At 35.1% G+C, this 144,179-nt stretch overlaps 4 protein-coding genes across 12 annotated transcripts; 2 read left to right on the top strand and 2 right to left on the bottom strand.

Annotated features, from left to right (window-relative positions):
* Positions 1-44,893: 44,893 nt before the first annotated feature.
* On the bottom strand, positions 44,894-46,305 carry LOC128862079 (uncharacterized). Its single transcript, XM_054100492.1, has 3 exons — positions 46,113-46,305; positions 45,956-46,039; positions 44,894-45,883 (listed from the first exon to the last, which is right to left on the bottom strand). Exons 2-3 carry the CDS (start codon positions 45,966-45,968, stop codon positions 45,144-45,146), a joined length of 753 nt encoding a protein of 250 aa, XP_053956467.1. The 5' UTR covers positions 45,969-46,039; positions 46,113-46,305; the 3' UTR covers positions 44,894-45,143.
* A 2,507-nt stretch (positions 46,306-48,812) lies between these two features.
* On the top strand, positions 48,813-67,830 carry LOC128860231 (probable helicase with zinc finger domain). 5 transcript variants are annotated; one of them, XM_054097608.1, is made up of 6 exons: positions 48,813-48,917; positions 52,742-53,369; positions 53,441-54,077; positions 54,151-56,000; positions 57,683-61,250; positions 63,087-67,830. In XM_054097608.1, exons 2-6 carry the CDS (start codon positions 52,995-52,997, stop codon positions 64,211-64,213), a joined length of 7,557 nt encoding a protein of 2,518 aa, XP_053953583.1. In that variant the 5' UTR covers positions 48,813-48,917; positions 52,742-52,994; the 3' UTR covers positions 64,214-67,830. The 5 variants fall into 5 exon arrangements, with proteins under 5 accessions (XP_053953583.1, XP_053953584.1, XP_053953587.1 ...); XM_054097609.1 differs by lacking the exon at positions 48,813-48,917 and adding an exon at positions 51,473-51,563; XM_054097612.1 differs by lacking the exon at positions 48,813-48,917 and adding an exon at positions 51,605-51,773.
* Positions 67,831-74,374: 6,544 nt separating this feature from the next.
* LOC128862078 (H/ACA ribonucleoprotein complex subunit 2-like protein) lies at positions 74,375-75,188 on the bottom strand. The gene is made up of 2 exons (XM_054100491.1): positions 74,831-75,188; positions 74,375-74,701 (listed from the first exon to the last, which is right to left on the bottom strand). Exons 1-2 carry the CDS (start codon positions 75,076-75,078, stop codon positions 74,470-74,472), a joined length of 480 nt encoding a protein of 159 aa, XP_053956466.1. The 5' UTR covers positions 75,079-75,188; the 3' UTR covers positions 74,375-74,469.
* Positions 75,189-77,228: 2,040 nt separating this feature from the next.
* LOC128860230 (dnaJ homolog subfamily C member 5 homolog) lies at positions 77,229-128,333 on the top strand. Of its 5 annotated transcripts, none has more exons than XM_054097603.1 (7): positions 77,229-77,508; positions 88,598-88,736; positions 90,729-90,881; positions 91,122-91,253; positions 97,296-97,361; positions 110,975-111,194; positions 119,668-128,333. In XM_054097603.1, the coding sequence occupies exons 1-7, from the start codon at positions 77,471-77,473 to the stop codon at positions 119,688-119,690; spliced, it is 771 nt and encodes a 256-aa protein (XP_053953578.1). In that variant the 5' UTR covers positions 77,229-77,470; the 3' UTR covers positions 119,691-128,333. The 5 variants fall into 5 exon arrangements, with proteins under 5 accessions (XP_053953578.1, XP_053953577.1, XP_053953581.1 ...); XM_054097602.1 differs by lacking the exon at positions 119,668-128,333 and adding an exon at positions 111,314-112,545; XM_054097606.1 differs by lacking the exon at positions 97,296-97,361.
* Positions 128,334-144,179: the final 15,846 nt, after the last annotated feature.

Below are 144,179 nucleotides of genomic sequence, written 5' to 3'. Positions count from 1 at the left end.
CGTACGAGTATAAAAATAGCAACAAATATGTATAATGGCGGCAGACTGTTGAAAATAGCTGGCGACAATGTAAGGCAGCGTACGACTACATACACAGTTTTGTATGTATGTATTTGTATAGTGCAACTACATATGAAATTAACTGTACACACAGGCCCATATACACGTCCGTACACAATGAAAAAAATGGTTTTGACAAAAAGGACACATTCACGAGCTGCCGCGCTTTCTGAATAGCGGCCAGTTGAAGGACCGGCATGACAGTCAAAAGGCAAGTGCACTCACATAGTGCAGCTACATTTCATAATAAGCAAATGAAAATATATTTTCATATGGGGCACAAGGCTAATGAAAGAGAAGAAATATTCGTGCATACAGAAAAATTGTTAAGTAATTGAATTCTTGAGTGAAAATTAAAAAGCATGTTCTTAGCATTTAAAATTAAGGCGTTTAAGCAATTATATTTTAAAACTCTTATGCAAGTGCAAAGTACGAGCTTCAATTTTGCAAAATTTAAATTTATTAAAGAAAAGTTTTAAACTTTCAATAGGCATAGATTTTTCAAATTTCAATTTAAAGTTTTTCAAAGGCTAAGTTCTAAGTTTAAATAGAATTGAAATTAATTTTACCTATAGTAATTCAAAGTTGATCTGTTTTTTCGAAATTCCGAATTTAATATTCGGAAAAAAATTAAAAAAAAAATATTCCAAATTTTAAATTATCAAATAAGCTTTTTGTTTCTTTGCAAAATAAAAAAATTTCAACTCCTTTTTTGCTATTGTTTGTACACGAAGTCGCTCGTGAAAGTCATGACGATCATTTTGAACCCAGAATCATTAAAATCGGTTCATTTTTGACTAAGTTATGAGCAATTAAAAAAAACAAATTCTAAAATTTGAATCGAAAATAAGAGGGGTGGGGAGGGTTGAGTATTTGTGGACTATGAACAGTGACTATTTTGTGGTTGTGTTAGCCTCTTTATGCTACTGATGAATATCAAGACCTGCTATATCAACAGGCGCAGAAAAGAAGTGAGAACCAAGATGCTTGAATATTAGTCCCGCGAGAGCTGAGCAGCTAAGGAGCAGGTGCTGAAATGATTCCACCTCATCCTCCATATAGCTGACGCAAAAAGGACTCGAAGTGATTCCGAGTCTCACGGCAGGTATACCCCGCGGATAGTGCCCCGTGAGGATACATAAATATTTCAAAATTCTTATTAAAAATTCAAAATAAAACATTAAAAAATTTAGAAAATCAAACTAAAATTAAAAAGATTTTGAAATACAAATACAAAATTTTAAAATTCCGAGTTAAAATTTTTAGCAACTAAACTTTAAAATTATAAAGAAACTTAAAAATTGCTAATTTTGCTATTCAAAATTGTTTAGTCTAAAGTAAAACAATTTAAAAATCAAAATTTAAAATTAGAAATAAAAAAAGTTATAAAAACAAAAATACTGCAAATTCTAAACATTCAAAATTAAACTTATTTCAAAATTGTTATGAAAAATTTAGAATAAAAAATTTAAAAATTTAAATAATGAAACTAAAGTTACAAATTTTTTTAATACAGACTTTAAAAGTTGAAGTTCCAATTTAAAAATTATCATCATTAAACTTTAAAATTAGAATAAAAAATTCTAAATTGCTATTTCAGAAATTCAAATTTGATCTTATAAATAAAAAATATTAAAGCTAAAACTCGAAATTACAAATAACACAGTGCGACATCAAAAATCAAACCGCACCGGACCTTTTTTTTCTGAAAATATACCTATTCAATAGCAAAACCCTCGCTGGGTTTTTAAAAGTTAGCTCGATTTTTTTTTTTATTGCGTTTTGAAGTTTTCTATTTTCATGAGATTTTGGAGTTTTACCTGTACGCTAAATTTGACTTATAAATCGACCTTTGTTTGATTTAATCGATTTATTTTGTCATAGCTTGATGCAGAAATGTCGTACATGTACAAATAAACTTATTTTGAGAACAACCTATATCTCAATACGCAATTTTGAATACCAAAATTTCGAAAAATTGTATGTTTTTACCATTTTTTACTGTAATTATGAAAATAATTTTATACGTAACCACCCGTTATACACATTTTCAGATTTTTCTATTTTTGCTAGTATTTTTTCCAGATACGGTTTTCCAATGAATATTGGATGTAAAAAAATGTGATCGTGAGTAGTGATAAGCAAGATTGGTCTCACAAGACTTTTAGCCTGTTAAGTACATAGAAAAGTGGCTAGCACACATTCCAAAATAAAAAGTATAAAGAAGGTTGTAGTCTGTCTTATCAGGAAATGTTTGTTTTAGAAATTCCAAAATTTGTTCCCAACGATTTTACCTGTTCTAAGATCGCAGCAGTCTTGCGAGATCAGGTTCGTGCATAACAACTCCTAAAACACATTTGACGCGCTAAATATTTTCCATAGTTAAATTCTTTTAAATATTTTATACTATCAGTAATATTTTTACCTACAGAGTTTTTAGATATTTAAAAAAAAATTTAAAGCAGAGTATAAAAAAATTATTTTTATGAAGAAAAATCTTGTTAAAAATTTATTTTTTTAGAAAATAACAAACTTAAAGTTCAGTTTTATGTTTTTATCTTATAAATGACTTTTTTAGTACATTTTGCAACATTTTTGCTTGAAGAAATAGTGAGAAATTTTAATTATTTTCATAATTACAGTAAAAAATGGTAAAAACATACAATTTTTCGAAATTTTGGTATTCAAAATTGCGTATTGAGATATAGGTTCTTCTCAAAATAAGTTTATCTGTACATGTACGAAATTTCTGCATCAAGCTATGACAAAATAAATCGATTAAATCAAACAAAGGTCGATTTATAAGTCAAATTTAGCGTACAGGTAAAACTCCAAAATCTCATGAAAATAGAAAACTTCAAAACGCAATAAAAAAAAAATCGAGCTAACTTTTAAAAACCCAGCGAGGGATTTGCTATTGAATAGGTATATTTTCAGAAAAAAAAGGTCGGGTGTGGTTTGATTTTGATGACCCCAAAATTGTCGCACAGTGTAACCAAAAAAATTATTGGAAGTTCCTAACGTAACTACTCCAAAATTCATATTAAAAATTCAAAATAAAAAATGAAAAAAAGTTAAAACTCAAACTAATATTAAAACATTTTTAAATACAAATACAAAATTTTAAAATTTGAAATTCCAACGTAAAATTTTTAACAATTTAGCTTTAAAATTGTAAAGAAATTTACAGTAAAGTTAAAAAAATTTAAAGTAAAAAACCTAAAAGTCAAAATTAGAAGTTACAAATTACAAATAACAAAAAATAATAAAACCGTTAAATAATAAAAACGTTTGCCGTTCGGAGTCGGCTTGAAACTGTAGGTCCCTCCATTTGTGGAACAACATCAAGACGCACACCACAAATAGGAGGAGGAGCTCGGCCAAACACCTAAAAAGGGTGTACGCGCCAAGTATATATATATAAAAATACTGCAAAATCGAAATATTTGTAATTCAAAATTTTTATTAAAAATTCAAAACTAAAATTTTTCTGAATACAGATTTCAAAACTTGAAATTCCAAATTCAAAATGAAAAATTGAAAAATTTAAAAAATCAAACTAAAATTACAAAAAAAAATACAAATACAAAATTTTTAAATTTAAAATTCCTACTTAAAATGTTTAACAATTGAACTCAAAATTTATAAAAAAAACTATTATATCATTAAATAGTATTATAAAAAATTTAAAAGCTGTTATTTTTGCTATTAAAAATTTTTTAGTCTAAAGTAAAAAAACTTAAAAATCCAAATTCAAAGCTACAAATAACAAAAAATAATAAAACCAAAAATTTTTATTAAAACTTCAAGATAAAGAATTAAAGAATTTAGAAAATCAAGCTAAAAGTACATTTTTTTTGAATGCAGACTTCAAAACTTGAAATTGCAAATTAAAATCTTTCACGATTCAGCTTAAATATTATAAAGAAATTAAAAAAATTGCTATTTCGAAATTCAAAATTACAAATAAGAAACAAAAGTGCTGGAAATTCCAAACAAAATAATTGAAAAATTCTTACGAAAAATTTTAAATAAACAGTTAAAAAATTTAGGAAATCAACATAAAATTCAAAAATTATAAAACTCAGACTTACCATTAAACTTAACACACTCACCGTTCTAAAGAAATTTCAAAATTACTATTTGGAAAATTCAAAATTAGAAGTTAAAAGTGAGAAACTCAAAAACGGAAATTGCAAATTGCAAAAAGCAAACAAGTGTATTGAAAATTCCAAGCATAAATACAGTATTTCAAAATTCTTATTAAAAACTAAAAATAAAAAATTTTAAATTTGCTTCAAATACATATCAACATTTCGAAACGCAAAATATAAAAGTTAAAGCCATATACTGAAACTTTTTGGAATTCCACTTTGAAATTATAAAAACAAAAATCCAAATTGCTATTTCAAAAACAAACGAAAAATTAGAATTCAAAGTTGCAAATAACCAAAATAAAAATACTCCAATTTCAAAAACATTTCAAAATTCTTATTTAAGTTGAGAAAAAAAAATTGATTAACATTAAAAATTTTATATTTTTCAGATTTCTAAAAATTTGGGACAAAACGATCCACACCAGTTAGAAATATTACGCCTTTTTTTCGCCAAGACTTAGCAAATGGCGAATAGATGAAGCAAATGAACATGCACATATGTCGGCAACGCGGGAAGAGAGCTGCCTTAAATGCCATATGCTGGTAAGGCAGTGTGGCCTAATGAGCTATAGCCATGCTCGCTAGCGGCGAATCTTACTCGATAACTTTGTTGTTGCTTTCGCATGCAAATTTTTCGTCAAATTAATCGAGCAAGAATCAAAGAAGAAGCCTATTGAGTTAAAATATGACACGAAAATATGCGACAAATGTAGTTTTATACGAGTGTTTTATTTGAAATAATTTAGATAAACTTAAGGGGTTACAAACATCCAGCAGCACCAAAAATATTTTAAAAGACCAACGGCAGATATTTTTGTGAGAAGCTTTTTCAATGCAGAAATACACTCGAGGTTTGCCATTGCCTGTCGAGGGGCGACCGCTATTAGAAAAATGTTTTTCTTAATTTTGGTGTTTTCACCGAGATTCGAACCGACGTTTGCTCTGTGAACTCCGAATGGTAGTCGCGCACCAACCCATTCGGCTACGGCGGCCGCCGTCGCTTATTAGTAGGTACTTTAAATTTATAAAAAAATTAATTAAAATTTTTTTTTACAAAAAATAGTATATAAAAAATCACGTGACCCAAAGAGCAATGAAAAAAAAGTTGCTCCACGGTCTGCATCATTTCACCTTGAAATGTTAATGGATCTGTAAAAAGTAAAAAAAATTCTTGTAAAATAAAGTTGTAGTTATATTCTGTTGACCCGGAATTTAGAATTTCGGAAAATTTTGCAATTAACGGCATTTAAAAAAAAAAGTATGCCTCAAACGAAGGACCTGTGCGCATCAAACTCTCATCGGGCAGTTACACCTTCTACCATAACTTTGTATCTATGAGAATTTTTTACAATCGACTTCAACAGAAATACGCCTAAAATTATAAAGAATAATAATCTGTAAAAACCAAAAATTGATTTCTTGAAAATTGTGGACGTATGTAACCCCTTAAGTCCAAATCAGAAAAACCTCAGTAAATTGTACAAAAAATGTTACGCTTAGATATATCGGCTGGTCAATATCGCCAGTTCTTCCTCTTTCATAATTACTACACTGAATTATTATATTTTTCTGAAGCATTAAAAAAACAAGAAAAAATAGCAACAATTAACTGGATAAGTTTTTGAGTGAATGAATTTAAATATTTCCTAAGGAAGCAGTTACATTAAAAATATTCTGGAGGAGGACTGTTGATGAGGCTATGGTCCACCACAGACTGTGAAGCTAAGAGAGAGAGAGAGTAAATATTCTGAATATTCTAGTTGTTTGAAAATGCCACCAATTTATTCCAATAAAACCAAACTAAATATGCCCAACAAGTGCCGCTGGTTTTGTAAACGCTCGCTGCCTGCAACTTTCAATTTGTAACTCTTTGAGCATTGAAAGTAAATGAACCACGCAAAATTTTTTTGTTTTCCCACTTGATTTTAAACTATTTAATGTGTAATGCACTTTGGTGCGATTAATTTATAAATTTTTATACCTAGGTTTGGCCCATATATCACATACAAGCACACTGAAACGTACTGTCCTGCGCATTTAGCTACCGAAAAAAAATTTGTATTTATCACAGCTGAGCCGCTGTCGAACTGTGTTTACATGCGATAAGCTGTGGGTGGATGTTGCAACACATGAAAATGAATAAATAGTGGATACAAATATTGCTTTTGCAGCTAGGCAGGCATTTTCACAAGGACATACAGTTCGGCAATCTGCTGGGTGGTGAGCTTAAAACGCATTAAACGCAACTTTTTTTAATACTGATACTTTTTTTCTTGCTTAAAACTGTGATTTATTTATTAAAAACAACTGCATTTAGCGTTAGTTAGTAAATTAAATTTATAGATTATAGCAGGCGTATAATTATTTCAAATTTCATGGTTGGCAAACAATCAATAAATACTGCATAGATATTTATTGATTGTTTTTATTCAGTAAACTAGGTTAATGTGTTATGGCTTTGTGGATGACTGCTATTCGGATATCGCGGGTTCGTTTGGGCACAAAACAAAAAAATGATAAGAAATTTTTTTTCTACTACAATCATAAACCTCCAAGTGTACTCTATTATTTCTCATATAAAAAGCTCCTCGTAAAAAACCAGCTGCCGTGCGGAGGCGTACAAGTGTAAGTTCCACCATTTGAACAGGAGCGCGGCCAAACACCAGCAGGAGCTAACAAATCTGATTAGTGCAAAAATGTTTCTCAGTTCCTTAAACAAGTTTTCTCTTGTTTACTTAGACTTATCTGGTCTATGTGAATCTATTTTCTTGATACGCCCGGCACACCGCATGCAAAGTAAAATATTTTAAGGGGTTAGCTGTAGTCAGAATTTTCAAAAAATTGGTTATTTTTTGCATTTTCTTAAAGCATAATATCTTAAAAATATTGTGCGGAAATTTGAAGTGAATCCGACAAATACTTTTCGAGTTATTCAACAATTAACAAAGGGCGCTCCGGAGCAGATAGCAAAACTTTAATTGCGTTTTTCTTAAAACCATGTTTTTTGAACTGTTGATCACTGTAACTTAAAAACCGCTTGGTGGATTTCCATAAAATTTATGTGATCGATGTTTTTTTTTCAAAATTTCGATTTTTTTTTAATAATTAATTGCCCGTTTTTTTCTCGAAAATCTGAAAAATATTTCCTGAGACCGCCATATTGTTAATTTTGCAAAAAATGCTTCCATCGAGCACAAGATTATCTATTAATAAAACTAATTTCTCATGTCCAATTGATTTTAGTTGAATCTCCAAGGACTTGTGATGATCACCGCAAGGGACTTCTGGAGAAACGGGAACTGCACAAACAGCGATAAATTTTACAATTATTAATTTTTCTTTGTTGAAATTTCAACAGTTCAAGTCAAGTCGAATGTATTAATGCTATGTTTTTTATTTTTGTAAAATAAAGCAATTGACTAGCAAAAAAAATGATTGAAAATCATCATTTTTTCGGTCCTCCTTAATATTTTCTTATATATTAATCAAATTGCCTTAGGGCCATAGAAGCAAATTAGCTACCCATTTGGGCTGCTCTGGTTTTAGTGGCATAAAAAAAAAATTTAGAATAGTTTTTACTATTTATGTAATATATTATGAGGGCTTTATGTTTTGCACGGAGAAATTAAAACACAGTAAAATAATAATGAAAATAGCTTTATTGCTTCTCAAAATATTCTCCTTGGAAGCCAACGCACTTTTTTATTTGATTAAACTAATTTTCAAAACAGAATTGGATACCTCCAAATCGAGCTATTTAATGGCTGCAAGAGCTTTCTCAGGCGTTGAAAAACGTCGACGTCGCATTTTATTTTTGATATTCGGAAAGAAAAAGAAATCAATAGGTGCCAAATCAGGCTCTAAGGTGGGGGAGCCAATAATTCGATCTTTTGATTGCTCAAAAACTAGATAAAGAATGATTCGTCTGCGGCGGGTAGTTTGCCTTCATTTTCCGAAAACTTCAGCTTGTGGACGATTCGGAATTGACTATTTTAAGTGTTTCTATTGGTAGAGTTATAACACAACCGGATTTTCCGGAAAAACATGCAGTTACAAAAAACTGATATAAAAGAGCCTCTCAGTAATTTTTTGCATTTGCAAGAAGAGAAGATTTTTGTATGCCAACCAGATAGGTTAGGTTAAATAGCTTTTTGTCACATAATATCGGCAATAATTGCTTTGATGATTATAGAACAAAATTCGCCACTGTTAAAGCTACTCCGCCTTGAAAAATATGAGTATAGCAAGTGTACAAATATGAAATAAAAACCTGCATACATTTCTAGAGGAGTGCTGAAAACAGTTGGTGGCCTATAAGGTTGTATGTAGGTAAAATCCACTTAATGTCGACAGAGGAAAATATCTCCGGCAAACGAAATAGGAGTTCCACAAATAATGCACCGAAGACCGAAAAACAATAAACTGACACAATTATGTGCTCACACAATGCTTGTCAGACAATATAACCCACTTACCAAAAGCCACAGGATGTCGAAAGGAGGCCACATATCTCAAATTCTACCTGCAGCTGTGTATATTTGTGTATGTGCACACCTATGTGTGTGCTGGAAATCTGTGCATCTGTGTAGGTCAATAAGAATTGACGGTTAATTAACTTTTGCTGATGCGTCAACCTAAGTAGTCCGCCGTCGGACCTGAGCGTCCGCCCTGTAAATTTCGAGTAACATTTGTGTGAATGAGAGTTTGTGTGGGTATCTACTATAATAAGATGAAAATGCTACTTTGTCCGGTACGAGCAAGGATGGTTTGAAGATATGTAAGCAATACTGCAAAAGCTTCAGGTTAAAGTTGAAAAATCGATTTTATTTTTGGATTTTTTGTGAATGCCAGGAGAAGCTGAAGGAAGATGACTGACGCGGCAGGTAGCAATAATTGAAGGTAGGTTGAGATAATTAAAGACAGTATTTCAAAAGTTGAGGTTGCAAGTAAGCAAAATAAAAGAATTTCAGGGAAATTAAAAGAAAATAAGAACAAAAAAGTTGAAATGTAATTGAAAGACGAAATTGAAATGAATGGAAGAGAAAAATGGTGTCAATATGTGGCGACTGGTACTAATAATTTTGCGTGTAGTGGTAATGGTATTAAGAAACTAAAGTCTTCAACACCATTCACTGGGCTATTCACTCAAGTACTAAGTACCAAAAGGGGCACAAAAGGCCACGAGGTCGAACTGGAAACCTCATAAAGAATCTAATCTGAGAAGTACCGAGGGCTAAGTACTAAGCACTCCTTATGTTTATTATCGCTGTAGAAATTTCAGAAAATCGATTCTTTGTTTTGCTTAGGTGATTCCCTGAAAGCTTAAATTTACACACTGAAAGGCTTAGTTGGAGAAAAGGTTAGGTTAGGTTAGCCTGGTTGGCATTAAGCCACGCATAGACCTTTTGGTCCCTATCGATACCGGATGTAGACCGACCTCTTTTAATACTGAAAAAAGATAGTAGTAGATCATGCAGGATGTCAACGCTTGTGGCGAATCTAAGCAGAGCTGGGAGATCCGCCTTTGAGACGTCGTTGAAGATAAATTTCGACCTATTTGAAATTTTGGCGCAGCTTCCGGAATTAAAAATGCTATAAAAAAGAAACTACTCAATATTTTTCCAAACTGTTTTTTTTTTTATTTTGAAGTACAATCCTTCCGGTTAATGATGGAACACAACTGGACCAATTTGGACTTTGTGCGGCGTCATACCAAGGTCTTTACGCAAAATTCGTCTCAATGACGTCTCCGAAATGTCCAATTGTTGAGAACGACGGTGAACTGATGTTCCTGGTGATTCACGAACACTCTCGGCCACAGCAGCAATATTTTCGGGTGTACGCACGGTTTTTGGTCGGTCACGCGTTGGTTTGTCAATAAGCAACCCAGTTTCTCTTACTTTTTTCGCAAAGTAACGCACATACGCTTCATTCGGTGCTTTTCTTCTTCCCATTGCCGTACGTAATTTTCGTACACACTCTGCAACATTACCATGATTTTTAAAGTAATGTCGCAATATTGCCCAGCGTTCTTTGAGCGTATACACAACCATTTTCGTTCAGTGGAAGAATTTTCTGTCAAATCAGATGACAGCTAGGTGGTACCATTCTTCAAATAATACCTAGTTCAAATCCGTAACGATAGATGGCGGGCCCTTTATATATACAAGGTGGCGCAAAATGGATCATCCTAAGGTAAGATATTTAATATTGTATTAGGTGCGCATCTAAGTTCTCGCTGTTTGTCAATAGATGCCGCCAGCAGTGTGTGCTACTCGATTCTAACATAACCTAAACGTCATAAACCAAGCTTAGACATATGATAAACAAACTACATCGACACATTAGTGATTTTGTTTTGGTATCAAAAACCTTTGGTTTTGTGAAAACGTCTGATTTTGTGCCGAATAATCGTCATTTGCGGAAAGTGTTGATTTTCCTCTTTCATTTGAAAAAAACGACGGCTGAAGCGCATCGAGAGCTGCAAAAAGTTTATGGAAATGCTGCTTTAAGTGAAACAACGTGCCGAGATTGGTTCCGTCACTTCAAAGACGATGATTTTAATGTTGACGACCGTCCGCGTGAAGGAAGGCCAAAAACCTTCAAAGACGCTGAATCGGAGCCATTGCTCAATGAGGATCCGTGTCAAACGCAAGAAAAGCTTGCTTCAGTATTAGGAGTTACCCATGGTTTGGGAATGATTCAGAAACAGGAACTTGGGTTCCTTATGAGTTAAAGCCAAAACGTCGTTTTTTCGCCTGTGAACCACTGCTCTAGCGACAAAAAAAGAAGGGTGTTCTTCATCGCATCGTGACAGGTGATGAAAAATGGATTCATTACAGCAATCCAAAGAAAAGAAAGTCATGGGGACTGCCCGGTCATGCTTCTACGTCGTCGCCTCGGCTGAATATTCACGCTGCGAAGGTTATGCTATGTATTTTGTGGCACCAAGTTGGTGTTATTTATTATGAACTGTTAAAACCAAGCAAAACCATCACTGGGGATCGGTATCGACTTCAATTGATGCGATTGAGCCGAGCACTGCGCGAGAAGCGGCCGCAATACGCGGAGAGGCATGAAAAAGTGATTCTACAGCATGACAACGCTGGGCCTCACGTTGCCAAGCCCGTTCAAACCTACCTGGAAACATTGAAATGGGAAATCCTACCTCACCCGCCATATTCTCCAGATATTGCGCCAATGACAAATCGATGGCACATGGTCTAACTGGCCAGCAGTTCCATTCATATGAAGACATCAAAAATGGCTTGATCCGTGGATAGCCTCAAAAGATGAACAGTTTTACAGCGACGGTATAAGAGATCTACCAGAAAGATAGGGAAAAGTAGTAGCCGATGGGTAATACTTTGAATGATTCACCAGTAACCATTTTTTCAGAATAAAGTTGAATTTATAAAAATTTAACAGTAAATTCCAATTATAAGTCGATTTTTCCTTGAAATGGGGGTGAGCTTTTTCAATATAATATACAGTTTTTTTTTGTAAACAGTTTTGGAATGCTCATTTTTTTTAATTTTTATTTTGATCATCCGGAAAAAACGAACAAATCGTGACCGGTTGACTTCAAATGTTGTATATTCAAAATGGCTGTCAGCGTCAAAGTAAAGTTAACACCACATATTGATAAGTTTTGATTATTATTTATTGTTTTCATATCTTTTTATGGACGAAAATGCGTAACAGCTTAACAAAAAAAAAACAAAATTGTCGAAAATCAGTGCGATTTTATAGCCGTCAAACTTCCAGTTTAATGGTATTAAATTTGAATGAGCTATCAAAATTCTGACTAAAAAGTTTAAAATCGTCATAAAAATTTACTGAATTTTTTTCACATTTTATACAAAGTTCGAAATGTTGTGCTATACAGTTTTTGTTATTGCATGAACTATCGAGTGTTTTTAGCTGCTGGTTTGATAGCTGAGAATGGCAAACTGTCTTGGCATTTCTGTTCGGTAAGGTTTGGCAAGTCATCATGAATCGTTTAACGCTTTCAAATTGTGGAAATCTACTTTGAATAAAATAAATCTGTTCGCGCAGTTCATAGAGTAGTTGCTTGCAGCGCGATTAACAATCGACTTATTGCAAAATCAATTTGGTGAGTTTCTTTTTAGAAGTTGTCCTGTTCACTGGTTCCCTCGTTGCTGCAATTTTCTCTGGATTGCACTTTATGGGGTTATATTCAACCAATGGGCTTATGCCGACAAACCAGCAATTCTTCACGCATTGGAAGCCAATATTCAGGCCACCATTGACATTTATTGGAAAAAGTAGTCAAAAATTGGGCTGATCGAAAGAGTCGTGTAGCTTGTTGCCATAGCGGACGTATGAAGAATTCAAAAAATAAATAAATATCTTATTAAAAATGTTTAATATAATATAAATACCATGAAATTATCTGCCAGATTATAATAAAAAATCAATTCATTCCAACAAAAATTCTGCGTTGTATTTTCGTTTAAAATGTTCAAGCTCAAAAAACAAAAATCGATATATTTTCGTAAAAAAAAAATAATTTAAAAACTTTTTTAATTACTAAAAAAATTTTAATTATTTAAAAACGTTGAATAAGTTCAAAAGTAACAATAAAAACATTTTAATTATTAAGAAAATAAAAATTTTTAATTAAAAGTTTTTAAATTAATTTTTTTTCACAAAAATATATCAAGATTTGGAAAAAAGGCATATTTAAAAAAATAAATTCAAAAGTAATAAAAATTTTTTTTAAGTATTTAAATATGAAAAAATATTACAAAATAAATTCAAAAGTAATAATTTTTTTTTTAACTATTTAAAATAAATTCAAAAGTAATAAAATTTTTAATTAATTATTAAATTTTTTTTAGTTTTGAATTTATTTTTTAAACATGTAATTTTTCCAAAATCGATATATCAAAAATTTTGTCTCTACTTTCACAACTATTCGCATGGCAAGTATGATCAAAGAAATGAATTTTTCCACGTAAACTAAAAATTGCAGGAGCAGTTGGTCCGGTCACGCGTCATTCAAAATCAGCAAAAAAGGTTTCTTCAAAGAAAAGTTGTACGGCGAAAAAAAAACAACTCACCCACACAAAATCACTGCCCCTGAGCAAAACAGAGAATAAGTATATTACAAAACATCGACAATTTTAATTTATGTGCATAGCGAAGAAATACCAAAAAACAAAACGTAAAAATGTCGCATAAAGCAAATTGGCCGCATGTTCTTGAAAATAATGGGAGCAAGACATACGCAAAAAAATTTATAACGCAATAAATGTTATAAAATGTTAGAAAATCACCAGCATTTAAATGCCATCAAATGCGAGAGGCGGCATCCAGAAGGAGAGAGAGCATGAGCAGCTGTAAAAAGACATTGTCAGTTGTCGAGCGAGTACTGCTTGGCTGCTGCTTGTCGGCCACTGTCTCGCATCGGCAAAAGACAGACAAATAAAATAATTTGCAAGAGCAGAAAAATTTTATGGCTATTGTTGTAATTTTGATTGTTATTGTCATGCTGCCATTGTGTGTTCATTTATGTGAATAGAAGAGAAAAAAAAAGAGAAGAAGAACAAGCAAATGTAACACAACAGTAGATGTTAGAGCAGTTGCAAGAAAATAACGCTTTAATGTGAATTTATACATGCGTATACACTATATAAAATTATATGCACGAGTATACATATATATAGTACATGAAACAGCTTATAATAATAACAACAATAACACTTAGTTATACACGCCATAACTAAAGCAACAAATGTAATGACAACAGAATACCAGCAACAAAAAAGGTAGCAAAAATCTGAGCTTTTGAGAGGCAAACTACACACATTAACAGACATTATCAGATAATAAATATTACAAGAACAACAGTTATGAAAATAACAGAAATTACAAGAATGAAAGATCAACAACAACTCTAACAAGTACAAAGCAAAGATATGAAAATTTAAATGGTTCTTTGTATGTCAATTTAAACTAACATTAAGAACGAGCGCAGTCGGCAGCAGATGTAAGCGCCATTGAGAACATTTGACGACGCAGCGCTGGCATATACCCCATAAGGAAAACGTGAAATCCGACCGACGTCACAGCAAGAAATGTGAAAATCATTAATGAAAATATACATACGAGAAAAAACTACCTTCTCTTGCCATACTTTCGAAGTAGTTTCGAAGATTCCAGGCCGAGAATTTTTCTTTGCAGGAAAAGTTTCATGAAGGTATAATCAGCTGATAAGGATTCAGGGTTGACAAAGAAAATGATTGCCGCCGGCAAAATGAGCTTGAGTGCAATAATTGCGACGCGAGTGCATGGGTATGGCCCGGGCTCGAAACTCACTGTGGGATTGAAACACCAAATGATAGAAAATGTTTTTTTTAATAGCGGCCACGCCTCGGCAGGTAATGGAAAATGACCCAGGGTATTTCTATGGAGAAAGAGGCTCCTCATAAAATTCATCTGAGGTAAGGAGGTGGCATAAAATGTTAGACGCAACGCATAAATTGGAAGAGCACCTCGATCAAACACCCAGCAAGGGATGTAAGGGCCATATTTACCTATCCTGTGATACAATTCTTAATGAAATAGCAAACATTAGGTGACATTTTTTTTCATATGCTTTCTTTCTCATGCAGAAGAGGCCATCTTTGATCAACAGTGGCCGAATTGTCTTCCATCAGGACAACGCCAGGTCACACACATCTTTGGTGACGCGCCAGAAGCTCCGTGTTCGGTCTAAAAATGTTTTCAAAAAGCGAAAAAATGGTTAAAATATTTGTCTGAGCAAAGTTAAAGGTTACGAGATGTGCCGCCAACACGGGAAATATTTTCATAAAACATTTTAACCCATTAGCTCCTTCCTAAAACTATCGTTTAAACCTTTGCTTCAAGAAACCCCTCAAAAAATAAATTTTGGAAGTCGTTAGAGGGTAAAAACACTCCGGAATATTATTGTTCGAACAATTTTACTAGGGGTCTGCTCAAGCTAAACCTTCACAGACAGTTTTTCAAGTATCACGCAGAAAGCCGATTCGTCGGGCATCCTTTCTGGTCATTTTTTTTAACTGAGTAGCCGAGCGTCAAATAAGATCCCACTGTCTTTCTTCCGCCACACAAACCCTACAACTAACTTAATTTCATATAAGGTTGTCAAATAAGTCTTGCGGTATTTCCGCAAGCCTGTCTTTGCAAGCGCGTAGTTCTAGTTGTATTGGTCGCATCGGTTCACGCTAGAGCTTTTTGGAAAGCTCTTTTCACGTGCTAACGTGTTTGATTAATTGTTGTTTGCTTTTAGTCGTTCGTGAGTTATAGCGTCGCAAACATGGAGCAAAATAAAGAGAAAATACGGCATATGTTACAGTACTACTACGATAAAGGCAAAATGCATTTCATGCTGCCAATAAAATTTGTGCAGTTTATGGACCCGATACAGTTTCCATTTCCATCGCACAACGATGGTTTCAACGTTTTCGTTCTGCTGCAGAGGTCATCGAATAAAATCGCTGAATTGATCGAAAGAGACCGGCATAGTAGCAGCCGTCGCATCGGCCAAGAGCTGGGCATGTCATCAAACCGTTATAAACCATTTGAAGAAGCTTGGATTCAAAAAGAAGCTCGATGTATGGGTGCCACACGACTTGACGCAAAAAAACATTTTAGCCCGTATGGATGCATGCGAATCGCTTCTGAATCGCAACAAAATCGACCCGTTTTTGAAGCTGATGGTGACTGGCGATGAAAAGTGGGTCACTTACGACCACGTGAAGCGCAAACGGTCGTGGTCGAAAAGCGGTGAAGCTGCCCAGACAGTAGCTAAGCCTGGATTGACGGTCAGGAAGGTTCTTCTATGTGTTTGGTGGGATTGGCAGGGAATCATCCACTACGAGCTGCTCCCCTGTGGCCAAACGCTCAATTCGGACCTGTACTGCCAACAACTGGACCGCTTGAATGCAGCACTCATGCAGAAGAGGCCATCTTTGATCAACAGTGGCCGAATTGTCTTCCATCAGGACAACGCCAGGTCACACACATCTTTAGTGACGCGCCAGAAGCTCCGGGAGCTCGGATGGGAGGTTCTTTTGCATCCACCGTATAGTCCGGATCTCGCACCAAGTGATTACCACCTATTTCTGTCCATGGCGAACGAGCTTGGTAGTCGGAAGTTGTCCACAAGAGAGTCCTGTGAAAATTGGCTCTCCGAGTTTTTTGACAATAGGGAAGCGAGCTTCTATAAGAGAGGCATTATGAAGCTGGCATCTCGTTGGGAACTCATCATCGAACAAAACGGCACATATTTGACTTAAATCGCATTATTATAATGAATAGCTCACCCGGCAGTCCGTCATCGCCCGCGGCTTTGTTGTTCTTTAGCCGCGTTATCGCTATTCTCACCTCGTCATGATCGGGCAGCGGAACGACAATTCTGTCGTCAACGATTGGGGTATCGGGATCTTCACTTTCTCGGTGACATGCGCAGCTATCACTGTTTAATAAGTTCGAGAAGTGTTCCCTCCATAATTTAAGATTGCTCTGTACGTCAGTCACCAGTTCGCCGTCTTTGTTCTTACAGGAAAACGCCCCGGTCTTAAAACCTTCTGTAAGCCGCCGAACTTTCTGGTAGAATTTTCGGGCGTTGTTCCTGTTCACAATAAAAAATTACTCATCTTTTTTCTTCCCAAAGTAAGCTCCGTGCATGTGGAGAGTAGGATGAGACGGCGGGCTACTTTCTATGGCCCAGTCCATGAAAAAGGTAGGCAACTCAGGCAGTACATTCTGCCCAGCCTGTGGAGAGGAGGTTGAGACGGCGCACCACTTTCTGTGCGTCTGCCCGACATTCGCAGAGGCTTAAAGTCTTCGGCACTGATGTTTTAAGAAGCGACCACCTTGGCTCCTTAGCACCACAAGCTCTACTCAGATTTCTTCGGAGGTCGAGTGGACTTAAAGAAAATTAAAAAGGGAACCCGAGTGCAGTTCAATGGACTTAATTGTGCCTGAGTGCTGTAATTACTAGTCTGTGTCCAAGAATACAAAGATATTTTCACCCTACTGCAGCAATTTCAAATAATCCAAAAAAACAAAAAAAACTATTGAGAATCCCTTTCAAGACTATCAAGAAAAAAAATAAAACGTCAATGGTGAAAGAAACTGAAATCTCAAACTACTCCAATTTTCTTGCAGAGCAGCAGCAGCGTTAAAACGCCTTCAACGCCCAACTGGTTAAATTCATGAACACAAAAGCTAAATATTGTCATGGCACGTTGCACTCACCATCGGTCAGTTAGCCAACAAACATTTATAGAATCGATTTTTTTATTTATTTTTTGTTTGTTTTTTTTTCTATTCATGCAGGCTGGCCTTGTCTCAACTTGTAGTCAAGTTTTGCCGATTTTCTACAAATGCTTTTACTGCATTTTTCTCTTCACTGAACACCCTGTATGCCGTCAAAATCCTTCTCCTCATCTACCCTCTCAGCGTGCCCCCTCAGAGCGCCTTCAGCTGACAGGTAGCACTAGTTACTTATTCACAGTACAGTTCTTTTCTATTTCTATTATTAGTTGATCGCCTTGTCGACCTTCTGTCAGTGCGGTAAGTTTGTTTTGTAGTAAATTGCAACACAAGCAAATGTACTGCGTGCAAATACATGAAAATAAGTAAGTAAGTAAGCAAAGTGTACGTGTAGAATATAGGGGGAGATGGAGAAAAACAAGCAAACCTGATACCTTGCACTGCAAGCGCTTGTCCCTCTGTCTGAAGGCAAGTTGAAAGAGTAACAAAAAAAAGAAAAAAAAAATACTGATACCAAACTCGTCTACCTTTACCTCTTTGGTCGTTGTCACTGCATTGGCCGCTCTGCGCTTTCAAGTCGATTTCTATTTCTAATTTGTTGATTGTTGCTTTTATTGCACAAATTTGCCTTCCATGTGGCTGCATAATATTGCGTTACATTTGCTGTTGTTATTGTGGTATATGTTGAACGGTTCAGTTTTTTTGTAATTTGTATAACTGGCTATTTTAGCTGCACTTTTGTCACATTTTATGGGTTTATTTTATTAGTATTCATTAATACTGAAAGGCACGTCAAAAGACATTTAATAAAGCAGAGGCCGGTGGGCTGCAAGGATTTATTTAGAATTGAATAGACTTAGAAGAAAGAATCCCATTTCTTATTTTTATCTATTATTTTATTGAGGATATTCAACCAATGTTGGGAAAAGTTTGTAGTTTATATTCCTTCCCATAAACGAGAAACGCTTAACCCTTTCATGACTAGCGTGCCATTTGCACTTTTCGCTCTTAATTGAAAACTTTTTTTTTTTGCACAACGGCACATTTATCACAATTTTGACCCTTTGTTAAAAAATAAAAATTTTTTTTGCTCATACAAGGCCCGTTCAAAAAGTTGTCAGCCTTCAAAAAATGATCTTCCGCCTTTTAAAGAAACACCCTAAAAACAACATTTCAAATGAGGTGAAGGCCTTAAGATTCTAGTAATAGGAGCATTTGGAGCATAAAAAGATTTTAAGACCCCAACTACGAAGAGCTCTGGTCGGAATATTAAAGAAGGAGTGGACTACAAATCCTGATAAAGTTAATTACAGGGTACAATCGTTGCGTAGAATTTGTTTTAAGGAGAAAGGAAGGGCAGAGCATTTTCTCTGCCATTACTTAGATTTCGCCAGCCTTAGGTTAAGTTAGGTTATGGTGGTAGTCGACCGTTGTGATGCCACTGTGCGACACGGGAACCTCATTTATTTTTCTTCGTTGAACCCTTTTGTGGCTCTTATGAAGCTCAGGATTGGTTTCATCCTCATGCCAGATAATTCCGTAAGTGAATCGAAAAAATATTTAGCTGGAAAACCTACTCTCATTTTAGCTAAAGCTGAACAATTGCAAAGAAAGAGCTCTTCCTCTTCCTCATTTCTACAACTTTTACAGTTATAATGTGAGATTTCAGATATCAGTCTTAGATGGTACATTTCTGAGTCGATTGTGATGAGATTAGACGAACTTTCCTTCCTTTTCCCTCGAGGAACTGCTAGGATTCTTAAAAATATCTGGGAAGTTTGCGTAGGTGCAATGAACTACCGCCCCACCTATCTCCTCCTATGCTTTCAAGGAATTTGGGGTACAATGGGTAATATTTCTTGACTATAGCGCACAATTTCATCCGAATTATTTTTTTTTTTGTCGGCACGACTAACAAGTACAGCACTCAGACAACATTAAGTCCGTTGTGCCACACTCGGTTTCCCTTTATAATTTTCTTTAAATCCACCCGACCTGCGAAGAAATCTGAGTAGATCTTGTGGTGCCAAGGAGCCAAGGTGGTCGCTTCTTAACACATCAGTGCAAAAGACCTCAAACCTGATTCGAGCGAAGGCCGGGCAAACGTACAGAAAGTGGTCCGCCGCCTCATCCTCCTCTCCACAGGCTGGGCAGAGTGCACTGTCTGAAATGTCTACCTTTTCCATGTGCTTTGCCCATAGCAAGTCCTCTACAGTCCCCTCTGCTTAGTGTTAGGAGGAACTGCGACAGTCGGTCGGACATGACAGGTAACATCAGTTTTGTCCATCTTTAATGGCTGCAGAAGTAAGTGGCAGAACGGGCTCCGGGTCAAAGAAGTTGGTCTCAGAGCCCATTCTAGCTTAAGAGTCAGAGATCTTGGTGCCCGTGGTAGAATATTGGATATTGTGCCTACCGACATAGTTCAGCCTGGATTTACAGGTCTCTACTACCCTTGAAGTGGTTGGAGGGCTGTCAAAGGCCATGAGCGCGGCTTTGCTGTCGCTGCAGACACATATAGATCTGCCTCTCCATCTGTTTTCCACAACAAAGTTCATCGCTTCTTGAACAGCATACATCTCCGCTTGAAACACAGATGCATGCATTCCAAGAGCAAGGTGGAGTTTTGTCCTGCTGGATTCCACGTAGACACCAGAGCCGGAACCGTGCTCGGTCCTGGAGCCATCCGTGAAAATGCGAAAACAGTCTTTGCCGGGCTCATGTTCAGAGTTGGATCACTGAGCCTCTGGCAGCACCGCACTGTATCCCTTTTCAAGATCGAAGTCCATACCTTTTCTATTGTCCAATGCCGGACAGGGGCCGTACCAATTCCGATTGTGTTTCAGCCTGCAGATGGCCTTCAAAGCCTCTCCTAGGATGAAAACATCAAGTGCTGGTAGTCTAACCAGAGCATCTAGTGCCGGGCCTGAAATAGTCGAAAAAGCCCCGGTGCAACATGCTGGTCATAGTTCGTTGTAATCTCGATAAGGTCCTCCTGACTCCCACGAGAAAGAGTCTACTCATCCGCAAAACTCATCAACATGGAGGAGCGCTTCAAGCTGCTATTTAGAAATGAGTATTAAATTTGAAATCGGCACCACATTGTGAAAGGCTCCTTTACGCTAAACGGAGGTCCGGCTATAAAAAATGCGGCCGCATTTAAAATAATTTGAATATGCAAATATTTATACCAGGAAAACGAAAACAGTTCCTGTTTCCGGTAATATAAATTTACAAGTGAAAATCGTGTAATTTTAGAGTAATGAGTACTCATTGTTTGGGAATATTTTTCTTTTTGTTTTCGAGAAATCTGATAAATTAAAATTAATTACATTTCGGTATAAAACAAAAACGAAAAAAGCAGGATGACATTTTTCTTGTGATATATAAAACTGTTCCAGTTTTTGTAACCACACCTTCTGCCGTTTATGGATCCCACAAAAACCACACGCACAGTAGCCAGAGGCGGACAATTATGTGCAGTAATTTGTAATTGTGTATTGTACAATATTACTTTACAGTGCGCAAAACGGAAAAAATATATTACATACAAAAATATTAGCGACTCTCACTGCAGTTCACTTTTTGCGCAAACAATTTGCGCAAGCCGAGCAAACAAACACAAATTAAAAATTCAATAGAGCGCAAAAAATACATTAAATGAAAGAAAGAAATAGTCAACAATGTGAACTGAAAAAGAGAACAACAAAACAAAACACTAAAAACGTACATCTAATAGAGGGAAAATAAATAAAAGAAACAATAAAACATTCACAACAAATTAATTAATAATTCATAAGCCAGCAAGTAGACGAAATCAATCATATTTTTTTACAACGATATAGCATAGCGTTGTTTCTTGTTGTTGTTATTTTCTGTGTTAGCCCATTGTGTGGCAAATAAAATAACAAGAATAATAGTGGAAATGAAATTTATAAGCGTGTGGTAAATATATGCCCAGTAGGGAAAGGCGAAGCTACTGAAATAAACTGGTGATTCAGATCGATTTTCAGTAAGTAGAAATGACCAAAATTGGAGTGAGCTTTAAAAATATCAACACTTGAATGCTACATAGCTTGATAACATGATAGTTTGGATATCCCGCCATTCCTACAAATCCGAACTAATCTGAAAGGAGTTAGTTGTAGACCAGTCAAAAGAGGACCGAAATGGGGCGCAATTAAAAATTGTGCGAATTGTATTGTTTCGTGTCCAGCGGGACAAAACTGCACTTTGCCATTGGAATGCATGTATCTGTGTTTCAAGCGGAGGTGTGTGCTGTTCAAGAAGCGTTGAACTTTGTTGTGGAAAACAGATGGAGAGGTAGATCTGTATGTGTCTGCAGTGACACTAAGCTGCGCTCATGGCTTTAGACATCCCCCCAACCATTCAAGGGTAGTCGAGTCCTGTAAATCCAGGCTGAGCTATGTCGGTAGACATAATATCCTGATGCTAACATGGGTCTCGGGACACGTGGATATCGCGGATAACGATAATCTCTGACTCTTTAGCCAGAATGGGTTCTGAGGTCAACTTCCTTGGCCTGGAATCCGTTCTGCCACTTCCTTCTGCAGCAAACGGGTTACTTTAACGCAAAAGCTAGTCTGACAGTCTCAGATAGGCTGTAGATGGACAAAACTGATGTTACCTTCCATGTCCGACCGACTGTCGCAGTTCCTCCTAACACTAAGCAGAGGGGAATGTAGGGGACTTGCTATGGGCAAAGCACATGGAAAAGGTAGGCATTTCAGACAGTGCACTCTATCCATCAAGTGGAGAGGATGATGAGATGGCGGACCATTTTCTGTGCGTCTACCACGCCTTCGCTGGAATCAGGCTCGATGTCTTTGCCTCTGATGTGTTAAGAAACGAACACCTTTGCTCCTTGACCCCACAAATCTACTCAGGTTTCTTAGGAGGTCGAGTAGATTTAAAGAAAAAGGGAGTTCGAGTGCAGTAAGGAATGCACAATTGATAATTCAAATCACGTCTAAGGTAGATGAAGTTTATGTAAATTTTAAGCAATCTGCAAGAGTTTGGGATCCCACTAGCGAAAAATGGACGATGAAAAAAATAGATGTGAAAAACTTAAAAAATGTGAGAATTATATTCCTCCCAGGAGTGGGCGCATCTTTTAATAAATCAAATAAGGTTTAAAAGAGCTGAAATTTGGGCAAATGCGAAATAGTTTTCAATATATTGTATTTCCACTGGCGGGTCACTTAAAAAGTCTAAAAATTATACTGGGTCCGACACTCGAAGTGTAACCAACTTCAGACCGCTCGCGCACCTGATGCACAAGCATAAGCTGTCCGTTAGTTGACTAAATGACAGTCCAAAGTATTGTTTACGAACGTGCGGAAGCTTTTGCCGAGAGTGAATGCGAAAAAAGAAGATCAGTGAGGGATTTCAGACGTAATAGTGTGATTGCATTATATTTGGCTGGAAAATCACAACCAGCGATTTTTCGTGAGCTCGAGCACCTACTCGTTATAATGATACTGGTAGCATCGCCACACGTCATGAAGGTGGTCATTAAAAGACTGCAACGTTACGTGAAATGGTTCAAAAAGTGAAGAAACGACTTAAGCGAAATCCCCGACGAAGTGCTCATCAAATGGCGGAAGAACTGAAAATATCTGACCGTAGCACCCGCGCATACTGAAAAATCAAATCAAATTTCAAAGTCAAGCCTTACAAGATCCAAAAGGCGCATGATCTCACACCTAAGCAACAACAAGTCAGACTTGAGAGAGCGAAGGAGTTGCTTCGCTTGACCAAAAGCGGTAAATTTCCGCACATTGTGTTTTCTGACGGAACATTTTTTTCAATTAAGCAATTCGTAAACTCCCAAAACGATAGGGTTTATTTAACCGATCATTCATACAAGAATTGGAGTCATCGATGGGCCACCAGAAGGCAGCATCCGCCATAGGTAATGGTTTGGGAGGCTGTAACCGCTCTCCAATTGTTTTCATCGAGCCTGGCGTCAAGGTAAATGCGAAATATTATCGGGAAAGTATTCTGAACGTTACTTTGAAGCCATGGGGACAACAGGTCTCGACAGCGTCTCACAAAACTCGAGTGAACCAAGAATGGATAAAACAACAACGTTCCGAACTTCATAACGTCCACATAATGGCCCTCAAATTCACCAGACGCGACTCCGATGGACTATTCTCTTTGGGTAATTTTGGAGAGCAAAGTCCGAACTAAGAGATTCACCAGTCTCGAGACGCTGAAAAAAGCCATTGCCTGCGAGTAGGCCAAAATATCTGCAAGTCACATTCGGACAGTTTGTGATTCGCTTCTGCACCGTCTCAAGGCCATAGTTAAGGCAAAAGGTGGTCATATCGAGCAAAGGTAAATTGATTCTTTTCTTTGTATTATTTTCATACATTTTTTATTTTGAATTGAATAGAAATAATTTTCCTAACTAAATTGACGGCCTTTTTAATTGGTTACACTTCGAGTGCCGGACCTTGTATTGCTCAGCGTAGGAAAAGACTAAACTAGTGGACGATTCTAGAAGTCTCCGTAACCGAATGGGTTGGTGCTTGACTAACATTCAGGTTCTATTCTCCACGCATGAACATCAAATAATAGAAACATTTTTTTTCTAATACCGCTTGCCTCTCGGCAGGCAATAGCAAACCTCCTCATAAAAAACAATTTCTAGTCGACTTAAAACTGTGGATCGCTCCAATTGTGGAACAACGTCAGGACGCAAGCCAGAAGTGTGCGCACCATTTATTTATTTTTATATAAAAAAAGAATTTCAATTAAAACCCAAATAAGTGGTGCGCCCTTGTAATAATTTCCTGAGATGTACTTCGTTATTATTTCCGCACTCTGTTCTAAGCCAGTTGAGTTTCCTACAGGGTACGCGCAACATTTATAATCGCATGTAATTGTGCGTAGTGGAAAAGCATTTATATTTATTAACATACCCGAATGTTGCAGGTTATTGTTGCCACCGTTTTCGTTGTTACAGTTGTTGTTGCAGTTGTTGTTGAAGTTGTTGCTGATATGGCTTGGCTTCTGGTGCTGATGTTGTAATCCCCGTTATTAGTGTTGTAATTTGTCTGTTTTTTTCTTATTTGCTGTTATGGCTGATTGGTGGCCAGCTAAGCGCTCGTAAAGCCTTGGCAAATTCGCTCCAAAATTAATGTTGTAAGCGAAAAGTGCGCCAAAAAACGTATAAATGTACGTTTGCTCAAATTGTGTTGCTGTTTAAATTATTTTTTTTTTTTTTTTTTTCTGTAACTTTTTTTTTCTTGCCTGATGACACCAAATTTATTGCCACACTTCCGACGGTTTTATTAACTTTGCGGTTTATTTTTTATTTATTTTATTATTTTGGTAAAACTTTTTTAAGCCTTTGTGTATATTCAGATTCCCTCTTTTATTTCAATATTTATTCGCTTTGTTCACTAGTATCTATTTGTTTAAAAATTTTCACAACTTTACGCATTAGCAACAACCAAAAAAATGTGTTAATTTGGCAATAGCATTACATGGGAGTAAAAAAAAATTTGGTAAAACTCATAAAACATACTTATTCACATACACACACATACATACATTTAAGCGCAGTAAAAAACGAGTTTGGAAATTTTTATATAGTGGAGGGAAACCCAGGTGTCTGACCTTTGTTTATGTTTAGCAAATATTAAATTCTTTGTAACCCTTCCGTTCTCACTGTCCTGCACAGCTGACGAGAGTTTAATTATTTTTTATCAAATTATTTTTTAAGCCAACGAAGATTTTAAGAGCAACGAAGCCGTTGGCTAAACCCTCCACGTTCTAGATAGAGGAGCATTTATTTTTTAATAAGAAAAAAAAATTACCAATAAAAAATAAAAATAATTAAAAGCTGTCGAATTTCAAACTAAAACGAGTGGTGCCCATATTTCTTTCAAAGAAAACATATATTTAGTGCTATTACATTACGTAAGGCAAGGTTGGCTCCTGTCGCCTCTTCTTTTCGCCATCGTCCTTGATGACGTCATAAGCCAACTGGCTGTGCACAAAAAAGGCATGGTATGGAGTTTCACCAGACATCTTAAGAACCTGGACTTCGTCGATTACAGCTGCCTCCTCTCTCACAAACTCTCTGACATGCAAGCGAAGGCGGACAAACTAGTCGCGCTGGCACGCACTGTCGGACTTGAGGTCATCATCGCCAAGACCAAGGCCATGAGAGCTAACCACAATAACGCAAGGCATTGTTGGTTAACGAATGCTTGGTGGAACTTGTCAAAAGCTTCTGCTACCTCGGCTGCATCATCACGACAGGTGGTGGAGCAGATGAAGATGTCAACTGCAGGCTAAACAAAGCAAGGGCGGAATTCGCGCGATTGCATACAGTATGGAGGAGTTCGCAAATCTCCAGGCGCACTGAACTACGATAGTTCGGCTCATGAGTGATGTCTGTATTGCTGTACGGAAGGGAAATATGGCTGGTCTCTAACACCATCACACAGGGGCTACAATCCTTCATCAACAAATGCCTCTGCACCATCTGCAAAATATTATGGCCAAACAAAATCAGTAACTACGCACTGTGGAGATTAACGAAAGAGGAACCCATCCTTAGGCAAATCAAACGCAGAAAGTGGCGATGGATAGGTCACACATTTAGAAAACCACCAGGTAGCATCACGAGAATGGCACTGGACTGGAACCCGCAAGGGAGCAGAGGTTGCGGTTGACCAAAAAACACACCGACATCTCATGGCACGGTGCAAAAAAAAACAGCACAGAACCATGTACGATGTAAGAGTCTTGCCCAGATCCTATGCTCCCAGGAGGAGTGAACAAGGAAACAAAACATAGATTCCGTAGCAGCCAAAAGAAGGCAGAAACACGGCATAGCAATCAGAAAAGAGGAACAGCTGTAGATTATTAGCCTTGCCGCCTTTTTTTGCCCAAGTATTAAAAAAAATGTACAGTGTATTGGAGTTTTTCTAATTCGGACTCAAGTTGACAAGAATTTTTTGAAAAAAATTATAAAACATTTAATGGCGCGTACTTCTGTGAAGCATTTCAACTAAATACCAATCAAATACCTTGATCAAAGGGTTCCCGGAACAACCGCAAGGTAGCGATGTAAATCAGCTGGTTTGAGTTCTGTTTGGTTTTTTTAGGTTACCACATCTGTGATCAACAATCGTAACAAAATTTTATTCCACTGCTTCATATATTTACCGTCTTAAGTAAATCTACCTCTGCACTTGTTGTGGATTCTTTACAGTTTTGAAAATGGATTTGATTTACAACAGCGACTTTGTATTAAATTATGTGATTCCCGGAATTCATGTCGCCAGCGACATACCTTTTTTTGGAAGAGAATTTTTTGAAGGCTGACAACTTTTTGAAGGAACAGCGTATGGCCAAAAAAAAAATTTATTTTTTAAGAATAGATCAAGAAATAAAATACTGGAAACGAAAATGAAAAATCGTTTTTCAAAATCTTTTTTTGTTTCCGTTTTACGCCACTTCAAATGAGGCGAGGGCCTTAAAAATGGATTCAATGGTGCGAAAACCTTAGAAATGTTGGGAAGCGGTATTGGGATCTAGAAACGGTATTGAGTATCTAAAGAAAACTGTCATTTACGAGTGGCATGAACGCTTCAAAAGAGATCCTGAGTCCTTCGAAGAGCGAGGACGCCGAACATAGTAGCAGACGGTCGACATCCACAACTGATAAAAATATCAATAAGATGAAAGAAAAGTTGATGAATAACCGCAAGTTAACCATTAAAAAGTTGGCAGAGGACTTGAACATTGCTTATTAATCCATTCAGGATAACATTAACTACGTTTTAGGTTTGCGCCGTGTTGCTGCACATTTGATCCTAAAGGGCCTGAATTTCAGGCAAACAAGGAATCACGTTGGTGTCACCAAAGGCACGATTTCCAAGGCTCAATTCGACTCGGCATTCGTCAAACGCGTCATTACTGCAAACGAGACGTGGGTTTAACAATACGACGAGCAATCCAGACACCAGGCGCGTAAGTGGAGAGCTCCGAATAAACCAAGCCCAAAAAAAACACGCGGTTTCAGTCAAAAAAGAAAGCGATACTCACGGTTTTTATAGATTACAGCAGTATTGTACCCAACGATTTTTCGCCAGAAACTCAGACATTTAGTAAGGACTATTATTTGGGTGTTATGAGACTTTTGCGTGAAGCTATTCGCCAAAAAGAAAGGATTTGTCGGAAAACAACTGGTGGATTTTGCACTATGATAACACACCGTCGCACACTTCTATCATTATCCATGAGTTTTTGTCCCTGAACGAGACGAAAACCATCCAATAACCATCGAATTCAACTGATATGGCTGTCTGTGATTTTTTTCTTTTTTATCGAGTCAAAAAACCACTACGGGAACGCATTTTTACAGCAAAAAGGAAGTTATATAAAATTTTAACAAGGCTGTGATGGTATACCGAAAATTCCGTGCCAGAAATGTTTCTAGAGGTTGAGGTTTTCATTTTTGGAACAACATGAATATGATATGTTTAAAGAAAAAACATTGTTTATAAAAAGATTTAAATGCATTATAGGCCAAAAAAAAAATTCACTTAATAAAAAAGAAAAAGTAAGCCAAGAAAGAAGACATCAATAAATTTCTGAAATCGCAGCAAATATTAGTTTGGATTAAGTGAAAATGAAGGCCTGAGGCTTTGAGTTCGATTCCCAACACTAAAATATGAATGCTTAGCACGAGAATGGCAGACAGCAGTAACTGGAGCGCAACGAGCATTCGAAAAAAACTCTGTGCGCATTTGTGCGCTATTGAAATTTGCGCAAAATTAATCACCCTAACGGATGATTTATAATTATACATTAATCATATTTGACATTTGTGAACTATACAGCTGCAAATACAAACAGACAAAAAAAGCAGCGCGTAAAAATTTGAATAAAGATTTCCAGCACGCAAAATAATTGTTTTTTGTGTTCAGAAAAAAAAACTATTCAAAAACAAAAATGGATGATTAATTTGGTGCCACCTTGTGTGTTTCTTTACAACTTTTCTCGTGTTATTTAATCAATTAATCATTTATAGCCATTGCTTAGGCAACCGTTTTAATAAAAGTTCAAAAATATACTATAATAATAAATAAAATATAATACATTTCTCTATAAATTTGAATTTATTAATCTCAAAAAAAGCCTTTTAAAGTAGTTTTGCCAAAAGCGCGCAGATATTATAAAAATAAAAATTTTTCAAATAAATTTTGGTGTGTCACGAAACCATTTTTGGCTTTAAACTTTTTTTGTTCATTCACTTGTTGCGTATTTATAGCCCATATATATATATATCTTTTGTTTTTGTTTTTGCGTGTTTTCTCTTTTTATTGTTTGTTAATTTCATCTATCTTTTCTTTTATTTTTTTTTTTTTCGTCGACGGAATTTTTAACTAGAACTAACGAAGTGCTAAAAAACACCTTCTCTTCCTCTTCCACATTTCCCTCCAAGTCGCAGCGAAACTCATTTACTTTACTTTATTTTTCAACACCACAACTTCTTAGATATCTTTTCGAAATCTTTTTATTGCTGCATTAAAAATTCACCAGCAACACCAACAATCGCCTAAGCATAACTCAAAGTCAGCAAGCAACAGTAAACCAGTCAATTCTGCAATCGATACTTAGCGCACACAAAAGAAAAAGCAAACAACAAAAAAAAAATAGAAAACGCAACAAAAGAAAACCGAGAAAACTTAGAATAAAAATTGTTTTTAATTTTTAATTCACAGTTCTTGACTTGGTTTGGTTTGCTTGAACGCTTTGTTTAGTGGTCAGTTAAGTTTCCAAAGTCGCGCCACAAGAAAAGAAAACAACACAGCCAACGAATCCACCTGCAGTCGCAATGCCATCAACTGTTTACCAACAGCTTAAGCGTAGCCACGCAATGCCAAACAAACACAAATGCAAGTACGCACATACACATAGCGGCAAAAACCACACATAAATCCAAATACAAATACAATTAACATTAGCAAATGCGCACACACACAGACACAGTTATAGTTAATAGAAAAAAGCACAAAGAACACAAGTGGCAAAGGTAGTGACGTTGGTGGTGGTGAAGGGTATGAGGCGGCGCTGTGGTTTCACACCTTCAAATGCAAGCACACTTTGCTGTTGAAATAAGTTCCATATTTACAAAAAATACAATGTAGTTACATATGTGTGTGTGTGAATATAGTTGTTGCCACAACATTAACTGCTGTGCTGCTGTTGTTGCGCCAATACCATTCATCGCCTTGCCACATGCCACTTGCCACTTGCCATTTGCCGCTTTTGCTGGTTCAGTATTCTTTTTCAATATTATTATTTGTTGTTGGCTTGTTTACCCGCAGTTTTGTTTTGGTTTTGTTCGCACACTTCGATACATCAATTTCCGTTTGCCACTTTTCAAGCGTTTTCTTATGATTTTTGTTTTTTGTACTTTATTTTTTTATACCTTTTTTATTTTTACACTTTTCTTTGATTTTTCGCTGTTTTAGTTTCGTTGTTTGGTGTAACCTTTGTTATGTTTTTGTTGTTGTTGTTTTTCTATCCGTATTATTTCGCTTTTATTTAACCGCTCGAATTGACTTTCCGCCCGTTGTTGTTGTTATTATTGCTATTCGCTTATTTGTTTTTGGTAGCTGCCTATGAATGCTGTTGCCACGACGAAGCACGAATTGCGACTGAAGTCTCAACGAGTCTTTGCTTGTGATTTTATTAACTGTGCGACGCGCCCAGAGTTGCCATGCATCGTGTTGGTGAAATTGAAATTCATGTTACGTATACGCAACAACATGTGATGGATTGTGTGAGGTCGGCAAGCGATTGTATGAATGGATGGTAACTTTTGAAACGATGTGTATTTAGTCGACGAGCGAGCGTGTGTCGTTAAATATGCTGCAGCAGCAACTAAGGGGGGTAGTTGCATCAAGTGACTAGTACTAAATGATCCAGAGGGGGACTGTTCATAAACTGTTACAAAATGGATGAGAGTGTGCCAATTGTAGTTATTATAAAGAAGGTTTAGGTATGTGCACAAATTCTACTAGTTGAGGTGTTTTCTTTTTCTTTTGTTGTGGAAACATTTAAAAACAGTGCTAAAGTCAGTGATGCTGCCTGGTATCATCCAAAGCTCAGTCTATCATACAAAAATGAGCCCCATAAATACACTTATTTCAAGGGATTTGAATCAAAGACAAAGAGTTTTTGGAAAAATGTATTTAAAGTAGCAAAGAAGAATTTGTTGGCGTAGTACGAGTTATTTACGTATTGGGGTTATATATGTATACATGCATATATATTTTTTTAAGAACACTTTTATTGCAAGCTGTATAAATACATTAAGCAACATTTACAGAATAACTTAAACTTACTGCTAGAGAATTTCATTCGTTTATGGGATGCACCCAGTGGTACAACCCATTTCAGTTTTTCCCACTAAAAGAGGAGATTTGTGGTGGATTTTCTTTTGAGTCAGGTAAAAGCAATGGGATTGGCTATCATTTCCCTTATTAAGGAGTTAGAGTGAGTTTGGAGCCTGAGATTGTGGGATCTTGCATATTTCTCTATTTCTTGCGCAACAGTGGCTGTTTCGGGCTCACGGTGTATTTACGAGTTTGTAACACACCCGTTAAGATATGCACGGACGGATCTAAAATGGACACCGGTGTCTGATCAGGGTTATTTTGCGAAGAGCTTTCTATTAGTGAATCCTTTAAACTAACGGATCATTGTAGTGTGTTTCAAGCTGAAATAAACGCTATTCATGGCACCTTAAAATGGCTAAAGATATACAGAATATCATCAACGGATATCAGTTCTGCAAATCAAAGATGGATTAGCGTTAACATCTGTGAAATTGCTAGGCGAATATGGCCAAGGCTAAATCTGCGTCTGTCCAAGAGTATTATAAAATTTAGTAGACTTCAAATCAAGACCTTAGTAGGGGCCCTCACAGGACATTGTCTCATAGCAAATCATGCAAGGAGATTAGACGTTTACACGCATGATTTCTGTCGTTGCTGCAGAAATGCGGAGAAATTGGAAAAAAATTCTACACTATTTTTTGTTCATGCCCGACTCTAGTCAGAAGCAGGAACCGATTTTTAAAATCCTACTTCTTCACGAATATAGACAATCTATACACTTTAGGTATCAACAACCTTTTACGCTTTGTCAAAAGCTCAGGATGGTTCAATATGGAGAGGGAAATGTAGCTCATCCCCTGCGGCTCACAACGAACCTATTTCGTGGTCTAAGTGGCATCGTTGTCTCTATGTGAAATGCGGCTGCCAAACCTAACCTAACCTAATAAAGTAGGGTGAGTTGGTGATCATTCTTAATATTTTTGACTGAAATCGTTGTAAAATTTCGATACTGGAGTTTGCCGCAGTGACGGGTTTTAGAACTGCTGAGTATAAGCACAATTTTCTTTCGAGAGAAACTTGGCAATGACGATTTAAAAGCCAGTGAAGGTCTCTGATTTTAATACCAAGTGCTTTTTTTTAGAATATATGTGCTTTCCACGTTAATTTTCTGTCTAGATGCATTCCTAGATATTTGGTTTCATTGCTTTGTGTGCAAGTGTCTCGCTTAAGAGTGAACATGGCTTGTATTGATTTAGTTTCATTGGACTTTATTCTCCATTTTTTGAGCCATAGGTTGATTTTGTCAAGTCCCTTTTGCAGTTTTGAAGAAGCTGCTTGCAGAAAAGTGTCTCTTGCTGGTAAAGCTGTATTATCTGCAAATGTGCTTATAGTTATTCCTTCAGTTTTGGGTAAGTCATATGTGTAGAGTAGGTACAATATTGGTCCCATTACGCTACCTTGGAGAACGCTCGCTGCACTTTCGCTGGGTTATATGTGGAGTTATAATGGCTTCACTCTCCCGCACCTCAACTACAGTCAAAACCTAACCTAGCCAAAATTTCCACCTTACTGTTATATGCAGTACCAAAGCTCGAATACTCTCATCCAAACGGGTGTATTTAACATAACTTTACTTCCCCTATAGAAAATGTTATGTTAACAGTGTAAGTCGTATTACAAATGTAAACCTTTCTTATAAGACATTTTCAGGCGCAGCTAGCGCCGTAACTAAACAAACAAAAGAGGAAACATTATTTCTCCTTTATTTGTAGAATAAATGCTTTTGTATATGTATTTTCTAGACAAAGTCCTTGTAATGGAACTACTTCTTGTTTTTAATGTAAGTAGGTTATTCATTAGTAGGTTAGGATAGGTTAGGTTAGGTTTGGCAGCCGCATCACACATAGGGGCAGCTATGCCACTTAGACCGCGAAATAAGTTCGCTGATAAGTGCTAAAAATATGTTCTTGCTTGCAAAAGTGTAGTTTGCTTATTTTAGTCAACATTACATATGTACATATATCTCGTAATATTGCAAATTATGCTTATTTTCAAGAAAATACAACTGGTAACGGCATTTAATTGCAAAGGTAGTATTTACTTATACTACACCAGAATTAAACGCAATTTTCGTATTTATAAAAAATAATTCTCTCTGGCATTGATTTTCAGTCCAAATATAAGGCTTTAAATAGATCAATTAGATACACGAAACTAAAAAAAAATCAAAATAAAAAAAATGTTTAAAATCGGAAACTATGCCTAAACTTATTACTAATACCTATTAAACATTTATTTTTTATTTGTATTTTTATTTTTTAAAAGTTTAAATAACAATAGAATTGTTAAATAAACAAAAGGAAACGCAACATTAACGACATTAAAAATTAAAAAATTAAAAAAAAAAAATTCTAAATATTTAATTCAATAATACAGCATTTAAGGGCAATAATGTACGAAACTGTCACCCAAAAAATGATCTTATTTTAAATATCGGCATCGGCATACATCACCCCTCATCTACAACATTTTTAGATTATGTTAAAAGAGCTCTGCTAAAACAGAAGCGACCGATGGAGACAGCGCATTTCACTTTTAAAATATATCTGTAATCACTGTTTTAACATCAGCTCTCATCTCGTACTTGGACAACTCAATTTTCATTCAACCGTGCCACTCCCATGCGCGAATACAGGGAACCGATTTGCTTGATGCCATTTAGAAAATGAAATGTTAAGACTTTACGAGATAAAGTATCGATCAAGCAATATAATATATATATATTAGGGCGGGTCGATTTAAAAATCGCTCATTTCTCTGTGAAAATCGTATTCTAGGGATCAAAATAAGAAACTTTGCCGAAGGAACCATACCTCTAAAACGAAGTCTGATGTCCCCCAATTTGGGGGATGTCCCATTTTTGGCCTTTACATGAAAAAATCAGCTAAATGGCTATGTTTTTTTAATTTTTATTTATTTATAATAATATTTACTATTTATTTTTAATAATAATATCTATTTTTTCTCTTAAGAAATTTATTTAGTCAGAACATATGTAAATGAAAAAAATTAATTTAAGTGAGTTATAGAAAAAACTAAAAAGTTCGACCCAAATTGGGCAATTGGCAAAGTTTCTTATTTTGATCCCTAGAATATAATTTTCACAGAACAATGGGCGATTTTTTGCCTCCCCACAAATCGACCCGGCCTAATATATATGTATATATATGCTCGTTGTCAAGGTGACATTTCACACTAAAAAAATATTAAGATTTTTTTTGTTTGTTTTTTCCATTACAGGGTGTGAACAATGCAAGTCAGCAAAGAGGAAATTCGATACATTTTACAGTTTTTCTTTGATAAAGACAAAAATGCGAGTCAGGCCGCTGAAATTGGGAATGGTGTTCATGGTGCCGATACTGTAACAGCTAATTACGTGCAATTTTAGTTTCGTCGGTTTCGTTCAAGCATTTTTGATGTTAAAGAAAATGCCGCTAATGTCGATAAAATTGCAGGAATAATCGAAGTTGACCGGCATGTTAGTAATCGTAGCACCGCCCAGGAGCCTAAGATCGACCATAAAACAGTTTTAAGCCATTTGGGCAAAAATTATACGCAAAAATAGCGGATTTCTTTTTCCTCAAAATGATATTTCGGTTTCATATGTAGAAATATATTTAATTATATTATTAACACTAAAATAAATTTAATTTAATTGTGAACCGAATACGATAGCTCACTAAATAGCATGTCGAAAATCCATTGAGAATCTAACCTCTAAAATTATTTAAATCAGCTGTAGAAACAATTTTTGTAGCTGAAATCATTTAATTTGCTACTGAGTTTCATGTTTAATTTTGCTAATCTTAAGCTTTAACTTAACTTTGTTTAAGCTAGAAAATCGACGTTTATCAAAATTGACATTGTTGTCCACAACTCCTCTTATTTGTCTCTTTAATGTTTGTCTTTGTGTTTAACTGTTGTCTCTTTAATCAATCGAGGCGATGTGTACCAAAAAACAATTTGTTCGCTGGTTACTGATATGAGGATTGCCTTTTAAATTTTGCCTCGTAGAGTTTATGAGCCAGGGGGCAACACCTTTTATTGATGTACCTTTATAGCAGTAGATACATAAAGGGTCTTTCAAAAGTTAATTTTAAATTAATCATTCGAATGGGTCGACAATTCAATAGTTGGTGAAGAAAATTCAAAAAACTTGGTCTGTCTAAGATAGAAAAAATACTGGCAGGCAAAAAACTGGGTGTTCTCTTGAGAATATTGCCGCTATAGCGCAAAGTGTTGCTGAACAACCCTCAAACTTGGACATCTCAACGTTGCACAACAATTAGGCATTCATGAATCAACTTTTTGGTGGATTTTACCTGTAGATGTGCTCACCGTGGACATTTAAATGATGTAATTTTTTACGTAGAATTCTTAAGAGTCGTATTTTGAATAAAAACTAGTGAAACCTGAGAGAATTAAAATTTTTAAATTTTTTATTTTCAAACAACATCTAGGCGCGTCTTTTGAAAGACCCTTTGTTTGTGGGAAGGCAATAAAAGAAACATGTAGAGGCCAGCAGGCCGGTATAAACAACGATCTGAAGCGATAAAATATAATGGAGCAAAAGAAGACCCAGCCATGAATCGCTCGAAGTTAGATATAAAAGCAATCAATAAAAGTGATAACTTTTAGATGCGGACCAGAGATCTTAACATTCGAAATGACTGCTAGTCTTCTACCGAGCCGCTATTTTACCAGACAGTTAGACTGTAATTAAGGCAATCGGATTTATGGGTCGGCAAAGAGAAATCGTAAATAAAGAGAGTTGTCATGCCTTATTGAGGTTTCTGGAAGGGAATGAAATCGTGGAAGAAATGTTCAAGCGCCTGAAAAGTCTATAATCATATATCTCACTTTCGCTTACTTGAATCGCAATAAAAGAATACAGCCTAGCACCTTAGCATGAATAAATCAACTAATTAAAATGACGAAGTAATTTTTTTCACTTTATTATTCTTTTCTTTCTCTCAACGCGTTATAAATAGTATTCTTTAGATACTAGTCATTGACCCCACCAGCCAATCATCACGACACGAAAATTTTTTATACATTAAATTTATAAAATAAAAGTGACTTCCTTCGGCACCAACGCAACTCTTCTAGCAAAATTAGATATCGCTTATGACGCAGTGATTACTTTAACGACTCCAAACTCTGTGTCTGAGCACAAGCTCTGGCTTTCAAAGTTAATCAAATGTTGTTATCCATGGGATTCTGATCTGGGGAATACGGTAGCCACTAGGCAGCTGTGCAAGCTTCGGAAAAATCTTTCTTTGCGCCAATTTTGAACCTCTGATGCCTTATGAGCAAGAATAGAATGTTGGAAAGTCCATTCTTGTTCGCTAAAAGACTGATAACTAAGTTTAAAATAGAATTGTACTAGCTTTAAATTTTACAGTTATCTTAAGGGGTTATATACAGTTTGAAGGCCGAAAAAAGCGAATTTTCCAGAATTTGTTCTAAGAAAACTTTTAAATTTATTGAACTAACAATTGAATAACTGTATTTTAAGACTTAATATAAGTAAAAATATTTTTTTGGAAAGGAGCTACAGCTGATCTGCAGTTTTGCGTTGACCACTATATCCCTGAACTGGATCCTCTGAAATTAAAAAGCCAAACAGATTTCGTTAAAGTAATGTTAAATCTAGTAATTAATCGAAGGAATAAGCAAAATAATAATAATAGACAAAATGGCGGTTTATCAATAAAAAAAAATCCGTTTTTGACCAATATTTCGGCCTTACATATTTTGTAAAAAAAATATATTTATGGGTGAGAAAAAATTAATTAAAAAAAAAATAAATATTGTAATTGGCGCGTACACTTCTGTTAGGTGTTTGGGCGAGCTCCTCCTCCTATTTGTGGTGTGCGTCTTGATGTTGTTTCACAAATGGAGGGACCTACAGTTTTAAGCCGACTCCAAACGGCAGATATTTTTATGAGGAGCTTTTTCATGGCAGAAATACCTCGGAGGTTTGCCATTGCCTGCCGAGGGGCGACCGCTATTAGAAAAATGTTTTTATTAATTTTGCTTTCACCGAGATTCGAAGCAACGACCTCTCTGTGAATTCCGAATGGTAATCACGCACCAACCCATTCGGCTACGGCGGCCGAAAAAATTAATTACTAAAACATATATTCAGGAAGCTCGTGTTCAAGTTTGAGACTAATCGGTTTAGCCGTTTTCGAGTAATGTTGGCCACCGACTTTGAAAACACCATTTTGAGAAAAACGCGTTTAAAGTTTGAAAAACACTTTACAAGCACTCTGAAGCGACTTTTCAAATTTGGATGTAACTTCGAAAATATTCACCGGAACGATATTAAATTTTCGGTGTGTATTCTTAAATATATGTGCATTAAGAAAATAAACTAAAAAAATCGATTTTTCGAAAATTCTAACTGTATATAACCCCTTAATACATGCGCGCTTATGGTCTCTTTAAACTTTGTTCTCACAACTTCTGTTCACCCTGTAGACGAAATCGAAGAAACGCAGCTCAAAGGTATTTTGCCTCTCTCAAAAGAGAGCGAGGTTTTTTTGCTTATCTAAAAATATAAAAAATATATAATTGGCGCCTACTCCCTTTGGTTGAGTGTTTGGCCAAGCTCCTGCTCCTATTTGCGGTTTGCGTCTTAAATATTTTTCTCAACAAAATCAGTTAATCGGCATATCTTATTCGTTCATTGCTCTGTTAACTTTTAAAAGTAAAAACAAGTATAAGTACCTGCATATTTAATAGATTAGTTGTAAGTAATATAAACGAATTCAATGCTCGGAAAACAAAAACGCTAAGAAAAAATCTTTTCAATAAAACCTTCTGACTAAATTAAAGGCAATGGCCCACAAATCTATGAACACTTTGCTTAAACCAGTTCTCCCATTTAAAATGGAATGAAGGCTATTACAATTACATTTTAAAATACCTGTGTACGTGCATGCATACATAAGTACATACGAATACGCGTATATACACATGCGATTTTGTGCTAAATTTTTAAACGATTGAAATAATTTATTTATTTTTTCGTTATCTGTTTGCGATTGTAAGCTCGTTGCATTTACTAAGTAAATGGCAATCAAAGTAACTCAAAGCCATGGTCAAGGTCGTTTCTTCTACCCAATAACAGAGTAACTGCGAAAACAAAAATTAAAGAAAATATAAATATAAATATGTATATCGATAAAATTAATATATAAAATCAGCTGAACAATTTTATTTCATTTCGTAGCTGATTTGAATGCTAATTAAGTGTTTAGAAGTACTCGTAATACCAGAATCTCAGCGTTGAAATTAACAATTACGCAGTGGGTTTTTAATTGAGATAAAAAGGGGAAAATGGAGAGAAGATTTATTTAATTAAATATATGTTTCTGAGAATAATGGATGCAGTACGAAATGTACAAATGTGTGATAAATAAATTAGACAATTAGAAAACACTTTACATTTAAATGAGTAAGTAAAAATTATCTTATGGGCGATTATGTAAATATGTTTGTCTTATAGCCCACATCGGATCTGTTAATACTACAGCGCATTTTAAAAGTGATGTTTACGACTCTACGCCACTATTTTAATACTATTACTATTTTCGTACCAAATTTCTATGAACTCTGTTACAGTCATCTTACAACAATAGAAAAATTACCAAATGAAAGCTGGAAATAAGCCAAAATAGCCTAGTCTGAGGACTACTGACATTGCTTTTGTGCCCACTACCTATATATTTCTGCTAGGAGCAGTATGCAGTTGCATTATGTTACTCTAACAACTATGTTATTTCTCTCTAACAGCACCCTATGTTAAGCTCACCTTCGCTTTTAAGCTATCACTGTAATATTCGTATTAGATTATCGTCGAATAAAACACAGACTTAGGCAACGTCCTGCGTTTTTTTATCCACATAAATTACGAAAAAAGTCCAGAGTGACAAGAAATATCGAAGAGAAAGACTTTTTATAAGATTTTTAAGTCATGTTTATTGGCAAAATTTAAGGAAACAACTTAGAATCGCTTTTCGCTATGCTCACTGTTACCTATGCATTTCTGCTAGGAGCAGTACGAGTTGCATTATGTTACTGTTCTCTCTAACAGTTCCCAATGTTGGGCTCTCTTTTGCTCTTAAGCTATCATTTTAATATAAATATTAAGATTATCTTCGAATACAACACAGGCTTAGGCAACGTCCTCCTGGGGATATCACGAAATAACGAAGACAAAGATTTTTTATAAGACTTTTTGGGGAAGACTTACTGGCAAAATCACAGAAGAGCTTGCAAGGTAAGTTGGGGCAAAGCAGACACTAGATATCTAATACGCATAATACGAAGCTACTTTAGGAATAGAATTTTGCAGTATGAAACGAATGACGGTCCAAAGACACACGTCACTAGGGCGTCCGTCAAGGATCAGTCCTTGGACCCTCACTGTGGAGTGCTTAGCTTAAAATTGCCCGATAAATCAACACTGGTACGCAATGCCGATGACATCGCTCTCGTGAGCGCGGACAAGAAGCTAGACCACCTACGGGAAAAATTTAATGATGCAACAGCTAGAGTCCAACTGTGGCTCTCTGCAGCGGGGCTGAAATTGGCAGCACAAAAAACAGAAGCGGTCCTCGTAACTGCGCAAAGAAAAAAAGAGTTCATGAAACTGCGGATAGGTGGCCACGAAATACTGTCGCAAGAGGCAATAAAGTATCTAGGCCTAATGTTTGATGCACGGCTCTACTTTAAGCAACTGTGGGATCCAAAGCAGCGACAGTCAACAGTGCTCTTGCAAGAATCCTTCCAAATATAGACGGCTTCTATATAGGCAGAAACTAAACCAACGAATGTTAGACCTGTAGCTCAAGTGCACCGACGAAATGCACCAAGAGTCGCGTGCACATACAGAACCCGTATCAGATCACGCGGTTTGCGGGAAAGCTCCCAATAGATATTCTTGTGCGGGAAATGGGGCAACTTTATAACAGACAAGGAGTAAAGCCAACAACTGAATAGAGAGCTGCAGAACATCTGCATTCGTTAAAAAAATGGCGAAGCAGATAAGAGTCGTCTCGATCGTTGGACCTATAGACGAATCCCCAAAACTAGGTAACGGGTGATCAGAAGACACGGTAACGTAGAGCACTATTTAACCCAAGCATTGAGCGGTCACGGATGTTTCTTGGAATATGCCGTTGACGCAATTCTAAAATGAAATTCCCTCTAACCAGAATACGCCGTACAGAGTAATCTGCTTGTTTTTCGAAGTAGTGTGTGTAGGTAGTATAAAACTCCCAACTGTGGAGTACCTCTTTTTCCAAAGATGAGTGGGTTTGATGGGGCATGTGAAGAGGTGATCGTGCGGGGTGCCTTCACATGTTGGACATATGTTTAGTATGTCGGGGTCAATTCTGGATAAGAAGGAGTTTAACCAGTATCCCGAACCTAATTGTGCCAAGACTACGCAGAACTCTCGGGGAAGCTGGAGCTCTTCGCCTGCAATGGGTGGTGGTTGGACTCCGATAACGGCATTCGGGGGTCGGGAGCTTAAGATGGTGGTAAGTGGCTCCCGATGAATGTCGTTTATTGTCTGCCTGAACTCTGTCCGGTCCAGTTATTGTCGATCCGTGGCTGGGCGGCGGCTCAGCCTTAAGTAGATGTCTGCATGGGTGGGACCTGCGATAGCATCCCAACAGAAACTGCTTGCTGAGCAGTTTGTTGTGCTCCTTCACAGGGAGAATCTGAGCCTCGTCGTTTAGGTTTTGATGTGGGCACATCAGTAGACATCCCGTCGCAGTCCGAATTGCAGTGTTTCGGCAAGTCTGAAGCTTCGTCCACTGGGAATCACTAGTAGCAGCACTAGGCGCAGCATAGTTTAGAACCGGCCGGCCAATTGCCTTAAATGTCGATAGCAACATTTTTTTGCCTTTGCCACAAGTGCTGCCGGCAAGCGATTTGAGTGCCTTGTTGCGATTCTGGACCTTAGTGGCAATAGCGGTTAAATGCACAGAGAAGGAGAGCAAACTGACGAACGTAACTCATCAGATTTTGGGGTTGTTAACAGTCGGTATTGGTGTGTCGTCGACTTTTACCTTAAGTTGCAGTTTGACCTCTTTTGCTCATTCCCATGGCAGCTGGTTCTACGTTGTCGGTATGACTCAGGTTTTTACCGACCAAGGGCTGCCGCTCCAGTTAGCAATGTCTAGTGTACCGAACTTGAAAAGAGGGGGCATATCTACTGCTTCATGGATACTACTTAGCTCACAAGCATGCAGGAATCTGGGCGACGAAACATTGTTCAGCAACTCAAAACTTCATTTTTAGCTGATTCTATAAGTACTTAAGGAGGCAGATATCGACTTAAGAGAACGGATGAGAATAGCAGGGATACTGGTTGGTTCAAGGCGGAATAGTTTAGCCAAATGTGGCACCAAAACGTGCATGCATGCTTAAATGTTAAGTGAGCCGCCACTGTAATCTAACCTTTAACGAAACTAAACTAACCCAATGAGCAAGTCCGAGAGCAACCATGGCATAGCCGAATGTGGGGAAAGTACCGTCAACAAACAACTAATTTGAGTAAAATGCACACTTCCAACGGAGCCTACATGTCGTTTCATATGTAACATATGCAGATGTATGTGCATACCGTCTACCGTCTGATAATTTTTATTATTCATTACGTCTCAGAAATCCAATAGCCAGGCACTGCGCCTGGTTTCATCAGCATACATTTTTTTTTGTTTTTTACTCGTATCTACATTGGATTTCAATTAGTCCGTGACATCTAATTCTCTTATTCTCGTTCGGATTGAATTTTTACCTTGTCATTGACTCCTTTCTTAAATAACAATAACAACAACAAGCCTTACACATTTCCAATTGTAATCATTATAAAAACTGCTCCTATACATACAAGTGAATACAAAAGCAAATAAATTTGCACCTATGTGCATATGCGTGTGTGTGTGTGTTTGTCTGTGTGCAATGTAAGCAAATGTATGGCGTCAGCGAATCTGGCGGATTTAAATCCAACCAGACTGGATTCGGCGCGACTACTTGTACGCGTATAGGTAAAACTTGTTCTACACGCTTTTGTGATTTTGTTAATTCTAATATTATTTTTTTTTTGTTCAGACTTTAATTATTTTCAATATTTTTTGCTTTTGTTCTGTCGGGCGTTTGTTGAAGCGGTGAGTGGTTGAAATTTAAAATTTTACAGCAAAATAAATAAACAAATTAAAAAACAAGTATCTGAAAGGCGCAAAAGGTAACACAAAAAATAAATAAAAAATAAAAGAACATTAAACAGAACAAAAATAACAACAAACGATTTAAAACCAAAAATAAAAGACTTTGAGCAATTCATAAATTTTTTTTTTTTTTTTTTGTTTTTTGTTTTTTGTTCTTGGTCAAAAAGGTAGATAAAAGATGGCAAATAAAACATGAACAAAATTTGATAGAATATTTTGGCTTAGAGTTTCTTGAACTCTTCGCTGCGCTGATAATGAAGCCTTAAGCGAATAGGTTTTTATGCAAATTTTTACATTTTTATTAGTAATCAGTTAAAGGTAAACAAAAAAAAACTTTTCTTTAAAATTAAACCGGAAAATTCTAAAATATTCGTTTCTTCTTCTTCTTCTTATTCTTCTTCTTATTCTTCTTCTTCTTGATTGGCGCGATAACCGCTTACCCGATTTTGGCCGAGTTTAACAAAGGGCGCCAGTCGAATCTTTCTCGTACTAACCGACGCCAGTTTGAGACACTAAGTGAGGCCAAGTCCTTCTCCACCTGATCTTTCCAACGCAAACAAGGCATCCATCTTCCTCTACTACCACCAGATGGTAGCGCATCGAATACTTTCAGAGCCGGAGCATTAGTATCCATTCGAACAACATGACTCAACCAACGTAGCCACTGGATCTTTATTCGCTGCGCTATGTCTATGTCACCATAAAGCTCATGCAGCTCATTGTTCCATCGCCTTCGATACTCAACGTGCAAAGTTTTTATGTCGTAGCGGGGGCAGCGATCACAGGAACGTTTCAAGCATTCATAGAAGGAATCTTTGGTCGCATCATTCATCTCTTCCGTCTGAGCGTAGGCGCAAATGAACGAGAGGTTAAAGAATCTCGCTGTTATGCGGATTATTGCAAGACGCTCGTCCACTGGAATAAATGTAAGTATGAAGTTTCTCTCCCACAACAAAAACAACACCGAATTCGCGCTCCTTTACATGGCAGATATAGTAGACGTCGCAAGATCCTAAGTTTTTCTTGTCTTGCCCCATCCTACGCATCTCTTGAATGACACTGATGTCAGCCTTTGCTCTTAGGAGAATATCAGCCAGCCGGGCAGGGACACCTTCCCCATTAAGGGGCCAGACATTCCAGGTGCATGCCCTCAAATCATAGTTCTTAGATCGTTCGCAATGGTCGTCATCAGTGTAAATAACTCTCATCCGGGGCTTTTTTTATTTTTCTTTAAGGCGGATTTTTACGTGGCTAGTCCCAAACCCAGCTCATAGCTAGATATTCTGGGTGTCTTCGCCTTCTCACATTAGCTCGCTCTAAAACGGATAAACGGAAGCTGCCGAGAGGATACTTGGACGAAGCCCGGAAATTGTGAGCTGTTTGGACCACATGCAGAATAATCGTCCTGGGTGCTCCCAAGTGAATGGTGATCAGAGACTTTCCCCATTTGCGTGGGCTTCTACATATGGAGCCCAAGCCTACGCTTCCTTCAGGTTTTTTAACTGCAAAATAGAGTTGAAGAAACATCGGTGTTTTTTTTCAAATTTTGAGAATCGGACTATTAAACTCCGCAAAGATTTCTGCTTTCTAAATTCTCGCTTGGGCATAAATTGGGAACTTAAAAAATGCTTATATTTAACTTGAATATAAAAATTTATAATGTTTCTTGTAAGTAATAAAGAAATTTTTTGATTTTTTTTTTTTTTTTATTATTAAAAATTTTTCAGAGAAACATTAAATGTTGAATCTCCGGTTTTATGGCGTAGCCTCTATCCGTCATTTTTTGTACAGCTTTCTTAAAGGTTCTTTCAGCTGCTGTGGACGCTGCCGGAATACAGAATTAATCTAGAAAAAAAAGTATTTGTAAAATATGTCCTATTATATTTATTACAACAAAAACAATACCTTCCTGTAAACGATTATTGCAGGTTTATAATCCCCCTTAATTTTTTAGATTTTGATGAATCGCTAGTGGAGTTTGCGGTAGTGTTGGAAGTTTTGTATATTTTTCGCAAATACAACTTTTCTTGTTATTGTTGTTGTAGCAGCAATACTAATACCAATACTTTTCTTGCTCTAGCGCTTCGGCAACTTTGTCAGCATTAGAAGGGCCGTTGAGAGCACAATTTTGAGTCGGGGATCTATAATTGTAGCTACCCTTGAAACTGTTCTGTTTTGGTATGTTGAAAACCTTACCGGCAGTCTTTTTTACAGCAAATTAAGTCGTTCCCACGACAGTCGGTTCTTCGTAACCGGAACGACCCGGATTTATATCCGACCAAGGACTGTCACTTCAGCAGCATTCCCCGTATATACATATATGGGGAATGTGTATGCTGCTAATTAGTAAAATGCTGGCATATTCCCCACTGAGCTTCGTTTTTCGAGAGCCAGACAAATGTAGGGTTGCAACAATGTCGATAATGAAAAAAAAATCGATGATAGCAGCTTTCTCCAACTCTACTCCACATAAAATATCGCGTGTATGTGTGAGCATCTTTCTCTGCGTTCGTTCGGACCTTTCTCAGATTAAATAGCGCCATGGTTAAATAGCGATAACGATTAGTAAGAACAATGTCATCCTAGGTTCAGCCCATGGCTCTCAGAGCGTTCGGTTGATTCAAAATATTGCTTCGAATTTCTTTAGTGAGAATCTCTCTATATTAGAATAACAGACGAAAACTTATTTTAAAAATTTATTACATTCAACATTTAAATAAATTTCGAATTACATAACCACAAGTAATTGGAATTAGCTAATGTGACAATATTTAACTAATTCTCTAATACAAAAACTGTTGATACTACAATACATTTAAATACATAAATAGGAAATCCATTTTTAACCGACTTTTAATTTTTGATAGTCCCACTACCGCCCAAATACAAGTCGTTTATACATTTCAACATCATTATGCGTTCTACATTCATTGTTAAACCAATTCTAAAATCAGCACATCTGCTAACAGCACAGCTTTAAAAATCTCTTCACGATCGTTTGCATCCGCAATACCCAGTGTTTGCAAATCTCGTTCGCTCAGCGTACGAAACACGACAAAATCCACTTCTTCCATTTGAAACAACGATCTATACCGGATCATGCCTGCACGCCGCAACAAATAACCCACACGCGGGCTAAGTGGCTTCGCTACGGCATGCACTTCAAAAGGCACTGCATAACGACGTTGCAGCTCCTGCAAACGAAGCTGTCGGCAGCGACGTCGCGCAGCTAAATTGTTGGCGGTCGAATTGCTTTTACTACTACTATTGTTTCTACAGCGATTACTTTTACTCTCTGCCCCGAGGTTGTGCTGCGTTGGCACCTCAACACGTATGGGGATACTTCCCGCGGTTGTACATGGCGAGGGCAAACGGCGAAAACCCCGACGCTGTGGCGAATTGCTGCATTGTTGTGGCATCTGGGGTGGTGCGAGTCGACCATTAATGATTGTCGGCGTCACTGCTTGTGCTCTTGCTATTGCTGCCGTTGCAGGCGACGTCGCCGCAGTGAGTAGGAACGATTTTGGTGTAAGCAATTTTGGTGTAGCGGTAAGCCGACGAAGCAAGGGTGTTAATGAAGTATTATCGTCTGGATCAAAATCGCTGCTATCAAAACCGAAAACGCAATTATTAATGGCAAGCGGCGTGATCGGAAGGATTGATGTGCTACGAGCTACATACATATGCAAGAAAAAGGATACTGTATTTTAATATTTATTTTCTTTAGTTATAAATGAGTTAATACCTGTTAGATCCATTGATGCACTATTTATTTAAATTCTAGTAATTTCTTTAAAATAATCACAACCATAAGTAGGAGGGCCCACAACTAGATTGACAAGTAATTTTTCATACATACATACATATACATTTGTAAGCTTATTTAACTTGATGGCATTTACCGTTAATTAAGTGGCCGCAAGCAGCGATGTGGTTGGTTGTTCCTAAAGAGCAGTAAGAGGCACAGTAAGACTCCATTTTATAAATTAGTAAATATCACTTTGAACGCCAACGGTGTTTTTAGTAAAATGTCAAAAAAAATTGTTTTTAGGTTTTATTTAATATGATATTTGGAAAAACTTTAGTATATTGTATATCGCTTTGGAAAAAACGGTAAAAAGGGGGTGATAGAGGGGTGTATCCCCATCCTAAAACTGAAAACAGAACCTGCCGGAGGCTTATAGTTTTTAAGTAATTTAATGTTAAAGTTCTCTAATTTACCGAAAAGTTGGTGTTGCCATACACCTGAAATGAAAATGAAATTCGCACGCAGGGATGTTCGGTGGAAGGTTCATTGAAAAACTGCAGTATTTTTTTGCTGTAATTTAAAGTTGAGAAATATTTATCAAAATGAAAACATACAACTCATTTAAACTTAAAAACAATGATATTAAGCGTATCACAAAAAATAATAGAGTAATTAAAATTAAATTAATTAACACAGTATTTTTGCGTAGAATTCCTTTTCGCGAGGGCGGCCTTCGGCCGCGCTTCAAAAAAATAACCCTCATCAGTCCAACTCCGGCTACGCAATCCACAGTATTTTTGCGTAGAACTTCTTTTCGAGTGGGCGGCCTTCGGCCGCGCTTCAAAAAAATTACCCTCATCAGTCCAACTCCGGGCACGCAATGCACAGTATTTTTGCGTAAAACTCCTTTCCGGGTTAAAACCATTGAACCCAAAATTAAAACGTCATATGCGTGTATGTAGTAAGGAGGCACAATAACCCCGACCCCCATGATTAACACTAAACTCAAGTACTTATTTTTTGTTTTCATTTGCAGGCATCCGGCAACACCATACTGTTGGCATTCCAGTCTTCTTCTTATTCGCGCTTAAAATTGGAATGTGATTGCATAGGCAAATGAATTTGCATTTAATTTTAATAGATATAATTAGAATATTAGCATAAAAATCGGTAAAAACACGCGTGTGAGTGTATATTTGGTGAATTTTAGTGAAATGTTAAGAAATATAGAGTGTAATGTGGCAAATTATAGTGAAGTTCCCGGGGGGGCATTTTGAATGTAAATAATTAAAAAAATATTATTTCCCGAATAATTTGAAGTTATAAAGAGTGTTCCTTAACACCTCACTAACATCTCCACCAAGTTTCATTAAAAAAAACATAGTTTGCCAGAAATTCCAAAATATACATTGTTCTAAATTCCAGCCTGATATTTAAGCATATAAATATTTTTATTTGTTTCGATGCATTTTTGCGCAAAATAAAAAGATAAAAGTAGTCATGTAGTGTCAGTCACCGGTGACTGGCAAAGCGGTCAAAGTAATATCTAATAGTTTTTACAAATTTCTTTCATTTTCAAAACTGCAAATTCGCTACACGCACCTATTAAATACAGCAATACCGTTTAATACTTTCTTTTCATTTAATTCATGCTTTCCTAAATTATCTTTAATTACCGAATATGAGCTAAAATATACATACATATGTATATGGCTATTATTAAAGAATATCATAAAATATTTTCTCTTTTTTTCTATTAAATAATATTAACAAGAAAACACATTTTACCTGTTTCAATACCTTTTATTCCAATTAGCCGCTATCCAATGGCAGCAAAACTCTGTAAATAACAACTCTGTGCCTAATCAGTGAACTTGCCGTCAAAACAAAAATACCGATAACTTCTCCTTCATGTCTCCTACCCTTTGTTGATTAACGAAATTTGACAGTTACTATGGAAAATGAGCACACAATAAAATTTACAAAAAGTGGAAGGCATGGAGAGTAAATCAACATTGACAGCTGTTCGGGCAAAGAGTTGACAGCTGCCATACTCTTTTCGAACACTAACGACAGTGGTTGCCAGTGTAAGCAAAAAAAGGGAAAAATGCAAGATAACACAAGATTGAAAAACTACAAAGTTTGGCCAGCCAAAATTGAGACAGTAACTTTGGTTGTTACGTCGTAGAGGATTTGACAGAGAGACAGAGACGCTATATGACATAAAACAAAATGAGTAAAAAGAGGTTAACTGAATATAATCAGTCATTCAGTTCAAACCGCAACGAAGAACCATTGGTATTAATAAGGGAACTGGGTCAGGATGAGGTACTGTGATGAGTAGAGGACGCAAAAGACCATGGGGTCAGGGTGCAAACCACTAATCTAATCTAATCTAATATAACATTGTTACTGGCTGTAGTGAATTTTTTATATGGTCAACACAATTGCAGCCTTTGCCCACTTTTGTTGTAAAGAAACAGCTGTCAACTGATTCCTTCAAAATCGCTGAGCGCCGCTTAACGGTCTGAAGTTGGCCATACCTTTCGTATTCTCTAAACCGTGAAGTCAGCATGTAGATATAAATATTTGCACAATCTAAACAAAAACTGTTTTTTTCATAGTAACGCGAAATTGCATTAATTGCAAACTGCTTGTAAGATACTTTTAAAGCAAGGTACATTAATTAGGTACCAGGAAATAATATTTTTTTATTAATTTGGTGTCTAAATTGTAAAATTTTTTGTTTATCCTCGACTCTTGCTACCAGTTTTAAATTATTCAAAACTTAAACTTAGGGAAACTGCTTCTTTACGCTCTTACCCATTTTTACCGGTACGGCAGCACCTTGAGTTTTAGGTGCTGCGCGTTCACTTTTCGTAGTAGAGATTTTCAATTTGTTTCATCCAATAAAAATGTAAAAATATGTTATAAAAACAATTTATTTTGAGTTGAAAAGGTAAGCAGCTGGGAAACAAACAAATCCCCTTTAAGAAGCGAAAAAAAGCATTAGTGAAAATGTGTTATGCATACAACAAATATGTGAAAAATTTATTGCCAATTGTAACCCGAGCGGTCATATCAGTGTGAAAAAATTTTGATGTGCATGAAAAGTGCCAGAAACGCATTTCAAATAGGAAAATATTTTCAGCGGAAAACCGTTTTTCATAACTGATTAAAAAAGCGTGAAAAGAAAAGTAACAGATGGAAGTAATCGCAAATTGAAAACCATAGATTCAGAATAAATTTCTAAGTCACATTTCATTTTGTCTACCGAAAACGCATAACAAGATAAAAGTCGAATGAAAAACGAAATGTCTGAAATAGGAGAATGATTCTCCGGTTTGCAACGACTTGCCTTTTCGCACAATTTGTTGCCGTTTCCTAGCTCGCCACATTCTTTGGTCACATGGGGATGCCAGATGTTAAGCAAAATATATATTTACAAAAGTGCCAATCGAACGGATTACAAGATTTGCAAACTACATTTTGATCTTTCTTAAAATTTTCCTTTGGGGAAAATAGGATGTAGTAGCTTTGAATATTTTGGTAATAATCTAGTTTTTTTTGGAAATCAAAGTTTAACCCAAGGCGAATTCATATAAGGAGGTGTTACTAGAGCAGCTTATTTTGTTTCTTTCGTCAAAAATAATATTAATGAATTTAAAAATTTACTGCTTGAAATAAGCAATACCAAATGGCAATGCTAAATTTTACTTATATAACCATGTATCAGTTATGATTGATACAACAAAATCTATTTTTTTTCTAAAAAATTGGATTGGGTTTTTTCATGCTAAATTATATAAATACCATAATTTCTTTTATATATATCTGCTTTTTTCTAATTTTTGCTATTTAATGCGTCAATAGTTAAAATTCACTCAAAGCGGGCTAGAAGTGATTCACCATCAGTAGAAAATTGTTAAACTAATATACAATAAAATAGTCGTGATTCATGAAATTCTTTGAGCTGCTCTTTTCCCGCTGTGCTTAAAATAAAAAAGAATCTATTTCGCTAAGAAAAGTACTGAAATAAAGTTTAATGAAATTTTTTACTGTACCATTGTATTAACAGTTATTTGGGTTAATTAAAAATAGAGTAGATATCGATGATCAGAGACAATTTTACGCATACAATATCTCGAAAACTACTTAACAGTATACGAAACGAAGTGCATCATAAAAAAACTTTCTTTTGGTTTTTCAGTAAGAGCGCTTCAACTTTTGAACTTTTTTGAATAAAACACAAACGGTTTGACTTTTTTAACTAATTTTTTTTATTATCGAGTTTGAACATGTACATTTAAGTATGAAATTCGATTTCTTTTGCATGACCACCGCGTGCACGTTTTACGAAGTCCAATCGTTGAACCCAATTTTCGACCACTCTTTTGCATAAATCGGCCGAAATTCCAGCAATTTCACATAACCCCAAAACGGAACGGCTTGTTAAATGGACCGTAAAATGGCCGTAATGCTCTTAAAGTAGCAGCAACAGAACGATTATTTTCATAAAAAATTTGCACGATTTGCAATCGTTGCTCAAGTGTGTAGCGTTCCATGATGAAATGTATACTAATGAAGTTTACAAATGACAAGCGAAAAATTAAAAATATTGCGTCGTTCGCCCTCCCTAACGGAAAATAGTTGAAGCGCACCTATTAAAAAACCCTATACTTTTGATGTTTTTGTGAGTTTTTGAGAAATTAAAATTTCTATGCAAAAATGTAAAAAAGTGAGATAGAGCGATTTTTTTTTTATTTTATTTTTTTTTCAGATTAACTTTAACGTAATGTTAGTATATTCTATTATCTTTCATTTGAAATACCATATAATATTTTGACTTTGACCGTTTATCTAAGAATGACTTATCTGTTCAATTTCATCTTCGCCATCCACAGTATTTCTCCTTTTTGCGTAGGTGGTTGTTGTAGCAGCATAAACATTCCCCATACATGTACGGGGAATGCTGCTGAAGTGACAGTCCTTGGCCGGATATGAATCCGGTTTCGTAGAGTGAAACTCCGATTGTGCTTTGCTTTTATTGCCCATACTAATAAAGTAATATATGCAGTCGTATATGTTTCATTTTCACATATTATTAGTACAGTTAATTTTGAAAAATTAATCTGGGTCGTTCCGGTAACGTAGAAGTGACTGTTGTGGCAACGCTGTGTATAGTGTAGTAAAGTTAGTGCAGCCGAAAGCAAAGTACACATTTGATCTTTCGAATTAAGGGGCAAATTAAAAAAATACGGTTTGTGTGATATCGTATTTTGCCATAAAACTGAATTTTCTCAAAGCTTTAGAAAGTTTTTACTTCAAAATTCTTATAATTACCTCTCCATCGGTGTACGTTTAAACTTCTAAACTTTCAAGTATTTTTTAATATATCGATGTTTTTAAAATGCGTAAAATTGATCTTTTACCTTCGATATCTCAATGTGGGAAAGAAAAAAATCTAAATATATTTCTCCAACGCTAGGTTTTCCCCACTAAAGTTTCCCGTAAAAACTATGAATTCATTTATACCATATGGCAACATTCAATTTCGCACACGACACCGAACGATTTCTACGAATTTGTTCAACCATAGAGGACGGTATGATATATTCTGAATTTTTTTAGCTTAAAAAAATATAAAACCACTAAAAATGTATCATGAAACCAATTAGAAATACGACGAAAACAAGAAATCAAGAAAGTTGTAAAAAAATTGTGTTATTTAGTTGAAATAGTGAAAATAAGGTCGCCTTGGGGAAGTGAACGAGCAGAAAGAGTTGAGACGAAAAAAGAGCTACGAAATATTACCGTAAGCAGATGAGAGCCGTATGCGGCGAGAGCAAGTAAAAGACAAGAACGAGAATTAGACTACATGGAGAAATCGTCTAGTTCAAAAGAAAAACAAAAAAGGCAAATCAACAAATGTATAAAGAAAGAATACGAAAAATGTTGAGAACTAAAAAAAAAACAATTACCACTACGAATGCCCAAACAAAGCAAAATAATGAAAGATGGTAGAGCAGAAATTATGAGCTGTGAAAAAAACGTAGAAATGGTGACCACAATTGAAAAATATGTAAGAGTCAAGTGTGGCGAAAGAAGTGGTGCATACTGTGGTTCTACAAAGAGTCCAATAAATATATATTAAAATAAAATAATATTGAAGTACACATTAGGCTTCTATAGATTGAATAAGTGAGCAGAAAAACAGAGCACATACGTGCGTTGTTTGGCAATTGCTACCAGTTATTAAAAGTGGAAACGCGGTCAAGTGAATGATGGGCTCCACAAACAGAAATTTGAAGAGGTCTAATAGAAAACTAAAACTTAAAAATATTTGCCTTTTAAAAATGTTCCGTAATAATTCCAATAGAAGTGTGTGTTTGGGTTATATCTCCTTTGGATATAGCTGAGGAAGGTTAAACCACAATGCAGGCGCCAGCTGAGTGGGCACAAATTAGTGCGTATTTCACCATTAAATTCCCGGCCTTTACTCACCGCTTCGATATATATGGACGCGGGCATTAGTGCGCCGGTCTGCGCTAAGTTGTTGCTGTCTAAGCACCAAAATACGTCTTTTATGACCACAAATGTGCCTTGTCGTGTTCTGTGGCTAAGAGTAAAAATGTTGCATAAAAAAGAACAAACGACGACCACATAGATACTTTAATTATATTAGTAAATCAATGCGAACATGTTTCAATGTTATTCAAATTTTTATTTGCATAACTGTAACTTTTAATAATTTGTCCGATTCCACATTTCTTATATTTGCAGTGTAAAGAAAAGCATTTCAAGATGTCGTAATTAAGTAGGAAATGGATGCAGCATCAGAACTTAATTATTAATCCGACAACAATAAATTTAACAATATTGTAAAATAGATTTGTATTATAATCAACACATCAATTACATCCATATATATCTCTGAATACACGTCAGTGCACAATAACAAAAACACACTACCAATAACAGCATAAAAACCATAATAATTGCTATAAAAAAGAAACGATAAATACTAAAGAGAAAAATGACCGAAAAAGAAATGCAAGCACACGATATGGTGCGGCGGCGCAACTGGTCGCGTGCCGTTTCGCTCTACGACCAAATATTAGCTCAAATTTCGGCAGCTGCCACCGCCATCACAATTGCCACCGCCAACAGTAATAACAGCTCCGTCAATAGCAATAGCACAGCATTGGCGCGTTCACAAAAAGATCGTCAAATCGCCTGCCTTTTGGGACGGTGCGAATGCATGCTGGAGCTGAGTCGATACGAGCAGTGCCTTGCAGATGCGCGCAAGGTGTTGGCATTGCTCGCCGATCAGTCGGCGGATTGTTTGGCAAGTGTATCACGTGCGCGCCGTTGGCTCGTACATGCGCTCTGCAAGCTGAAAAAATATAATGTAAGTTACGCTTTGTGTCTCAAGAATTTAAAAATTTTAAATTGTCACCTTTTCTTTATTTTGGTTTATAGGAAGCTGAGCAACTGCTGCGCGAGTGGATCGGCGAATTGAGTGGTCAGCAAAGTTTTTTAGACATTTCCAAAACACTCGAACGCTACAAATCCATTATTCAAATGATAAATGGGCACAAGTCCACTCAGAAGATCTCACAGTCTCGGCTTGAAGACGAAATGTCCATATTGGACACGAAACTCGATCATTGGGCTACCAATAATCTGCCGTTGGACAAATACAGTAAATTGCTAAGTAACAAAGGACTGAAGAAAACGCGCGAAGGTGGTGGCGATCGCGGTGGGGGAGATGGTCGCGGTAATGGTGGTAATAACTCAACTAATATCGTAGGTCCTGGTCAACATAATGGCTCCATAGGTAGCGGTGGTGGCAGCAGTAGTATAAGCAGTAGTAGCAGTAGTGGCAGTGGTAGTGGAAGTGGCAATTCCACAACAATACTGCAAAAAACAACCGATCTATTGGCTGCGATAAAAGTAACAGGCGGCAAGCACGGCATGCCCACTGCTGGTACAGCTGCTGAAGATAATGACAATGCTACCTACTGTTCTTACTGTGCTATTAGTTTTGAGACACGTAACGAGTTGCGGCAACATTGCCAGACAGAACGCCATCAAAATGTCATCATGTCGTACGAAGGTAAGATCGCATGCTTTTTCCAATTAATTCGTACGCTTATTTTAACTTAACTTTGCTTGAATCGCTTTGGTAGGACGCGACTGGAAATGGCGGCCACCACCCCGTGGCTTCACGCTGGATTCATACAGTTTGTGCGAAGCGTACCAAGAATCACAAACGTGCCATTACGGCAATCAATGCGTTGAAGCGCACGGGCAGGATGAGTTGAATGAGTGGAAGGAGCGCTTCGAGTATCGACGAATGCGTCTGCAAAAGGCCAGCGAAAAGGAGCTCTATGGCAAATCATACACAGAACAAATATTAGATCGCTGGATACAAGCTACAGCGCCAGAGCGCATTATGTGCGAGAAGGTTGACGGTGTAGAGGTGCGTTGCGAACAAGAGCTAGTAACGAGCATCAGTTCGAAGAGCTCCAAGCGTGAGTGGATTTTCGTGTTGAAATCAGCACGTGTGTTGCGTGCCGTTGCATTGCTGCAGGATGCGCATCGCAACCATTTCGCCATCACTGGCATTAAAGTGGACGGCCACGCGCCGATTTTCGATCTGAAATCCAACCAAGAATGGGTGTCTGCAACTCATAAAGTGTCATCAGGCGAAAAAGATGTGACGAAGTTGGCTATAGAGTTTACCGATACAACGCTGTCCGGGCATATCGGCGTAGCAACAGATGCACAAACGACAATGCTGGAGCATAGAGTGACTATAGAATTCCATACAGATATCTATGGCACTTTCCGGCAAACGGTATGTTTCGATCTGGGCAACGAACCATTACTTGTGCAACAACTTTGTGTCGATGTTGTGCCCGTCGGCGACGCCGAAAGAATCGAGGAGATAAAGCGCGACATCATCAATAGTTCGGTAACGCGTTGGGATGTATCCAATACGAATTTAGTAAAATTCGAAACCACAATTGGCACACACCTGAAGACTGAAGCCTATCTCAATGATCTGAAGCATGAAAAAGAAATGCTGGAACGCTATCCTTGCCCACGTGCGCAAACTTTCACGCTGACGCAATCGACCATTGTCGAGAAGCGTCTCACGCAGCATAATTACCGTTCGCGCATACACGAACTGCTGTATGTGGAGGAGATTGCACGTTACGAGCAAATCGCACGCTACAATGTGCGCACCAAACTGACTGTGACATCCACTTATATACTGACACCAGCGGGTATGGCCACCACCACAGCCAAATTCTCGCTGACGGGTGAACTATTTGCCCTTATGCGGCTTGGGAAAGACATTTCGGAAGATACGTCCGCCGGACGTTTAATACTTTCGAATTGCTCCAGTGTTTATATAAGTGCACCCGAGGAGATGCACACACTGAAGGACAGAAAACGCAATATTTACGAAGCAACTATCGAGGACAAAGGCAAAAACGTGATTTATCTAAAATTGTCTGCCAAATGTGTGGAGGGCATGAGCTTAAAGGCAGAAACAGAAATTGAAGTGGACATACAATTTCAGTTGAATCGATTGCCCTACTGCGAATGGCACAATGCCGTGGATAAGATAACCGATTTCAAGATCATATTTCCTGCCACCGAAATCGAACCGAACATACCGTGGACACCGAAAAAGCAGTGGTCCGATGCATGTGAACCGAAATTAAATGCGAAACAGCGCGAGGCAGTGAATGCGATCACTACATCACTGGGAATCAAGCTACCGCCCATCCTGCTGATAGGTCCCTTCGGCACGGGCAAAACTTACACGCTGGCGCAAGCGATCAAGCAGCTATTGACGCAGCCCGAAGCTAAGATTTTAATTTGTACGCACTCGAATTCGGCGGCCGATTTGTACATCAAAGAGTATCTTCATCCGTGGATCGAGCAAGGCTTAGAAGAAGCAACACCGTTGCGTGTATACTACCACAAACGTTGGGTAGCCACTGTAAACAGCGTAGTGCAAAAGGTGAGTGCGGAGTGAAAGCTTTAAAGAAGTTCTCATAGTTAGAAGTATGTAAATTATTACGGAAAAGGGAGAGGGAAAAGTGTGGCAAAGACATTCGCTTCAGCTTAAAGTAATTTAATATACCCCGAAAGGGAAACAAACAAAGCTAAAGATGACGCGCCATTTCCATGGCAGCCGCTCTACGTTACCGGAATGACTCAGGTTTTTCCCGACCAAGGGCTGCCGCCCCGGTATACTAGCCCTGTCTAGTGTGCCGTATCCCGTATCCCATGACGCGAATATTCCACGCGTTTAAGGTGTCAGTGTTGTCATCGAAGTCATCCAACAGTAAACCTATGAGGCGTTTGGTTGCCTACGATTTCCGACTAAGAATAAGTGATATTAGATGAGTTGGTTTAGTGGCGGTACCTTGAATTATTTTACGGTCGATTTACAATGAATATAAAATTAACTAAATTAGGGTTCCTCAGACTTAGAAATCAATTATTGGTGATTGTAGTTGAAGTAGTGCTAAATAAATGCAAGGGTTCTAATGATGAATCAGAAGTGGAATCAATAGAACACTTCTCCTGGGACTAACAACTTCAAAAATGTTTAGGAGCGCTAGCTTACATCGAGGGGAGTTACACTTTTTATAGACGTAAATCTAAATACGAAATGTGTGTCTGAGGTATTAATCAGAGCTTCTGGTAGAAGTTTGAACTCGACAGCTTATTTGGTTTATATTTTGTGCATATTTTCGCGGCAGCAACTTTTTAAGCGTTGAAAAAATGTGTGACTAAAATTCCAAGCGTATAAAAGTCATACAATCAAAAGAGGTTTAAAAAACTCATAACTCCCCCTAAATGCTCACGGGCGATCCCACAGGTCATTGCGCAATCATCTGCACATGATCAGGATATGGTAAACTGACTCTTGCCGTTTCTGTGGCCATCCCAGGTGACTCCAATGCACCTTTTCCTTAAATGCAGCGCTTTAGCGTGAAAATGGGTGAGACATCCCGACTATTTGCAGCCAGAAGAAAGGCACATGCGCTCAGCCCAACCCAGCTCTATCTGAAGTTTAATAAGAGAACAGGGTTCGGATGAAGTACTGGGACGAATAGAGGACACAAAAGACCATGAGGTCGAAGTGCAAGCCTTCAATAAATCTAAATCTAAAAACTAACTTAATTTGATAAACTAGACAGGTGATAAACGTTGCACTAGACAGGGCTAGGCAATGGCAAATCTCCGAGTGTATTTCTGCCATGAAAAAAGCTCCTCATAAAAATATCTGCCGTTCGGAGTCGGCTTGAAACTGTAGGTCCCTCCATTTGGGGAACAACATCAAGACGCATACCACAAATAGGAGGAGGAGCTCGGTCAAACACCCAAAAAGGGTGTACGCGCCAATTATATATATATAGACAGGGCTAGTTTACTGGGGCGGCAGCCCCTGGTCGAGAAAAACCCGAGTCATTCCGGTAACGTAGAACCGTCTGCCCTTCGAATGTACTAACTTAATTTGTTTGTGTTTTGCTTACAAACTGCCGAAACTTAGTTGCCACCCCTCGTTCGAACATTAATGTGCTTGAACTATACGCATTTTCTAAAGCTGTTAAGTTTTTAATACTCAAATATTCCTTTTTTTCAAACATTTTAATAAACTCTCTTCTTCACCTCTCCTCTTCCCGTTTGCAGTACTGCATAACAGATGGCGCGGGAAATTTTCGACGTCCCTCTGTCGAAGACATCAAAAAACATCGAATCGTTGTAGTAACACTAAGTATTTCCATGGAGCTGGCCAATCTGGGATTGCCCAAAGGTTATTTCACTCACATCTTTCTCGACGAAGCCGCGCAGGCCATGGAATGCGAGGCTATAATGCCTTTGGCTCTTGCCAACGACAGCACACGTATCGTTTTAGCCGGTGATCACATGCAAATGAGTCCCGAATTGTTCTCCGCTTTTGCAAAGGAACGAAAACTGCACATCTCACTACTCGAACGGCTCTACGATCATTACCCATCAAATTTTCCATGTAAAATTTTGCTTTGTGAAAATTATCGCGCTCATGAGGCAATCATTAAATTTACATCCGAACTGTTTTATGAGCAAAAATTGATTGCTTCCGGTAAGCAGCCGCGTCACGAACGCTTTTATCCGCTTACGTTTTTTACAACGCGTGGTGAAGATGTACAGGATAAGAATTCAACAGCATTTTATAACAACGCAGAAGTATATGAGGTGGTGGAGCGAGTATCCGAGTTGCGGCGTAAATGGCCCATTGCTTGGGGTAAAGTGAACGATGCCAGCATCGGTATAATGACGCCCTACGCCGATCAGGTGTTTCGGATACGTTCGGAACTGCGTAAGCGTCGCATGGGCGGCATATCAGTGGAGCGTGTACTCAACGTGCAGGGCAAACAATTTCGTGCTGTCTTCCTTTCCACCGTACGCACACGCGCCACATGCTTGCCGCAAATGATGAACGCTCTTGTCGGGCCTGGCGGTATGCATCCTGCCATGGGCGGTCATATGGGCGCACTTGGTAGCGTGCCAGCAGAAGATACCGACTTTGGTTTCTTGAGCAACTCCAAGCTGCTAAATACGGCGATTACACGCGCACAAAGTTTGGTCGCTGTTGTTGGCGATCCAGTGGCGCTCTGTTCGATAGGTCGTTGTCGCAAAGTGTGGGAGCGTTTTATCGAAATATGTGACGAGAACAAATCATTATTTGGCATTACGTGGTCATACTTGCGTTCACAATTGGACGGTGTAGAGCTAAAGCGCGGCTATGTGCTGAATCCTCTGGCGCCCGAATTTATACCGCGCGCAATGCAACCGGAAGCGTATTTGCGTGATCAAACGGCTATGTACTTGATGGGCGCGGCTGGCGTTAATGCAAACAATCACCACGGCGGGCCGCATCCCGGAGCGGGACCACATCATCCAGGCGGTCCGTTGCCGCCACACGCTGCCGGTATGTTGGCCGCAGCAGCAGCCGCTGGTGGCGGTGGCGGTCCAGGCGGTGCACAAATGCAGCCGCATCATGCCGCCATGGCCGCCGCTGCCAACCACCAACAACAAATGCAAATGCAGATGTACGCACAGCATCCAGCTGCTGCAGCAGCCTACAATGCAGCCGCCGCAGCGGCAGTCATGATGAATCAGAGCATGGGCGCTGGCAAGGGTGGTGCTGGTGGACATCACTTCCCTGGTCCAACTCACGGCCCCAACCACATGAATATGCGCACGTTAGGACCACATCCACCGGGTGGACAACAACAGCCAGGGCCACCACCGCCGGGACCGTTGGGGCAGCAGTATAATATGCGGGGGCCACCGCCGCCACCATCCGCCGTACATTTGCCACAACCACCTCCACCTGGTACTGCTGGTGCGCCGCCATCTCAATTCGCCGCACAATATATGCCGTGGCAACAAGCACAACAACAATTACGTGGTGGTCCACCAGGTGGCGGTGGCGCAGGCGGCAACTACCCACCGCCGGGCGCACAGCCACAAGGACCACCGCAATCACAGAACCCCAACGCAAGCCTTTGGGGGCCGCCGCCACAATCGAATCCTTGGAGCGCATTACCTAACAAGCAATCGCAGATGCCGCCTCAACCACCACCAAACAGTGTGGGTGCCGGTGGAGGAGTACGTCAATTGGGTCCACCACTTCCAAACACGCAGCAACAGCAACAATCGGGTGCGGGCATGCGTGGTGGAAGTGTACCGCTACAGCCACCACCGCCTAATGCACAACAGCTACGCGCCAACTCGAATGACATGGGCTATTTGGCGAAAAAGGGCTATGGACCACATGCCGCTCCTGGTGGCCCACAACAGCAGGCGCCTCCACCACACGGCACTTTTGGGGCGTATGTTGGTGGCAACGCGCCGCCTCCACCGCCAAGCCAATTACAATTGTTGAATCAACGCAATTTGGGCGGCGGCATGCCGAATGGACCCATAAGTCCACTCGATCCATATATGCAGCGGGGGCAAGGCGGCAATGCTCAGGCCGGAGGGCCGCAGTCAGCGACAAACTTCTTTGGCGGTGTGAATAACATCTCGGCGCTGAGTAAGGATAACAAGGACTTTCAGTTTCTCAACAATGTGCATATGCCTCAACTGAATTTAGGCGGCGGGGGAGCAGGAGGGGGCAGTGGTGGTGCTAATAATCTCTTCCAACCACCCGGAGCGTTGCAACCACCAGCACCAGGAAACAACAAACAGCAGTCGCCATCAGCGCCACGTTTCCCGCAGCCGCAAGAGTATGCGGCGCTACTGCCACCCAATATGAGCATCTACGACATGGCATTCGAACCGAAGGAATCGCAATACAAGTGGTGCCTAAAGTTGCTCGAGACACACGGTCAGGAAGCGGTTAACAAATTCACCGAAGGTCTTGGCCAAGTGTTAAATATGTTAAACCAGCAACAACAACAGCAACAACATGTCCAACAGATGAACGCACGTGGGCCGCAAATGCAGCCCCCGCCGCCGCCGCCACATCTGAACGTCAATCAGTTGCTGCCACGCGACCTTATGCAGCAATATATGCTTCCCGCTTTGATGGGCGGCAACAGCGGTGTGGGACCACAGCCACCAATGCAGCAGCAGCAACAACAACAGCAGCAGCAGCGCAACAGCTTGATTGGTGGTGGTATGCATCACTCATACCCAATGAACCCACTAGCAGCCGCTGCTCTGGGTAATCAACAAGGACCACCGCAGCCGCCACCGCCACCCTCTTTGCTGCCGCCGCCAACAGACGATACAGCGCAACTGGATGGCATCAATTTTAATCAGCAAATCGATTTGGCCTTCAACACGCTGTTGAATGGTAACAACGCACAGCCAATATTACGCAACCTCTTCAGCAACACGGGTAGTCGAGGTGGCAACAACAACAGCCTAATGAATGGTGGCGACTTTCTGCTGGCTCCCAACACATCGACAACCTCTTTGGTCAGCACCAGCACATCGGCGTCCGGTGGATTGGGTAATCATGAGCCACCACCACCGCAGCAGCAAATGAAACTGTTTTCAAGCTTCGGTGGCGGCAGCGCAGGTGATTTGGGTGGTGGAAATATTTTGGTTTCGGCTTTGCAGCAACCGCTGTTGAACAATATGCAGAAGGGACCGATGTTTGCGCCTATGCAACATCAGCAGCAACAACAACAACAGCACATGCATGGGCAACAGCCACCACAGCAGCAGCAGCCGCCAGTTGGTGGTAGTTTCTTGGGAGGAAGTGAGTAAACCGTTATTTGTAAACCCTAAACTGCAAATTCGTTGTTTTAGCTTTGTTGAATACTTCCATTTGAAAACTCTAAATTATTGTTGCTTTTTTTTTTGTTTTCTAAAAGAGCATGATTTTCGAAAAAATGTGTTTTAACGATTTTTTTTTTTTATGAAAATTTGTAAAACTGGTTAACTGCCAGTACAGGCCTTTCATTTCAAAAGAATAGTCTTGATAATGTAAATAAACTCAAAAATTTGTATTTGGAAAATTTGGTTTAGTCGCGTTTTTCGTTTGAAACGTAACATTTACTTCTGAAATTTAGCCAATAGCCTTAGCAGCTAAAGTTGAAAAAATAATATTTCTAAAATTTATTTAAATTTGTAAGTTGCCAACGAGTTTCTAAACTTAAAGTCAGCAATATTTTTTTAATCAATTCAGTATGAATTCGAAATTGAAATATTAATAAAAATTAGTTGAATAATTCAAAATTAAATTCACTACAGTCTTTTCGAGGCTTAAAAAATTTTATGAACTTACGAAATAAGATTTTGAAATATCTGCAGTAGTTGACAGCTAATCAGAAACGATGTGAATCTATTTCAAATAAATTTGTTTTGGCAGATTTCAAATATTTTATAAGCAACGGCTACAATTTTGAAATTTAAATTAAAATATTTCAAGGTTTGACGCAAATTTTCAAAACTCGAAAATAGCTATAGGGGAATTTTTTTTATCATTATAAAGGGGTTTTTAATAAGAGGTGTTATTTTGATATTCAAAGAAAAATGATATTCTGTTTATATACATGATCGGATGTTTATTTTATTATAAAGAGGAAGGTATGCCGTTAATAGTGGAAAATAACATCAGGCAAATGACCACCACGACCACGCTTACAGGGCAATATCCTTTTCATGAAACTTTCCATAACCGAATTGCGAAGTGGCTGCCTCGATAGCCTCACAAATTCCAGATTTGAGGTCTGGAATCGACTCTGGGCTGTTGGCGTAGACCTTCTCTTTCACGTGGCCCCAAAGAAAAAAGTCCCAAGGTGTTAAATCACAAGATCTCGGTGGGCCTCTTCGAGAGCTAACACGGTCCGGAAACTTTTCGCGTGATCACCTCTGCGAGAGCTAACACAGTCCGGAAACTTTTCCCGTAAAAGATCAACGGTTTCGTTGCTTGTGTAGCACGTAGCGCCGACTTATTGAAAATAAACGTTGTCCAGTTCAATACCATCCAATTCCGGTTGCAAAAAATCGTTAATCATCTCTCGATAGCGCAATCCATTCACCAATAACACCTGTTATTCGTTCGAAAACCCTTTATATAACTGGCGCGTACACGCAGTTTGAATAATTAGGCGAAAAAGAAAATTGAATTTGAGTGTTTTTGAAATATCAAATAATTTACCTACTCACACAAAATTTGTTAGCATTTTTGGAAAAAGAACCGAAAAATTGCAGCATTTGTCCCTTAATTTGAATGTGAATTAAAAAAAAAATATTAGGTTAAGTAGAAGCTGCTGCGCATTTTGTTCACTTTATGCAAAATAAAATTCAAACTTAGTTTTCGAAATTCAAAATTAAGGTTATGTTATTGTTTAATTTAAAAACTCAATACGAATGCACTAATTAGGCGCTCAAGCGTAAAATCATTTATGAAAATAGTTCTCTCGGTTACATTTTCATAATAAAAAATGTTAAATAATTTTTAAATGATTATCCTAAGACAGAAAAGTATATTTATTTATTCTGTTGTTTGTATCCGTCTATTCTTTTCACTCCCATTTTAATTGTTTTTCTTATAAAACATATTTTACTAATACATTTACAATTCTCTTAGATTCATTGTTGAATAGCAAAGACTATTTGCTGGGTGGCGGCGATGACAGTATGCTGAGCGGTGGCTCAAGTGTGCCCTTATATCGGCGTCAAGCAATGGGCAACGGCAGTCTGAGCAATAATTTAAGCAACAGCATCAATGCAAGCGGCAATAGCGGTAGCGCTACCGCCAACAGCCAAAGCCACAGCCACGGCCACAATAGCAGTCACAACAGCTACAATAACATAGGTGGCCATACCGGGACAAGCGGCGGCGGCAGCGGCAATGCTGGCGGGCATCTTTTGCCACCGCCTGACAACATACTTACCGGTGGCACCACTGACATTCTAGCCGGTCTGAACACGAGTGCAAGTAATCTGATCGAAGCGCTGTTCCAAACGAATTCAACAACCAGTTCAGCGCCCAGTTCGGTGCCGAATAACACAATTACAACGACCACTGGATTAGAGCAACAGCAACAGCAGCCTCCACCACAGCAGCAGCAACAACAGCAACAGCAAACGAGTGGCGGCAGCAATAGTAGCTCATTTCAAAAGATGTTCAACAATTATGACATTTATGGCTCGTCCGCAGCGACAGCGAAGAAATATGAATTGGACTTATTTATGCGCGACCATCAGTTGGGTGGTGGCGGTGGTGGTGGTGCTGGAGGCGGAGGTGTTGGTGCCAGTGGCAATATTAGTGGCAGCAATAGTGGCGCTGGCGATGCACCGCTTGTTAATAATCATCAGGTGCATTATCACAACAACAATGCCGATAATCGCAACAGTACCACATATGCAGCAGTGCTTAGCCAAGGTCAACATCACCAGCAGCAGCAGCAACAACAACAACAACAGCAGCATCATCAGCAACAGCAGCACCATCAGCAACAACAGCATCATGCAGTACAGCAACAACAACAACACCATAACAATTTCCATCATCATCATCCACCGCACCATGCCGAGCCGCCGACTAGCGGAGTGTCATCAACACCAACTAGCGGTGGCGCTGGTGGTAATGCCGGTAGTGTTGGAGGCGCTGGCACTGGTGGTGGTGGTAGCATTGAAGTGGAAAAGGACCTCTTTGCGGCCATACGTGAACTGGGTCAAGGCACGAATGGATTCTACAATTATTTTCAATAAGTTGATTTGCCTTGCCGCTGCTTAATCATGGCCACGCTTTTCTTCCTTCTTGCTTTTTCAAATAATGGCGGTAGTGAAATTTTTTCGTTGTTGTATTTGAGTGAAGCTTTGGTTTGTTTATGATCCGTAGGCGATATTCGTTGCACAGCACCATGGGCGTAATGCTGTAATAGTGCATGAGGATGCGACGCGTGTACTAGTGCAAATGTTTTTGGGCAGTCAGTGCGGTGCGCAGGTGAAAATATATAAATGAAAATTGTAGACTATGCTGGTAGAGTGGTGACCACAATAACGATAAGAAGTGCACCTAAATGTAATGCTGGAGGTGGGTTATTTCTAAATCGCGAACTGCAAAAAAGCGATGGCATTTAAAAACTAATTTGTTTCGGTCGGACTTTACATTCAAATTTCATCACTCAAAAACTGCCTGAAAAGCGCTAAAAATATATTACAGTTTTTATATCGAAATTGAAGGGAGCTAAAAAGTTACTTTCTAAAATTTCAGTTTCGCTTTATCATTTCGAAAATAATTTAAGAGCATCACAATTCAATTTTCCAGTAAATATTTATTAAGGAGAGAAAATAAATTTTGTAAATTGTATGAATGTGTGTTTGCGGTTTGGCGCGCAGATTTGCAAATATTTGCTTATGCAGGTTTATTTAAAAATTAATTTTCGATTTTTTTTCGCTGCTACAAACAAAACTATATAAATTTAGAAAAAGAGAAAGAAAAAAGAAATTTCAATTGCGTAATTCAAATTAAATTTGAATTGAATTTTAAATTGCTTACGAAAATAATTTGCGGTTTGGCGCGTAGATTTGCGAATATTTGCATATGCAGGCTACTAAAAAAAAGCTATATAAATTTTTGAAAAATGATGTGGCCTGTAAGAAATAAATACATTTTTGAGTGCGTAATTCAAATTTAAATTAATTTGATTGAATGAAATTTTAAATTGCTTACGGAAATAATTTTATTTGCTCGAAAATTAATTTCAAAATTAAATTCAATTTTCTTAACTTCAATTTCGAATTTTTTACTTTAATTAATTTTTTATTTATTATTTATTTTCAAAATTCAATTTAACTTTTTTAACTTCAATTTCGAATTTTTTACTTTAACCCTCCGTTGGGCACCCGGGTTTGGCCAGCCTTTCTCGACTTTGGACGTGAATTTAGCATATTTCCCTTATAGCTAACGACTTGAGCTACCAGGTAGCTTTCTAAAATTTAATTTGCTAACAATTCCTTTTAAAAAGGATCCTCGCACAGAACGAAATAGGCCACACCCGGGTACCCAACGGAAGGTTTTAAAAAAGTTGACCAACGGAGGGTTAAAAAGCTCAACTTTCATTTAACTTATTTTAAATCGAAAGTGTCACCTGTTAACCTTCCGTTAATTTTATGTAAAATAAATTTCTTATGCACATTTAATTTTAGCTGACATTTTTGCAAAAACGACATTAATTCAACTTAACCTCAATTTCTGCACAATTAAAATTTGACAGTTTTAAATCGAAAGTGTCACCTGTTAACCTTCTGTTAATTTTATGTAAAATAAATTTCTTATGCACACTTAATTTTAGCTGACATTTTTGCAAAAATGACATTAATTCAACTTAACCTCAATTTCTGCACAGTTAAAATTTGACAGTTTTAAGCTAGAAACATACATTTATTATTGATGTGATAACTCAGATATTGTTGGAGCTTGCCTATACATTTTTTTCCTACCTCATTGCAGTCCAACCTCTTCCAACCATTCGCCTCTTTTCGCATTTCACCATTCACGTACCTTTAGTTCCTTGCTTCCCTGATAATTGAACGCATTTAAAGCCATTATGGTTGCCTTCCTAGCATTTTTAGTGGTGTACTCAAGTAATCCTTGCTCCTTTTCATAACACACACACACATATACTCTCATCTTCCCTCCATCTCATACTATTTTTCTATTGTATATGTATGTATTTTTTTATTATTAATTTTAAGTTTAGTTTTCCGCCTTTTGAATGAGTGCGGGTATTAAGTTTATTAATTAATTTAATTGTAAAAAGCCAATCTAAGGAGAGGAAGCATGAAATTGTGTATGGACGAAATTCTGGTAATGTGTAAGCGTAAAAGCACGGTGTGCTTAAGAAGAAATTTCATTTTCAGAATTGAAACACTCATAAGCGCAAAGGATTGTTTTTTTTTTGTTTTTTTGTTTTTCGTCAATTCCAGCAGTTCGAATCGACTGTTAGACACAGGGTAACGCAACACCTCACCTCATGCACTGCACTGCCTGCCTCCGGTGACATTTTGCAAACACGCACCCGCTGCCCCTTTTGATTTAAAAATACATATATAAATATAAATAATAATGCCTAGTTTGTAGTTTAAAATATTATATATTGCATACATATGTGTATATATACATATATGTATAATTGAATGAATAATAACAAGAATATAAGAAAAGAAAAAAAAACACACAAAAACGAATAAAAAAATTGAAATTGTATCAAAGTATGTATGCAAATTGTATAGGTAGATGAAATTGAGGTTAAGAGAGAGGTTAGTCAAAGGCTCTTGCACTTCACTTCTCACTCTCTCTTTCCATTCCTCAACCTAACTGCGAGGATCTACCACAACAGTGCATGTTGACTTATATATAAACATTTATATATATATAAATATATATATATTGATGTATTTATAAATATAAACAATGTGAAATATGCATAGTATGTAATAGTGTATATGTACGTATTGTATGTGAGATAATTAAGTAAATATTATATTTAAATTAATTTAGCACGATGACGACACACACACACACACACACGAAAACACACTCAGCGAATGTGTATGCATTGTTTGTACGATTCGAGGCAATTAAGGAAGAAAGGCTAACGAGTTATGGGTGGGGGAGGTAACGGGGGGTAGTAGTTGTCCCTCTGATCACTCATTATTTTCTAAGATGTTGTTGCTACGGTAACAGACCTTAAAGGGATATAAATTCCAGTCGTTTCGGTGAAATAAGGCCACCTGTTGTAGGAATGGTACAGTGGTTGGTTGTTATTGTAACAGCAAAAAAATATATTACCTATAAATTTTTCATTCCCATGATAGGTTGCTCTATGTTACCGGAACAACTCCAGAATTTATATCCGATAAAGCGTTGAACTGTCCGCATTTCAAAAACATTTATGCAGAATTTCTTGTGTTGTTACAACAACAAATACACATACATTTTCTAAGGAATACTGCTGCTGCTTCCCAAACATTTATGGGAAATTTTGTATGCTGTTACAACAACAAATGCATATACAATACATTTTTTGAGAAATGCTGCCGCGGGAGGGAAAAGTCCTTGGGCGGATATAAATCGCGGTCGTTCCGGTAACGTTGCACCGACTGTCGTGGGTTCGACGAAATGTTGCAGGAATTATTCGGCTGAGCATTGACACGCCAGCGTTATGCGCCAAAAATATATGGCGAATGTTATAAACTGTTACAAGAACAACTTTATATGACTGGTTGTGGTCCCTGTAGAACGAACGGCAGACAGGATTGTGCGACCGACCGCCATTTCTTCGCAAATCCGCTGTTGTTGTTCTAGCAGCATAAACATTCCCCATATAATATATATAAATATATATATATATATATAAATATATATATATATATATAAATATATATAATATAATAATATAAATATATATATATATATAAATATATATATATATATATATATAAATATATGGGTCGTACTGGTTCCGGTTACGTAGAACCGACTCGTGGGAACGCGCAAATCCGCTCTCATTTCGACTCGAATGTGGTAAAATAGCAGTTTTGAATTACTTTAATAGTTGAACATTTTTCCATCACTGGTCGTCAGCTTAAAAAGGTGCAAGGTTTTTCATTTTTGAATATATAAGCATGAAGGCGTTTTTTTTTTTTTTGTAATTTATAATACTCTATTTTTCTTAAGATTCGATGGAAAAGAGGTAGTTTCTAATTTAGCATATACTATATATAATATATACATATATATATATATTTTTTTTTTTTTTTTTTTTTTTCAAAATGAGAAATCTATTATTGGTTCCTCTGCATTTCTGGCGCTTGCTTGCTTTTTTGCAATTATTAATTTTTTATTATTATTATTATTTTTTTGTTATTATTATTATTTCTTTTTATTAGTTGACCTTTTTTTATTAATTTGCCTTTTTTCTTTGATTTTTTGTTATTACTTTGCCTCACCAGAAATTTTTTTTTATTAAATTTCCTTTTTTGGTAATTTTTTTTATTAGTTTGCCTATTTTTAGTGATGTTTTTTTTATTAATTTGCCTTGTTTTTGTGATTTTTTTTATTAAATTGCCGTTTTTGGTGATTTTTTTTATTAATTTGTCTTTTTTGGTGATTTTTTTTTTTTCATTAATTTGCCTTTTTTCTTAGATTTTTTTTATTAATTTAATTTTGTTTTTGTGATTTTTTTTTATTAATTCGTCTTTTTTCTGGTGACTTTTTTTATTAATTTGCCTTTTTTCTTTGATTTTTTTTTATTAATTTACCTTTTTTCTGACGATTTTTTTTATTAATACGCCTTTTTTCTTTGATTTTTTTATTAATTTTCCTTTTTTCTGATGATTTTTTTATTTTTCATTAATTTGCCTTTTTTCTTTCATTTTTTTTATTAATTTGCCTTCTTTCTGGAGATTTTTTTATTAATTTGCCTTTTTTTGGTGAAATTTTTTATTAATTTGTCTTTTTTCTTTGATGATTTTTTTTTTTATTAAATTTGACTTTTTTGGTCATTTTTTTTTATTAATTTGCTTATATTTATTCATTTTTCTATTGATTTTCTTATTTTTATTGCTTTGCTTTTTTCATTGATTTGTTTTTTTTTTATTGATGTTCTTTTTTTATAGATTTTCTTTTTTTTATAGATTTTCTTTTTTTATTGATTTGCTTTTTTTTACTTGATTAAAGAATGTTTGCAAGATTTTATATATCTTTCCTTGATCTCAAGCCTTTTTAGTTTATTTACAATAATATTTTTTTAACGTTTTTCATCGCATCATTTTCTTAGAATTTTTTAAAATTGAAATCTGTAACAAAATATACAACGTTTATGTCTGCTAAAAAGCTCAGCGCCAGTGGGACAATTAAACGGGTGGTTAAAGCACTACACAAGGACAGTGAAGGACCGAAATTTATGTCACACATACATATGTAAATACTACCTAACCTCCAAAAGTAGTTAATTTGAATTCATTTTTTTTTTTTTTCATACATTTAAAATTAGATGGTTTTGTGTTTTTGACTTTTTTTTCAAACATTTTTCAAATTAATTTTCCAAAAATTAAAAAAAAATTGCGTTTTTATCATTAGGGGAATTCACAATTAAATGTAAATGGGCTGGCAAATTATGCTAACAAATATATACATTTTGTTGCTGTGCTGTCATGATAATTTTCAAATGCCTTGGAGCCAGATTATTTGAACATGAATTGTGAACTACCCTGATAAACGGTTCACTAGAGAGGGCTAGCTTACTGGGACGGGAAAAACCCGAGTCATTCCGGTAACGTTGTCGGCCATGGGAATGTATGAACTGCCCTATGCCGTTTTCATTGAGTTCAAAGAGTTTCTTTAACCAAAAATTGGAATGTGCGAAGTAAAATTTGCCTAGTAGAAACAATGCAATTCGAATTTATGCACTCTTTTCCTAAAATCAGTGTTTAATGATTGCAATTCTCAATTTGATAGCAATCAAATAGTTCAATTTACCTCCTTACCCTTCGCTCGTTGCGCCAATGCTTAGCATTCCTTGCCTGCCTACTCGATGATATGCATACAATGAAAAGCAAAGAAACAAAAAAAAATACTAATTGAGTAAAGAAATTGCAAAATCTTAATTGTGAATAAAAAATCCAAAAAAAAATTAAATTTTTAATTTAAATAAAAAAAATAGTTTAATATTTATTTGCAAGTAACTACTCAGAATATTACAAAAAATACATGTAAGATATAAGCATAATTTGATTAAAAAAAAACCATAAAAAACCCCAAAAAAATGTAAAAAAGTAGTGAAGACAGAAACGATTCGAAATTTTTTAGCAGTAGAGCAAACGATTTCAATATTGCATAAATATATATAAAGAAAAAAGAAAAAAAACTTGCATAATAGAAAATAATTTACGAATGCTAAGTGTGTAATATAAAATTTAAAATAAATTATAAGCCTATATATACAACAAAAATACTATTTCAAATACATACTTACATTTAACTAAAGATAAAGGCAAATGAGAATATTTACGTTTTACGTGAGCAAAAAAAATGTATATGTGTAAGTTTTTAACGTGTCGTCATTTGGAAAAGCGTAGATTTAAAAAAATTACAAGAAAAACAAAAAAATTACCAAAAACAAAAAAATGTAAAACAAAACAAAAAGTGAAACAGAAAAAAACTGCAAAAAGAAATACAGAAATTTAACACTTAACACAAACAAAAATTAAGCAAAGAGAAAACTGCTGTAAAATTTATAAATGATTTATATTACACATAAGTTTAGCGTAAATTTTCATAAAAGTTTTCAAGAAATAAACTAAAAAAAAATATTACTAAGACAGTAATGGCGTAAAAGATTATGAATTATAAAAATTACAAAAAAAAAAAACAAAAATGAAAATGAATAAGCAAATTATTGTTTAACTTGAATTTGTAAAAGGAAAAGATTTTAGCGACTAGTTACAAAAACAAAATAAACAAAAAATGCAAGCAAAAAAATATGTTAGTATGCGAATGTGCATATGAAAACAAAACAAAAAAAATGTATACTTATATAAAATTTAAATGAAATGATAAATACATTAAAAACTACGTTCTATATAAATATATAATTAATTATAAATGTAATAATATTAAATTTTATTTTTTTATTTCAAATGTGCAGCGAATTTCGCCAAACGCGCTGAATGCTATTTTTTGTTTTTGTATTGGTCAAACCACACGTACCCATACACACGCAACAACAAGCACAGGTATAAGTAGCACACTCACACACACACACACACACGCATACTTTAATTATTATAAATATTATAATTACGTATATATGTAGCAAGAACACCAATACATGCATTGATTATAATTAATTAAATTAAAAAAATACATTTATAAAAATACGATCTATAATTTTTTATAATTATTATTATTCTTATTAAATGCGTTCTTTATTACAATTTCTTACATTATTATTAATTAAATAATTAATTATAAAAAGTATAACTCTTATTATTATTATTAAAAGCAAAAATACAGCAAAAATTTAAAGATTTTTAAAATTATTGTCATTTGCTTGAAGTAAGAAGGAAATTAAACAAATAAATGAAACATTAAAATACAAAAGAAAAGTGAAAAGAATACAAAAAAAACAAAACGCATCGAGTGAAGAGCAGTGGGTATTGAAAGGGGAAGGGTAGTGAAACTGATTAAACAAGGAAAAACAAAAAAATACAATAAAAATTAAAAAACTGCGGCTAACAAGATTTTTTTTTTTGATAGCGAAACTGCTGTTTGCAAGCTTTTATGCATTTTCCCCCGCCAAATTGACTAACGTTAATACTAATTAAAAAAAAATTAAAAATTAAAAAAATAACAAAAAAACAAAAATAAAAACATGTCCACTTCGCATGAAAAATTAATTGATTAAATAAATCGATTTTTAGTATAATCGGTCCCACTACAGCCGGTTCTACGTAACCGGAACGAATCAGATTTATATCCGAAAAAGGACTATCACGTCCCGGCATATATGTATGTATGGGGAATGTTTATGCTGCTACAACAACAACAACATTTTTAGTAAAATTAATTTTTTTTGTGGCAAAAAATTTTTAAATCGCCTTTTATATGTTTCCATTATTACACGATAAAATTCACTTAAAAAATTCACTAAAAAATCAGAAATTTCCAATATTAAACGATTTACAATAATTGACTTAAAATAAATCACAAATTTAAAAATCATTCTTTTTAAATTTTTTTCGCAAGTGCCAGGATGGACGTTTGATTTTTTCCACTAGGAAAATTTAAGAACTCATTTTTTCTACTAGAAAAATTCAAGAATTCATTTTTTCAAGATTTTAATAATAAAAGAGCCATATCAGATTTCAGCAGGATTTCGTGTGGAAGGATGTGAACACCGTTTAAGCTCATATTTTAAATACAAATTCAAGAAAGTTTACATATTTATTTTTGAAACTACCAGAATGAACAATTATTTTTTTCTATGAAATTTGTAAATCTCACACCTGTTTAAAGCGTACAATTAAAAAAATGGGGGGTTTAAATTCAAAAAATATGCGGTGTGAAATTTCTATTAAATAGTATTTTTTTGCAAAAAATATATCCTACATTTACAGTTCTTAACGATATTTTCAATTTAAAATTAAATAAAAGCAAACATGGAAATTTTCATAAATAAAAATTTATATTAAAAAAAGTATTTAAATTCTTGTGCATTTCAGACTTTTTATCATAAATTTTTGCATCATTCTTTCATAACAAATATTTTAAAACCTAAAGATCCCTTTACAAACATTTTTTCAATAGCTAAATACTCAATCTGAAAGTTTTTTTAATAATTTTTTTTTTAATAAAATTTTTTTTAATTAAAATTGTTTTTTTTTTTAATATATTTTTTTTTAATAAAATTTTGTTTTTTATAATAATTTTTTTTTTAATAAAATTTTTTGTTATAAAATTTTTTTTTAATAAATTGTTTTTAATAAAAATGGTTTTTTAAAAAAAATTTGTTTCTTTTATTAATTTTTTTTTAATAAATTTTTTTTTTTTTAACTTATAATAAATTATAATTTTTTTTTTAATAAATTTTTAATAAGTTATAATTTTTTTCTTAATAAGTTATATTTCTTTTAATAATTTTTTTTTGGAAATATTTTTTTTAATAAACATTTTTTTTTTAAGAAAAAAATTTTTTTTTAATAAACTTTTTTTAATAAATTTTTAATAAACTAGATTTTTTTTTAATAATTCGTTTTTTTTTGTTAATAAAATTTTTTTTTATAAATTTTTTTTCTTTTTAATACATTTTTTTTTTTTTGGAATAAAGAATTTTTTTTAATAAAAATTTATGTTTCCTTTTTATTTTCAATTACTAGTTTCCACTTCCAAATTTGTATATTCGAAAAATTCAAAATCCAGGAAAAATTTAACTAAAGAAATACATCCCGCTAGGCTCAAGAAAGACATTCAAATGAGACCCTTTTAAAAAAATATCCAATATTACACAATTTTAAGACAAATATTCCAATTGTAAGGCAAATATTCTTTAAATTAACGCTCTTTAATTTTGAGTCTAGGCATTTAAAAAAAAAACGCAATTGTCGTGGCGCAACAAATGTGAAATCATAATTTGCAAAGAAAACTCCTTAAACCTTTTTTAAATCATTTAGTTTTTGGGTGCAGTTGTTAAAAAACACCAAACAAAAGAATCTTTTCTTATTATTGTTAACAGAAAAATATTTCTGAAATTTTCGTTTAAAATGTAAAAAACAAAAAATACTTCCGAGCAAAGAACGGCAAGTTCGTACCCTTCAAATTAAACTATGGAGAATGGCTTTTGGATGCGAGTTTTTTAAGAAGAAAATGCTATATTAAATATTGTGTCTAGTTATAAAATTTAAAACGCTAATGCATATAAATAAATAAAAAAACAAAACAAAAGAAAAAAACAAGCAGAGTGTACATGTAAAAGTGTTAGATCAAGGAAGAATACTAGTATATACACGTATAAAATGCAAATATTGAACAAACAAAAAAAAATACAATTACTTATAACATTATGAAACATCTAAATAAAACAAAAACAAAAAATAAATAATTAAAAAATGTAAGAATAGCTACAAAATACTATTTATATGGATTTCTGTAATTTTAGTAAAAGAATATAATTATAACAAAAATTAAGCAAAAGGAAAAAAACTGCAAATTTGCAAATAAAAAAGATCCCGCAGGGACAACCAAAAAAAAAACAAGGCATTTTATAATTTCAACAGAGGAAAATACGATGCTACGTTGCACACCTTAAATGAGCAGCTTCTAATATATTGGAGATTTATATTTTCTTCTAATCAAAACAACTATAGTTTTTTTTTATATACTTTCTTATTTTATTTAACTTATCAATATAAAGACATAGGAAATCTCTTAATCTACAGTGAGCACGAAAGGCAGCATTGCTTTAAATAGGCACCCCCAAGGTGGATATATCCTGTTTCAGCTCATCGTACAGATCTTGATAGTCGTTATGTTCACGGATCAACAAAGCCACGGTGCCACGTTTCACACCCATAGCAGCTCCTAAATCAGACCGACTTGGTGTATACGCATAGGGTATGCCCTTCTCCTCACAAACGGCTGGCAAGTGGCAAATGATATCGATGGGCGTCACATCGCCAGCAAATATGCAAATGCTGTAAGTAAAAATATATCAATACGATTAAATATAACCAACAATTAAGCAAATTCAGAAAGTTATAAGTATTTATAAGAAAATAATTTTATCTGAATCTTAAGTTTTTATTTTCATTAGACTCGCTCACCCAGTTTCGCCTTTGCGTAAACGTGTTTGTACATCCTTCAGGCCATTACGCAGATAAGTTTTGTGTTTCATCGCTTTCTTAATAAGTTTATAGCACTTTTTGGCCAATTTGCGTGAAGCCATTGGCTTGGAAATACTATTTACATATTTTAGCTTATCATCATAAGTATCTTCTTCTTTGACTGTTACATTTGCCTCGGAAATAACTGTGGTATCTAGGTCAACAGGCTCTTTCTTGATTTTACCCATTTTTTTAATATTATTTCAAAAAACTAAATAATTTGAGAATTAAGGAAAGTACTTGCTAAAGCCGTAAACACGTGAAACTTCTAACATTTGGATGATAGCGCATTGCTGGTTGACGATAGTGACAGCTGGTAGCAGATGCCGTTTTAGTTAATTAGAGCGGCGTTCTAATCGGCTTGGCTCAACAGGGTGGGCCAGAGGCAAAATAAATTAAAATTCTACTCGCAATATGTATGACTAAAATTTTATTTATCTTGTGTTTAATTAAATAAAAATAATTTCAGAATGTCTTTTTGGATTGGCACTTGAAACGAGTGCTTTTATGTATAAGAGTGTTAGTAGGGAAGTAGTATTTCTAAAAATACCACTTTTCTCGTACAAAACCTCATAATTTCTGAGTAAGTTGGGTTAAAAGTTATAAAACCCGCAATTCGCTTATAAAATTTTACACTTCTTCGTTCTACATTATTAACTTAGCATTTCTTCGCAAACTTTTAGTATGTATAATTTTGTTTGAGCTGTTTTTAATAAATATAAGTTTTACTAAATTTTGAGTCGTGGAAGTGTGTGCAAACCAAAGCTCTTTAAAGTACGTTCACATATGCTTTAATTACCAATAAATCCACAAAATTATTCTACATATGGCAGATTACCTGCAAAATTGACCATCAGCTGTTAATACTGTTGTGAAAGTTTGTCTTCATTAAGATTATTTTGGTGGAATATTTCGGTGTTTTTGGTTAGATAAGAAGGAAAATCAAGGAGAAGGAATAGCTAATTTAATTGCGCAATTGGCTGATAATAGTAAACAGTTGGTGGAAATCCGTAAACGACTTTTACTGAGGTTTCAAAAAATTATATCAGCAGCACGCATTCGAAATTCATTACATTTTATTATAAGTAATGAGACGACACACGTTTATGGACACACGCTTTTTTCTGTTATATTAATGCATACTTAATAATACCTAACGATCATTTTATTAGAATTATGTCTACAAACCTCTTATCTTTGCCGGCATCCATTTTATTTAGTTTTTACTTTGACGTTTTCCTTATTGCACAGAAGACACAGGGTGTATGTCAAAAAGTATGGTTATTATCTAGTATTATTTAACAATCTCAGATTTTGGGAGAGAAATTTTGTATGGAAAATCTCGCTTTTTAATTACGGATTGGGAGTTAAGCACGAAAAAATTGATCACCTACTTATATGTGAACGTATAATTGAACAAGTAGAAGAAGTAGAGCAAAAAAAGCATGAGCAATGTATTTCGTTTCTGCTTTTGGTGCCTAGAATGCCAAAATCTATAAACAAAGATTGGCAGTCCAGAGTAACTCAAACAAAAGTTGACAGTTCAGAGATTAATTTAATAGAAAGAAATCAATATTGCAACCCTACTACTTTTAATTGACATCAAAAAGATAAGTTTCTAGAAAATATTAAAATTCATGCAAAGGGAAATGGAAAATAGTTATATAAAAAGAACGTGCAAGACTCAAGGGGGTCTAGGGTTTCGCCCACCAATAAAATTAAGAGATTATCCTAATTAATTTACATGGAGTATAATGATAATTGATTATATAACACAATTAAGGTAACTAGTAGCGAAGGATATCGGGCTATTATATGTACACACATAATTTTTTTTTAAATAGAGTTCCGCGCAGGATTACCGGAGATAACGTAGCCGTTGTTGTCTGAAATGGGTTTGTTTTTGAAGCGTGGTTGAAGATCACTCACGCTCAAAATATTGTAAATGATGAATATTTAATTTTATATATTAAATATTGTATGCATTTTAGAATCAATTTTTTATATAAAACGAGTTATACTATCCAAAAGCTTCCCAAAATAAATGTAGGATTTTTTTCTTCCTATTTAAAAGGGTTATCATTCCGGTGTTTTTGTAATGACAAATTGGGCCACTGTTTTTCTCTTCGATGATTACAAACGTAAGAAGAAATACCTTTAGTTGTTTTTTTTTAATAAATGAACAAGATCCCTGCATAGGATTCGTTTAAATGGCTCATTGGTTTATATGCTTCTATAAAATATATATTAATTAGGTTCAGAAAAATATTAAGAAGCAATTAGCCCTTTCTCAAGGTACAGCAACACTTTTTTTGTTTCTCAAGAATGGTTTGATCTGGTTACACTCTTGTCAAACGCAGGGCGCAGGCGAACGATAAAATAGAATCACTCGCAGCCAGCCATAAGTGCAGAAAATATACAAAGAATTCAAATTCCATTCGGAAATTCGCGTGAATCAACATTATACCAAAGAGTGTATTACTTTAAAACGTGGTCAACATATTAAACAATATAAATTGTTTAATATCTGTGGAATTAAAGTTTTTGCAAGCGCAAGAAAAAAACTAACGACAGAACAAAATGAGTGCTGGTGGCATGGGAGAGAAAAGAAAATTGTCGTAAGTAGAGAAATGGGGAAGTAACAGCTATGGCAGCGATTGCGGCTGCGACCGCGACCGATGCAGCAACTTAAGAACAATGTGTTAAAAAAGTGATTGTTTCGCTAAGTATTTGACGTTGGTGGGCGGCGGCGCAGTTGCAGCTACCAATTTGCGACGATGCGGATGTAGTGAAAAAATGAAAAGAGAATTGGAGAGAAATACGCTTTAAATTTGCAGCTGCTGTTTGCTGCCACAATAAAAGAAAAGGCAAAAAAGAGCAGCCCAAGCGCAATGCGGCAGAGAGCAGAGCTGAGGTAGCGAACTTTCTTGAGCGCTACGAAAGTCGGCGCCGACGTCGACTTTAATTGATTTTCCATATGAATGTGCGGTTCAAAACGTTTGTTGGCAGAAGATGACTGTTGACAAGCTGGCGCTGGCTGACTAGCTAACTGGGAATTGAATGGGTGATCGGGTGGGTGGGTGGTCGGCCGATTGGTTGGTGGTGGCGATAGCGCTGATGCGTGTTGCAAAAAAAAAAAGTCAAAGCAGAAAATTCCGAAGGCTTTCATAGCAACACCAACAAGCTAATAACCGTGTGAAGTTAATGGTAGTTTGGGAAAGCATAGAATATGGTTGGAAAATAGTACCACGAAGTAAGAAAGCGGAAAAATGAAAATATAATAATATTATGGACGACGGGCATCGTGGCAAGAGTGCAAAGCGAATGTAGTATGAATGGGCAACCTTGGCATTTGTAAAAATCGTGATACGCTAAGCAAATGAGGGTGGGAAATGCATGACGGGCTGGAGCAATTATTTTTTTTTAATAAATGTGCTGATTACAATTTTCATTAATTGTTGCTAATATGTACGAATTAAAAACCAATGTTTTAAGAATCGAATCAAGTGATTAATTTTGTAAACTATTTTAAATATATAATCTAAGAATCTCTTGGCAGTTACTCGTAATAACATTCTGCTAGTTTAAAATTGCTTTCAACTTGTTTAATCTTTAAGCGTATCTCTCACTGTTTGATTCCTAATCGCAAGAAATATTTGCACTAATTTAGCTATCGCAAAAGTGGTTAGTTTTTTTTTGGTTCTACATATTTATACCTACACGTTTTAATACTACTTTCCGGCCAATATTCTTGTCCACGCTATCGCCGCAACGGTATGAGTAATAAAAAAGCAACTAAAGTATAAACGTTGAGATTAGCGTCTAAACAATTATTGCTCTGTGTTGGCTTATCGCTGTGCGCACCAATTTGTCCACGAAAATAGCACAAATATCAGCAAAATATTTCGTGTAAGCAGTAGTCCCTTATGACTCGCCCCTCCAAAAATACCCGTTTAGGAATATATATAATCGGACTTGCATATGCAAGTAATTATTCTACTAAGAATAATGCAAACATTGACAGACAATTATAGAATTGTTCACTGTGGTATAGAATTTGCTTATATTGTTCTCTCTATTGAAAGTCCACAGAAATAGAGGATTTTATTGACGTACTAGTGTGGTGTGCATTTACTACTTGTTCGAAGTGGCTTGTCCATGGCCTTGAGCAGTATTTTACCACTCAAAATCCACATAATCATGTGACCTTTGATAAAGTGCGATTAATTCAATGCACGCATATGTAGGGCTCTATGTGTTTGTATCTACGTACATACATATATGTACATACGTATGCCCATTGGGTTACCATTATCATATTTTTTTATGCATCCGAGAGGGGATGTAGTCCTTTAGTGAGTAATACATATATGCAATTTAATGATTAGTGGATAGCTTTGCACCTGTTGGGTGTGCACGCCTCATGATACTGTTTGTTGGTGTAAACGCGTATAACATTTCCCATACCTTTTATCTTTTGTGAAAAGCTGATGAGCTTCTTTCTCAATTCGCTAGTTTAGACCATTTAGCGTATTTTATTTGGCGCCTAGTATTGGTTTTTTGTGAAGTTATTTGAAAGCACAACCGACTTTGGAAGGTTTTAAATCCTTAACAGTCATGCAACATGTTTTAACCTGGCCACATAGCCAGCTAGTTTGTGTTAGAGCACACTTTTAGGTGGCGTAAACAACGGAGTTTAATTTTTACGTTGAAGATTCTTATTAACAACCTACATACTCGTATAATTTAGGTGTACATCTGGAAACCCTTCGAAAATAAAATAAAATTGCTCTCGCTGGAATATATTGTGCACACGCATGCCGTTTTCTGTCATTGCAACGTCTCTCTTTCTGCAAACCAACAGCGATGTTTCAGTGTCAATGCTATGCTTACAGCAAGGTCGTGGGCTCGCGGAATAGAAGGCAGGAAAAAGAAGGCGGTGCCAATATGGCCATTGTCATCAATGCCGTCACCACGTAGCGTGTTCTAGCGTACAACTGCGAAGAAAAAGAAAAAAATGCAACACTTTTGCCGCTGCTGCGGTCGCTGCCATTTGCAACTCTTCCGCTTCAACTTTGCATTATTGTGACAGCGACTGGCGCAATGCATTCTTTATTTTCAGTGTATTAATTCTTAGAATTTTACTTTATTATTTTCATAGGTATTTTCTATTATACCCAAGCAAGTTGTTGTCGGCTGCTCTCCTAACATCGATAAGCAAATTTACTTTTTTATAGTTTTCTTTTAATTTATTTACTTTTGTGTGCAAACACATTCCAAAACATTATAGCCTTGCAATGTCTGTTCGAAAGTGAGTCATGAGAGACTTCACTTGTGTCTACTTTTGTCTCAGTACATACAAATACACGTTCTTATGTACACTAGACATGAAATGTCAGCGCACAAAATAGTTTATATATTAGAGCGTATTTAAAAGGTGTAACCAATTAAAAAGGCCATACATTTAGTTTGGAAAATTACTTTTATGCAATTCAAAGTAAAAAATGTGTGAAAATAATACAAAATTAAGAATCAATTTACTTTTGCTCGATATGACCACCTTTTGCCTTGACTATGACCTTGAGAAGGTCCAGAAACGAATCGCAAGCTGCCCGAATGTGACTTGCAGGTATTTTGGTCCACTCGCGGACATTAGCGGATCAGCGCCTCGAGACTGGTGAACCTTTTAGTTCGGACCTTCCACTCCAAAATGGCCTGAAAAGAATAATCCATCGGATTCGCGTCTGGTGAATTTGGGAGCCATTGTGTGGACTTTACGAAGTTCGGAACGTTGTTTTTTAGCCATTCTTGATTTATTCGAGCTTTGTGAGACGGTGCCGAGTCCTGTTGAAACGTCCATCACATGCCACCGAAATGTTTGTCTGCCCTCGGCTTCAAACCAACTTCCAGAATACTTTCCCGATAATATTTCGCATTTACCTTGACGCCAGGCTCGATGAAAACGATTGGAGAGCGCCCATCTGCGGTTACAGCGGCCCAAGCCATTACCTGTGGCGGGTGCTGCCTCCGACCAAATAAACCGTATCGTTTTGGGAGTTTACGAATTGCTCAATTTGAAAATTTTTCTCATCAGAAAACACAATGTTCGGAAATTGACCGCTTTCGGCCAAGCGAAGCAACTCCTTCGCTCTCTCAAGTCTGATTTGTTGTTGCTTTGGTGTGAGATCACGCCCTTTTTGGATTTTGTAAGGCTTGAATTTGAGATTTGATTTGATTTTTCAGTATGCGGCGGATACTACGGTGAGATATTTTCAGTTCTCTCGCCATTTGATTGGCACTTCGTCGGGGATTTCGCTCAAGTCGCTTCGTCACTTTTTGAACCATTTCACATGACGTTGCAGTCTTTTGATGAGCACCTCCATGACGTTTTGGGATGCTACCAGTATCATTGTAACGAGTAATGGTGCTATAAAAAAAAACTTTATTTACTTTAAGGTGCTCGAGCTCACGAACAATCGCTGGTGGTGATTTTCCAACCAAATATAATGCAATCACACTATTACGTTTGAAATCCATTACTGAATTTCTTTTTTCGCGTTAACCCTCGGCCAAATGCTTCCGCGCACTTGTAAACAATACTCTGGACTGTCATTTAGCCAACTAACAGGCAGCTGATTCCTGAAGTTGGTTACACTTCGACTGCCGGACCCTGTATATTAAAACGTATTTAACAGCTAAATAAAGTATAGTAATTTTCATAAAATTGGGGGTTTTTGGCACAGTGCTAGAATAAAGCTCGATTGTGAAATGGTACTGAATGGGACGCTTTACAAATCGCTATATGACTGACTACCGAACTGTCAGTAAGCGCTCGATAATGGTAAGAGACAATCATATTGACGTGCTACGGCTTTTGGTGAACAGTTAGTGCTGCTGAAAGATATTATATTTGGAAAATAGGATCTTTTTCGATAGCTACAAAGTTATAGGGCTGTAGTGTACACTTCTTTAATTAGAAAAAAATATTCATGAAGAGTCAGAAATGTTCCTCATATTTAACTAACGAATCCCACATTAGTGATACCATTTCATATTTTTTGGAGAAATTTCTAAGCTTTTACAACAACCTAACCACATAACGGCACATTTGAACAATTTTTTTAAATTTTCTTGCGCACATTTCAAATCGTTTCCAACGGCTCTTCACTACTATGCCTGCCATCTTTGTGCGCTGACTTTTTACGTGTACGGTTAGCGTGAACTTTTACTGTCTCGTGGCGCTTGTATGCTATTATATCTCTTTTATGGGTCGTGTTCATTTGTATGTATGTATGATTAGGTGCTCACTGCGCTATTTTACGCTAAAATTAGGCAATATATCAAATGTTTAGCGCTGATAAGCATGGCTAATGCCGTGTTGGCCAATTTTTTGAGACAAAAAAAATACAATTTATTAAACTAGGGTTTCCCAACCTTTTTAGAACTGGGACTTCCTTTGTAAGATTAATTTTTTTTACGACGGGAATACAAAAGAATGTACTAATATCTGATTAGGCTATATCAGACAGGATAATCGCTTTATATTTTATTAAAATATAATTCTCAAAAAACGGAACTGTTATTTTATTATTCACTAGCAAACCCGGCCCCCTTCGCTGGGCACACTAAAATAGAATAGATATGGTTTAGAACAGAAAATAATAGGACTATGAATAAGTTCGTGCGGTTTTTTTCGAAATTTGAAACCTTATTGACGTAAAATGGTTACAAATTTAATATTCAAAATATTGTCCATCGCTTACTACTACTTTTTCCCATCTTTCTGGCAATTCACGGATTCCCTTTGTGAAAAATTCGGTCGGTTTTGCCGCAATCCACGAATCGATCCATTTTTTGACTTCATCGTAATTACGGAAGTGCTGGTCAGCCAGGCCATGTTGCATCGATCGGAAGAGATAGTAATCGGATGGCGCAAGGTCTGGACTATACGGCGGGTGGGGTAGGACATCCCATTTGAGCGTTTCTAAGTATGTTTTGACCACTTGTGCAACATGTGGCCGAGCATTGTCATGTTGCAAAATAACTTTGTCGTGTCTATCGGCGTATTGCGGCCGTTTTTCTCGCAGTGCTCGGCTCAAACGCATCAATTGTCGTCGGTAGACATCCCCCGTAATCGTTTCATTCGGTTTCAGTAGCTCATAATACACAACACCCAGCTGGTCCCACCAGATACACAGCATAACCTTCAGGCCATGAATATTCTGCGCCGACGTCGATGTTGAAGCATGGCCAGGGTATCCATACGTTGCCCGACGTTTTGGATTGTCGTAATGGACCCACTTTTCATCGCCAGTCACAATTCGATGCAAAAACCCTTTCTTTTGTGCCGTTGAAGCAGTTGTTCGCATGCCATAAAACGGCGTTCAACGTCTCTTGGCTTCAATTCATACGGCACCCAATGGCCTACCTTTCGGATCATTCCCATGGCTTTTAAACGTTTGGAAATGGTTGATTGATCAACTCCCAAAGTTTTTGCAACCTCTTCTTGCGTTTGAGCCGGATCTTGATCGAGCAATTCCTCCAATTCGGTATCCATGAACTTTGGCGGCGCACCCTCGCGTTCTTCGTCTTCCAAGCTAAAATCACCACTTTTAAAGCGTGCAAACCACTTCTGGCACGTTCGCTCAGATAGAGCATGCTCACCATAAACTTCCACCAAGATACGATGACTTTCGGCTGCTTTTTTCTTCATATTAAAATAATGAAGAAGAATTCCCCGCAAAAACACATTATTTGGCACGAAATTCGACATTTTCAAGTGTGGTAAAAATATTGTTGTTTACGCTTCAAATAAAAAACTTATACTGACGTTTGTGCCTTACGACAGTAGCTCTCCAATGAATGTTTGGAAATGTGGATCGATGGAATAATAATCAAGTTACGCCATCTGTTGTAAAACCGCACGAACTTATTCATAGTCCTATTATATGATTTTCATATTATTTATTTCTTTATTCTTTATTCAAGCGCTTTGGCATAAACAATATTTTTTGTTTTTCTATTTTATATTCACCAACAGCTTCCATTTGATACCCATATTGTACATACACATCCGAAGGTTACCCGGGTCCACGTTTTGACCTATATCTCGAGCCCTATTTCCAAAATAAAATATAATCCATGTTACTCGTGGATGATGTAGCTTTCGAATGGTGAAAGAATTTTTAAAATCGGTCCAGTAGTTTTTGAGCCTATTCATTACAACCAAACAAACAAAGTTTTCCTCTTTATAATATTAGTGTAGATAACACAGATCTAGATCTTTTTGTTTCTGATATGAGATTGGTTTCCGTTGTTGTTGTTGTTATTTGTTTGCATTTTAGCTGCTGGAGGCTCAGTCCTTGGCCGGATATAAGTCCAGGTCGTTTCGGAAACGTAGAACCGACTGTCATGGGAACGGGTTTTTGAAATATGTTTATGCTATTTATTCTGAATCGTTTATTTTTGAAACCTGGTTATTATGTTAGTGTAAAGTTCAAGCTTTAATGTGAGTATAGGTTGAGTCTACGGTATATAAGGGTCTAGTTTTAAAAAAAGGGGGGGTAAAAAGGGGCACATATATTTCGGTGTTTTTACCCTCAAATTTTCTTAAAACTATAACGTGATGTGCACCTTTGGGCCCCAGAATCTTATTAAGCGTACAAAATAACATGGGAAAATAGCCTCATATAAAAAGAACAGTAAATTTTATAGATTTGTGTTATCAATGAGAAGGATAAGCTTGCTTTTTTGTTCATAAATTCTCAAATCGAGCTTAAAATTTTGCTTAGTTACAAGTATTTCTTTTTTACCATTGATTTTTGATGTTGTTGTTGTTGTAGCAGTGACTTTGTCCTGTAAGTGTAGTGTAATCACCGGTCGTCTTCGTCTAGCTCATCTAACGGTTGACCCAGGAAACTTGCTGTTTCGACAGGTTTTGGGTCTAGAGGGAGAGGCGTGTTATATTAGATAAGTGGGTTTCATGGGGTATGTGAAAAGGTATTTAGTGTCGTGCAGGATACCTTTACATGCTGAACATACGTTTGATATGTCGGGGTCATTTCTGGATAAGTAGGAGTTTAACCTGCTGCAGTATCCAGAATAGTGCCAACGACCATTGATTTCTGATCTTGCGGTTTAATTACTGCAACTGCAAAGGAACAATTTTCAATTAGATGCGTTGTATCAAACGGTAAAAAAATGTTGAAAGCTGTAGTATTGGGGGCAGGATGTTCTTGTAAATTGTTGCTGATTCACTATTGAAGATGTAAATGATGGTGTGTTGATTTTAATGGATTTCTAATGCAGTCGGTTTGATAAAGACTGCCTAAAGAATTCGTTGTAAAATGGATACCTGATGTCATATCGGGGGAATATTATGTTGCAAACTTGGCCATAAATTTTAAACAATTTTTTTACTTTCAGTACTTTTTTTGTTCCAGTTGTATTTTTCTTTTCACCATAGCAACTTGGTTTCAAAAGCTGATCAACCAGTTCTACTATATCCATTTCGCGTCAGGGCGTTGTCAAGCACAATTTGGGAACGGCTGCTCTAAACGATAGCCCGAAAGAAATTGTGTCAAGTAATAAAAATAATGCAATTCCTTATAAAATGACAAATCGTGAAATTTTTCCTACTAAAGGGCATTTGAGTTACTACAATTATTTGTTCGAATGAGATAAACATGAGGATTTTTAGTGATTCTTTGTCTATAAAACAAAAAATGTTTGCTTAAAAATTATTTATATCTCAAATAGGCTCTGTAGAGAACGTGTTTTCAAGCGTGATCGTTAGCTCTTTTCACCCTTTGGTTAGAGTCTTTGCGGCTTTTGCGGTTAATCAACTCCGCGGGCTCCCAGCTGCCGCTCCACCATGCACCATATCTGTTTCTCTGTTGATGCTTGTGCAAATAAATTTTTTCCGTACGAGTTTACTCTTACATGGATTTGTTTGTAATTCTGCATTTTTTCGCTTTGTTTACTCTACATATAATGTATTTTGATCCATGTTTATATGTCTATGTGGTTATGCCTATGTTGTTTATGTGCCTTTCGAAGCGCAAAAAGCTACATATGCTGAAAGTCAAGCACATGCAGGGCGTTTGTTTTGTTTGAGAACACACACAAACACACACATTCATTCATTCATTCATATGCCTATACGCGTAATTGTATGCAAATATTTGTTTTTATAATTGCTGCATATTATAAATAAACTGTATAGTGGCTGGAAGTTGGTAAGTTATGCAAATTAGTTTGCTAAAAGAGGCGATTGCTGCTAATTAGTTTATTTGACCATTCATTTGAAGCTCTTGTTTTCAATGTATATTATGTGCGTTAAAAATCCTTTATTTCTCTGTATTTTCTTTTGGCATTATTGGAAAGAGTTAAGGAATGATTTAATTCACAAACAATAAATAAAAATAGTTAAGTAAATTCTAAGTATAATCATGCAAGGCTGAATAAATCCAGACATATGCATTTTAAGAATAACAAAAGATCAACATGTCTTTCCTAAACAGCAAACAAAGAAACTAATATACAAGTCGTGTACCTAAAACAGTAAGATGAGGTAGAAGTATAAATACGATTGCCAAATATGTTGGCAGTCAGTCCAGTATTAACATAGTGTTAAGAACTACCCTAAAATTAAATTCAAAAAATAAATTTTTATATTCATCGCAATTCAAGCAAGTCCTTAACTATCTTCCAAGTCTTTAACTGAAGTGCAAGCTTCTTTGATGTGACTCCCACGTCTGCCTTCACAGTGGCACTTCCTCTTACCAAGCATATTTTCCAACATCTTGTTGACGGTTTGTGGTCTATCACACGACATGGCTTAGACGTCAGTCAGTTTAGGGACCTGAATTATTTCTTATTTATCTGCGTATAATCAATCTTTCGAACAAGCATAAAGAAGCCAAAATGAGACTAATCGGCGCTCCGAAGTTACAAATAGACATTACCAAAGCGGCTGATAACACGATCACCAAGGTGTTCTGCAGGCGATGTCCTTTCACCCTTGCTGTTCAACTTCTTTATATCAAAGCTTCTCCAACCACTAGAGAGCGTGTCCCTGGTCTCATACGCTGACGACTGCACGTTAATGGCGTTGGGCAATGACATTGATGGCCTGTGCGCTATAGTGAACACCTACCTCAGCGTCCTTTCTCGCTTTTTCACTGCGAGGAGTCTCCAACTTTCCCCACAAAGTCCATGGCGACCCTCTTAACCACCTGGACAAAGGAGGTCAAACTGCAACTTAAGGTAAAAGTCGATGATACTCCAATTCCGACTGTTAACAATCCCAAAATTTTGGGTGCAACCTTTGACAGTTTGCTCTCCTTCTCTGCGCACACAACCGCAATTGCCACTAAAGTCCAGAATAGCAACCGCAGAATCGCTTGCCGGCAGCACTTGGGGCAAATACAAAGAAATGTTGCTATCGACATTTAAGGCAATAGGTCGGCCGGTTCTAAACTATGCTGCGCCTGTCTGGTCGCTTGAAATCAGTGATTCGCAGTGGACGAAGCTACAGTCCTGTCAAAACACTGCCATAAGGACTGCGACAGGATGTCTACTGATGTCCCCAATACAACATTTACATGACGAGGCCTATATGTTCCTGTGAAGGAGCATAATGAACTGCTCAGCAAGCAGTTCCTGCTTGGGTATTACCGCAGATCCCACCCATGCAGATACCTGATTGAGCTTGAGTCACCTCCCAGGTATGTCAGGAGGCACCTTCTCAACTACGCGGACGAGATCCAGGTCAAAACAGACTGACAGTGTATTGGACATTGTTTCGACAGACAATAAACGACACTCATCGGGAGACCCTTACCACCATCTTAAGCTACCGACCCCCGAATGCCGTCATCGGAGTCCAACCACCACCAATTGCAGTCGAAGAGCTCCAACTCCCCGTAACCTTGCCACAATTACGTTCTGAATACTGTAGCTGGTTAAACTCCTACTTATCCAGTATTGACCCCGACATACTATACTTATGTCCGGCATGTGAAGGCACCCCGCACGACACTAACTACCGTTTCACATGCCCCATCTAACACCCCTCTACCACTGGACCCAACCGGTCGAAACAGCAAGTTTTCTGGGCCTACCATTAGATGAAGTAGACAGAGACGACCGGTGATTTACACTACACTTACAACAAAAACCACGATCACAAACTTTAGCGCGCCAAATATCGATTGCTTGAAGAATTGCGCGGCTTTGCGGGTCATACTAATATCTGTTTCCTCAATATCAGTCTCATTGCAGTGGTTATTGTTCTTCTTCTTAATTTCAAACATCATTTTCTGAAAAATAGCCCAATGATGCCATTACTCCAAAGTGCGCATCAAAATAATTTTTTAATAATTTTTTTTTTATAAAATCAAAATGTCTGTGTCTTCCCTTTGTAAAATCCCTGGTTCCTCAAATCCGGGCTACTGATACGAAAATGCGGCAATTAATTTGATTTTTTTTCGAGGATAAAATACTGGCTGGCAATAAATCTTTATTTCTATTGCGAAATTATCATCAGAGTCAAAATAAACAAATATTTAAAAAATAAACGTATCTATGGGCCGGCCCATATAATCGATCGTCCCGAATATTTTTTTACATATTTTGTAATTTTTATAAATATTAATTATTATTTTTATTCTCGTTAATCTGATATGTTTTTCTTCTTCTTTCCAGTACTTCGGGCGATTCACTTTATCAAATATTGGGACTTCCTAAAACAGCCACGGCTGATGATATTAAGAAGACTTACAGAAAACTAGCACTGAAATACCATCCAGATAAAAATCCAAATAATACCGAGGCCGCCGACAAGGTGAGTGCATCCAAAAAGGAGCTAAAAAATTATATGAATATGTAATAAAAAGTATGCGAGATATATGAACTTACAAATATGTACATGCATATCCACACTCGTCGGCAAAAAATCCACACATCTCTTGTCTTATAAATTTCGAAATTTAATGTTTTCAATTTAGTTAGTTTTAACTAGTTTTCCATTTTAGTGTTAACAAAAAATCGCTTTGATTTTTAACCATTTTTTTATTGTTGGTGTTTTGCATTTTCTTCCATATAAAACAATTTTTTATAAAAAATATATTTATATATAAACCACATTTTTTATACAAAATATATTCATTATATAAACCACATTTATTTTTATATGGAGGTAAAGTTCAACGCCGCAAACAAAGAAAAAAGCGTCCAACATCAGCGTTATTTTTGAAAAAATAATGATTAAAATTGAATGGGCTATAAAATTCAATAAAACTCACACACAAAAGTTTTCTCTAATGTTCATTAAGAAGTTGGAAATTTTGATGGAAATTTAATATATTTTGCTGAATTTCGTACGAAGTTTGAAACCTTGATTCATATTACTTTTGTTAAAGAATGAATTATATTTTTTTTTGAAAATTAGTTAAAATTAAATGCAGAAATGTATAATCACAAGGGGAGCTTTTTGTCGATAGGTGTGCGTAAATACAATGTGTATGTATGGAGCAGTCTCTTTGAAGTCATAGGTTTCGTTCCCACGACAGTCGGTTCTGGGCTGTATTTATATCCGGCCAAGGACAGCGTTCCCCGCACATGTATGGGGAATGTTTATGCTGCTATAACAAAAACAACAGGCATTTGTTGTAAAATACATTTTTTTTTGTTATAAAAACTGAAATTGTTTTTCATAAGAATGATATATTTAAAAATATTATTTTAAAGTAGAATTTTTTTTTTTATTTTAAAGAATTTTTATTTTATTTTAAATAAAAATTAAAAATTCTGTGTAATAACTGGGAATGCATATCGTTCCTCCTATGCCAGAAAGATGAATGTGTAAAAATGTAAATGTTGGGAAAATCAAATTTGAAGAATTATTGCCCTATTTAAATTGGAAGGTTAGGTTTCAGATATAAAAAAATAATTTGTAGTTTCCACGTGCGCATGGTATTCTTGGTTTTGGCATATCATAGAACGTCCAAAGATTATTCAAGTCAACCCATTAACTTTGAATCCTCTGGACCTAATACGTGGACGTTGGTACGTTTCCAGGGCCTGCCGTTAGATGAGTTAGACGATGACGATCGGAGACTACACCGCACCGTTAGGGCGCCTAGTGAAGTGATACAACAACAACAACCACAACTACGGCAACAACAACAACTATTACGACTACAACAACCACAGCTGCTACACCAACAACAACAACAGCTACTACACCAATACCTACTACTACACCAACAACAACAACTACTACAACAACAACAACTACAACAACAGCATTAACTTAGAATTAGAAAATTTACACACTCGTGCTTTTGGCATAAGGCTTCTTCCCTTATAAGTATTTGCAGTATTTTATCTCAAAATCGAATGGATTTAGATGAACTATAAGATAAGCTAGTATTTGATCGAAGGATTCAAAATTTCGATATAGAAAAAAATTTTTGTTTTTCTGAAAAACAAAAAAATTATTAAAATGCATTTATTTTCTTCGTATTCAAAATTAAATATGTATAAAAATACTGTAAACCAAATAATATCCTTTTTATATTGATTGTTATACAAGGCGCAAAATTAATCAATTTGGTTTTTGATTCACTTTTTTACTAAATAAACTAAAACAAATGATTTTGAGTAATGGAAATCTTTATTTTGGCCTTTACGCCCTCTGCGTGTCTCTTTGATTTAAGACGCCATTTGCAAAAGTTATAAATCTTCCGATAGGGTGATTAATTTTGCGCCACCTTGTATACATATTTTATTCACTTATTCATCTTCCTTTTTACCATTTTTTTTGTTTTCACAGTTCAAGGAAGTGAATCGCGCTCATTCTATATTGAGCGATCAGACGAAGCGTAATATTTACGATAATTATGGTTCATTGGGTCTCTACATTGCCGAACAATTTGGCGAAGAAAATGTAAATGCCTACTTTGTTGTGACATCGCCGGCGGTGAAGGTGCGAGACAATGCAAAAGCAGAGCATAATTCTTTGAAGAAACAAAATTAGCGAATAACTTTCAGAAAAAAAAAATTAAAAATGTTTGCTCAATTGAAATTGTTGCTGAGAAAATGAATTAAAAAAAAAATGTAGTAAAAAAATACTCATATTAGCTTATTCTGAAAGTATTTGTTAGTTTTGTAATTCTAAATATCTTTTCTGATACATTTTGTAATACGATTTCTTTTTCGCTTTCAGGCGCTTGTTATTTGCTGCACTATTTTGACTGGCTGTTGCTGTTGCTGCTGCTGTTGTTGCTGCTGCAACTTCTGTTGTGGCAAATTTAAGCCACCAGCGAACGAATCGCACGATCAGTATGCACACTTGAATGTAAGTAATGAAGATTAGTCTGTAAAGAATTCTATGTTAGTGCTTCCTTTTCGCATTCCTCACATTTATACTTTGCTCTGATGCGGTTGGTGTTTTGAAAAAAGAAAAAGAAAAAAAAACACAAGAAAAAGTGCTAGGAATTTTGTAAGGCAAAAGAAAGGAAACTATATATCTAAAAAAAAAAAATAAAGAAAACAGGTACCAAAAATGTATGTGCACACCAAATAATGTGACGACAAATGCGTTTGTAACTCGAAGAAAATGCTATTTACTGCATCTACTGTCATTAATCCATTTGAGAAAAAGTCAACTCTACCATTTCCGATTTATAATCATTAAATCGTAGACGCCAGTGCAAATTACTTGTTCGATTTGTTCGTACACTTAAAACTGTCATCAACATCTGCATGTCGTATGCGCATACTAACCTCAATTTTTATTGACTATTCCATACATTGCATTGCATTCCTCTCTACGCTATTAATTGTGTCATATTAAGCGCTGGCTGGTGGCGCAAGTCGGATTTTCTCAAATGTGCTCAATTGTGAGTGCCAGCAATTACTTTCTAACATCATTGGAAAACCATAAATTGCAACGAATTGACATACCTATCCTTCAGTCGTACAACTTGAACACTGCTTTTGCTAACTATTTTACCCCATCACAACTCAACAGCGCTCAAGCCTTAATTTTTGATGATTTTTGTGGTGCTTTTGCGCGCTATTCACTGCCTGTCATGCTAATGAATTCTAGTTCTTTTTTCTGTTCCTGTTTTCTGTTATTTTCCTTTCAATAAGTTCATATAATTGATTTTGTTACTTGATTTTCGTTACTTGTTGATGACATTGATTGCTCCACGAGTTTGCATGCAATTAGTTATTTCGCAACTAATTAATTTTTATTACAAATTACACCTTAACTCGCGTGTTTGCTCGCCCTATTTCCCCTATCCAAACTCATTGCCCACTTAACCACATTCGCTCTTCGTATGAAGATCTTCATCTCATGTGAAACTGCGGCAGGTAAGTGAAATTTTTAAAGCTATCGGTGCACACAATATTTCTGGGTTTTTTTTTGTTGAATTTCCTCATTCAGTAGTACAAATTTCTATTTATTTGCACTCACCGGTACTTTAATGAATGTTTTTTAGTGCATTCTGGGTGCTGTCGCAACGTTCTGAAGGTAATCAGTAAAAAATATAAGATTTTTGAAATAAATTTAAATTAATCTGCAAAAGTTTAGAGTTGAGGTTTGGTTGTTTTACGTTTTGTTTGCATCAAAAGGGTTTGGAATGAATTGTTATAAAAAAATCTCAAATAAAATAAAATTTTGTTTAGGGGAAAAGTTTATTTTATTAAAATCTTGTTTTCATTACAAAAAAAATTAGTTTAGGGAATTTTTTTGTTTTTATTACGATAAAAATTAGTTTAGAGAAAATTTTTGTTTTATTACAAATTTGTTTTATTAAAATTTTACTTTTATTACAATAAAAATTATTAAGGGAAATTTTTTGTTTTATTAAAATTTTGCTTTATTACAAAAAAAATTAGTTTAGGGAAATTTTTTGTTTAATTAAAATTTTGTTTTTATTACAATAAAAATTAGTTTAGGGAAAATTTTTGTTTTATTAAAATTTTGTTTTTATTAAAATATAATTTGTTTAGGGAAGATTTTTGTTTTATTTCGTAGGTTTTATGTTCTGTAATTATCTGACTTTCTTTAGAGATATTTATGCTCTAGGCAGATTTGGAATGCAGTACAAGGGTGCTTAGCATATTTTCAGGCGCCTCAATAGAGTATCTCTGTAATTCACTTCCGAGTGAAATTCAATGTAAATGAAATGCCACAAATTTACTCGGAAGTGAATTACGGGACTTGCCCGAGTTCTATGAATTTACAAAGAATTGTAGAATGCAAGTAAAGTCAGGATAAGATACTTTTAGATATTTTAATCTACAGCAAAGTAGTGGACGGAGTCTAAAACATAGATGTTAAAAGAGTTTTCATCTAGAAGTGAAATATCAGCATTCAATTTCATAAATTTAGCATCTAATTAGTAAATTTACGGAAAAGTTTTTAAATTTTTTTAAACTTTTTATAAAAATGTATGGATTTTTTTTAGTTTCTATAAAAATGTATTGAAAAAAAAGTATATTTATGTACCTGCGAAATATCAAGCTAATGATCTGAAATGCTGAAATTTAGCGCAAATTCCAGCATATATTAGGTTAAAATCAATAACAGGTCCGAGCTATTAATTAAGAATTTCGGAAAACTTCCACTGCAATAATTTATTGATAAAAAACTTGTTGACTCCGGTAATTAAAAAAAATTATACATTAATTTTTAAAGCCTCCCGCATTTTCAGCATCAAAACCAGTATCGAAAAGATTAACTCATAAATGTCAAACTTTGTTTATAGCTCGGTGCGCAAAAATTGCAGCCCATTAGTTGTTGTTGTGGGTGTTGCGAAAAAAATTCCAATAAATTTTTGGAGCCGCTGTCGAAGCCAAAAATGGCCCGAAGCGAATCCGAGGCGTTCCGGTATTTTAGACCCGAACATGCTAAATTGGTAAATAGTACTCCTAAAAATATGCAACATCCAAATTTCGGTAATTTCGAAATAGCTATTGCAACATGATTTATTTGTATTTTTCACATTGTTGACAGCATTACTAGGCGCCAAAATATTGGTTACTAGAAGCAGAAAAAAAATTTGGCACACAATTTTGCTAATAATAAAATATCCGCCACGTTATATGTACGCGAGTAAATATAAAATGCTGTAGACTTTTTTCCATTTTTGTAGCGGCATTCTGTTCACTAGATTTTTTTTAATTTTCTGAAGTGAATGTTAAAGCCACTTGGTTCCTTTGAGATCACTTTTACAAATTGTTTTTTTTTGTTTGAAAATTTTAGAGTTTCAGAGTCCCATGGCTACTATTTATAGTATATATCGATTTTAAAAGTATGCTTTTTTTCGTTTTTTATGTTTTTTTTAAGTAATTATATGCATTGTTAAATTTTGGAACAATCTCGTACCAATCATTTTTCTTTGAAATCAAAAATTAATCTTTTATTTAATTTGTTTATTCATTTTGTAAAAATGAAAACTTTTTATCCGCTCTAAATATATTTTTAGTTTAAATTTTTTTATTAAGAGTTAAAATCCTTTGCATGGAAAAAATAATGAGTATTGGTACGAAAAAAGAAAAAATAAATTAAATTAAAGAGTAATTATAAGCTTTTATAACTGAAAAGAAAAAATTATAAATATTAAAAAAACTCATGCTAAAGAGCGTCTTGCTAATACTTGGATTACCAAAGTACCCTTTCTGCATTTGGAATCTGTTGATTTTATTTTACGTTACAAACTAAAATTTTTACATACAATTATTTTATTTTCCGATTTAATTTTTAAGTCGTTTTTTTATAAATTACTTTTTAACGTTTCTTAAATACATCGTAGATGTATTCGTTTTTTTTTAATTTATGTAAATGCTTTAGCTATTTTTAAATCACATTCCGAGCCCTTTTTTTAATATTTAGCATTAATATCACAGAAAAATCGCACGCTTACAGATTATATATACATATAAATAAAATTAAATGAAAAAAAATTCTAAAAAACGAAAATGTAAAAAAATAAACATGAAAATATAAAAATAAATATATAAAAAATAAAAATAACAAATTAAAACAAAAATAAAAATATATAGAAAATAAAATATGTAAAATAAAAAAATATAAGAAATAAAATAAAAAATATATGCAAAAAGTAAAATAAAGACATGAAAAAAATAAAGAAAAAATATGAAATAATATGACAAACTATAAAAAATAAAATAAAAACATATAAAAAGAAAATAAAATAAATAAAAGATATAAAAAAATATAAAAAATATGAAAGAATATGAAAAAATATAAAAAATAATATAAAGAACTATAAAAACCATAAAATAAAAACATATAAAAATCAAATAAAGAGAAAATATAAAAAAAGTAAAGCAATATAAAAACTATGATGTAAAATAAATATATGAAACAATATTAAAAAATAAGAAAATATGAAACGATATTGAAAAATAAGAAAAATATGAAAAATATAAAAATATGAAAAAATATAAAAATATGAAAAAATATAAAAAAAATAAAGAAATATAACTAAATATAAAAAATATGAGAAAATATGAAAGAATATAAAAATAAAATAAAGAAATATAAAAAAATATAAAAATATAAAAAATATAAAAAATATGAGAAAATATGAAAAAATACGAAAAAATATGAAAAAATATGAAAAAATATAAAAAATATGAGAAAATATGAAAAAATATGAAAAAATATAAAAAAATATAAAAAAATATAAAAAAAATATAAAAATATAAAAAATAAAATAAAGAAATATAAAAAAGTATGAAAAATATAAAAAATATGATATAATATGAAAAAAATAAGAAAAATATGAAAAAATATGACAAAAATATATGAAAAAAATAAACAAATAATATTAGAAGGCCATTACGCACTGCGACCAGAGCTGATCCATTGTGAAAAAACAAATAATAAATAAATACAATATATAAAAATATAAAGAATTAAAAAAAAATATAAAAGATTTAAAAAATATAAAAAATAAAATAAAGAAATATAAAAACTATAAAAATATAAAATACAAAAATAAAAACATATATAAAAAATATAAAATTATAAAAATATAAAAAATATAAAAAATATAAAAAATATAAAAAATATAAAAATACAAAAAAATATAAAAATATAAAAAAAATTTAACAAAATAAAAACAACAAATAAAAAATAGAAAAAAGTAAAAAAGAGGAAAACCAAAAATAAAATCAAAGAAAATAGAATACAGAATTACGCAAAAAAAGAAAAAATAATTAAAAAAAGTTATAAAAAAGTTGAAAAGAGTTTCAATTACAACAAAAATAAAAATAAAAAGATAGATTTCTAACTTATTTTACATTTAATATAAAAATACATTAATTTGCTCGTTGTATTTTTTTTTAACTTCGCAAAAACAGAAAAAATGTAAAAAAATCACCAAAAAGTGAAAATAAAATTTCAATTGCAACATAAAAATTTAAAAAAATAAATAAAAATACAAAATTAAATAAAAAGGCAGATAAAAAAGTAAATAAAAAATTAAAATTTTTGAAATTTTTTTAATTTATTTCACAATTAATATGAAATTACATGCAATTGCTCGTTGTTGTATTTTTTTTTTCACAAATTATCACACAACCGAGATAGTTTCTCCCAACACATTTACCACAAAAATATCCAGAGTTCACAGCACTTGACGAAAATCATCAAATTTCCTTTGCTTTGGGTAACCATTCATGCCTTTCTGTAACAAAACAAAAAAAAAAAAAAAAATTAGTTAGAAATTCAATCATCTTCAATAATTGATTGTAACTTTTGAAGTTGCTTGCTTGTTTTTGCATACACAAGCAAATTTTCATATATTGCCGATTCTAGTTAGATCCTCAATATGGCAAAAAAATTTGCGACCTTTGCCTTCTGCCAACTTTCACTCACCAATGCGTATCTTTTTGTTCATTAATTCATTTTGCCATCCTTTTGAGCACTTAATTTTGCTTTTTAAATTTTTTTTATTAAAAAATTCTTTCTCACATTGTAAATAACTTTTGCCGCCCCACTCTTTACATCTTCCTCTACACTTTGGTGTTCGCTGCGCTTTGCACACCCGCACACGCTTGCAATTGTCACACGCAATCCAAACTTCACTACCACTGCCTAATCCACAAACCAATTTACCACTACTCCCACACACCTGCTGCTTTCACTTTTCCTCACTCTTCTATTATGTTCTATGATTCTATGCCCTCTAGTTCCTTTTTTATATTGATATAGTTTTTTATTTATTGTATACTTATTATTATTGTATTATTATTCGTTTACCCTCGTTCGTTTATTTGTTTTTTTTTTGGCTCATGCTCAACTTTCTCGTAAAAAAATACGTTCGATTTGATTTCGATTCGAAAACTCATGTTGTAGCGTGGCGAAGGGGATAGAGAACCTAGTGATAATTCAACAAATAGGATACAGGCCACAGCGCATAATGTAAGTAATCCAAATATATTCATCATAACTTTTGTAAAATAAATATGAATGTAGTTGAAATGTAGTTAAATTTGTACTTTTGTCTAATAATTGCTTAACTACTTTACCCTCTAATTTTGAAATCATGGCTGCTCTCAAAAGCCTCTGCCAAGCATTCATTTTTATTTTTGCCGTTTTTCGTTTTTAATTTTGTCTCCTTTGTGGAAAGCTTTGTTGTTTGGTTTGATGTTGGACTACGACTAAATGGTGGACTCATAAATGTTCCTTTTTCCATTTAACATTACACGGAACATTGGTGGGAGTGATCTTATTCATTGTTCATTATTCATTATTATCATATTTTTATCATTGTAACCATTGTAGCTCTGGCACTCACACGTTATTCACAGGTGTATTTGTGTACTTTTGTTAAAACAACTTATATGGATTTAACAGGTTTTAGATTAATAAGTCTCACATAAATTTTATATTATATTTTTATTAAAATATACTCCTAAGTTAAATTTTTCAGTCATTAACTATTTAAATATTGCTAAAACCCAGTAATTTAGTGATTAACAGTTAGAAAATGCCAAGTTCACTTAAGGTGTTTTGTCAAAAGTTCGCATATATGATACCTACATATCCACCCTATACTATACTAATATATTTCACATCGAGGCAACGGCTTGTAACCGTTTTTTTTTTGACATATAGGAAACTCAATGCTCTCATCAAGGCGCATTCATTAAAGGTGGTAGCACTAGACCAACAATAATACTTTGTACTTTTGATTGTCAAAGCAAAGTATTGGTAAAAAGTGATAGGAGTAACAAAAAAAAAGTAAGATCTCAGGAAAGCGCAGTAAAGATAAAGCTTCATATCTTCATGTGCTATTTCGAAAACCCTGTGGCTCCAGTACTATGGACGAATGACTCAGAAAATCCTTGGAACTCCACGCCATTCAATTTCCAAATTCATTTACCGTGTTTAACGGTCATTGGACGATTTATTCACTCGAGGAAAAGCTAGGTTTACCATTTAACTCCCACTGCAGAAGCTGTGGGGACCTTTCAGAAAAGGAAACTGTTGAGCACTTTCTCTATAAATGTCCCGGCTTGATAGCCAGACGATTAAGGTCATTGAGTACTGCTTTCTTCACCAGCCTCTGGCAGTAGTGCACCAACCTAAATCCCATCCCATATTCTCCATTACATCAACAGCTCTAGCTGGTTGTGGATGTCTGCCTGCTGGGAGTCTCACAATGGTATCTAAATGGCGCTCTAGTGCTACTTGGGGAGTGCCAGAGAGGTACTTCAATCATTTCATCTACCTATAGTCTGTGTCAGAAGAAAAGAACCGGCTTTTTTCTTGTAACTTCAAGATATATTTCGTTCTGCTTTTTGCTGCGTAATATGTAGTCCCACTCAAGGGCTACGACGCCGGTGCTAACTCAGGTTCGTGTCGTTCGAAACTTTCCCGTAAGCGCAACCTAACAAAAATGAGTGAGAAGTACGCGAAGCATTTCGAGGCGGTATGTTTATGCACGCATTCGAAAGGGCCGAAATTATCTTACGCCATACGTGTACAAAAATGTTGATGACTTTTCCGAGCGCGACTTGAAGCGAGTCACGACAAAAAAGCAGTATAAAGTGATCGTCCAACTTTTTAAGCGGGACCCTTCTTTGTGACTACGCCAAGCACGCACAATTCTTGCTAAAAAGGGAATAGATGTGTGTATCTACACCATCGAACGTCGACTGAAGGAGGCGAACATATCTTACTGTCTCACATCATCAAAACCACTGCTCTCAGAAAAACATATTGAGAAACAACAAAACCAGAAAATGGATACAGTCACAGTCCATGATTTAAAGCAACTCGTGCGTTAAGTTTGCAAAATCTAGTCCTGTTTGTCGACGAGCTACGCAGAAAAGCTGGTTCAAAGCATGAAGAAGATGGCAGACCATATTCGACAATGATGAAGACTATGTGGCTTATTGAGTAATTGCGACTCGTAGTTTTGTAAATACTTTCATGTAAAAAATTTTTTTTAATATATATCTTTAATACTTCATGAATAATATAATATTTTTTTGACACAGACTGTATACATATATGGAACATATCGTGCGTGAAAAAAAACCTTGAAAAATCTTTCCAAATGAAAACATTTTCGCTATCAATTATCAATGCCGAGTGAAGACACTAACCATTTTGCTAAGGCTCCAGCTCCACCTAAAATGTTTGCTGCGCTTTTGCTGCGACACCAAATTGCAATGCAATGCCCCTTATCACGCTGATCAAAAGTAAAACTCTGTTTACATTTAGTTGCTAGATCAGAATCCCCACGAAACTCCCCAAAGAGACATTCTCGAATTTCAGGGCTCGTGATTCCATAGTAGAATAATGAAATACCCGGTCAGATTGCGTAGTTGTAGCTGCTACCAGTTTTCACACTGCTCCGTATTAGATTAGATTCGATTTGTGGGAGGTGGGACAAGTCCAAGCACTCAGTCAGGAGACCATTGTACTACACCCGGTGGATTTCAGTAGAAAGAATAGAGAGATAGAAATGATAAAATGTGGGTGGTAGTTCGAGGTCACTCTTCCACAAATCTCTTGGATTCATTGATGAATCCGGAAGAGTATGAACTTTATGCATACTCAATATATCGGAACCCAAAATCCCAAGTCTGATTCTGGAAAACGCCGTACAGCTACAGAGAATATGCTCTGCAGTGTCGTCATCCTCAAGACAGGATAGGCATATCGGGCTGTCGACGACCTCCACGGCAGCCATATGCTGACCACAGGCGTTGTGCCCTGTGATTACACCCACCAGTACTCTCAGGTCCTTTCTGCTGAGTTTTAGGAGAAAGGTCGCTCTTTTCCTGTTTGGTTCTTTCACTAAGCACTTGGCAACTCTGCACGAGTTCAACCCAGACCAACGTCCTCAATGGGTAGACCTCATGAATTCGACAATCTATAGTTGAATCGATGCAGAATTGACACCTAGAAAGGGGTTTCTAGGGCCTAGTGGCATACTTGCAGAGCCTTCATTAGCCAGTTTATCAGCTTACACGTTTCATGTAATACCAGAATGTCCAGACACCCAATAAGACTTAACTTTTTTGTGATTTGCAACACTGTTCAGTTTTGTCTTACATTCACCGACTAACATCGAAGAGCAGCATGGATTAGCAAGGGCTTTCAATGCAGCTTGACTGTCACTACAAATTCCAATACTGCTAACCCGCAACTTTTTCTTTTGCTCCGGATTGCTGGCCGTGGACTGAAACCCATCAACCGCGTTCAAATATACACATCTTCATATCCATTTGCATAAAACGAACTAATCCATTGAGTGCACAAAGTGTCTTCCTCGTTGTATTTGCGCTGATTGCCTTAATTTTGTGAATTTCCCAATAGTAACGGCATGCCGTGCGTTAGTTCGACTATTCAATATTCCCTATTGCTCAAAGGGCTTCTCATACAAGAATATATTAGGCGGCAAATACACCGTTCCTAGTAAAAACAAGCTCAGAGAACGTAATAAGCTCGGATTACTTCGAAAAAAACAAACCAAAAAAAATCGAATAGTTTCATTTTCCAAACGTTAAAGGAAAAGATATTCGCTTGAAGCATGTAAAATATAGTGAAACCTCTTGCTGAAATATCCTGTATGTACTTATAAATACTCAGTGTCTGTGAATGTTTCCCATTGAGTTATATATCCCACTTGTCATTACGTTCGTTATTCGTTGTTTTCGTTATTATCATTTCTATAATTTTGTATCTTAGTGTAAACTAAAATTATGTTTTTTTTTGTTTGTTTTTAAATCATAATTAGCAACAATCAACTCAACCGTAAAGGAACCAAAATGTGGGATTTTGATTTTTAAACCGCAGTATTTGTACCTAGAAAATTATAAATAAATTCCGTTGTACAAAAATATAAATAAAAATAAATAATTTAAAATTAATACAATTTGCAAAATTTTCATTTTAAACCAATGTAATATTCAACAAATGATAATTCAAATTTACATTTTGAAAATGCTAAATTAGTATGCGACTTAGTTAAATTAGTATGTGACTTCCTGAGTCTTCATCGAGAGAATAAATAAAACAAGCCCATAAAAGATGCAATGTGAAATCAATGAAATCTGTATGCCGCCGCCTTGGCATGTTGATGCGTGCGAATATTGCAATATGAAAATAATAATTAAAAAAAAAATCGTGTTACAAAGGACTAAAATTTTGTTTAGTTATAAAAATGTATTTCATTGAATATTCATTGGCATAAATTTTTATTAAAAAAAAATCAATTTATTTTAAGAAAGTATTGAATTGTTCGAAGTTAAATTTTGGGAAACGAAAATTATTATGCAACGAATAGCCGTGCGTAACAATATTTTTTTAGTTTTAGAATTTTTAACGCCAAAATATACAAAAAATAAAAAAAAACTTTTCCTAAATATTTATTGTGAGTTATGACTCGTGTGGCTTTTGGAATGGGTCGCTCTTATGGCAAAAGAGTTGTAAGCCGATAGTCCTTGTCGCTAGGGTGTCTTGTAATTTTAATATTACTATATATAGATATATCATCACTTGTATATAAATAAATAAATACAAAAATATACCTTAATATTTTCTGAATTCGAAATTTTTTTTCATAATTTGCACAAATTGAAAAGTGTTTGCTTGAAACGCTTTTAAGCGTATTTAATTCAGAATTCTTACTTATTGCGATTTAAGAAAGTTTGTAATATCAGCAAGAAAATAAGTTGTTTCAGAAAACCTAACCTAAAAAAAAATTTTTTTTTTTCGAAATAAAAAATTTTTTTTTGAAATAAAAATATTTTGTTTTTTCGAAATAAAAATATTTTGTTTTTTCGAAATAAAAATATTCTTTTTTAGAAATAAAAATTTTTTTTTTCGAAATAAAATTATTTTTGCATGTACTCTAAAATTCCTCCTTCGAAGAAGACTAAATTAAATTTGTATTTCATGAACCGACTTTTTTAAAATGAAAAGAAAATGAGTAAATATGCAGTGGACTCCTGCGCTTAAAATTTTGTCAAGAACTGTTTCACGAGTTCGTTAAGAATTTAAAAGAACTTGGAAGACATTCGAAAGTCCGGTTCGAGAGTAAGACTGGTTTTTGTGAACAACAAAAAACCAAAAAAAAAAAAAAAGCAAAAAACAACAACAACAATATTTTTATGAAAAATCCAAATATTTCTTTTATATTATTCTCAAAAATTTTTAATTTTCGAAAAAAAAAAAACACAAAACGGTAAAAGGGTGACCTACAGCCAAAATGTAGGGTATTTTCAGGAAATTTTTTTACAATAAAAAAAATTAAAATCGATATTCAAATTTTGTAGGCTTTTTATTTAACTTATTTTACGTACAAAAATGAATTTTTTTTTAATTTTAATAATTTTAGAAATGGCGCTGAAGTTGACCCTCCCCAAAAATTGGACCTGGTTATTAGTCAGTATGACTGTAGCTATGTCCCATACTAGAATAAAAATACAAAAGAAACTTGACAAAATGGCGCGGTTTTGAATTTGACACTCTAAAAATCGGTTTTTTCATTTTTTTAATTAAAAAAATACGAAATAATTGAAGTAATAATGTGATTCTAGTACGGGCGATAACCATTGATGTTGTGAACCACATATTAAAATTTCAGACGATTTGGTTAAACAACAGTCGTTTCGAGATAAATGAGTTTAAAGCTTGAGGTACAGGAGCGCGCGGACCGCTCTCTACCTAGTTGTGGGGCTGTAGAAGCTATAATATTGGGAATTCCCGCTTGAAAATTTCACAGTATATTCTTAAGATACTATTCTTTCGAAATATCGAACAAACAAAAAATCGATTTTTTGAAATTTCTAGACCACCGGGTCCCCAATCGAAAGGTTCTGGGCTAAGCGCATAAAGTAAATAAGGATAACTCTCAAAAAACACTGTTTTTGATTTCGCTAAAACTTTGCGCAAGCGCTAAATTCGTGCTCAAACTGCCGGAAATGCACTTCATAAACATAGAAAATGTTTTTTCACCAAAGTAGTGGAGGTAACAAAAATAAAAAGAGCATTTAAAAAGAGGCACTAAAGCGGTGCATAATTTAAATTTTTTAAATTCACTTTGCATAAATGAGGTATCGTTGCAAAGTTTATATCTCTGACAGTATTTCAGTTCGATTGTCGTCATAATTTTTCCCACAAAATAATTTTTTAAAGGGCTCTACTCTTCAATTTTCAAAATTTTGTGCTATACTGCAAGAATTTTTTCCACCAAGACTAGATTGAAAAATTACCTTTTAAATAAGATATTTTCCGAAATGAAGCTTCAGAAGTTATGACCGTTTACCAAATCAAAAAAACTAGAATTTGATAGAAAAAAGAATTGCTCAATAAAATTAAACTCTTATAAATTACATAATTACATATAAGGGTTTAGAGAGCATTTGAGTACAATTTTTCTAATCTTTTAGATACTTTTTTTTCTGTGGACAAATTTTCATAATTATTTTTAAATCCATTTCTGTCAGTCATGATTTGTAAGAGGTGTTATTTTGATATTCAAAGAAAAATGCTATTCTTTTTATATAAATGATCGGATGTTTATTTTATAATAAAGAGGAAGATACGCCGTTAATAGTGGAAAATAACATCAGGCAAATGACCACCACGACCACGCTTACAGGGCAATATCCTTTTCATGAAACTTTCCATAACCGAATTGCGAAGTGGCTGCCTCGATAGCCTCACAAATTCCAGATTTGAGGTCTGGAATCGACTCTGGGCTGTTGGCGTAGACCTTCTCTTTCACGTGGTCCCAAAGAAAAAAGTCCCAAGGTGTTAAATCACAAGATCTCGGTGGGCAATTGTGATCACCTCTTCGAGAGCTAACACGGTCCGGAAACTTTTCCCGTAAAAGATCAACGGTTTCGATGTCCAGATCAATACCATCCAATTCTGGCCATAAAAATCGTTAATCATCTTTCGATACCGCAATCCATTCACCTGTAACACCTGTTATTGGAAAACCCTTTACTTTATGCTTCAAGAGCGGGGTTCTTTGATTACTCTTATCTTTTTTTTTTGCTACGTTTAATTTGAATAAATAAATAATAAAATAAAAAGATTTCGGTTATTTTGAAAAGTAAATAGAGCAAGTAAAAGCAGGCCCAATGATGATAAGAATCTCTTTAAGGATGTAGTCCGATGCTCATGCCCGTTTAGAAAATTTATTTTAGATTTTTTTTAATAATAACATCATTTAAAATAAAATAAAGTAATTTGTATTCATTAAATTATAAAATTAAATTATAAAAAATATTGCTTTAGTTAAATTTTATAATTTTTTTAAGGGGTTACATACGTCCAGCAGCGCCAAAAATGCGCTAAAAGAAAAACTGTTTTTAGATGGGATAACAATAGAAATAAATATAAAAAATGTTATACATTGTTTATTAGTACTTAAACTTTATAAAAAAATTTTTTTTAAATATATCTTTACAAAAATTAGTATATAAAAAATCACATCACCCGAAGTACAATGAAAAAAAGTTGCTCCACGGTCTGCATCATTTCTCCTTGAAGTGTTGATTAATCTGTAAAAAATAAAAGAATTCTTGTAAAATAAAGTTGTACTTATCGTAGTTCTCGAGCCGGATTTTTCAGTTTCCAAAAATGTTGCAATTCATAGCATTTAAAAAAAAAGTATGCGTTTTACGTCACACTTTAATTATGTTTATAAAATTTTTTAATAAAAATACCAAAAATCAAATCTATAGAGAAAACAGTTTCGAATATTTAAAAAACCGCATCAAAAGATATTAAAAACTGTATGAGTTCTCATGCAGACCGTGCCGGAAAAAGTAGTTTCGAGCTAAATGAGTTTAAAGTTTGAGGTACAGGAGCGCGCGGACTGCTCTCTACCTAGTTGTTGGGCTGTAGAAGCTATAATATTGGGAATTTCCGCGTGGAAATTTTACAGTATATTCTTAAGATACTATACTTTCGAAATATTTAGACAAAAAATCTATTTCTTGAAAATTCTGGACGTATGTAACCCCTTAATGGAGTTATAGTAGATGGTTGCCCTGAATGATAAATCCTAAATTATAAAAAATATTGGTTTAGTTAAATTTAAATTTTCGGTTAAAGTAGGTATAGTACATAGATGGCTGCCACTCTTCTTGAAGTCATTTGAAATAAAACAATAAAATCCGGTACTTTATTTCTAATTAGCTCTTGATTTTGAATGGCTCAATACGTTTAAAAATCGGATACTGCCGATCCTTTTGACAATTGAGTATTTTACCTACTACTTTAGGGATCACTTCAGTCCAACAGTATAATTGAGTGATAATGAATTTTGTCAGAGTCAAAGTGAATTTTGAGTTGTTTTTTATTCTAGAAAACATACGTTTATAGGTACTTCGTTCCGAGTACGCAGTCACAGCGTACTTACGGCTATGTGTCAGAATTTTTTAAGGGGTTTAAGGCCGAAAAAAGCGAATTTTCCAGAATTTTTTCTGAGAAAACTTATAAATTTATTGATCTAAAAATTTAACTGTATTTTAAGACTAATTATTAATAAAAATATTTATTTGGAAAGGAGCTACAGGTGATCTCCGGGAGCTACTCTCAAAAAAGGCGTTTTGCGGGGACCACTATATCTCTGAACTGGATCCTCTGAAATTAAAAAACCAAACAGATTTCGTTAAAGTAATGTTAAATCTAACAATTAATCGAAGGAATAAGCAAAATAATAATAATTGACAAAATGGCGGTTTCTCAACAAAAAAATCCATTTTTGACCAAAATTTCGGCTTTAAATTGGTTATAAAAAAATATTTATCAGTGAGAAAAAATCTTCGATTAATTACTAAAAAATATATTTAAAAAGCTTGTGTTAAAATTTGAGAGTAATCGGTTTATACGATTTCGAGTAATGCTGGTCACCGACTTTGAAAACCCCTTTTTGAGAAAAACGCGTTTAAAGTTTGAAAAGCACTTTACATTGTTCTGAAATGCCTTTTCAAATTTGCGCGTAACTTCGAAAATATTCACCGGAACGATATTAAATTTTCTGTGTGTATTCTTAAATATATGTACATTAAGAAAAAAAAATCGGTTTTTTGAAAATTTTAACTGTATATAACCCCTTAATGCATTACATTTTTTGGTATAAAATGTACTCTGTAGTTTACTCTCGATATACATATCATATTTTCGAAAATTTTGATTTTTCATGACTTCAATTAAATCTCCTTTAAATTCTGCTCTTATTTTCCAGTCCATATCTTATTTTCTATACTTATAACACATGGGCTGAAAAGTCCCGGGCTTAACAATGAAAACACGTTTTGTTTTTTTTTTGTTCAAAATTTGTTTTATTCATAAACGTAATTTCTATCAAGAACAACGCAATCATTCAGGGGCCGCTCAAACATTTCAATACCACTTTTGTAGAACGATTTATCTTTTGCCTCAGTCATATGTTATAATTTTTGATTTTATACTCAAGAAATGCCCTTACAGAAATTTAGCTTAATTTACATATTTTTCTTGTTGAAATTTGTAACGCTGAGAACTTTATTTTCAAAGCTCAACTACAGCAGTTTTAAAATTTGTCAGTTTATTTAAACAAATTTGGAAAATATGCTTTCGAGAAAATTGTTAGACTGTCATCGAAAATAAATTTTGCGCCTAAAAATATGCCATATTTTTTAAGATACGTTTTCTTATGGAAAGTTGCTTGGTACTAAGTACCTTCACAATGGATCGACAACGGTCTGAGTGAGTTGGTTTAGAGACCGATTGCCAGTTCCACCAAATACCTTCTCTCTCTTAGTACAATAAATGTTAAAATTATATACATATATCTAGGTATGTGGGTATATAAACATTTTTCACATATTTGCGGCATGAGCAATACAAAACCCCAAATTTGTTAAGGTTCCTTAAGTTCAAATAAAGACATTTTCATCTATTTCATATTTTTTAAACAACATAAAAAAGAGGGATATTTACATATACCTACGTTTTGTTTATGTGTCTATATATAAATATATAAATAAATTAATTAAAATTAATCATCCAAGTTTGTTTTTGAATAATTTTTTTTCCTAACTAGAAAAAAAAAATAGTTTGAAGTTACGGAAATCTTTCTTTTGGTCTTTATGCTCTCCATTGCTTGCGGCAGCTATCCACTTTATTCACAAGCGTCACAAATGATTGACATACGACAGCCGCTTGCAAAAATTTTACATCTTCCGAGAGGGTGATTCATTTTGCGCCACCTTGTACATATGTGTCTATACACGTAATTCTCTTTTTAAGCGGTAGTTAATTGCCCAGTAAATTCGCGTAAATAGAATTAGGTGAAAATAATATTAAAAAATTATTTTTAAAGTTCACTCCTTTTTAAAGGCAGCTTCTCCAGACAACGAGTTTTTCAGTTATTTTTTTGCGAAAAACTGAAAGTATTTATTATCTTAAAATAAATTAACTATTAATATTTATGTTTAAGTGAGTGTACAGAAATTTTCAATCAGTAAAAAAAGTTTATTGATCGGTTGCGTAGTTTTCGTTTGGCGTTCGTTGGAAAACGGAAAATCAAAAGGAACATTTTCGTCATATTTCGCAAGCTGTTTATGGTGTTGAAGCCTTAAAAGAACGGCAGTGTCAAAATTGGTTTGCCAAATTTCGTTCTGCTGATTTTTCACTCAAAAATGAAAAATGCTCTGGTCGTCCAGTTGAAGTTGATGACGCCCTAATCAAAGCAATAATCGATTCGGATCGTCACAGTACAACACGTGAGATTGCAGAGATGCTTAATGCATCACATACCTATATTACATGGAATGAAAATCACTTAAAACAAATTGGCTATGTTCAAAAACTCGATACATGGGTTCCTCACGAACTGAAAGAAACGAATTAACAGCTGCGATTTCCTAAAGAAACGTAATGAAAATGATCCATTTTTAAAACGACTGATAACTGGTGATGATAATTGGGCTGTTTACAACAATATCAAGCGGAAAGGATCGTGGAGTAGGCCAGGTGAACCAACGCAAACAACATCAATAGTTGATATTCATTAAAAGAAGGGATTACAAAGGAATTGTCTACTTTGAACTCTTACCACCCAAGCCAAGGATCAATTCTGATGGAAGTTACTGCTACAACAACAATAACATCATCTGATGTCTACATTGAACAACTAACGAAATGAAACAGTGCAGTTGAAGAAAAGCGGCCCGAATTGTCAAATCGAAAAAGGATTGTATTCCATCATGACAAAGCAAGGCCACGCACATCTTTGGCCAGACGGCAAAAATTACTGTAGCTTGGTTGGATGTTTTATTACATCCACTACAGTCCGCACCTTGCATCATCTGATTACTTTTTGTTTCGATCTTAACAAAACTCCTTGAATGGTAAAAATCTCAATAATGATGATGATGTCAAATCGTACCTGATTCAGTTTTTTGCTAATAAAAACCAGAAATTTTATGAACGTGGGATTATGATGCTGCCTGACAGATGGCAAAGGGTCGTTGATCAAAATGGGCAGAATAAAGTTATTTAGTTCCATAAAAAAATTGTCTTTGATTTTCTAAAAAAAATCCGCAATTACTTAGTTGCCAACCCAATAAATGAATTTTTAAAGCAAGCAAAAAAATGGAAAATTTGAAAGTGCTGGAGGTGCTCCCCGCCCTTAAGAATTTTTTTCGCGCTTACACATTTTAATTTATTAGATATTTATAAGAAATAAATTATTGGAAATAATATAAGAAATATTAAATGGCGAGCGCAAAATCTACCGAGTCTCAGAGATTTTTCCTGAGACTATCTTACTCTATTTCCTCTATGAGATTCAAGAAAAATTCATAAAATATTGACAATCGTGTTAAAACAAAACAATTCGTGTAAAAAACATTTTTTTTAACTCGTGTTAAATCAAGTTTTCGTGTAAAAAGAGAATTAGGTGTATCTGTATTTTAAGGGGCGGGCTAGGAGTAGTGAGAGGCCCGAAAAAATGACGCTTTTCAATAATTTTTTTTTGCTAGTCAGTTGCTTTATTTTACAAAAAGAAACTCATAGTATTAATATAACATGAGACTTGACTTTAGCAAAATTTCAAAAAATAAAATTATAATAATTGTAAAAGTTATCGCTGTTTGTGTGGAGCCCGTTTCTCCGGAAGTCTCTGCGGTGATCATCACAAGGAGTTTCATCTGAAATCAATCGGACAAGAGAAATTAGTTTTATTAATAGATAATCTTGTTCAAAATTAGCCATATGGCGGCCTCAGGAAATATTTTTCAGGTTTTCGAGAAAAAAACCGATAATTAATTGTTAAAAAAAAACGAAATTTTTGGGGGAAAAAAATCCTTCGATCAGACACGAGTTTTTTATGTTTTTCAGAAGCAGTATACATTTTATTAAGATCTAGCAAGCAGTTTTTAAGTTCTAGATATCACCATTTCAAAATCCCATAGTTTTGAGAAAATGCTGTTAAAGTTCTGCTATCTGCTCCGTAGCGCCCGAGCACCCTTTGTTAATTGTTGAATAACTCGAAAAGTATTTGTCGGATTCACTTCAAATTTTCACACAATATTTTTAAGATAATATACTTTAAGAAAATAACTACCCCTAACCCCTTAAAGCAAAAAAATGGAAAATTTGAAAGTGCTTATTTCGTGCTTACACATTTTAATTCAATAAATATTTATAATAGCGGTCGCCCCTCGGCAGGCAATGGCGAACCTCCGAGTGTATTTCTGCCATGAAAAAGCTCCTCATAAAAAAAATATCTGCCGTTCGGAGTCGGCTTGAAACTGTAGGTCCCTCCATTTGTGGAACAACATCAACACGCACACCACAAATAGGAGCTCCTTCTCCTCGGCCAAGCACCTAACAGAAGTGTACGCGCCAATTATTTTTTTTTTTTTTTTTTTTTAAATATTTATAAGAAATAAATAATTAAATGGCGAACGCAAAATTTATCGAGTCTCAGAGATTTTTCAAGCATGGTGGAAAAATCTCACTCTATTTCCTCTATGAGATTCAAGAAAAATTCGTAAAATATTCAAAATCGTGTTAAAACAAAACAATTCGTGTATAAAAAAAATTTAACTCGTGTTAAATCAAGTGCTCGTGTAAAATAAGTTAGTGCAAAAAGATAACTAGGCGTATTTGTATTTTGATGTTGTAGACTCAGTTATTAATTATTAATAATTGAAAAATTGTATAACACATCCGCATAACGATTTTTCTTTTACTGTTTATATGTTTGTTATTATAAAAATTACCTATTTTTTTCAGTTTAATTTTGTCTTCGTAAATTAAAAACCAACATTTTTTGCTTTCGAATACTCGTCTCTGTCGACTTACATACTCGTACGACCATTATTTTGTCGTCCTTGCGCAGTCTCACATCTAAGCCTGTTTTCTCTTCAAATATCATTTTCATTTCTACACTCAATCATAGCTCACTTTTTATTCGCTCTGTACCCTATAATTGTATTATACAAAAAAAATATGAAATCTTTAATTATTTTTCTCTTTTGCTTTTGTTTTTTTTTTTTCATCTGCAGGAGGATGCCGATTTGGATGATGTTAACTTAGGATCCGGTCCAAAAATTCAACAACCAGGCGTTGGTGGCGCCGGTGGACAGCAGCAACCCGCTTTCGCGATGCCACCGCCACCACAAGCTGCCGGTGGCACTGGCGTGAATCCGTTCACAGGCGCACCAGTAGCCGCCGCAACGGAGAATACATCGCTCAATGCTACAGAACAGCCGACATATACGCCAGGTATATAAGACAAATAAAACTAATTTAGTGGTTAATTTGAAAAAACAAAAAAAAAAAAAAACTGAAAAAAATTATAATAATAAAGAATATTAATAATGAAGCTGATGAACATTTTCAAGGTTTTGAAAATGATGATGTTAAAAAAGATCATAATTACTATTAACTACAAACTACTTATATATTGCTAACAATGATGGTGGTATTACTTGACGAATGACAGCAAACAGTTAAGAAGAGAGAGAGAGAGAGAGGAGAAAAGCAAACAAAACGTATGGACAAAGCATGCACGGCCTGCGCAACCTAAAGGAAAACCAACTAAAACAAAAAAATTGAAATCGAAATAACAACTGCTCCATTTTTTGATCCTTTTATATCAGCTCACACACACACACATACACACAACCACACACGTACACCCCTATACAAGTCACTAAACACTAAAATGTATTAAAAATAAATAAAAACTAAGCCGTTCACTAAATTTATATTTAAATACCAATAGGCAAATATTTAATTATTAATTAATTACCTTCCTACTATATATAAAATATTCGATTGCTGTTTTTGAGAAACAAAAAACAAAAAAAAAAAAAATATTTATCATATTTGTTGTATTTTAAAAAGGCAATTAAAATTAATTAAAATCATTGCAAAAAAAAAATTGGGGTGGTGATTTTTTCATAAAAGCATACATCATAACTAAAAAAATGACATAATTTTAAAGCGTTAATGACCATCCGGCTAAATAGTGTTTCACCACCGGTACTAACACACCGAATGCGACTAACGCATACATACACAGGCGTTGCTTAGATTTACATGCCGTAGTCTCTTATTCGCACCATCATGATTTATTCTCACATACAGCACGTTGCAGAGTTATAAACACACCTCTATTTTTTTATAAAATATAGTTCATGCTACAACAAAATCCATATAACGCAAAGTTTCAAACTTCGTACAAAATTAAAATTTGTTTTTTTTAATACAAAAATACAATTTAAAAAAAAGTCTAGAAATTGTAAAAATTAAAAACAGTTGCAAGTTTTACTGAAATTAAAATAATTTTTTTTTTTTTGTAAATTGTATTTTTGTATTTTAGAATTTCTAAACTTTATGCAGTTTTATCTTCTTCTTATTATTTGGCGCGATAACCGCTTACGCGATTTTGGCCGAGTTTAACAAAGCGCGCCAGTCGTTTCTTTCTCGTGCTAACTGGCGCCAATTGAACACACCAAGTGAAGCCAAGTCCTTCTCCACCTGATCTTTCCAACGCAGAGGAGGCCTTCCTCTTCCTCTACTACCACCAGCTGGTACCGCATCGAATACTTTCAAAGCCGGAGCGTGTGTATCCATTCGGACGACATGACCCAGCCAACGTAGGCCTGGGTCTTTATTCGCTGCGCTATGTCTATGTCGTCGTAAAGCTCATACAGCTCATCGTTCCATCGTCTACGATATTCGCCGTTGCCAACGTGCAAAGGTCCAAAAATCTTACGCAGAATCTTTCTCTCGAACACTCCAAGCGTCGCTTCATCGGATGTTGTCATCGTCCGAGCTTCTGCGCCATACGTTAGGACGAGCATGATGAGAGTCTTGTAGAGTGTTAGTTTTGTTCGTCTTGTTGGCAAGAGAGATTCTACGTTGGATTTCAAGGCTCACATAGTTATCGGTGTTAATGCTGGTTCCTAAATAAACGAAGTCCTTTACAACCTCGAAATTATAACTGTCAACAGTGACGTGGGTGCCGATACGCGAGTGCGAGGACTGTTTGTTTGAAAACAGGAGGTACTTCGTTTTGCCCTCGTTCACCATCAGACCCATTCGCTTTGCCTCGTTCCCCACTTTGGTGAAGGCAGAACTAACAGCGCGGTTGTTAAGGGGGTGGTAGGGTTTAGCGCTAAAAAAAAACATTTTTTTTTGTTGAATTTTTTACAGAAATATGGCTTAAGATACTTTAATAAAATCAGTTGCATGTTATTGTACATCTTTTCAATAAGTTTTTAAAAAATATTAATAATAAAATATTGACAAATAAGCCCATGACAGTTCTTTTGGAGATATGTTTTTCGAGAGGTGCTCTGCGGTGCCAATCGGCATTCGTCGTAGAATCATCTGAAACTAAAAAAGTCGAATTTTTCAGTTAAAGTATGACGTAATGAATTTGAAAAGAATTGGTTGAATAGTTTTGGAGTTGTGATTGGCACCGACTTTTAAGAAGTCGTTTCGGGAAAAACGCGTTTGAAAAAATGACTCTGAAAAACTATCGATGCTCCGCATTCGAGGTAGAGTGCCTACAAAGGCTATAACTTTGAGAGTTCTGCTCCGATCCAGTTAAAATTTTGACACAACATTCTTGAAATGATTTACTATAAGATGAGTGAAGAAAAAAAATTTCGATTTTGTGACCCTACCCCCCCTTAAGGCCGATGATGTCAATATCATCGGCATACGCCAACAATTGTACGCTCTTATAAAATATTGTGCCTGAGCGATTAAGTTCTGCGGCTCGTATGATGCTCTCGAACATCAGGTTAAAGAAGTCACACGACAGCGAGTCACCCTGTCTGAAACCTCGTTTGGTAGCAAACGGCTCGGAGAGGTCCTTTTCAATTCTGTTTTGAATTCCATTGAATTTTAGTACAAGTTGGAATTTTGATATAACAAAGCGCAAGTTTCAAGTGCCTACAAAATCGCGTTGATTTTTGGCAAATTTTTTCTTGGCGTTAGATTAGGTAGCCCTGGCTGATCTGTAAAAAGCTTTTACTAAGCTCTAGTGTCCATTGTGTTGCCAGTGCTATGCATTTGAAGTCGAAGATATTATTTTATGTAATTCTTAATGCACGTCTTCGCGCGTTTTAACAAGCCGTTCAGCCTTTCGTCGGCAATTTCACCCTTCAAGGATAAAAAATATCATAGGAAATCATGCAAGGAGATTAGGCGTTTACATACATGATTTCTATCGTAGCTGCAGGAATGAGGAGAAGTTGGAAACCATTCAACACCTTTTTTGCACATGCCCGGCTCTAGCCGGAATCAGGAACCGGAAGAAGTAGGAAACGAATGAATATAGATAATCTATACACTTTAGGCATCAACAACCTTTTACGCTTTGTGAAAAGCTCAGGATGGTTCAAAAGGAAAGGGAAATATAGCCCAGGCCCCGCGGATTACAACGGACCCATTTCGTGGTCTAAGTGGCATCGCGTTGTCTCTATGTGCGATGCGGCTGCCAAGTCTAACCTAACCTAGGCACATTTTTGTCGAGTCCTACATAGAGCAGGGCAGTAGGTGTTCCAAAGTACCTCTCGCAGTCGATTCGTGTTATACGCATTACTCTGGACTAATCCCAATTTGGCTGTGCCATGTGGAGTGCGACAGTGTCCTGTCAGTATATTTTGCAGCCTTTCTTAGGCAGTGATAAAATAAAGCTTGCAATTTTCGTATTCCAAGTCCATGGTATAATTTACCTAGTTTTGTGCGGAGTTGAATGCTCCAATATCGACTGCGTTGCCAGAGTTAGTTTCTCATTTAGTTCCGTTTTCAGAAAGGCGCCTGACGTGCTCAATCTCGGCAAGCGAATACCTGCCTTAGCGAGCTCATCTGCCCTCGCATTCCTTCTATTCCTTTGTGCCCTGGTATCCAGTAGATAGTGACCTGCCCATTTCCGAAGAGTTCATCCACTTTGCTTCTGCACTGTTGCACACATTCTGAGTTAGTGCAAGGAGTCATAATTGCTTTAATAGTCGCTTGGGTATCAGGTATTATATATACATATATATAATTGGCGCGTACACCCTTTTTGGGTGTTTGGCCGAGTTCCTCCTCCTATTTGTGGTGTGCGTCTTGATGTTGTTCCACAAATGGAGGGACCTACAGTTTCAAGCCGACTCCGAACGGCAAATATTTTTATGAGGAGCTTTTTCATGGCAGAAATACACTCGGAGGTTTGCCATTGCCTGCCGAGGGGCGACCGCTATTAGAAAAATGTTTTTTTTTAATTTGGTTGTTTTCACCGAGAATCGAACCGACGTTCTCTCTGTGAATTCCGAATGGTAGTCTTGCACCAACCCATTCGGCTACGGCGGCCGGGTATCAGGTATTAAGAGGAGTTAATATGCCAGATTCAGTAATTACATAGAATTCAGTAATTAGGGAGTCTGAAAGATTTTTGGAGATCAAATTGCGCACAAAAGATAGCCGCTTCTACTCCGTCCGCCATTTTGGATCCATTTGAAAAAAAAATTGTATGAATGGTATGAGAATTTTAGACGTTTCTGCCATCTATTTTGCTGGAAAATGATGCTAGAATTTTCAACTCGTGGAATTACGTAGTCTGACTTTGTTGTTGTTGACGTTGCTAGCCTTCTTCTTTCATGCATGACACCTCATCTAAAAAGAATTGTCAAAAACCAACGGTGTCTTGTAGTCTCTTGAAACTTCCACTTTCTTATACCAAAATTCCACAAGTGGCGCAAAATTAATCGTCCTTTAGAAAGATTAACCACTTTGCAAATGGAGTCGTACGTCAGTTATATTCGGTAAAAAACTATTTAGTAAAAAATACAAATTCCGATGATTGATTTTGCGCCACTTTGAAGTACGAATTATATTTTTCATAAAAAATAGTGGTGTGCCTATAATTTTGCAAAGGGGTATATGTGAGAAAAAATCGTAGGGGTACGAATTAGTAGTGGCCAGGGCAAGTACATAATTTTTAGATTTTAGTTCTCCCACATTTACATGTTTTAAAAAAATATATGTCAAGCTGGTCTATTGCACTAATTAAATTTCAGTATTTAAAACAATTTGTGTGTGTGTATGTCTAAAACTTTGTGCACAGGGTTATGAATAATGCATATGTCAATATTATATATAATCCATTTGGTTAGGCCATTGATGTGAAGTAGTTTGTATGGAAACATTTTCTTGTCCTTTAAAATATTAACTTTGAATGATTCATCTACTTATTTTTAAAAATTAAACATTTTTATGATTTCGCATTAGGCTTAAGCTATATTATTCAAAAAAATATATATTTTATTACTTACTATTCAACTTCACTTCACTGGAATGATTCCCAAGTCAAGGCGTATACAAAAAAATTAGGTCTTAAAAAAAATCTTTTTAATAGATACAAGTTTTTGTTTTGCAATATATTAATTATTCGACACACATATATGAAGTATTAAATTATAGACAAAATTTGTTTCTAATAGCAGTCGCTCCTCGGCAGGCAGGCAATAACGCCACATCTCCGAGTACGATTTTCTGTCATGAAAAAGCTTCTCATAAAAACCATCCGCCATTTTGTAGCAAAAAATGGTATTGTCAATTAATTTTATTTAAAAAAATATGTATTTATTATGTATCCACTCATACATATGCACATACAATACATATTTACATAATTAAGAAATTTCTACGTTATTCAATTGTGCCACTACGTGTGTCCATTGGCTCATTCCATCGTAAACAAAAAAAAATATATATAAATTTCTCGTTTTGTTAGCTATTACTACCACATACATAGGTATATGGTATATTTAAAATATTATAATAGCGTTATACAATATATATGTATTGTAAATTTTGTGAATAAATCGTGTATCGCAAAAAAATTACTTTGAATGTATGGCTACGTTAATGCACTCTTCATTGTCTGAAGGTATTTAAGCTCCAATAAATCATAAAAAAAATCATAATTACTCAATGTGTTTAAAATTTTTAAGGACCTCGATTTATAAATTTGTTTGTTCACTTTTAACTGTTTTTTTTTAATATTTCACACTATTTCCATCAATCTGCTTGCAAGTTATAATGTTCGAAAAGTTTCGAAGATCGTAAAACTGTTTAATTTTTACTGCTTAATTTAGTTAAACACAACAATTGGAAGAATATTTTGTAGACAAGGTATTATTGTGTTTTCGAAAATTTTCGAAATTACATGTGCAATGTTTCACTGCCAAACGCATATATTTTAGTGCTTTCTTGTGGTTGATTGCTTGAATTTGAAACAAATTGTATGTTCGAAAATTTTCGAAGATTGCACATAAGTGTTATTTTTAGCTACAATAATATTTTCTAACACTAAGCATCTTCCATTTTCCTCATCAGATTTAAATGATTTTGATATGCGACAATTTTCGAACTTTTAAAAATTGTTATTTTATATTATTCAGTTCATTTTAGGAAGACATTTCACAAGGTCGTACACAGTCGGCAAGTGTCTACGCTTTCTTAGTTGGGCTAAGATCATATTACTAAGCGTTTTTCGAAATTTTAAAACAATGCCGATTTTTAATTTGAAGTGGAAATAATATCATGTCATTCAATATTTTGTAAATCATATCCAATCGAAACTGAATATTGAAATAATTTACTTCGACTACATATGAGTACATAAATATTTGTTTTTCATTAAATATTAGACTAACATTCACACAATTCTTTTTTTTTCAAACATTTATTTATTTTTTCAAAAATAATTTTTTTAATTTTTTTTTTTTAATTTTTTTAAATATTTTTTTTTAATTCGTTTTCAAAATTTTATATATTTTTTCAAAAGTTAATTTATCTTTTTAACAATTTAATATTTAATAATTTAATAATTTTTTTTAACTTGTTTTTTAAACATTTATTTATTTTTTCAAAAAAAATTTTTTTTAATTCGTGTTTTTTTGTAAATTAATTTGTTTTTCAAAAAGATTAATTTTAATCTCTTTTTTAATTAATTTTTTTTAAATGTATTTTTTTTAATTCTTTTCTTTTAAACATTTATTTATTTTTTCAAAAAAATTTTTGTTTGAATATATTGTTCTATTTTTATATAATTTTTTTTTTGAATTCTTTTGTTTCAAACATTTATTTATTTTTTCAAAAATATTTTTTTTTAATTCTTTATTTTTAATTCTTTTTGTATTCATTTTTTTATATATATTTTTTTAATTCGTGTTTTTCAAGCATTTATTTATTTTTTTAATATTTAATTTATCTTTTTAACAATTTAATATTTAATAATTTAATAATTTTTTTAGCTTTTTTTTCAAACATTTATTTATTTTTTCAAAAATAATTTTTTTAATTCTTGTTTTTTTGTAAATTAATTTTTTTAAATATTTTTTAAAATTTTTTTTTCAAAAATATTGTTTTTAATCTTTTATTTTTTAATTAATTTTTTTTAAATGTATTTTTTTTAATTCTTTTCTTTCAAACATTTATTTATTTTTTCAAAAAAAATATTTTTTTTATATTTTATTTTTTTGTATTTTTTTTTTATTCTTTTGTTTCAAACATTTATTTATTTTTTCAAAGATCATATACAATTTTTTTTTATAAATTTTTAAAAATTTTGTTTTTACTCGTTTTTTTTTGAAAGATTTACTTTTTCAAAACTAAATTGTTTTAATTCGTTTTTTTACATTTATTTATTTTTCCAAAAATAATTTTTTAATTAATTTTTTTTAAATAATTGTTTTCTTTAATTATATTTTTTTCTAACATTTATTTTTTCAAAAATAAATATTTTTTAGTTCTTTTTTTCCGCATTAATTTTTTTAGGTTTTAGTTTTTCATTTTTTTTTAATAATTGTTTTTCTTTTTTAATTCCTTTTTTTCAAACATTTATTTATTTTTTAAATTAAGTGTTTTTTAAATAATTTATTTTTGAATTCTGTTTTTTGTCAAACATTTATTTATTTTTGCAAAAATTAATTTTTTTAATTCGTTTTTTTCAACATTAATTTTTTTAGTTTTTGTTTGCTTGAGGTTACGTATTCTCACAAAAATTCATTCTTAACCACTAAATTACGCTTAACGGAGCTTGTTGTTTTGAGAAAAGAAAATATACAAATTCCACTAAAACACGCAATATTACCTACATATGAGGATATACAGACATGCATACCTAGGCGTTCCACAAATATGTCGAATTTCGACAAAGCGTCACATTTTTTGTATTCGAAACGATTTTTAATAAAATTCATTCATCCCTTCATCTTCAACTAGAAATAATATACAAACAAAAAATCTTTATTTATTTGAAAAACACAGCCGAATTGTTTCTTTTTACCAAAAATACAACATATCGATGGTTTTCGAGAAAAGGGGCATAATTCAAAAATACAAAATACTGAGTTGGGTCAGTTTTCTAGATAAGTGACGCGCCAATTCGATCACCTGACAAAACGACACTAACACCATCCTTCAGAATTGCTTCAAGATTCGCTTATGACGCTTTTCCAGATAAAAATATATAAACTCTGTAGTTGATTTTTGCTTTTAACGGCAAAACTCCGAATTTGAGTTAATTTTGAGTTGTGTCGCTTTTCTCGAAAACCATCGATATACATATACAACCATATATACATATATACATACTTGTATATACATAGACAACTTGCCACATGTTTTATTTGCTGCTTTTTTAATTCAAACGCTTTTGTACTTAATCTTATTTGTATTTTTCTTTTAGATATGGTAAACCAAAAATATTAGACGCATCCAACAGCAAAGAATCAAAAATCAGAAAAAATGCGCAAATCAAAGCAAACAAAAAAAAATTGCTTCATAAAGCGACGTCCATCAACTTCACATATTCAATAACCATTTTCTCTGCAATATGCATAGAAATATATAGCAAGCAACAACAACACCACAAAAAAAAAATATATATATATACATATATACTACTAAAGCACACCTACACACTTTACACTATAATTTACATGTGTATACTTTAAATGTATTGTGATTTGCGAACTATTTTTCCTTTTATGAAATTTGTTTATTTTTTTAAAGTACATAAAAACAAGAAAAAACCACAAGAATTTAGAATTAGTATAAAATATATTTTAAATAAATCACTGAGTCGATTTAAAACCAATGCTTAGAGTAAATTAATGTGAGAAGCGAGGAGGATATGAATGAAAGCAAGGCTCACGTTTTTTGAAGTTTGAAAAGTATCAACAGCAGCTTGAGCTGAAAAATTCTAACTAATTTGGAAGTTTTGGCTGGCGATGTTGAAATGCAAGGGAAGAGTTGAAAGCATAATTGGTCTAATACAAAGGCAAGGAAATTCACTTGGCTGCGGGTACGGTTGCCCTCTAAACTGTTGATATTCGATACCGAACACTTGCTCTTATGGGGTACTTCTATTCTTTATAATATTTTCTAGTGCTGCTTTAATTGGCGAAAATTACAGCAACATACATACATACATACTATACATGCAGAATATATAGTAATTACATTTTATAAACATATATGCATACATACGAGTGTAGTTACAGTAATATGTGGAAGAGCACTTTAACAGTAATGAAAAAACAAAAAAAAAAATAATAAGAAAATAAAAATCTTTAGTTATGCTAGAAAAATTTTCCAAATTTATGAAAAAAAAAATTTAGAGATCTCAGATTTCAAATACAATATTTTTTTTCACAATTCGCCACAAGATTGGTTTGTATATTTCTTAAGTAATTTGCTTCACGCTTAATTTTTGTATTTTTGATTTTTAAAAATTATATTATAATAAAAATTTTTTATAAATGTAATGTATAAAAGTACGAGGTGCATACATACACACACATATGTATAATATCACTACCTAATGAGATGCAAACAATTACATATAAAATTCGTCTTTTGCCAGCATTCAAAAATAATAAATTTAGCAGTTCGTTCCAAGTTAAATCTATTAAAGGTTTACCAACAGCGCTGATTAGTTTTTTTTTCTTTTGGCTGTCAGCTCAGAATGAAACAAGGCGAATTCATTATTTGTTTTCTAGTTTCCCAATACTTTGCTTTGCTCAAACGTCAGAACATTGTTGTTGGTCCAGTGCCACTACCTTTAATGAATGCGCCTTGGTTCTTTCAGTAAGAAATTGCTTCGAATTGCTGGTTTAGAAATGCCTGCATATGCATAAATATTTACATATTTCCTGCGCATCAATGGTATAGCAAGCAAAATATGAGTGTTTTTTAAGTTCTTTCATTCACTCACCACAAATCCTTTATAGGCTTCTATGCTAGCTTAGTGATTGAGTGTTTCATATCTCTGCTGATTTGTCGCTGAAATACGAAATTATTAAATTCAATACAATTCAATTCAATTCAAACACAACGAATTCTAACTAAAAGCCATTCTTAAATACAAGATGCCAAAATTAATCATCTACTTTTGCTTTTGAAAATTTTATTTTGCCCTTTGCGCGTTGCTTATCTGCTTGTATACTGCAGCTGTCTAGTTCACAAGTGTCGAAAATGGTGGACGTAAATTTTCCAATAAAAAAAATTAATAAATAATTGGCGCGTACACTTCTGTTAGGTGCTTGGCCGAGCTCCTTCATCTATTTGTGGCGTGCGTCTTAATATTGTTCCACAAATGCGTAAATTTTCCAACTGGGTGATTAATTTTGCGCCACCTTGTATGTATGCATTAGTCGCATTTTGTGTGTCATTTTCCGCTTTTTACATTAAACCGAACGAAGTTTATAAAAAAAACATAAATGTATGCAAAGTATTAAGATTTTAATTCATTCAAAAGTATTTTTATTTTTCCTTACGCCATACTTCATCGAACTACAACCAAATTCCTAAAAAAAATTACAAAAAAAAAAAAAAAATTAGTGAACTTTAAAATTAAAATTTCATTCCCATTTAAAAATGTTTAAAATGTATGGCAGATTTTTTAATTTTAGGCAATAAATTTATATGAAAATGAAATAAAAAAAACAAAGGAAATATTAAATCCTAAATCAATAAATTTTGCTCCACATTTTTTGATTTATTTACAAATATTCCATGTGTATTAAAAAATTAAATTAAAAACGAAGTGTTTAGAAGATTTTTATGAACAGGTGATGGCTATTCATGAGCTCAATATTTTTCGAGCAACTGAGTAATACAGCTCCATCGAGTCCACCTTTTAGACAGTAATAAACTTTTTTCGAATTTGTCAATCGTTTGCACAGAAAATTAGAAAAAAATTAATGTAAATTTTTTACTCAACTAGAAACTTTTTTAATTTGTATATTTTTATATAATAAAACTGTGCTAAATTTTAGAATTGAAACATTTTTTTATTGAAATTTTTACGAGCAGTAGAAACTGCTTAATATCTGAGTATTTTTCTTTAATTGTATGTCTTGAAAGTTTTTAGCAGTGGACTCTGCTTAGATTTTGAGTAAAAAATGAATTTAAGTTGGAAATAAAAAAAAATGTAATAACATTTTTTCATAAAATTAGAAATTTCTCAATTCGCAACTTATTTTATGGAATTTGCAATTGAATGGGGCCACCAAAACAAATATGAAAGTGTAGTGGCAACAAATATGCGTTATTTTATTCCTTCATACCTTAAAATAAAACAAAAAAGAAAACAAAAAATAATAAAAAAATAAATAAAAAAATACTAAGCACTGCGTTGGTGATTAATCAAATTTGTAATTAATTGCCGTAAATAACGAAACATTTTTATAACAGCAACATACAATTAGAGTAAAAAGAAAAAGCACGCAGTCTAAAATATGAAAAAAAAAATGTAAGAAGCAAAAAAGTAAACAAGTGAGCCGTTATCATTTTACCCGCATCAATAAGAGAAATGTATTGTAAAATTAAAAATTAAATTTAAATTAATTTTAATTAAGAATTATTTAAACAAAAATTAAATTTATCATAAATATGTATAAATTTTGCAATATCTCATTTGCAGCACTGTGAAAAACAAAGATTCCAAAATTTGTAAAATTGTTTAGAAAAGTTAGTTTTTCAGAGTAAAAATCTATTTAAATAAAATTCAGCAACTCTTATACATACGTATGCATATTTAAAGCGGCAGTACACAGGCATTGTAGGACGATCAGGATTGGAAAGGAAGTTGGCGGTAGAGTCGGAAGCGCAGCAGTTTAATTATTTATTAACCAATGTTTTTTTTATATTGAAATAGTAAAAAAGCAAAATATAAGTAAAAAACAAAATTTCGAAAATAAAATTAAAAAAATAAAAAAAACATAAATTTAAAGGATTAAAAAAAATAATAAATTTAAAAAATTAAAAAAAAAAATTAATTTAAAAATTTTTCGAAAAAAATAGGAAATTTAAAAAGATTTTCAGAAATACATTTAAAAATTTGAAAAATTTTTCGAAAATAAACTTAATTTTTTCGAAAATAAATTTTAAAAATGTTTCGAAAAATTTGGGAAATTTAAAAAAAAATTCGAAAACAAATAAAAAATTTTAATTTTTCAACAAGTTTTTTTAGTACTTCAAAAAAAAAAAAAAAAGAAAGACGAATGTTGCAAAACATTGTTTACAAAATATTTTGTTTTTATAAATTTAATTTTTTTGTTAAAAACCGATTGTTTGAGGAGGTTGGCGGTAGAGCCAGAAGCACAGCAGTTTTAATTGTTTACTAACCAATATTTTTTTATATTCAAATCATAAAAAGCAAAATGTAGATAAATAAAAAAAAATTCGAAAAAATTTAAAAAATTAAAACAAAATTTCGAAAATAAATTCAAAAAATTTAAAAAAAATTTCTAAAATTAAAAAAAAATTCGAAAAAATTAAAAAATTTAAAAAAAGTTTCGAATACAAATTTAAAATCTTTTCGATAAAAAATTTAAAAATTTTCGAAAATAAATTTAGAAAATTTTCGAAAATAAATACAAAAAATTTTCGAAAATTTTCCAAAAAGTTTTTTTAGTACTTCAAAAACCAAAAGAAAGGCAAATGTTGCATAAAATTGTTTACAAAATATTTCACTTTCTTTTTCACTTTCTTTTTCACTTTTATTCGGCCCTAATCGCCCTGTTGCTCGACTGCCTTTCAAATGCTAAGCACACACAAAAACATACACACACCTACTTCTTATCCTGTAAACTACCTTATATGTATTGTATATAAAATTACAATAAATAAAAATATATTATATGAAAATCAAAAAAAAAAAAAAAAATAATAAACAAAAATGCAAAAAGTTGCAAGCAGTAGTTCTTAATGAAGTTAATACTACAATAACTATAAAAAATATTTATAAAAAAATTAACTACCTTAGAAGAAAAAAAACAAGAAGAACTAAGAAGAATTGTGAAAAAAAAACCATCTTAAGTTTAGTGACAACAATGAATGCTGATGTTAGTGTTATTTAATCCAAATACGACGAAACAAAAAAATGATATTCCAATGAACTACACAAATACATACATATTTTATTATACCATTTACTTAAAGTAATTATTAAACAAAAAAAAAACAGTGCTATATTATGTAAACGTACATACATACATTAATACATATTTGAAATAAGTTTGTTTGAATTCAATAAAATCACATACAACTGAAAAAAAAACCCAAACAAAAAACATTCTAATAAAAAAAGCCAAAAAAAGAAATTAAAATTTCTTTACATACATATGCGTTTTCACAGTACGAAGCATTTTGGATAATGCAGAGAAAATGGAAGGAAGTGTAGCGAAAGCTTCCTAAAGGCGGCGGGTACAGTTAAAAAAAAAAGTTTGCAGAAAGAATGCGGCTATTACGGGTAATAGAAAAATATGTGAAAATTCCATTTCCATTTAATTTCACTAACCCGTTAATTGTGCTTTTTAAAATTTGTATTAACTGTAGTGAGATTCTAAAAATTTGTCGTTCAAATTTTGATCGCCAGAAAACGTTAAACGAATGAATAGTTAGCCAATAAGTAATATTTAATCACTTAGCTACTGATTAAGGCATCTAATAGCCCGGCAGACAGCATTCCGAATACCGGGATTCCTGCGCTTTTTCCCAAATAAAATTAAATTTTTGGTTATTGCAATGGAATTTTGAGTTTAATGAATCGATTATCAATTGATATGCTATTTGTTTATTAAGGCACTTTTCTGGTCTAGAATTTCGAAAAAATCCATTTTTTTTCATGTTTTGATAGTTTATACTTTCAAAAATATACTTGCAAATTTTTATATTGAAATTCGTTGTAGTTTAGACCTTACAGTCCTTTGAAACGAGACCGGTTTGGAGTACGACGCCCAGGTATAAGCGCGTTAACCGCGTTTTTCTCGAAACTGTTTTTTCCGAGTTGGCGTTGGTAATTTCTCAAAAAGTACTACGTCGATTGATTTGAATTTTTAATATGTTATGGAGTAGACTTGTGGCTCTCGCGGGTAGCAGAATTATAATTTTATAATAAATTTTTCTTTATTTTTTTAAGAGCGAGAACGTGAAAAAATCAATTTTCTTGTTTTTGCAATAAACAGATAAAATATCTAGAAATTTTTTTTTTTTTTTTTGTAAATCTGCTACCCACCATAGCGACATATCTCCTGATGAATAATTGACCGAATTTTTGTTTTCAGACGTATCTGAGCAGCCCAATCAGTTACGTCAGTGGCATGTGTTACGTCAGGGGAAGCAATTTTTTATTATTGTCATTGAAATTTTTTTTTCTTGTAAATAAAGAATTGATCTAATGAATAAAAACGATTTTCAATTGATACCGGTTGTTTTTCTTCAATTTTCACGTCTCTAGACCAGAAAGGTGCCTTAAGGCAGTTCAACCAGCGGAAGATGCTAAGAATACGAATTTTATGCAGTTTCATTTTTAGATTAAAATGAAAGTCAATGTTGTGAAAGTAAGCTTTAAAAATGCTGTGTCAAAATGCAGTAGTCGGGATAGAGGATGCTGGAATAATTATTTACTAAAGAACTTATATTATTTCGTAGAAGGCAGCACATTTTATTGGTATTTTGACTTTTCTTTAAAAAGTAAGTGCTATTATTTTTTCTAAGTTTACAGTTTTATTCGAATTTTGATTTTTTTTAAACATTAAATGCTATTTTTTTTTCTAAATTACAATTTTTATTCTCTCTCTTTGCTTCACAGTCTGTGGTGGACCATAGCTTGATCAACAATCCTCCTCCAATTCAGTCTTTATTTTGCCTCATTTAAATTTTTTCAATTTTTATTAGTATGATGATTTTGTTTTAAACAGTGCTAAAGTGCTATTTTTTTCTAAATTTAAAAAATAAAAAATTTTATTGTGCACTAGGAGTAAAAATGAGCTGGAGAAATAGATATTAGATTATTTTTAAACATAGTTTTTAATTCTTCTTCTTCTTAATTAGTGCGATAACCGCTTACGCGATTTTGGCCGAGCTTAACAAAGCTCGCCGCCAGTCGTTTCTTTCTCGTGCTAACCGGCGCCAGGTGGTCACACCAAGTGAAACCAAGTCCTTTTAGGCCAATGTTTTTAATTAGTTATATCTAAAATCTTTTAAAACACAGTTTTTCAAGCTTTGCAAGCGTAGTCTGAGTTTCATAGCCAAACGTTATATGCCATCAATACTAAAACCTTCAAGACGATCTATAGTTAAAGTTTTCAGCTAAAACGACGCGTATGGAAAAACCCAAAATCCAGGTCTTTCGCTATTAAAAATTTAGGAATTTACAAATTTATTCGGGCATCAAAACTTTACCACTGATTCTTTAAATTTTCGCTATTCATTGTTACATTTATATTGCATCTTTTAGGCGCATTACTATTAGTGCTTTGGCGGAGGTAAAAGTTCAGAGAGTATACGCGTACATGCATACATCTGAAAAATTGGGTAACACACAATGACAAGCTACGCACGCTTTGTTTTGTATAGAGAGTAAATGTGTAAACGAAATTCGGGAACCCTATTTTATATGTGCATTTTAGATAGTCTAAGATAGATAAACCAATGACAGCACGAAACCTAAACTCGTGGCTTTAGTATGCGTAGGTCACACGAGTAGCTCCGTATTCGATTTATCGTAACTGTCGCAATACGAAAAAGCCAGTTATACGAGTGTACCATATACAGAATGATTCACACAGTTTACATATTACAATTAATTACGTTTTTTTCGATTTTTTTCAGTTACTAAAGTTTCAATTTACAATCTGTTAGGCATATTGTTGAAAATTTAGTTCATATTTTTTCAGTATTTTGTTACGAGGCACCAAGGCTTGGCGACTTAGTGTGTATATAAAAGAAATGCCAATCTTAGATATGATTATTTTCGGAACTAGTACCGAAATTTTATTTGTTTACATTCGTCGAAAATTGAAAAAATGTATTTTATTTATGTGAAACATTTTGAGACCACATTTAACACATTTTATTAAAAAAAATTAAGAAATACGGGTTTCCAATACACTTATCCATAAATAATATTTATATAATTATAAAATATAAAAATATATTTATAATTTACTTGAATTAAAAATTGAACCACTGAGATACATGAAACAATTATGTGCATGCATACAAAGTTGCATTTAACCCTTTGGGGACGAGTGACGGCATATAGCCGCCCAAGTCGTTTTACCGTTCCGGACGCGTGTCGGCATATAGCCGCCCAAATTAGTTCGCAGCTGCAAGGCTCGCGATGTCTGTCGTTCTGAGCGATAAGATACGTATAGGTATAGTAAAAGAGTGACGTTTTCATTCAAAGACATTAGGGGCCACTAGCGATGAATTATCGCCCTTATAATGTAAACTTACGATGTAAGGCGACGGTAGAGTCAGAACGAATTTCAGTTCTTCGATTCAGTCTCTCAGTGCCAATAACAAAGGAACCAGCAGTTTTTTCTATATATGTTATATTTTATCCTACGCACGAAGGCTAAGCGATCTAGAGATGATACGTTAGATAGTGACAGTTCTGACGAATATTACTTTGAATCTGAAAAGACGGAAGATGACGGCATGACTTCGTCAAGTGGAAGTGAAATCCATGCAATAAGGAATCCACTCAGGCATTACAACTTTAGTGGTGATGGCAGTTTGTTTATAATTATTTTTTGATTTTATGAAAAATGTTTCTTGTGTTAAATAAAGCCTTAGTTTTTATTATCATTCAACGTATTTATTTTCTTTACTGCGCACTCCCATACCTTTCGTTCTCAGCGACGCTCGCCCATCGAGCGCCTTCGTCCCCAAAGGGTTAATTGTAGGAGTTTGATTGCGGGATTGGCATTTCAATTATATTATAGGTATATTGGTGTATTAATTTCTATAAAATTGCAATTTTTTTAAAAGCCTTACGTTATTTTCATAAAAAAAAATAAAATTTTGCCTACCTTATTTTGACAAAAAAAAAAATAATAAAATATTTTCCTACCTAACAAAATTTGCAAAAAAAATAACCGTAGTGTAGCCATAACGTCCATTTAGGGTTCCGGAAATTGTATGTACATACATACATACAAATAAAAATATGCAGTGATAGCTTTAAATTGAGATGCCATACTCATAAACGGCACTATTAAATTTCATTTAAATTTATATTATTTAATTGAATTATTATTTTATCGCCCATTTATTTCTTTCATTTATTTTATAACATTTTTTAATTATTTATACTTCTGTCTTATTTCTTCTGTCTTTTCCATTTTATGTCTAACACCAAATTTGAGGACTACAATTTTTCATCCAAACCAAGTGTTTTAAAAAATCGCACATATTTGAAAATTAATATCATTCAATTAAAAACATGAAAAAATATAAAAAAAAACTGAACGTGTGAAAACACCCTATTATTTGTCAAATAAGCTATAATTCAATTATGAATAAATAATTCATTATATTAAAAACTCTTAGTATATAAATGTATTTTTATTGTTCTCCAAAGTAAGAAAAAAACGAAATCAATTCATATTCGAATAGCTAATGGAGAAGTAATTAATGGAAGAAACTATAAATAAAATAGCATTACAAGAAGACATACTTTTGAAAAATTTATGAAAAAATTGTATGTATATTGAATAGCAAATTTATTATGTTCCACTTTTCAAAAACGATTCGTATATACTTAAATACATATACATGGTATATAAGCATATATATAGTGTATAGAAATATTTAATATATACATATATATATATTAAAATACTATATATGTACATTAAAAACTTATGAATGCAAGAAAAAAGTAATAATAAATCCAACTACATACATAAAAGAGAGATCCTAAAGATGTTTACATTTTTTTTTTCATCAAGGGGTTTCAGAATTGGATTTAATATATAGGGTAGTCCATTTAATGGGATTTAAACTGTTGACTTTTTTACTACTTACTTTACTTTACAGCAGTTTTTTTCTAACAGCGGCCGCGCCTCGGTGGGCAATGTCAAAGCCTTCGAGTGTATTTCTGCCATGAAGAAGCTCTTCGTGAAAATATCTGCCCTTCGGAGTCGGCTTGAAACACTAGGTCCCCCCCCATTTGTGGTAAGGATATCTCGAGTTCTAATGAACCGATTTACTTCAAATATGGGGAGCAGTACTTCATCGGATGACCCCAGCTCGAAACTAACGGGTGATTTTTTAGCTATTATCTTTTTAAACAGTTGGTTTAAACAGCTGACGCACGCTTCGTGTTATGTTTTACTGTCAAACATCTTCAGTTTGGTCTATAATTTAACCATGAATCGTCTTACAAACGAACAACGCTTACAAATCATTGAATTTTATTATAATAATGCGTGTTCTGTTAAGAAAGTTTATCGCGCGTTTCTTCCATTTTACGGTCAGTTTAATCGACCCACTGAAGCGGTTATTCGAACTATTGTGACTAAATTTAGAACCAAATTTACATTATTGGACATCAAACCACCAACACGCTTACGTAGAGTGCGAACTGAAGAAAATATCGCAGCTGTATCGGCCAGTGTTAATGATGACCATCAATTATCGATTCCTCGCCGTTCGCAGCAATTGGGCCTCTGTTACTCAACAACGTGGAAAATTTTGCGAAAGGATTTAGGTGTGAAGCCTTTCAAAATACAGCTGGTGCAAGAATTGAAGCCGAACGACCTACCGCAACGCAGAATTCTTGGTAAGTGGGCTCTTGGAAAGTTGGCTGAAGATCCACTTTTTTATCGAAAAATTGTGTTCAGCGACGCAGCTCATTTTTGCATCAATGGGTACGTAAATAAGCAGAATTGTCGATTTTGGAGTGAAGATCAGCCAGAAGAATTGCAAGAGCTACCAATGTATCCAGAAAAGGTCACAGTTTGGTGCGGTCTATGGGCTGGGGGTATCATTGGACCGTACTTCTTCAAAGATGCTGCGAATCGTAACGTAACTGTAAATGGTGAGCGCTACCGTGAAATGATATCGAACCTTTTTTTGCCCAAAATGCAATAGCTTGACTTGCATGGCATGTGGTTTCAGCAAGACGGTGTCACATGCCACACAGCACGCGTAAAATTGGACTTTTTGAGAGGCGAGTTCGGTGAACATTTTATTTCACGTTCGGGACCTGTCAATTGGCCACCCAGATCGTGCGATATAACGCCTTTAGATTATTTTTTGTGGGGCTATTTAAAGCTCATGTCTATTCAGACAAGCCTGCTTCAATTAACGCATTGGAAGACAACAATAAAGCATTTATATGAGAGATACCGGCCGAAACATTGGAAAGAGTATGCCAAAATTGGACTAAGCGGATGGACCATTTGAAGCGCAGTCGCGGTCAACATTTGCATGAAATAATCTTCAAACATTAAATTATATGGACTGTTCTATCGATTTAAATAAAAAGTTCATACATTTTTCTGAATTTTACGTGTGTTTTTTTGAAAAACTTTCCTACAGCTCTTAAAAAATTACCCTTTATAACTGTTCAAATAGTATTTAAAAAATGAATAAATACATGAAATTCCATTCGAATCAGATTGTAGTTCATGCTTAACCAAGGCGAATTTATCCACCTTGATGGCAATGTTAACTAATTTCAATTAAAAAAATTAATTGAAACGTTTTTAGGCGTCTATTATTTGCAGTCTAATTCAATTCCAAATGCCAGATGGGCCTTCCTGTATAACTACGAACAGTCTTTTGTGTTCTTAGGAGCTGAATAATTATTCGCTGTTTCCCAACACACAGCTGAGGTTATGGGTTGATTTTAATGAACTGATTTTAAACTCTTAAACACTCTTTTTCTTTTTGCATAGTTCCCTATTTTATCACATTTTTCTTTCATTCCCACATCATTAAATTGCTGGAAGTAACTGTTAAACCAGCGTCTTTTTCATCGCCCCTTTTTTTGTTCGAAAGAATTGACACTTATAGGTTTCCGCTATATTGCAACAGTTGGTTATACTCGTATGTAATTTATGTTGAGCTCCATAAACTCTAAGAAATCATTACTGGAGGTGATTATCGGACTTTTGATTGCATTCGAGCTTTGTTCATTATTTTCGATACCTGTAAACAGAAAATTACGTCTAATGTTCCCTTCTACTTGGCACTCGTTACGATCGGCGAATCCGGTTTGTCAGCGGAATGAACCAAATATCGTAAATCAGTTCATACATTTTGAGGTATCGCAAGGAGGCTTAGAAGATTCTTGAAACATATAGATACTTATAGTATTTTAAACTTCGTAATAATGATGATAATAATTTTATTATTTCGTTCCTTTCCAACAGACTCATGAAACAAATTTATAGACAATTTGTGTACTTGGAAATGATAAAGAAACTCTTCCCCACAGCAGCAAACACCGCGGCTCATCAAGAGACCTTGACCTCTAATAATCAAATCACGATCTAACTACGAATCTCAAATTATTTCGCTGCACTCCTTAAAAGAAACTGGCTTCCCTCTGCCGAAGCTAAATAACTTTGAAATATCAAGAATTCAGCGGCAGTTGGGATTATTATTAATAACGCAAAATTTGGGGAGTCTGTGCTTCAAGAACATCGTGGCCAAAAACAAAAAGAAGAAAAATTCGAGAAAAAACGGCCCCCAACGTTTCTATTTGCAATGCCTCTCTAAGTAAAAATAAAGACATATGGCATCTTCATTTAATGAGACACTATTCAAGGGGGAGGCATAGTAAGATTAATTCGGTGAAAAAGTCATGTTTTCGGAATGGTTGGGGCGATAAAAATAGAGTTGGTTTATGTAGTAAATTTCCATGTAATAACGAAATGTTAGAGCAATATTTCTCTAAATTTTCATTGAAAAATATTGAAAAGTGAAAAAGGGTAAATAAGTCGTATATTTCTTTATTTTAAGATTAATAATTATAAAAAAATGCAAAAGCTCCTAAGGATTCCTGGTGAATTATGTGAAGAAGCACTGAGGATGGTTCCATGTGTAGAAGTCCACGGAAGTGGGGAAAGTTACTGATCGCCATTCACTTGGGAGTGGCCAGGACGATTGTTCTACATATGGTTCAAGCAGCTCACAACGGCCGGGATTATCCCACGTATCCTCTGGGTAGCTTCCGAACACCCGCTCGGGAGTGAGCTAACGTGAGAAGGCGAGGCATTCCAGGATAGCTGGTTGTGCGCTGGGTTTGGGACCCGCCACCCGACTCGGATCATTACCTTGTTGCAGCCAAGCTGCGCACCCGCCTTTGTGCAGCAAAAAACGTACATCTACCTACGCAAAGAATGTTCGACATCGAAAAGCTGCAATCACAACAGACAGCCAGAAGATTCGCCACTCGACTCTCACTCCTGATCTCGGAGAGCACTGCCCAACAAACCGGCATGCGCGAGAAATGGAGCAACATTTCTCGTTCCCTACGTACCGCCGCCGAAGAAGAAATCGGATTCCGGCGAGCCCGAAAAAACAATTGGTACGACGAGGAATGTCATGCTGCCGCAGAAAGAAAGGATGCCGCCTATAGAGCCACACTGCGATCGGGCGCAACGCGAGCCATGTGGGATCGCTACAGAGAGCTGAAAAAGGAGAGAGACGTATTATCCGGCAGAAAAAACGAGAGGCCGAAATACGTGAGTGCGAGGAGCTTGAGATGCTGGCCAATAGGAACAACGCCCGAAAATTTTACCAGAAAGTTCGGCGGCTTACAGAAAGTTTTAAGACCGGGGCGTTTTCCTGTAAGAACAAAGACGGCGATCTGGTGACTGACGTACAGAGCAATCTTAAATTATGGAGGGAACACTTCTCGAGCCTGTTAAACGGTGACGGATGTCATAGAGAATGTGAAGATCCCGATACCCCAATCGTTGACGACGGAATTATCGTTCCGTTACCCGACCCTGACGAGGTGAGAATAGCAATATCACGGCTAAAGAACAACAAAGCCGCGGGCGCCGACGGACTGCCGGCTGAGCTATTCAAACATGGCGGCGAGGAGCTGGTAAGGTGCATGCATCAGCTTCTATGCAAAATATGGTCGGATGAAAGCATGCCTGCCGATTGGAATTTAAGTGTGCTCTGCCCAATCCATAAGAAGGGCGATCCTGCAATTTGTGCCAATTACCGCGGGATTCTAGGTTCTAGCGAGCGTATTGTGTGAAAGGCTGAAGCCCACCGTCAACCAACTGATTGGACCTTATCAGTGTGGTTTCAGACCTGGAAAGTCTACCATCGACCAAATATTCACAATACGCCAAATCTTGGAAAAGACCCATGAAAGGAGAATCGACACACACCATCTTTTCGTCGACTTCAAAGCTGCATTCGACAGTACGGAAAGGAGTTACCTGTATGCCGCTATGTCTGAATTTGGTATCCCCGCAAAACTAATACGGCTATGTAAGATGACGTTGCTCAACACCAGCAGCGCCGTCAGAATTGGGAAGGACCTTTCCGAGCCGTTTGATACCAAACGAGGTTTCAGACAGGGTGACTCGCTGTCGTGTGACTTCTTTAACCTGATGTTGGAGAACATCGTACGAGCCGCAGAACTTAATCGCTCAGGCACAATATTTTATAAGAGCGTACAATTGCTGGCGTATGCCTATGATATTGACATCATCGGCCTTAACAACCGCTCTGTTAGTTCCGCCTTCTCCAAACTGGATAAAGAGGCAAAGCGAATGGGTTTGGTGGTGAACGAGGACAAAACGAAGTACCTCCTGTCTTCAAACAAACAGTCGTGGCACTCGCGTATCGGCACCCACGTCACTGTTGAAAGTTATAATTTTGAGGTTGTAAAAGACTTCGTGTATTTAGGAACCAGCATTAACACCGATAACAATGTCAGCCTTGAAATCCAACGTAGAATCTCTCTTGCCAACAAGTGCTACTTTGGACTAAGTAGGCAATTGAGCAGTAAAGTCCTCTCTCGACGAACAAAACTAACACTCTACAAGACTCTCATCATGCCCGTCCTAACGTATGGCGCAGAAGCTTGGACGATGACAACATCCGATGAAGCGACGCTTGGAGTGTTCGAGAGAAAGATTCTGCGTACGATTTTTGGACCTTTGCACGTTGGCAACGGCGAATATCGCAGGCGATGAAACGATGAGCTGTATGAGCTTTACGACGACATAGACATAGCGCAGCGAATAAAGATCCAGCGGCTTCGTTGGCTGGGTTATGTCGTCCGAATGGATACAAACGCTCCGGCTTTGAAAGTATTCGATGCGGTACCAGCTGGTGGTAGCAGAGGAAGAGGAAGGCCTCCTCTGCGTTGGAAAGATCAGGTGGAGAAGGACTTGGCTTCACTTGGTGTGTCCAATTGGCGCCGGTTAGCACGAGAAAGAAACGACTGGCGCGCTTTGTTAATCTCGGCCAAAATCGCGTAAGCGGTTATCGCGCCAATTAAGAAGAAGAAGAAGCACTGTGCAAAAAAATTACTTTGGAAGCGATGGATGTGGCTGGAAGCTTCGTGTACATGACAACAGGAACCTCTACATATAGGATTGGAACATATCCACCTGTTATTTCTGTGGTTGATCTTTTGGTCCTGGTTAAACTTTGGTCCCTATGAACGGATAAACGGACGCACTTAAAAAAATTAGAGATTTTTAAATCGGTGTGATTTGCATATATAGCGACGATAATTGCATCTTTCTTCATTTCTTGAGTTGAGTTGTCTGAAAAGAAAAATAATGTTATCAGAAAGTTGTAGCCCCATATATGCATGTCCTTAATGCATGTAGAGGTATGGTTCCTTCGGCAAAGTTTCTTATTTTGATCCCTAGAATATGATTTTCACAGAGCAATGGGCGATTTTTTTGCCTCCCTACAAATTGACCCGGCCTAATACCTATACATATAATTGGCGCTTACACTCCTTTTGGGTGTCTGGTTGAGAACCTCCTCCTATTTGTGGTGTGCCTCTTGAAGTTTTTCCTCAAACGGAGAATACTACAGTTTAGTGTCGTCTCAGAACGATAGACAGTTTTTTATGAGGAGCTTTTTCAAGGCAGAAATACAGTCGGAAACTTTCCGTCATCTGCCAAGGAGCGAACGCTATTAGAAAAAACTTTTTCTATGAATTGGTGTTTTGTGCCCGTGGTTGCGAGCCTGTGCACTTCCGACTGGTAGTCACGCACCAACGCATTCGGCTATGGTGTGCTGAAGTACAGGTAATGGACGTTCATTTACTGAACTAGAAATTGATCTGAACTGATCGACTGGAAATTTTGACAAAATACTCCTGAGATGTTATGCATTCTGTTATTATTATTATTATGATTATTATTATAATTTATTCACAAAATTGAATAAATTAAGGGCTATCAGCTCCTCTTATATGAATATAATGAATATAATTTTTTTTATACTCATTTTAGATTGTTGCTTTCACAGCTTTGATAAAGTTGTTGATTAAAATTATGTTCACTTCATTGGGAACCTTGAGGAGTTTAATCCAATTGTGTTTGAAAAGGCGGTTTCTAATTTCTTCGAGAGCAGTGGATTCAGAAAAAATGTGCTTCAAAGTCAAAACATGTGGACAGAGCGGGCAAGTTGGTGGTGGATTGCCTGTTAGAAGATGTTGATGGGTGCAAAGAGTGTGACCTAGGCAGAGTCTTATGAACTTTTGAATGTGCTTTTTTGAAACATTTGTTGGATAAGTAGGCGTCGTGAGTTCTCGATTTATGGCTGTGTGGTTGAAATTTAACCAATTCTGTACTTTTACGTTTCGGATGTGGTTTGGTATAAATCGCCTGACATCTACTTTTTCGACTGTGTTCTTTGTTGTTACAGGTGTTGAGTTAGTCGATTTTGCGACTCGATCTGCTGCTTCGTTGCCCATGATACCAATGTGTCCAAGTTTCCATAGCAATTTAATCTTTTGATTGTTTTCGATGAGCATATATATAAGCGATAAGCTGTTGGTACATATGAGGACTTTGGAAGCGGTCTTTAACGCCATGTTGATGTGAATGCAGATGCAATGTCTGGTAGTATTTGCATTTTGAGGGCGTGGCCAATTGGTGTCGACAACTGCGTATCTGGGGGATGAGTCTTTAGATTTGGAGCCATCTGTGTACCAAACGGCCATTTTTCCGCTTCATAGCGAGTTTTAAGTACCAGGTATAACTGACGAAAGGCATCAACAGAAACATTGGATTTTTTTAGTCTTGAAAGACTGAGGTGACATGACGTTTCTTTAATAATCCATGGTGGGTGGGTTAAAATGCGGTTTCCTTCGGGCCGGGGTAGAATTAAGTTCTTGGCGCTCTTAAGAACTAGGTGACTCCCGTATTTCGACTTATGTAGAAGCTGTCTTAATACAGAAGAAGAGGAAACAGTCAGACACCTTTTATGTGAGTGTGAAAGCCTAGCTATGAGAAGGCTGCGCACTCTTGATACAGCATTTCTAACCGATGTAGCGGATATAGCCCATCTAAAACTAACGAAAATGAACACGTAGAGTAAGGATAAGCTCCAGTGGTATCACAATGGACCTGCGAAAGGTCTAAGTGTGTCTTTATGACAACCACCCCACCTACCTAAGAACTAGGCGCAAGGTAGAGGGAATACTTTGGCTGTTTTTAATTGAGTCTGATGAAAATGTTATTTTAGGTACCAAGCGAGCATGGATTTCGCGTATTATTTCCTGTAGTGTTGGTAGACCCGCTTCTGCCAAAATGTTATTTACGGGCGTAGTGCTGAAGGCATGTATGCACACCCTGGCGGCATTCTTTTAAGTGTAAAAATAAAAGAGGTAAAAAAAGTTTAAATACTTTACCCTCTCCTTTATAGATATCCCTTTCGGCTTTTCAAGCAGCATAAAAGACGAGTTGCTGGTCATTTCTGCGTACTTAATTATGACATTCTTGCAAATGAGAAATATTTGTTTAAGCCTCTGACATCTTACAGTTTCAATTTACTTCGCTCACTAACCGGACCTCATCTAACTCTTTAGCACCCTACAACCATATCCTCCGCTTCTTTTGCGCTTCTGTAGGACTGAACTTTCTACACTTACAATTCTATTCTTAAATTCTGAGCAAACTGGTACATCGAATCTCCTCCATTAATCTACCTCTTTACTACGCCTTTCACATTTCCAATATTAATCATGTTAACCCAAAGTTTCCTCCTCCTTCAAAATCAGTTCAATGAGTTATGTGGGAAGCCATTCGCCAGCTTCGACGGCTACTCTGTACTCGTATGCGACTTCCACTTCTTTCGAGTTTTCGTCTTTTAATTGCTTAGCTTGAGTGAAGCTGTCTGTCAAATAGATTGTCACAAATCATATGCATCGTTAGCAATAACAAGCTGGATCTGCCAACAAAGCACCCTTACATATCCCAGCCTAGGGTTTCTTTCACCAGCTTTGCCACCTCGGCATCACTTAAGCGCCGAATTTATGAGTTGAGAGCAACATGTGGTGAAAGTGATTGCTGCAGTGAGCAACTGTTGCCGCTTGTCAACGACCAACCGAAGAATGGATGCATGTTTTTGAAACACTCGATTGAAAATTAAAACCAAAGCAAAAAACAAAACAGCAGTACACTCGTGGATTTTTGATTGTGTGTTTCAAAGAGTGAATATTTGAAGAGCGCTTAGCAACATCGCGCTTGAGTCTGTGGCGATCGAGCGAGTAACAGCAAAGGTGGTGTCAGTGGTGGTGGTGGTGGATCATTCACACCTTCAGATATGAGGTGGCGTGGGGTAAGTAATTTTCCTCAGTTTTAGAATTATGTGTATGTGTATGTGTGCGTTAAAAGAAATCAATATATGTCACGCAAGTCTGGTGAGACTTTGGATTTTAAATTTTTGTTTTGCTACACACTTTTGTGACTGATCTTGAGTCGCGAGCATGGTGGTTTCGTAGTTCTGTTTCTGTTGTATTTGATTTTATGCATTTAGGGCGCAGATGTGGATGTTGAGGCAGCATGTTGCACGTTGTGCATGCATTTACATACATACAAATATATGTACGTGGCGCTTTATTGATCGCATTTCCTTTTTCGTTTCACTCCCCACGAAATTTTGGCTTCCAAATATTCGGGTGTGTGTGTGTGTGTGCGGATGTTGTCTACTTGTATCTCATTTGCGCGCGCATGTCAACTGGTGCTTATTTTGGTTGTTTTTAATTTACTCTCAGGTGAATGAACTCTTCGATGCACGTTTTGCGCCTGCGTGACTTCGACATCTTACATTATCCTGTTCCTGTTTATGCTGCCATTTGAAGCATGAAAAAGTGTAGAAGAAAGAAAGCAATACAAGTATAGTTTAAGAAAAAAAAAAACTGTGATTAATTTCACTTAATCCTGACTATTGTTTTTCTTTCTGCATTTCCTTTAATTGCACAAACTAGTGTGTGTTGTTGTTTTCAGCTGGTGACTACAAGAAGGTGAATGAACTGCAGGATGCGTAAACTGTATAGTTACTATACCGCTGCACATGCATAAGTATGTATGTATGTGTGTATGTGGGCACATGTAGTCGCTGGTTGCCGCTTAAGTCATAGTTGTTGTCACGTGATTAAATGGATACTACATACAAACATACATACGCACGTCATAAGCAAACTGCAGTTGCATCAATGACAAGTTGTCCGTGTCAATTATGAAAGTAAGTTGAGGTGAACGAACTAAGGACAATAATGAGCGGTGAAAGTTGAGGAGGAGAGCGTTGATCGCATAGCCATCGGCGATGTAGAAGCAGGAACACGTGCATTATACTTTTAGCATTTACTAGGTGGCTCAATAAGTTTTGTGGTTGGATAAGAAAAACACAATTTTATGGATTGAAATACACTTTATTATTCAGTATAGTTTCCATGAGCATCAATACACTTGTGCCAACGAGATTCCAGTTTATGAATTCCATCCCTGAAGTGAGAATCTGGATGGGCTGCAAAATACGCTTCCACATCTGTTGGACCTCATCATTTGATGAAAAACGCTTTCCACGCATGAATTTTTTAGGTCTGGAAACAGATGGAAGTGGCTAGTGGCCAAATCTGGTGAATACGGTAGATGCTCCAACAATTCGAATTTTAATTCATTCAGCTTGCGATTCGTTTCTCGACTGTCTGAATACGGTAGATGCTCCAACAATTCGAATTTTAATTCATTCAGCTTGCGATTCGTTTCTCGACTGTCTCAAGGCCATAGCCAAGGGAAAGGGTGGTCATATCAAGCAAAAGTAAAATGATGCTTAATTTTGTATTATTTTCAAACATTTTTTACTTTGAATTGAATAAAAATAATTTTCCAAACTAAATGTAGGGCCTTTTTAATTGGTTACACTTCGAGTGCCGGACCCTGTATATGTAAGTACATGTAGAAGATTCTTACGAAAAATATCGTATAGAAGACTGTTTTGTCAACAGGTTTTGTCCGTCCTTATAATCTCGTAACTGTTTTTTCGCCACCATCATAGCCTTATTTATCCATCTTTAGATGTAGTCTCTAATTTTAGCCCAAATAGTCCCTACTTTTAGCCCAAATTTCCTTGGAAGCATACAGTAGAAGGCAATGCTCGCAGTTTGCTGCATATATTTTTATTCCAAATAAAAGAAATTCGTCTCTTCGCAAAATTTGTACAGCAAAATTTGTGTCTGTTAATTTCCTCCTTTTATTGGCTGCTACATTCCAAAGTCCGCTATTTCCATTGCGCACGACAAATCGCATTCTTTTCCACGTCCGTCGTCGTCCAGCTAGACGAAAAAATGTCTGTCCAACGTCTGGCCCATGGCTCTGGACTATTTTTGGCACTTTGGTATTTGGCAAAGTGTCTAATGCATACACAGAGTCGTAAAAGTAAGAAAACAGGGATGTTGGGTCGCTGCTGCATTTTTTCTAGTCGGCGGACCTAGAAAACGCATTGCAACAAGCGAGCAGAAGAAGTTTGCGTGTTTAGGGGATTACGCTGCTGCGAGCATTGCCACCATCACTGCTACTGTGTAGCTTCTGCCGCGGCGGATGCAATTGCGGTGACTGTGGCTGCTGCGGCTGCTGCTACTGATGTGCTCGTCGCCGTCTGCTTGTGGTGCGTGCCAATACTGCACGCACGCACGCACTTTGGGGGGTTGCTGTTGTGCCACCAGCCACCAGCTACCAGCAGCACAGGCGACTGTCAAGATCGCTGCGATCGTTTAACGGATGTGCTGCTTCTGTGATTCCTGCTAGAATCACATATACTTGACGTATATACAAATGTACCTATGTATGTGCATGTATAGTAGATATTCGTTCTTTAGTTCGAGTCCACTTTTTGATTGTTGCATTCCAAATTGGGACGTTGATGCGCACGCTTGCGATCGGTATACACAGTTTCGGGGTGCTATTTATTGATCGTGTGAGATATCGGTGACTAATTGTTGTGTGGATTTTTGAATGAATATTTAAATTTAAATTTGGAATGTCTCAAAAGAGTATAAGTGATCGTAAAAGCTATACTTAGATCGAAAAAGTTGAGTGAAATTTATAAAAAAAAACACACACAAATTCAAACTACTTCGCAAAAGTAGTAGCTGTGCCTCCAGTTGCTTACTCGGATAAAACAACCTTTGTGCTAAGAAAGCTGGCTAAACATATTTACAACATTTTTCTAACACATACCAACCAACAAAAGAAAATTTATATATACAAAAAGATATATACATACATACCAACATATGTGGTTCGTGAGATACATTGAACAAAAAAAAAAAAAAAAATCGAGACCATCCTTTAAAAAAAATACTTATAAAAAATTATAGTGCGTGAGTTGTACAGGAATACGTTATTCAGAAAGTTCAATTAAAAATAATTCTCATTTCAAAAAAATCATATCTCCAACGTATGACAAAAGGTTCCTAAAGATGTGTATAAATACTTAAGTAATTCCTTATTGCTCAGTTTCACCAAAGATACACGCGCCAAAAATTCGTGGATAATACTGGAAGTGTAAAATTTTTAGTGTTAAGATTATTTAAAAAATAAAAAAACTCGTAAACAACATTAACTAGAGTGGGCCTAGAGTAAAACTGGTGTTGGACCAAATTGGTAAGCATCATTTGTTTTTTTTTTAATAAAAATCAGTATGGATTAATCTCCACTAAAGTGAAACTTGTTCTAGAGAATAATTAGGCATTGCGTTAAATAACTATAGGGTCGGGCACTCGAAGTGTGACCAATTAAGAAGGCCATAAATTTCGTTTGGAAAATACTTTTATCCAATTCAAAGTAAAAAATGTGTGAAAATAATACAAAATTAAGCATCAATTTATTTTTGCTCGATATGACTTCCTTTTGCCTTGACTATGGCCTTGAGACTGTCCAGCAATGAGTGGCAAGATGCCCGAATGTGACTTGCAAGTATGCTGGCCCACTCGCGGACAATGGCTTTTTTTCAGCGTCTGGAGACTGATGAACTTTTTAGTTCGGACTTTGTCTCCGAAATGGCCCAAAGAGAATGGCCCTTATTATGAGCAACATTCGATCTTCGACTGTAGTCGAAAGTGCTGATCGAACGAATTTTCATTTGGTATTATGGTGCTCATTCGTTGAAGAATAGGACTATTGTGAATTTCGATCGCTCGACGCATTTACAATAGATAATTTTTCTCAGCAGATACAGCAAATCAAAATAAAAGAAAAACCGATTGTGTTGAAATTGCTAACAACATTTTTAAAAGTTAAAAAAAGTTTTTTTTGGGAAAATGAGTACAACGGAGTTGTGGTTCGACGATTCATCGGACGAGCTAGTGAACTAGCTAGAAGTAGAAAACAGTTGAGGGGCGCATCCAACTCCCTAGAAATGGCTTCCACTGAGTAAGTTTAGAATTTTTAAAATGTGTTAACGTACTTAATATTACAGAAATTTCCTTACAGATTTTTAAAGAACTTTAGATTATCTAAAGAGGCGTTTATGAACCTACTGTCCAGTACAGAAAACCAGTTGCAGCAGTGCACCCGACCCAAATCCATTCCAAATATGTTAAAGCTAGCCACAGTTCTGCGATTTTGTGCTCAAGGATCGTACCAGTTGAGTATTGGTAATGAAGGTATGCTAGGGCTTGCTCAACCCACTGTGTACGATGATGCTGAAGATATTGAAGTGGAGTCAAATAACGGAGAAGTAGAAAACATAAGAAATGAAATTCTGAGAATATTATAGAAAAATCTAAAAAGTATTAAATAGAAACCTTTACGCCACAGTTTCTGTTTTATTTTTGTTATAAATTTTCTTTATTCAATTATTCGAAAAAAAATAGGTATTTCAGTTCCTCTACGTATTTCAGCCCATACCTGCCAAGGGAAAATAAAAATGTATTTCTATAAACATCACAAAAAAAAAACCATTATTAACCTTAATCCATTTTGCTGCCGTTCTCACTGGTGGTCCCAAGCAATTCAGCTCCGTTCTAAATTCCTCCCATTTTTTTGCTGCTTAAACTTTGGTGCAAATCCCTTTTGCGAATTGTGGATTCGCCTTTCTTATTGTTGTTTGGTACTCACGACTTTCGACCTGCATAAAATTGACAAAATTAGTATATATTTATTATTTGGTTACTATAAAACCATAAATAATCGCAAACAACTTACACTTTAACAAGTTTTCCCACAATACGCTACACGATCGAAAGCAAAATTGCATTCGACTCTAAATTCGGTAAACAACGAAAATTTCGATAGGGTTGCACCGCTCATAATACCAAATTGACATTCGATTTTCGATCTTCGACAACCAGCGAATATCGAAGATCGAATGTAACTCATAATAGGGGCCAATAATTCATCGTATTCGTATCTGGTGAATTTGAGAGCCATTGTGTGGACGCTATTACGATCGGGACTTTGTTTTTTAGGGTGCCGAGTCCTGTTGAAACGTCCATGGTCTGCCAGTCAAATGTTTGTTTGCCCATGGTTTCAAAGCAACCTCCCGAATACTTTCCAATAATATTCCACATTTACCTTGACGCCAGGCTCGACAATCGATTGGAGAGCACCCATCTGCGGTTGCAGCCTCCCAAACCATTACCTGTGGCGGATGCTGCCTCCTGGTGGCCAATCGATGACTCCAATTCTTGTATGAATGATCGGTTAAATAAACCCATCGTTTTGGGAGTTTACGAATTGCTCAATTTGCAAAATTTTCTCGTCAGAAAACACAATATTCGAAACACGGAAATTGACAGCTTTCGGCCGAGCGTAGCACTCCTTCGCTCTCTCAATTCTGACTTGTTGCTGCTTTGGTGTGAGATCACGCGCTTTTTGGATTTTGTAAGGCTTGACTTTGAGATTTGATTTGATTTTTCAGTATGCGGCGGCGGATGCTACGGTCAGATATTTTCAGTTCTCTCGCCATTTCATTGGCACTTCGTCGGGGATTTCGCTCAAGTCGCTTCTTCACTTTTTCAACCATTTCACGAGACGTTGCAGTCTTTTGATGAGCACCTCCATGACGTTTCGCGATGCTACCAGTATCATTATAACGTGTAATGGTGCGATAAACAAAAGCTTTAATTACTTTAAGGTGCTCGAGCTCACGAACAATCGCTGGTTGTGATTTTCCAGCAAAATATAATGCAATCACACTATTACGTTTGAAATCCATTACTGATTTTCTTTTGTTCATTTTCTTGCTTCCACGCGCTTGTAAACAATACTTCATTTAGCCAACTAATAGACAGTTGATGCCCGCGCATAGCGGGCCCTGTATAGCGCAACAATTCCCCATGCCGGAAAGAGGAATTCCTGTTAAGCTACTTTCGCTCAGCATAGTAGACTTGAGACTTTTAACTGGTTACTTTACAGGCCACTGTAGCCTGAGATATCGCTTAAACGAAATTGG

The sequence above is a fragment of the Anastrepha ludens genome, chromosome 4 (genome assembly GCF_028408465.1).
Source record: "Anastrepha ludens isolate Willacy chromosome 4, idAnaLude1.1, whole genome shotgun sequence".
In the NCBI taxonomy this organism is placed as follows: domain Eukaryota; kingdom Metazoa; phylum Arthropoda; class Insecta; order Diptera; family Tephritidae; genus Anastrepha; species Anastrepha ludens.
This window is presented reverse-complemented; position numbering and strand designations above follow the sequence as displayed.

What these genes read in the sequence shown, in the direction of transcription:
- LOC128862078 (XM_054100491.1), bottom strand. Translation starts at nt 75,078, where the DNA reads ATGGGTAAAATCAAGAAAGAGCCTGTTGACCTAGATACCACAGTTATT. An exon ending in TTACGCAAAGGCGAAACTGG is followed by an intron (nt 74,702 to 74,830) that starts GTGAGCGAGTCT and finishes TTTTACTTACAG; the next exon opens with CATTTGCATATTTGCTGGCG.
- LOC128860230 (XM_054097602.1), top strand. Translation starts at nt 77,471, where the DNA reads ATGAGTGCTGGTGGCATGGGAGAGAAAAGAAAATTGTC. An exon ending in GGAGAGAAAAGAAAATTGTC is followed by an intron (nt 77,509 to 88,597) that starts GTAAGTAGAGAA and finishes TCTTCTTTCCAG; the next exon opens with TACTTCGGGCGATTCACTTT. An exon ending in ATACCGAGGCCGCCGACAAG is followed by an intron (nt 88,737 to 90,728) that starts GTGAGTGCATCC and finishes TTGTTTTCACAG; the next exon opens with TTCAAGGAAGTGAATCGCGC.
- LOC128860231 (XM_054097608.1), top strand. Translation starts at nt 52,995, where the DNA reads ATGACCGAAAAAGAAATGCAAGCACACGATATGGTGCGGCGGCGCAAC. An exon ending in TGTCATCATGTCGTACGAAG is followed by an intron (nt 54,078 to 54,150) that starts GTAAGATCGCAT and finishes TCGCTTTGGTAG; the next exon opens with GACGCGACTGGAAATGGCGG. An exon ending in TAAACAGCGTAGTGCAAAAG is followed by an intron (nt 56,001 to 57,682) that starts GTGAGTGCGGAG and finishes TCCCGTTTGCAG; the next exon opens with TACTGCATAACAGATGGCGC.